At 36.1% G+C, this 144,179-nt stretch overlaps 2 protein-coding genes across 2 annotated transcripts in view; both read left to right on the forward strand.

Moving 5' to 3' along the window:
- The first annotated feature begins 17,684 nt into the window (after positions 1–17,684).
- HCRTR2 (hypocretin receptor 2) lies at positions 17,685–117,023 on the forward strand. Its single transcript, XM_008691768.1, has 7 exons — positions 17,685–18,187; positions 82,376–82,554; positions 88,615–88,858; positions 96,424–96,539; positions 111,613–111,833; positions 114,535–114,656; positions 116,794–117,023. The coding sequence occupies exons 1-7, from the start codon at positions 17,965–17,967 to the stop codon at positions 117,021–117,023; spliced, it is 1,335 nt and encodes a 444-aa protein (XP_008689990.1). The 5' UTR covers positions 17,685–17,964.
- A 22,926-nt stretch (positions 117,024–139,949) lies between these two features.
- Positions 139,950–144,179, forward strand: part of GFRAL (GDNF family receptor alpha like) — a 58,070-nt gene continuing 53,840 nt past the window's right edge. Inside the window, exon 1 of the mRNA XM_008691941.1 lies at positions 139,950–139,971. Within this exon, the coding sequence (XP_008690163.1) occupies positions 139,950–139,971 (22 nt within the window). The remainder of the gene's footprint in view (positions 139,972–144,179) is intronic.

The raw sequence follows: 144,179 nt of genomic DNA on the forward strand, positions 1-144,179 counted from the left end.
ATCGCTCTGTCCTGTCTCTCTCACTTTATCAGAGTTCTTTCTCCACGCGGTCTGCAGAGTCATTTTCTTCCACACATTCTCCAAATATCGACGGTCTACAGGATTCCCAACTCAGATCTCCTTTTTATCAGTTTCTGAGTGATATGAGCCATTCAGCATCAGTGACCACTTGTGTGTGTTAATGAATTCTGAATCCTCTCGGCTAGACCATGTTTTTCTGCAGGCTCTGAACTGGTACATACTATTGTCTCCTTGAGATCTATGCCAAGATCCTCCAAAGGGATAAAATGCCAGAATTAAACTCATCAATGTCTTTCCTACCCAAATGCCTTTCCCTCCTATTTTTATCTATTGTTAGCCTCATCATTACCGTATAACTCAAGGAGAAGACACTAGTATACTTTGGTTCCTTTCTCACTTCCTCTTCTTTTCATATTTTCCCAATCACTGAGTCTTGTAGATTTTACTTCCCGAATACTGTTTAAATGTACCTCCTCCTTCCCATTCCTTTTATTGTTAATGTACTTTAAATTTTTATATTCATTTATGGTCTGATGTAATAAACCCTTACTTGGTCTTCACTGATTTTTTTTTTCCATCCTGTTGTATTTTCCACTTTAAAACCCAGTGTTCTTCCCCCAAAACACACTTTCTTGAAGTTGCTTACATGTTACAACCTCTGAAAATTCCACACACTGGTGGAAAATGACCTCTTTAATGTCGTATATAAGGTCTCATAACAATCTCGCCCACTGTCCTTTCCTACCTCCTTTTCTTCCCCCTTTGACACTATGCTATAGCCACACCGAACGTCTTTTTGCCCCCAGAACATATCTTTTTCTCATTAAAAAATAAACAAACAAACAACTGGTAATCATTCTCTCTAAGCTCTCTCCCTTGTTTACAAAGACCAGAATAATCCTACACATTTCATTCATGATATAAATGGCAAGCCCTTCATAAAAGAACAGCCATTGGTAGGGAATCGATTCCCTCTTCTTTGTTTGATAACACTCTGCTCTTATATCTACTATTGCTGCTGGCATGCTGAATTTTATTTTTTTTAACTTACTGGTTTTCCAACCTAAGTTTTTCTTTTTTTTATTTTTATTAGAGATATTGACCTGTAGTTTTATTTTCTTATGGTGTTCTTGTCTGGTTTTGTTATCAGGGTAATGTTAACTTCATGAAAAGAATTTGGACATGTTCCCTCTTCTTTGATTTTTTGGGGAAATTTGGGGAGAATTGGTATTATTTCTTCTTTAAGTGTTTGGTAGAACTCACCAGCGAAGCCGTCTAGTACTTGTCTTTTGTTTGTTGCGAGATGTTTGATAACTAATTCAATCTTCTTACTAATAATTGGTCTGTTATCAGTAGGTTGCCTGTTTCTAGGAATTGATCTATTTCTTCTTAGGTTGTCCAATTTCTTGGCCTAGAATTGTTCATAAGGTTGTATTTCTTATGATTCTTTGTATTTGTGTGCTGTCAGTTGGCACATCTCTTTTTTCAGTTCTGATTTTATTCGAGTTGTCTGCTTTTTTTAGTGAGTCTGTCTAAAGGTTCCCCTGTTCTGTTTCTTTTTAAAAAAAAATAAATCTTAGTTTCATTAATATATTCTCTTTTAGTCTCTATTTCATTTATTTTTATTCTGATCTTTATTTCTTTCCTTCTACTAACTTTGGGGTTACTTTATTCTTTTTCTAGTTCCTTGAGGGGTAAAGTTAATTTGTTCATTTGAGATCTTTCTTGTTTCTTAATGTAGGCATTTATCACTATGAACTTTCCTCTTAAAACTGCTTTTTCTGCATCCCATAAGTTTTAGTATATTGTATTTCCACTTTCATTTATCTCAAAATACTGTTAAATTTATTTTTTAATTACTTCTTTGACCCATTAGTTCTTTGGTAGTTGTTCAGGAGTATTTAATCCCCATAATTTGTAAAATTTCAAGTTTTCTTCTTGTAATTGGTTTTTAGTTTCATACCATTGTGGTTGGAAAACATACTTGGTATGATTTCAGTCTTCTCAAATTTAGTAAGACTTGTTTGTGACATAACATATAATCTTACCTTGGAGATACTGTGTGCTTGAGAAGGCTGTGTATTTTGCTGTTTTGCATGGTATGTCTATAAATGCCTGCCAGGTCCATCTGGTCTAACGTGTCACTTAAGTCCAATGTTTCCTTACTGATTTTCTGTCTGGACCACGTATCCATTGATGAAAGTGGGGGGTACTAAAGTTCCCAACTATTATTGCATTGCTGTCTATTTCTGCTTTTTAGGTTTGTTCATATTTGCTTTATATAAACCTAATTTCAAGATGAGTAGCATATGGTATTAATTGTACAGACTTTATAAAAACTTCCCCAGTAAAATGTTTTGGTACACAGTAGACAAACAGCAAATATTGCCGAGCTAATAAATGACTGAAGGATAGAGAATAATTATTAAATTGGTTTGGAATTGACATATATTCACCACTTATCTCAGAAAGCAACAACATACAACATAAAATATCTAGTGTGAATGACATAAAACCTGAAAAAAGGATACTTGCATTAATGTAAAGCAATAATTTATTCATATAACAGCAAAAAGTACCACTTTATTATAAAATTCTTATTACTACACTGAAAAAGACTTGCAGACATTAATTTTCACAATACAGATCTATAACAAAACTGACATTTCAAGGTCAAAAATGCTAATTGAGTCTTAGGGAACTGTAAGATGCCTTATTGGAAAGAAGTTGGAATAATTAATCTTGTAGATAAAGCACCTGACATTTGATTAATAAAATCAGAATATCAGGTTAGTGGGAAAAAAATGAAGACTTTTCTTTTCTCCTTAACATTACTTTACAATTTTTATACCAATATTTTTGCCCAAACTGTTTTCTGCATATATTATTCTGCTCAGGAATTTTGTTCAATTTATCTTCTAAATTTCAATCAGTATTTTTCTAACTTCAGCATGCGTATGAATGACCTATAGATATTGCTAATAATATAGACTCAGATTAAGTGGGTCTGGGGTAAGGCCCATGTTTCTGCATTTCTAGCAAGCTCCTAGGTGATTTCAGTGCTACTGGTCTGAGAACTACACTTTGAGTAGACAGTATTTAGGACAGTGTCTCAAAATTTTGTTGCTCATTTGTATTACCAGAGGACCACTGATCATCAGGGACGTACAGATCAAAACTACAGTGAGATCACCTCACATCTGTCAGAATGGCTCAAATTACAACAGGTATTGGTGAGGATGTGGAGAATTTGGAACCCTTTTGCACTGTTGGTGGGAATGCAAACTGGTACAGCCACTCTGGAAAACAGTATGGAGGTTCCTCAAAAACGTAAAAATAGAACTACCCTTGATCCAGCAATTGCACTACTATTTACTGAAAGAATACAAAAACACTAATTCAAAGGGATACATGTACTCTGATGTTTATAGCAGCATTATCTACAATAGCCAAATTATGGAAACCACCCAAGTCTCCATTAACTGATAAGTGGATAAACAAGATGTGGTGCATTTACATAATGGAATATTATTTAGCCATAAAAAAGAATGAAATCTTGCCATCTGCAAGAACGGGGATGGAGCTAGCGAGTATTATGCTAAGCAAAATACATTAGAGGAAGACAAATGCAATGTGATTTCACTCATGTGGAATTTAAGAAACAAAACAAATGAGCAAAGGGAAAAAATAGAGAGGGAGGCAAACCAGAAAACAGACTCTCACTATAGAGAACAAAGTGATGGTTACCAGAGGGGAGGTGGATGGGGGGATGGGTTAAGTTGGGATAGGGATTAAGGTGTGCACTTGTAATGAACACTGAGTGATATTTGAAAGTGTTGAATCACAATATTGTACACATGAAACTAATATTACACTTAATCTAGAATTAAAATAAAAACTTAAAATACTGATGTCTAAACAACAAAAGCAAAGATCAGTAGGACTATATCAAACTCAAAAACTTTGGCACAGCATGAGAAACAATTAGTAAAATAATGGAATGCCTGGGTGGCTCAGTCAGTTAAGCATCTGCCTTCAGCTCAAGTCATGATTCCAGGGCCCTGGGATTGAGCCCCGCATCAGGCTCCCTGCTCAACAGGGAACTTGCTTCTCCCTCTCTCTCTGCTGCTTCCCCTCCTTGTGTTCTCTTGCTTGCTCTCCCTCTCTCGAATAAAGAAATCCTTAAAAATAAATAAATAAATAAATAAATTGATAAGACAATCTATAGAATGGAAGAAAAATTTTGAAACAATGTGTCAGTAAGGGGGCTCATATCCAAAATAAATGAGGAACTCCTATAACTTAAAAACAACAACAAAACAATCTGATTAAAAAATGGTCAAAAGAACTAAATAACCAGTTTTTCCAAAGGGAACATCAAAATGACCACGAGGCTCATGAAGGGGGTGCCCAGTATCGCAAATCATAAGGGAAATGCAAATAATAACCTTAATGAGATATCACCTCGTCCCTATTAGAACGGTTATCACAGAGAGGACAAGAGACAATGGTAACTGGTGATGATATGGTGAAAAAGAAACCTTTATACGTAGTTGGTGGAGATGTAAATCAGTCCAAGCAGTACGGAAAATAATAGGAGTTTCCTTAGAAAGTTAAAAATAAATCCACCATACAAACCAGCAATTTCACTGCCAGGCACAGACATACGCTGTTTTATTGGGTTTCACTTTATTGCGCATTGCAGGCAGTGTTGTGTTTACAAATTGAAGGTTTGGGGTGACCCTGAATCTGGCACATCTATCATCACCATTTTTCCAAAAGCATTTGCTCACTTTGTATCTTTGTGTCACTTTTTGGTAATTTTTTCAGTAATTCAAACTTTCTCAGCATTATCATATGTTTTGGTGATCTGTGATCAGTGATCTTTGAAGTTACTATTGTAATCATTTTGGGGGTGCCACAAACCATACCCATATAAATGGTAAACTTAATCCATAAATGTTGTGTGTGTTCTGACTGCTCCACCAAAGGCCATTCCCTCATGCCTTTCCATTTCCTCAGGCCTTCCTATTACCTAAGAGAGATAATTAGGCCAATTAATAATTCTACAGTGGACTCTAAGTGTTCAAGTGAAAGGAAAAGTTGTGTGTCTCTCACTTTAAGTGAAAAGCTAGAAATGATTAAGCTTTGTGAGGAAGGCATGTTGAAGCAGAAATAGGCCTGAAAACTAGGCCTCTTGTGCCAAATAGTTAGCCAAGTTGTGAATGATGCAAAGGAAAAGTTCTTGAAGGAAATTAAAAGTGTTACTCCAGTGAACACATGAATGATAAGAAAGTAAATAGTTTTATTGCTAAAATAAAGAAAGTTTTTGTGGTTGGGCCAGAAGATTAAACCAGCCACAACATTCTTTGAAACTAAAGCCTAATCCAGAGCAAGGTCCTAACTCTCTTCAATTCTATGAAGGCTGGGTGAGGAAGCTGCAATATGTTACCCAGAAGATCTAGCTAAGAAGACCTAGACTAAATAGCAAATTTTTAGCGTAGACAAAAACAGCCCTATATTAGAAGGAGATGCCATCTAGGGCTTTCATAGCTACAGAGGAAAAATCAATGCCTGGCCTCAACACTTGCAAGGATAGGCCGACTCTCTTGTTAGGAGCTAATGTAGCTGGTGAGTTTAAATTGAAGCCAATGTTCATTTACCATTTCAAGATTCCTAGGGCCCTTAAGAATTGTGCTAAATCAATTTTGCTTGTGCTCTATAAGTAAAACAACAAAGTCTGGATGACAGCACATCTGTTTACGAAAGGTTTACTGCATATTTTAAGCCCTCTGTTGAGACATACTGCTAAAAAAAAAAAAAAAATCCTTCAAGATATTACTCCTCATTGACAGTGTACCTGGTCCCCCAAGACCTCTGATGGAGATGGACAAGGTTAATGTTGTTCTCATATCTGCTAACCCAACATCCGTTCTGCAGCCCATAGATCAAGGAGTAATTTTGACTTTTGAGTCTTATTATGTAAGAAATACATTTCCTAAAGCTATGACTGCCATAAATAGTGATTCCTTTGATGGATCTGGATAAAGTAAGTCGAAAACCTTCTGGAAGTATTCACTATTCTAGGTACTATTCCGAATATCTATGATTCATGGGAAGAGGTCAAAATATCACCATTAACAGGAGTTGGAAAAAGTTGAATCCAACCCCCATGGATAATGTTGAGAGGTTCAAGACTTCATGGAGGAATGATGTGGTGGAAATTGTGAGAAAACAAGAATTAGAAGTGGAGCCTGAAGATATGACTAAAATGCTGCAATCTCATGATCAAAATCAAATGAACAAGGAGTTGCTTCTTATGGATGAGCACAGAAAGTGGTTTCTTGAGATGTAATCTCCTGGTGAAGATGTTGGGAAGGTTGTTGAATTGATAAAAATTTTAGAATATTACATAGCTTAGTTGGGAAAGCAGTGACATGGTTTGAAAGCATTGACTCTATTTTTGAAAGAAGTTCTGTGGGTAAAGTGCTATCAAATAGCATCATATGCTACACATTTTTCATGAAAGATAGAATCAATTGCCATGGCAAACCTCAGTGTTGTCTCACTTATTCTATTCAACATTATACAGGAAATTCTAGCCAATTAGGCAAGGAAAAGAAAAGATATCTAGATTTGAAAGGAAGAAGCAAAACTATCGCTGTCAGATGAAATATTATATAGAGAAAAATGCAAAGATTCCACACATGCAAAACTACCGGAGATAATGAGTTCTGCAAAGTTTTAGAATATAAGTCAATATGGAAAAATCAGTTGTATTTCTATACACCAGCAATGAAGTATCAAAAAACATAATTAAAAATTCCATTTATAATAATATCAGAAAGAATAAAATGCTTAAGAATGAATTTAACCAAGTAATTGCAAGTTTCGTAGACTGGAAATAAAATATTGTTGAAAGTAATCAAATCTAAATAAACTGAAAGACATCCCATGTTTATGGATTAGAAGACAATATTAAAATAGCAATTCTCTGCAAATTGATCTACAAATTCAGTGAAGTCTCTATTAAAATTCCTAAGTTGACTTTTTTTTTCCAGACACAAGTTGATCCCAAAATTCACATGGAACTTAGAGAGATCTCAAGTAGCCAAAATAATCTGAAAAAAGAACAGAATTTATGAATTTACCCTTCTCAATTTCAAAACATATGTCAAAGCTACAGTAATCAAAAACACTTCTATACTGGTATAAGGCTAGATGTTTAGATCAATGCAAGAGAATTCAGAGTCCAAAAATGAACCCATGCATCTATGTCTAATTGATTTTCAAGGGTACCTAGACCGATCAATGGGGAGAAAAGAGAGTTTTTTCAACAAATGGTGCTGGGACAACTAGATATCCACATAAAAACAAATGACTTAGGACCTCCTGCTTACATTGCATATGAAAATTAACTAAAAATAGATTAAAGACCTAAATGTAAAATGCTAAAACAATAAAAATCTTAAAAGGAAACATGGGTATAAATCTTTGTGACCTTGGATTAGACAACGGCTTCTTAAATATAATACCAAAGCATAAATAACAAAACATAGATAAACTGAACATTAAATTAAAAACTTTTTGCATCAAAGGACACTGTTAAACAAAAAGACTTGTGAATTGTGTCTGATAAAAGTCTAGTAACCAGAATATATTTTTTAAAATACTTACAAGTCAACAAAAATATACCCAAAAATAATAGGTATACAACTTGAATAGCTGTTTCTCTAAAGAGAATACACACCAGCCAAGAAGAATGTGAAAGGATGTTCAGCATCATTAGTCATTAGGGGGATGGAAATTAAACCCACAGTGAGATACCACTGAATATCCATGAGGATACCTACAGTAATAATTTTAAAAAACAGAAATAACAAATACTGGTAAAAATGTGGAGAAGTTGGAAAACTTATATGTTGCTAGTGGTAATGTACAAGAGTATAGCCACAGTGGAACGCAGTTTGGCAATCCCTTAAAAAATAGAGTTACCATATGAAACAGTTATTCTGCTAGGTATATAGTTAATAGAACTGAAAATGTAAGTTCACACCAAAACTTGTACATGGGTGTTTATAACAGCATTATTTACACCAGCCAAAAAGTGGAAACAACCCCAAAGTCCATCAACTTCTGAATGGATAAATAAGAAAATATTATGATAAAGAAAAGAAGCCAGAAACAAAAGCCCACATATTCTATGATTCAATTTATAGGAAATTTTCAGAAGAATTAAATCCGTATGGATTTAATTCTTCCTCCTGCGTATGGGAGGATAAATGAATGAGAAAATACTGTTTCTAAGGGTAATGGAAACATTCTGGAATTAGGTAGTGGTGATGGTTACACCTTATAAATATATTTAAAACCACTAACTTGTGTACCACAAAATTATTAAAATGGGGACCTTATGTGAATTTTATCTCAATTAGAAAATAAATAATAACAACAAAAGGAGATTCTAACTCAATGCAAGTTTTCACAGTGACACTATACCATTCAATGACTGCATTTTTACCTGAGTAAAAGCTTGAAGAGTTGCTTTTAACATTAGAATTCAATACATGAATATCTTTCACCATAATATAGAGTGCATACCATGTATATTTATTGAAATAGCATTTTCTGCAATCTCTTTCAGAGAATAAAAGCACAGAGAATACTTTCAAACTCATTTTATGAGGCTAGCATTACCCAAATGCAAAAGAATCAACAAAAACTCCTGGAATTGATAAACAATTACAGCACAGTTGCAGTGTATGAGTTTAATATACAAAAGTAATTTCTTTCCTTTTTCATGCCAGCAATGAACAAATGGTATTTGAAATTAAAAACATAATAACATTTACCTTAGCCCTCAAAAAATGAAATACTTAAATATTATATAAATCTAAGAAAATATATACAAGATTTATATAAGGAAAATTACAAAACTCTGATAAATGGAATAAAAAAAACTAAATAGATATTCCATGTTCATGGATAGGAAAATCCAATATTGTCAAGATGTCAGTTCTGCCCGACTTGATCTATAGATTCCAATTAAATTCCTAGCAAATTCCAATTAAAATCCTAGCAAATTATTTTATAGATATCAAAATATTCTAAAGTTTAAATGGAGAGGCATAAGGGGAAGTATAGCCAACTCAATATTGAATAAAGAACAAAGTTGGAGGACTGACACTACCTGACTTCAAGAATCACTGTAAAGCTACAGTAATCAAGACTGTGATATTATTGAAATAATAAACAGGTAGAGGAATGGAACAAAATAGCCCAGAAACACCTTTATAAATATAGTCAGCTGATCTTTGACAAAGAAGCAAAGGTGAAATAATGAAGCAAAGATAGTCTTTTCAACAAATGATGCTGGAACAACTGGCCATTCACACATTAAAAAAATGTATCTAGACACATGCCTTATACCCTTCACTAAAATTAACTCAGAAATCTATCACAGACTTAAATATAAAATTTAGAACCATAAAACTTCTGGAAGATAGCATAGCAGAAAACCTAGATGACCCTGAGCATGTCTATGATTTTTTAGATACAGTACCGAAGGCATGATCCATGAAAGAAATAATTGATAGGCTGGATTTTGTTAAAATCAATTACTTCTACTCTATGAAAGACAGTACCAAAAGAATGAGAAGACAGGCCACAGACTGGAAAAAAAAATTTGCAAAAGACACATCTGATAAAGGACTGTTATCCAAAATATACAAAGAATTCCTAAAACTGAACAAGATGTAATAACATTTTATGATGACAGATGGTAACTACATTTATTGTGGTGAGCAGAGTAATGTATAGAATTGTCAAATTACTAAGTTTAACACCTAAAACTAATATAATATTATATGCCAACTATACTTCAATAATACAATTTTAAAAGTGAACACATCAACCTGGTGGGAGCTGGGGGTGTGGTTTGCAGGAAAGAAAAACGAAACTCAACAAAACAATATACAACCTGATTTAAAAATGGGCCAAACACATTAGCAGACACCACACCAAAGAAATATGCAGATGGCAAAAAAATCATATGAAAGGATGGTCCACATCATGTTATGAGTGAAATGCATATTAAAATAATGAAATACCACTATATACGCATTAGAATGGCCAAATTCTAGAACACTAATAACTCCTAATGCTGGTGAGGGTGTGGAACAACAGGAACTCTCATTCTTGCTGGTGGGAATACAAAATGGTACAGCCACTTTGGAAGACAGTTTAATGATTTCTTATAAAACTAAACATAGTCCTACTATATGATCCATCAATTTTGCTGCTTGGTTCTTACCCAAAGCAATTGAAAACTTACGTTCACAGAAACACCTGCACATCGATCTTTCTAGCAACTTTAATCAAAATTGCCCAAACTTGAAAGGCAACCAAGATGTCCTTCAGTAGGCAAATGTGTAAATAAACTGTGATATATTCAGATAAGTAATATCATTCAGTGCTAAAAAGAGAAATAAGTTATCAAGATATTAAAAGATATGGAAGAACCTTAAATGCATATCCCTAAATGAAAAAAGCAAATTTGAAAAGGCTACATAGTATATGATTCCAACTATATGGAATTCTGGAAACCACAAAACTATGAAGAAAGAAATTATGAATTAAAGATCAGTGGTTTCCAGGAATCAGGGGAGAGGGAAGGATGAATAGGTAAAGCACAGAGGATTTTCAGGGCATTGAAAATACTCTATATGATAGTATAATGATTGATACATGTCCTTATACATTTGTCCAAACCCATAGAATTTTAGAGCAAACCCTAATGTAAACTATGGATTTTGAGTGATTATGATGTATCAATGTAGGTTTCTCTATTATAACTAATATACCATTCTGGTGGGGGATATTGATAATGGGACGGGCTGTGTGTGTGTGAGGGCAGGGAGTATATGGGAAAGTTCTGTACCTTCTTTTCAATTTTGCTATGAAGCTAAAACAACCCTCAAAAAAATGAAGTCTTTAAAAATATATAATCAAATTAATTTTTGTGACATAGTAAAATGGCTAATGTATTTTATATGGAAAATCAGGTCATGTGCCTTAACAGTCACATGCCAAATCCACTGCTTACCTAAGAGTAAATTTTTACCATCTCAGCCAAGTATTATTATTTTCAAGGCAAAGAAGCCCAGTCAAATAAGCTCAAGAAAAGAATAATATTCATTGAAAAAGTGTAGGGGTATCTCAATGAACTGAAGCCCAAGAGTATAGCAGGATTTCATGCACCCAGGGACCGACGTTTGGAAAGGCAGGTCTTGCTCTAGTACTGTCCTTCTTGGGAGGCCATCTTTCAGAGTGGCTGAGAGTAATAGGTAGTTCTCAGTGAAGGGTACCTAGAATGGGTAATTATGCACCCCAAAAGTTATAGCCTGGTCTTTACTGTAGGATTGCATTGAAACTCATTATCTTTCTCTACTCCCTATTTTTATTCTTCCATTTTAACCATTTGGCATTGTAAAAAGGAGAAAGAACCTTTACGTTATGGAAAGAAGTGAATTAATAGAGTAGGACAGTGGACAAAAAGATCAAGTCCTTTCTAAGCTAAAGATTTAGTAGTAATAGGCAACAATATATTTACATATTCAAGAATTTCCATGGTTTCCCGTAAACCATCGTGACACGTGTATAATTTTTCATAAAAATCACTTTTTGTAAAGGAATCTCTTCTTCAGTTCAGTCCTGATCAACAAGTAGTGATTAACTATTAGCTACATTCAAAGCGCTGTGCTTGGTCTGGGTGCAAAAAGATGAATTAGACAACATTTATGCCCAAAAGTGTATAGTATGAACAAAAACATTTATACCTAAGAGCGCATAGAAGGATACTGATTTGCTCTGGGGACACAGCACCTTGAAGGGCATAACAATTTCTCCTGAAATTCTGCTCTTCAACATTACTTAAAATATAACCAGAAATTTTAAAATATATGAAATGTATATAATTTTACAAATGTGTTTTTTAAGAATCAAAATTTTATAGTGTTATTACTAATAAAGAAAACAGCTCACAATACTGAAAAGTTTTTGGTTCTTTACTGTGGGAACAGAATAGAGTAATGGCAAAAAAACAAAACAAAACAAAAAAAAAAACACCTTTCTGGAATTGGATCATGACCACTCTGGTCAAGGACTCTGCCATTTTCTAGCTTTGTGATCTTGAGAAAGTTACTTAACTTTTCCATGTCTCGCTTGCTTCATCTATGAAATTGGTGTGATTAACTAATAAGACCTACCTCATAGAGTTGTGAAGATCAATTGAGTTAATACGTGTAATGTGCTTGGCATAGGGCTTAGCCCATGTAAGCACTCACCGGAATGCTGACTGTTCATGTTGTCTCACAAATGAGTTACTTGCTTCCATTCTGTTACCAACTCTCTCCCAACCCTCCCACTGGAGGCCACCACTCTCCATTCTTCAGTTCTGAACTTAGATAACATCTCCTCCAATAGTCATCTTGGCCCCACTCTGACAGAGTAGATGTCTCTCCCTTCACTTTCAGAGCTCTTCAAATGTACACATAAGGGCATTTGGATTACTGAATTAAACTACTTGCTTCTGTTTGCTTTTCATGAAACAAAAATTGAATAAGAGCAGAACAGTGTTTGTGCTCAACATAGGATAGGAATAGAGCACGACTTTCATAGATTGTTGAATAAAAGAACCATGAAAAGAACACGTCAGATCTGATCATGCAGGGTAGGAAGCAAGAAGAAACAGAGAGAACCTAGTCTGAAATAAGACACAAGTACATAAGGGAGGGAATAAAAGAAGGATGGGAAGAAAAAGAGAGCAATGTTTTTGTAGTAATTTGCAACATGCAATTTTGATTATTAATGTCTCATTCTTCTGGGGAGTGAGGTTATTTTGTTCTCAGTAACTCAATCAAGAGTTTCTCCTAGGAGGAACAAGTTGTCAGAGATCCCTTTCCCCCCTTTTTCCTGAAAAACAGATTGCTAGGCCTTCCCATGAACGAGGGACTTTTCCAGAAAGATTTAACAAGGCTGTATTACAAGAAAATGTGGTGTTTGGAGCCTAGAGATGTCAGATAACTTCCTGCAAAACAAATGCACTTTTTTTTGGGTATAATATGCAATCTCAGTACAGTCATTATGGAGAGTGCTCAGCCTTGATTTTATTTTCATTCCAACAGAAAAGAAGGAAGGAAAACAACTTCTTTTCAAATACCTGAAAGTCAACCGGGGGACACCTCTCTATTCTTTCTTCAATTTATTCTTCAAAATACAGAGCAAAACAGAAATAAACTTCAAACATATTATTACCATGTAGTGAGCCTTCTTCAAGAAAGTAAAACAAGAATGCTGTGTCCTCAATGATTTCTATTCAGTTCTTTAGAACACCCATCTCTTCTCAATCCCCAGAACCCCTATCTCCCTTGTGACAGCAGGATCATTGTACTAGTCTCCTATCTAGTACCCTGTCTTCAGTCCTACTGTTCTGTAATCCATTTTCCACATCATCGCCAGAGATGCTGAGAAAGCCTCACTTTGTTCACTTCAAATTGCTTTTGTCTATACACTCCATGTTTTCTCCTGCTTCTAAGTCTTCTCGAAATGCTGCCCTTCCTACCTGAACACCTTCCATCCCTAACCAACTAGTAATATCTTTCTCTTCAAGGAGTTGGCTCAAGAGTGACTTTCCCTGTGGGGGAGCCATCCATTTTGGTTTTCTCCAGGCTGAATTAGGTGTTCTTTCATGTTCTCATGACACTCTGTGTGTCCTTCTACCCTAGAAACTCGCAGAGTGGTTCTGTAATCATAACACTTCTAATTCTCTGGTGCACTGTAAGATCATTGAGGCTAGACTATGTCTGATTGATCTTTATGCCTCCAGCTCTTAACTAAACTCCCGGGCACATAGGGAATACTCAGAAATATTTCATGAAATGGATTCATAAAGTTATTATAGGTTGCAAAAAGTATAGGTGTAGTCTGGCATCAGGAGTAAGAGTGAAAAATCTGGGACAGCCCCTGTAATCTGAGATCTCTGAGCAACCTAACTATAACCACTGAAGAAAAAAAAAAATCTGGTTTTGAGTGTTATTTTCTTTTTCTTTCTCATTTTTAATGTATTCAGGTTAGTCAGTTAAAAGCGACAGAAAATATGTAAGATAGGTAGTTAAACAAGATTACTCAGACTATTGTGAGCTAGGTACATTTCTTTTTTTTTTTTAAATATAAACACTTAGAGGAGTTGCTATGTGTAGCAAATAATATTCACACCATTAGATCACATACTTTTTAATTTTATTCAACAAACATTTCAGATCCCTTCTATATACCAGACACTATTCTAAAAATATCAATTCATTTAATTCTGATAACAACCTTAAGAGGTCATCTCTAGACAAATTAGGAAGTTTTTTTATTGTCATGCAATATTGGGCAGACTCCTTTTCCATACATCCAACAAAAATATTTTGAATTGAAGAAAACAATACCTACAGAACTAAAAATTATTTTCAAATGCCCTAGAATATCAAGAGATCTAAAGAAGGATATCACGTCAAAATGGGTGCTGTAATATTTATCATCTCTAATGTGTTTACAAAACATAAAATAATAATTTGAAGATTTGAGTGAATTTTTGTGTGGTAATAAAGTATCATGTATTTAAAATAAAGCACCCAATAAATTATGGACAGAAAGAAATGGAATACTTTTCAGCCTAAATCCAGGCTTGTCACATCATAAAGCGGATATCAGAACAAAACCTTGAAACTATTCTTTCTCTTTATTTATGCTTTTAGTAAAGAGTGATGATGAACTGCAGGGACAAGACTTAAAAAGAACAGGTAAGTGCCACACACACGAAAACCCTAATGGCACTGAATACTTAGAAAACAGTATTCTGGATCCATATTTGTGGATTGTCAATGACAAGAAATTTGAAGATGTTAACGAATATAGATTGCAACTAAAGTAACCACAATCTTTCCCATTTTTAAAAGAATCGTACATGGAAGAGGAAAAAACAGACATTAATAAATCAGAGGGTCACATTATACCACAGGATAAAGTTAGCAGATTTGTATCAGTGAACTCGAACGAAGCCACAGAAGGCCTGCTTGTCAAATTTACTGATGACAAGAGGTCTGGTGAAATGGCTAATGCTTTGGATAATAGCAGCAGCATTTAAGATCTGGTTAAACCCTAAATTAACAAAATTAAATTAATATATGCATACATCATGTGGGTATCCTACTTCTCTGTCACCTCTTCACACAAGCCTTTTTGACCATCTGTTTCTTTTTTTTTTTTTTAAAGATTTTATTTTTATTTATTTATTCGACAGAGATAGAGACAGCCAGCGAGAGAGGGAACACAAGCAGGGGGAGTGGGAGAGGAAGAAGCAGGCTCATAGCAGAAGAGCCTGATGTGGGGCTCGATCCCATAACGCCGGGATCACGCCCTGAGCCGAAGGCAGACGCTTAACTGCTGTGCCACCCAGGCGCCCCTGACCATCTGTTTCTAACATGGCCTTTGGGATTCTCCACTCACGATCACTTCACCCTATTTTGTTTTCATCATAACATTTATCCCTTCCTATTATTTTCTTATGTATTTATTAGTTGATTTGTTCCCTTTCTAACTTCCCTAGAAAGTACATGAAAGCAGTAACCTTGTTTAACTTGTATCACTGAGAGTGGAATAGAAATACTAAGTAAATATTTGTCGAAGAAATCAAATGCCTACTTATTTTCTTTTCTTAAAAAATGACTAACACTTGGGACACCTGGGTGGCTTAGTTGGTTAAGTGTCTGCATTCCCCTCAGGTCATGATCTCAGGGTCCTGGGATGGAGTCCCTGCTCAGTGGGGAGCCTGCTTCCCCCTCTCCTTGGCCCCCTCCCCCCCATTCATGCTCTCTTTCTCTCTTGCTCGCTCTCTCAAATAAATAAATAAAATCTTTAAAAAAATGACTAATGCAGATGGGAAAAATACAACAGTAGTATTTCTTGTGAAATATGACATCAGTAGAATAATAGATACCCTAAGCTGGGATCAGAAGAACTGGATGGTCTTGCCACAGATTAGTCACTTGACCTTTGGTAAATCATTTAATTTCTCCAGAACAGTTTCCTCCTCTGTAAAACAGGGCTAATCATGTCAACCCCTCAGTGGTTTTAAAATAATGTGTATGAAAAAATTTTCCAACTATAAAGTACAAAACAACCATAAAGAATTATGACTAGGGTAAGGCTAGGGGGATTGACTTAACACTCATTATGAACCAACAGTGTACTGTGACATTTGAAAAAAAGTGATTAGATACAGACATTGGTTGCAGCTACATGATAATACACATTTTGTACCAGCAAGACCCAAACCGAATTACTGTATCTCCTCCTAGTTTCATATTATTCAAGATATTGAGAATTGTCTAAAGGAAGGCCGAATGAGTGGAGGCTTGGGAAAAGTGTCATGTGAAAAACAGTAGAATTAATTAGGGAAAAAGTGGAGGAAAGGGAAGGTGACTGTGATACTTATTTTAAATATGTGAAGGGTTGTCATGTGGAAGATTTATTTCATGTAGCACCATGAGGTAAACTAGGTATTGAGAGTAGAAGACTAAGAAAATTGTATGTTGGTTTAAGACCTTATTTTAATGTAAGAAACAGTTCTCTAACCTTCAGAGCAGCCCCATAATGGTGGAAGTCATAAATGGAGGTGGTCCATCCAAACTAGTTGGGGAACATCAGCAATGTTATTAGAAGGCTTCTAATATTAACCGAAGTTCAGGCTAGGTGATTTTGAAGGCCCTTCCATGTCCAGAATTATAACCAAATACAATATTCCTATCGTGGATATTGAGAATGAAAGGATCCTGAACTCACACTGTGATGAATCCCAAAATATTCTTCTTAGAGATGAAATCAATTTCATTAGAGAGTGGCAGGTGACATCAGTCCTGAGTCAATAAGACCACGGGGGTGTGGTATTCACCAGAGAGCACTTCTGCTTACACCACTACATCCTCTTAAGAATCTGTTTAACATGTGAATGTCTCCTTTGCTTGATAACATTAACTATTAGCACATTTATGACCCTCGAGTCCTTCAAGCTTTTGCTGTTGTGTTTCTTATGACACTTGGTGTTACAAATACAAATTCCAGCTAAATATATCCTTCCATTCAAAAATGGTCTGGTTCCCCAGTTTGGAGAAGGGGGAGTGGAAGCGATATCTTCGAGATTTAGCGAGTGCTAAGTTGGCAAAGCCAAACAAATGTGACAATGTTTGCCTGAAATGACTTTTGCATAGTCCTGCTTGAGGAACACAGTGGCTCCTCTTCATTACTTTAATGTTGACATTAAAAAGACAAATGCATCAACAAATCCTATATTAACCATGGGTGGACAAGCCTGTCCTGTCTGTAGACCTGCACATGTCTGTGTATGGGTTATGGATATTGCACGTGAGAAATGGAGGAGAAAAGTAGAAAAGCGGGAGATTTAACCCACGGAGAAATAGGTTAAAATAATTTTAATGACTCCCCCCTCCCCCACCCCCTTCAGCTTCAGCTCTCCCTCAGCGCGGGGCGGAGGCTGTGAGCTGCGGACTCAGTGCTGGAATGAGGAGTAATTGAGCCCCAGCAGAGCCCGAGGTAGCTTTCTCCTCCCGGTGTCATTGCTGCAGCTTCCAGCGCCAGGTCCCTAGTTCCTCAGCCGCCTCTCTTCGCGGTGCAAAACCGTCTGCAAAGACAGGGAAGCCGCCGCAGAAGTTGCCCGGCACAAGACTCCGGAGACATTGGCTCAGTAACTTTTCACGTCATTTTCTGCTCTGGAGCCCCTTCTCGCGTCTCCGCGCCGCCTTTCGCACCGCAAATCACAGTGCTCATGGGGCAGGCGAAGAGCGGCTTGCGGCACTGAGCGGAACCGGACTCGAGCCCGTGATGTCCGGTACCAAATTGGAGGACTCCCCCCCTTGTCGCAACTGGTCATCTGCTTCGGAGCTGAATGAAACTCAAGAGCCCTTTTTAAACCCCACCGACTATGACGACGAGGAATTCCTGCGGTACCTGTGGAGGGAATACCTACACCCGAAAGAATATGAGTGGGTCCTGATCGCTGGGTACATCATCGTGTTCGTGGTGGCTCTTATTGGGAACGTCCTGGGTGAGTCTGGTCCCGGGCAGCCCTCCAGAGGGCTGTCACGTCCCCTGCGCCCCGGGCTGCAAAGGCTCTGAAGACCCCTCCCTCCCCCTGGGATGCAAACAAAGAGGTCGCTGCTCTCGGGTGGGGTTTTCTATTTAAAAAAAAAAAAAAAAAAGTTTTCTGATTTTCGGAACCAGGACCGAGCCCTGGAATGGTAATTCCTCTTTCTGCAGGGAGAAGCAGGGAAGCGCGTTTCTTTTGCGATCACCTCGGTTACAGGCGCCGAGAGGGGGGCAACGACAGGGTCTCCAGGTGGATTTTGTTGAGTGGGGGAAATTAGTCATCCTTTTGTGTAACGTACCGGGTGTTTCGGGCGCTTTCCGGAGAGGTAAAGCTGGTAGAGGACAAAGCTGTGCTCCTAAGGAGCAAGCTCTCTGTGGCCATTGAAGTCACAAAGGATTTGTGAGCTAGGTAGAATGCCCTTTGGTGAGGAGGTTAGGCGCTGTCTAGAGGTGGTAATGAAATGGCAGGGAGTGGAGACAGAGGCGAAGCACGGAGGTGCACTCACGCACTGAAGCTGAATTAAACAGGAACCATGCCAGGAGCCAGCAAGAAGGAGGGGCATCTGAGAAAAGTACCAAAGAGATCTCAATCATTCATCCGCCTATCCATTCATTCATTCATCCACTCAAAAAAATGCCAGGCTTGGGGAAATTTTGTAATGGATTTTTCCCCCCAAAGACAAGACCAAGCTAAAGGCTAGGCTCCCTATTTGTCCCTGAGTTCATACGCAAAGAGATTTCCCCAACTGTTTCCCAGTTCCGCACAATTTCTAAGTATCGGGGAGGGGATACAGTGCGGTATGGGGCTGTGGTGATGGAGTTTATTAGGGCAGCTGGGGAATCCACTTAAAGAAAAGGAGCTTTGGAAGGGAGGGACGACTTAACATGAATTGTGAATGGAAGGAGCGTGTACCTTGATGAATGGAGAGTGGGAGGCGTTTCAAATGCAGAGGGCAGTGTGGAGGCAATCTCTGTTGAAAATGACAGGAGGAGATGGGGGAGGCTAGGAGAAGATGCTCTTGATTTTCAGTTATAAAAAAGGGAAGATGAGTGAAATGAGATAGACTGAGTGGCTTTGAAGTCCAAAGCAAAGAATTTGTAGCTGCAACGGAGGATGATAAGGAACTTATCCGGTTTCAGCACTAATCTGATTTTTACCTTCTCTCTGCAAGTGTGTCAGTCTGGGTAGGAAGCATTCAAAGTTGTCTCTCACCAATTCAGTAGGCAGAGTAGTTGGTAGTATGTGACTGAGAAGCATTCTGGAGAGAGTTGGTAGAATATTATTTTTTAAGAGAAATAAAACCCTTTGAAAACTTTTTAAAAAAATAATACTGTATTATTTTCAAGCTGCTTTTGTTGATGTTTTAAAGGTAAACATATAGGGAATCTTTGGGTGGTGCAAACAAGGTGGATGAAGGTGAAAATAGACATGCTTAGGGTCCTTTGCTCTAAGGATAAGTCTGTTCATAGTAATGTCTCTCGTTTCCCTTCCTGGCATCCATTCTTAGAGTTACAACTATTAAAACACATGGCTGCGAACATAGAAACATATCACTCTATTATGCTAACACTTAATGATCAGTAAGCAATCTAAACTGAACATCCATTGAGTACCTACCATGTGCCAGACCCCTTGACATACACCCTCACTTAAACCTCAAAGTAACCCACATTTGACAGAAGAAGTAACCAGACTTAGAGAAATGAAATGGCTTATTAAAGAACATGATTCAGATTCAACTCCATTTCTTCTGACCTCAGATTCAGAATTCTCCATTGATATTCCACTCTAGAGCTAGAAAGCATAGAAGGAATTCTTTGCTCCTTGTTGTCTGCAAGCCTATTAAATGTACTTCCTATTCTCTCTTGCATCTATGTCCACTGTTAATAAATTACCATGAAGGGTTAACGGCTCTGTCATTGTCTCCAACAAAATCCTATCCAAAGAGGATGTTATTGCATTGCAGTAAAAATGTGACCTGTTTTGCAGGAATAGCTGCAAATCATAACTATTTCCCTTCCCTAATTTTTCAGACTTAATCTCTGTGATAAAATTTGTTTCCCTTTGCTGTTCCTTTATTCTGGCCTTACACAGAATGTTGATGCATAATCTTCATACTCTAATTGCACAGTTTAGGGGTACGTGTTTGCAAGCCTGGGGAGTGTTTTAGTCTCAAGAAGGACACACCTCTACAGTAAGACTACGTATTTCATAATGTCAAGGAAAAGAGCACTGTCCACAGCCCCAAGTGCTGAAATGGCCAATTCCATTCAGCTTAAAAAGAAAAATTTACTCAAAGCACTGTGCTCTCAAGATACTGACGGCTATTTTCTTCAGGACTAAATGACACTGAAATCCTCTCTGGCTGAACTGAAACCCATTCTTTACTGACATATTCCCTGAAAGTTGATGAAGTTTACGTTTGACATTTAAACAAATGATCAGTGTGTCATTACTCACAGACAACTTCCTGCTCTTTGATATCACTGTCAAATTTGCAAAGCGGATTAGATTGAGAATTGCTTTTTTGCCCCTTTGGTAAAAGTAATTTTATGCATAGAGTGGCAGGACAAGGAATCACATTATTCATGCAAGATAAAGAGGCAACCATTAGGTATGAAGGTGAAAGACCACAGTGTAGGCAGCAAATGTAATCCCTGACCCTTCAGGTCCGCTCACCATTTGCACTTTCATGTAGTTGACTACTTGGAAAATTTCAACCCTGTTGAACTTTTAGATATAATGTGATCAGTTAGAAGTCATTTCCCCCACAATGTCCTTTTGTGAAGTGATGTAACAGGATATGCCCTGAGCAGAATGACAAAGTCTTGATCATCTCCACCTCTTTTTATTCTCTCCAGGTTCCTCTCTCTCATTGTGTCCCTTCTCGCATCTGTATCATATGTTTCTTCCCATTGATAGAAAGCAGTTTTCTGGGAAAAAAAAATGCAACACGTCATTCCAAATAAAACTAAAGTTTCTCTACATTAAATTTCATGAGTATATGCATTCTAATAAAAGACATATGCATGTCTACTTATAGAATTTTAGGTCATAGGAAAGAAGATAGGACAGAGTTCTTTTTGGACACTGTGTTTTTCCAGTATCTTCAAAATTACGCCACATATAACCTACTCCTAAGTATGTCTTGTACTATAGCCAAATAGATGCATTCAATTATTTGACCAGTACATTTTGAGCAATATTATGTTTTTAAAATTAATGTGTGTTGGGGGAGGGCTCTTGGGGACACTCAGAGGAATATATTTGATATTATTCCTATTTCTTTGTCCTTGAGTTGAAACTGGATGGAGTGATGGGTTCTAGTCAATTCAAACATAAACAGCTAGAGGAAATGAGTAAGTCTCTGCCTGTCTTATTTCTGGATTCAAAGATATCATGATTTTTTTTTAACCTGGAATGTTTCTATCTTTCCTGTTGTTGTCTCCATATGAAAAATGAGGAGAACATTCAAAAAATGACATCAGTCTAGCTGTGCTTCTTGCTTCTTGTGTGACTATTAGTAGGTTATTGAACTCTCCAAGTCTGTTTTTTCTATTTGAAAATTAAGGTTGATAATGCCGGCCTTGTAGAAATCTTATATATAATATAATATATACAGGAGTACACGCACCCACCCACACACGTGTATTTTTCTTGACACGTAGTAGACACTAAATGCCAATTTCTATCCCTTCATTCCCACTTATTGAAATCTCTCCCTGATGTAATTTGTAGCCATCTTCTGCCTCCATGGCCAGTCTGCAGCTCTGTAGTTTTTTATGACCTCTGTTCTGCCTTTTTCTCAATTGAGAGGTTTCCTAAAAGCTATTAGTAAAATGGAGTTGGCACATGTTGCTCTCCTTTTCCATACCAGCTCCACCCACTCATCCCCTAACAGGTGTTTAGTGCCTTCATACTAACTACTTAACATTGCTTCCCAGCTCTCAGTGAAAGTCATTAACTACCAGGATAATGTTCTCTTTCAGCTTAAATTTGCCTGCACAGGGTCCCATTCACTCAGAGAGTTATGGGTTGTTGTTGGGTTGTTGTTTGGTCTATCACTATTAATGTTTTAAACAGCATGTTTAACACACACATGCACAGGTAATACTCAGTTGAAGCACACTGCCTATTAAGGCATTTACCCACTAACATTTAAACTAACTTGGATAGATGAGATGGGAGGAATATCTGTAATGGGTTGCTTCTTACAGAGCTAATCATATGTCCCAAATATGGAACTTGCAGAGTTATAAGTTCCTACTACTTCTAAGCCTAAGAAACATTTATTTCTTGCTTCTCCTAATGACCAATTCATATCTGTGGGTGTTTCTAAACCCACCCTTTTCTACACAGGAGACAGAAAGAGGTTAGAGATAATACATTACTCATTTCTTTTTTTTTTTTAAAGATTTTATTTATTTATTTGACAGAGATAGAGACAGCCAGCGAGAGAGGGACACAAGCAGGGGGAGTGGGAGAGGAAGAAGCAGGCTCATAACGGAGGAGCCTGATGTGGGACTAGATCCCAGAACGCCGGGATCACGCCCTGAGCCGAAGGCAGGCGCTTAACCGCTGTGCCACCCAGGCGCCCCACATTACTCATTTCTGCCAAGACCTGATAGAAGTCATGAATGATGACTTTAAAAGGTAGTATTAGCCATTGAGCTCTAAACTTGTGTTTTTTTAGTTACAGAATGTAAAATATGCTTACCTGAATAAGAAACTGATTCCACCACACTTTGACTAAAAGCATAACCACCTAGTTTTACTGGGTAAAATAAATCATGTTTTTGATTTTAACAGAATCTCAGTGATAACTTTTTAAATGGCTATCTCATAGATACCAGCAACATTTATCATTTACAGACAATAATGAAATAATAAGTGCTACAGATAATTTAAATGTAATGGATTCTTCCTATATTAGGAAAAAATGAGGACAATGAAATAATGAAAATAATACCAATTTTCAAAAAAGGCCAAATTCAACACTCAAATACAAATACAGCATTCCAGGCTTTAAAAGTTTTTATTGATTTCATTAGGACATAAATATATATTTACATTGATTTTCATCATTTTATATTCTAGAATATATTTGCAAATCTTCACATATTACAGCTATGTTAGCATTCCAAAGCTCCTGAATTCTCACTCAGCTCCCCATATTTCAGGAGTATCCACTGCTTGTGTTATTTTACAAGTGAAAAAAGATTTTTCTATCTTTCTTCTTGTAGCATTATGATGTAGCCCAAAACTGTAGGGATGCAGGTTCTGTGAAGTACTGGCTCACTAATAGGAGTCAGTCAGTGACCTGTGTTGGGGGAAGCCGAGGACTCATCTCTAGTTCCCCTTCTCACTGCAAAGGAAAATGAAGAATATTTATTGAGTACCAAATGCTAAGTCCTGAATGCTAAACTCCACAATCATATATGTATTTTATTGATGCCTCATAACAAACTTATAAGGAGGAGATTAATAGCTTTGTTTTACAAATGAGGAAAATGAAATTCAAAAGCTATTTTAACTTGTTCCAAAGTTTAGTCAGACAGTAAGGAGCAGAACTAAGTTTCAAAAATGGATTGATCAAGTCCCATGGCCCAGCCTTGTTCCATTACTTCATCCTGTCTCCCTTGATTCTCATCTTGACTAAGAAACACAGAAGAAAAAAGAGTGGAAATGATGCTTAGATGTGCCCTCTAGACGATTTACAGAGTTGTTTCTGGCATGTTGCCATGCTGTATCTCTGATAGACTACAGTTCTTCAGCTATAAGGATGAGCTCATTTGATAAGCTAATCAAGGTCAGGCTAGGGTTACTTTACAAGAGAAAATTTCAAGGTAAAATAGGTGCTGCCAAAAATGCTTTTGCCTGTTCAGGATGGGGGTGGGGTGACTCATTGGATAAATGTTAGATAATTGTGGCCAAGGATTATTTTGTTATTGAATGTGCTATCTTTAGACACAACTTAAGACCGAGAACCTAAACATTTAATATATCAAATAATCCAAATATATATTTTTTCCTTTTTTTTTTTTTTTTTTTTTTTTTTTTTTTTTTGGTTTTCAAACCTACTCATGTATGTTATTTTTTCTTTTTCTGGTATAATGACTGTTAACTTTTTAAAAAATCAGAAGTTTCCATTGATTTGATTGAATAGGTCAGTCTTTATATCACATAATGGTGTTCTTGGAGCATAATGGTGTCTTGTATGTCCAAAGAGCATTGCCCATCACACCAGACATGAAATGACCTTTAAATGCAGACAATGGAACACTCTGAGGTGCTATTGGATGAAATACATGACATATATGACCAGTCTTTTGAATTGCTGACTCTTTGGGCTGAACTTATTCATTTTACTTTTGTTCCCAATGAGGGATTATCTTTTAACCAAGTAAATGGATATAGGATATATATTTTAAATAGCATTAAATTTGTTTCCAACAGAATCATTTTCTTATAAACAAAAAACAAACTTTCAGGATAAATATGTACTTAATTCTCAAAAAATATTTTGGGATTATCATCACCGAGCCTTTTCCAGTAATTTTCTTTCAATATTAAATACATATGAAGAATGTTTAATAATTATGTAGTATTTTACTCTTCAGAAGACATTGTTACATATATATTATCTCACTTATTCTTCACAATATTATAAGGTAGGTCTCATTTAATGAATCAAGTACTTGAAGTGATTTAAAATTACTTTAAAAGTTTGAGTAACTGGAAATATCAAGGGGTTGTATGTCAGCTTGGGAAAAGCTTGCCAGTTTCTTGTATTCCTAGAGACCAGGGTTAGGGATGCAAACCACCTTTGGCCTTCAGCTATGATGTCTTTGATACCTGATTTTGTCAACGTTCTGAGTACATACAGATGCACATAAATCAAATTCACAAACCTGGCAAAAAAAGGAAAAGAAGGAAAGAATTCCAGTGTTTTGATTTAAAATAAGAAGTCACTTTTATGAATCTTAGAATAATACTTGAAGTCTCTTCAATCATAGTCTCCTCTGATAGTCATATCTACATGAAGAGCTTAATTGGTTTGAATAGCTAGGCTATGCCATAGTAGCAAATAAACCCTGAATTTTCATTGGTTTTATTTCACAGAAGTTTGTTTCTTGTCTAACATTTAATGTGGGTTGGCTAGTCTGTTTCATACAATGACTCTAGGTTTAGGAGTCCCTCATGTTTTATGTAGCACCTTAACATGTGGCCTCCATTGTAACCAGCCTCCAAACTGGTTCTCAATGTTCTCACATCAACTGACAGTCATACCCTGTGTAGTTCCTTTCACACTGTGCCAGAATTGGTCTGGGTGACCAATAACGTACAGCAGAAGTGATAGTATGTCACTTTCAAGATTACATTATAAAAGGTTACAGCTTCTGCCTTGATTTCCCACTCTCTCTCTTGCTCTTGGATTTCTTGCTCTGGAGAACATAAGCTGCCTTGTGAGTAACCCACATGGTAAGGAATTGAAATATCCAGCCAACAACCATGTAGGAAATGTGGCCTGCTAACAACCACATGTATGATCTTGGAAACAAATATTTTGTCCAGTCTAATATAGCATCATCCTCCCCTTACCCCACAGCTTGACTGAAACTTAATGATACACTCTGAGACAGAACTATGTTATCATATTTTTCATAAACACTTTCGAAGCTGTGAGATAAAAATTTGTTTTAAATTTTTTAATTCAGGGATAAGATGTTAGGCAGCCTATAAAGTATCAAGCAGCGTCATGGTAGAAGAGTGAACTGAAAATAAATACTGGCTCTAAACTACCTTTGCCAAATGTCAACACATGTCAGTCATGCCCATAATCATTTGGTCAAAAACAGTCATATTTTATCAACTTAACTGCAGGCAGGACTGGAAAGTATAAGGGAACACTGTCTTTGTTAGAGGAAGTATAAGGGAACACTGTCTCTGTTTACGCAATAGTTAAAAGTATTTTTAACATGCATGGACTCAGAACAAGGGGAGTTAGAAGAATTAAGTACCTAACGGCATAAGCCTAAGAAAAGCTAATTAGATATATCCACTTCACATTTTGGATCTCTGCCAATGGAAATAACATAAATATTGGGAGACTTTGTGCCAGTTACTGTGCTAAGAATCTAGGGTACAAAAATAATAGAAACCAAGGAACCTACACTTCAGTTGAAGAGACAGACATATTAACAGATAATCTCAGTATAATGTGACAAGTGCTCTTGATAGATGGGTTACACGATGCAGTGGAAGCATGTAAGAAGGACACTTAGTTCCATCTGGGGGATTAGAGAAAGTTTCGGGAGGAGGTGACACCCACGCTGAGTATTAATGCACAAATTCAAGTTACACAGGTGAAAAAAATTGGGTAAGGATGTTCTAAGCCGAGGAAACAACATGAGCAAAATCGAAGAGGCGTGAAATAGCATGGACTATGAAGAGAATGCTAAGCAATTGGGTAAATCCAGTGTAAGTAAGTGCAGATGAGGAGAGTGAAGGGATGAAGCTGGAGCAGTAGATGAGGATTGGGTTACATAAGGGCTTGTGTACCATACTGGAGATCTTGGCTAGCTTTGACACTGCAGTATAAAGGGGACCCTTTGAAGACTTAAGGAGAGTGCCATCATTAGTTTGGGTTTTTCATGAAAGCATTGTAGGGATAATGTAAAGAATAAATCTAAAGGGATAAGTATTTGTGAAGGTTTTCACACCGGGATTTGTGTCCTGTTTGGAGCTCATTTAATCAAGTTTCTTTTAATGAAAACGAAATTTGATAATAAAAGACATAATCAATATTTTCTAGGTAATTATCTCTAGGAGGCTAGAAATGTCACTTTCAAGATCACATTACAAAACATTACAGCTTCTGCCTTGAGTTCCCACTCCCCCTCTTACTCTTGGATTTCTTGCTATTATGTTGCATAAGGAAGGAAAAGAGAAAGGCAGAAAGTGAGAAATGGAGAGGAAACAAATAAAGGAAGAGAAGAGGAAGATGACTAAAATATAGGAAAAACTGTTGCTATGTCTGCTTTGTGGACTATTTCAATTTGGGAAGTAACTTCTCATTTTTAATGCTTTTTTTAAAGATTTATTTATTTTAGGAGGGGGGGTAGGGCCAGAGGGAGAGGGGGGATCTCAAGTAGACTCCACACTGAGCATGGAGCCCAACGTGGGCCTCAACCTCACAACCCTGAATCATGGCCTGAGCCCAAACCAAGTCAGACACTCAACCAACTACACCACCCAGGTACCCCGAGAAGTAATTTCTCTTTAAAATAATTTTTCATATGTCTTTCCTGAAAGAGATACTTAGGACTCTTACATGCCATAGCTCTATTAACATTTTCCAGTATTCTATATAATTTTTTGCTAAAATAATTTTTGTAATGACTTATTTTTGAGGTTTTGATGGGTCACTATGCTCCTATCCATCTTTTTGGCTTTTAAATCATTTTTTTACCTCATACTGAGATGCAAAAGATAAAAATTTGAGACCTGATGAACATTTTTCATATTTTCCAACTAAAGCTCCAAATTTTTACTCCAAATTATTTGTAACTTTCTAAATATGTTCATTTGCAATTTTATCTTCAATGGGAATGTCATCACTCAAATAATCAATGATATTATATTGACCCCAGGACAGCCCTTAGGGAATTATAGGGAGCATTTCCCCACAAGTTGACATGGTAACACTTCAAAATTTCTTAAACTGTGGTTAATTTAAAATCCTTTATTTGCTATTCCTTGCTCACAGTGGGAATACAGCAGTGATTAAAAATTGCAACATTCTTTTCTAGGTTTTCAGTGAGTTTTTATTCCTACTCAGTGACTATAAAATGAATTGATAAAACACATGGTTTACAACCATGTAGGGCTTTGATTTTATCACTACATTGCTAGAAATGGGGTCAGAAAGCCATTGTCTATAATAATTTATTTTATCAATTTAGAATGAATTTGATGAGTCATCCACTTTGGTAGAGAACCATATTCCTTATAAATACCATTTTGAAGCCAATTTGTCTTTCTTAAAATGTGCAGATTGTGCTGGTCTTTCAAAGACAGAATTAGAGAGGTATGGTTAAGTGCTTATCAAACAATTTTGCCATTGGGTAAAACTGAGTCACCTTTTGGTTATAAAAGAATGGCTAAAAACTTAAATCTCTCCAATGAAAATCCTTGCTATAAAAGTTCCCCAATCTTAGAAAGCTCAAAAAGAAATATATTAACAAATTTCCTGCTGGTGCAGGAAAAAGTCTTCATAATTATTGGGACATTTATGTGCTTGGACTTGTTTTATATTTTAGACACAGGAAAGCCTAGAAAGACCTTGTTCTTTGAAGTCATCAGAGATGATGAGGGTGACTCATAGATTCCTGAAAGTCAATAAGATTACCTCGTTTATAAATCTGTGTTTTCCCCCAGGCATGGTGAATTTTGCAACTGGTCAGATGGGAAGCACAACTGTCTCAGTAGAAAAGGGGAAAATAAGAATTTAAGAACTTAAAAACACATGTGTACACACACAGGTATTTGTGTTATATGACTAATATGATTTTAATGCACCCTAGTTTTTTTATTTTTTCATGCAGGATTAAGAATCTACCTTACAAACTTGAAAAATTCTAAAAACTCTATATAACCCCTTGACTTTGACAAACTTAAGAGATATTTTCAACTATCCTCTGAGTAAATGAACTAGCCTTTAGGGATGCAAAAGAATATATACACCAGAGATGAGTAAGTCCCTGAATGAATGTCCACGTAAGAAGGAATATTCTTTGGGTGATCCATCATTGTAGCATCATTTCTTTTCCTTGAACTGACTCAATGTATTCTTGCTTTAGAGTCTTCATAATTTATAACCTCCTCTGACCCTCTCACAGCTGACTCCTGCTCAGCTCACCTGTCACATCTTCAGAAAAGGTCTCTAAGAAGGCCCACTCTGGATTACCCTGAATCCCTCTTCATGTATTATGATACCATCCCTTTTTATTTTTCTCATAAAACTTATTACTATTTGAAATTATACTGTTGGTTTGTGAATTTTTCTATTGTCTCCCTCAAGTAACATGTAAGTTCCATGAGAGCAGTTTCTTAATTTTTTTTTTCAGGTACATCCTTAATGTCTAGAAAAATGTCAGGCATACAACAATATTATTAGCTGCCAAATAAAATACTGGACTTCTACCAGGAGGAATTCCTTAGGAATAGTGTGTGTGTATGTGTGTGTGTATGTGTGTGTGTGTATTTTAAACATTGCAGGCTTTAAATTACTTTTACATAAAAATTCAAAATAAAACCTTGATAATTTGAGTTTTCAAATATCATAAGGAATATGCACATTAAAATAAATATGTAATTATAAGAGCAATGATTAAGAGAGACCAGTTGTAAAATTTCTCCCAGCACTGAGATCCCCTTGATATTACCATGAAACTATTTTGCTCTTCCCATGAAAAGAAATGGGATTTATAAACTGTGGCAGCTTTCTTCATTTTTTCTCAAGAAAGTTACACCAAGATCCTTCCAAATAAAATGCCATATTTCTGCAATAACTGAGAAGAACATATAATATACAAAATCTTTACTTAAGCTGTGTTTGTTTCAAAGTAACTTTTAGATTCTGCACTTCCTGCAATTAAAAGGACCAAACATATCCCCTCTGAGCCCAGGATGTTTCAGAAATGTCCACAAAGTCTCAGGTTTAGGAATTCTTTGTCATTCTTCCCCATTGCCAGTGATTTATGCCAATTCTGATACACCAGACTGTTCAGATAATTGAAAAAAAAATCTACTTTCAGGTAGAGTGCAAGAGCGATGTTGGTAATAACTGGATACTTCTAGACATTTCATTTAATGAGGGATAAGGGGACAATAATCCCTTTTGACTAACATCAGTCTTCAGTTTCCTGAAATATCTATCAAATTATAAATTTTAAAAAATTGAAGTACAGTCTTGGGGCACCTGGGTGGCTCAGTCTGTGAAGTGTCTGACTCTGGATTTGGCTCAGCTCATGATCTTGGGGTTCTGAGATGAAGCCCCACATCTGGCTCAATGCTCAGTGGGGAGTCTGAGTGAGAGTCTCTTTCTCCCTTTCCTTCTGCCCCTCCCCCCACTCATATACATCCTCTCTCTCAAATAAATCTTTAGGAAAAAATTGATATGCAGTCTTGCACAGGGATGAGAGGTATTGATAATTCTAGCAGATCTTTGACCTGTTGAACCGATTGTATTAATATGTCTTATATTATGAATCACGTGAATTACAGAAATATTAGGTTTTTTGGAATTGCCCTAATTACATAAGTCTTCAACAAAAATATTTGCCACCCATTGTCTTAGTTAATCCTACAACAACCTGTGTGATAGAGCTATTAATTTTCTCCTTTTTCCTGGGTAGCGACATTTAGTATTAGAGAGCTGCTATCATGTTAGTTGTTTGAATAGCTTTATATATTATCACTTAGCTTCCCCATTTCTGACCAGTAGGTAAATACAGATCTCTGTTCTCCATTTCCATCTCTCCTTTGATAGCACAGCTATGCTAGTACACAGAGCAAGTTGAAAAAAGTGATGTGCATAATATAAGGAAAATACAAATTCTTATGCACATTTTTGTAAACCCAACTGAAGTTTCATTGTCTAATCACCACTGCCTTAGTAATCTCTAAGTCATCGTCAGTACCCGGCCCCAGAGACTAGAGGGGAAGAAGAGTAGTAACAAGTCAAGCCTAACAGATTTCATTAAGCCTCTTTGAGTGCTGAGTCACCATCAGCAACAATGGCAGTATCTACAGATTATTAGTTTGAAATCATGCAAATATATCTTTATGATCCTAATGGAGGTAAAAGCAACATAGAGAGTCAGTGGTCTCAGTCCAACTGTAGCAGCAAAAGGCACATACACCAAAAAATAAAGCAGCCTGCACCAACACACTGGTTTTCTAGGGCTTATCTAATTTGAAGCTATTTCCTTTTCTTATTTCATTCAGCAAATATTTATTGAACACCCACAACGTGTAATCTGTTCTATTACATTCTGTGGAGGAAATACAGAAGTGAATGAGGCATGGTCCTTACCTACAAGGAATTTCTAATCTTGTAGGAGAGACTAACATGTAAACAATAGACTATAGTATGAAGGTTATTGAAGAGGCATATGTTAAATGTAAGAACACAGAAACATAAAAGTTGGATATGACTTGGGGTAGGAGGTACTCCTTCCCTGAGGAGGTACCATTTGAGATATTTTTTACATGAGAGCATGAGACTTTTGAAAAGTTCCAAAGGTTGGAAAGAACTGACACCTATATTGATGAAGTAGTAAGAATAAATTTATGATTGCTTACAGATATATAAACAGCTATGCTGAAATATCATCCAAGGAATTCTGTTAAAACACAGGATTTCATGAACTTTTCTGGATGGTTTCAAAAAATAGAGACTAAGTCATCTCCCTTAATGTTTTGCTTTACTTCCATGGTCTTCTTTATTTGATGAGTATCTGCCCCAGTCTTACCTGTAATATCATATCATACATATGTTGGATTGGTTTTTAAAAGTTTGACATCTCTGTAGTTATTTGGAAATGATAATATATATTATAATCTAATGTATCAGAGCTTCTCAGAGGAAAATTAATCTGGGGCAATGGTAAGAATGGGTTGAAGTTATGAGAGACCAGATACTGAGAAGATAGTTATAAGTCTGTTGAGACTCTTCAGGAAAGTGATTATGAGGGTAAAACCGAGACAGTAGAATTCAATATGGGAAAAAAGGGAAACAAGTATGAAAGACATTCTGGAATAGAAATTAGCAACTCATCAGATGTAGGGATTGATATCAACAGAAAAGAATCTTCTGATTAACAGAGGTTTTTAGTAAAAGTACAGTGATTATCTTATTTGTCTTTTTCTTAATGTAGAACACATAGAAAGAAAATCAAGTGTCATTAGTAGAGTGGTCATGATGAATTTGGCCAAGGAAGGTCTGAGTTTGAATTGCTAGAGGAATATACATGTACAGCTGTTCAATAGGAAGGAGGGCTTGCCCCCCACATGCCACTCACAATTAGTTTGTTACTCTGAGTGATGTTTTCCTTTGTGGCTATGCAAGCAGTGTATACAGTCTATGTGAGAATTACTTAGACAATGTCTTCTGGAATAATTGAAAGCATACACAGAATATAAATTTCTTGATGGGTATATCAAGTGGCAAGACATTTTTTGCAGCACTAATTGAATTCAGTGGTTCAAAAAACATTTATTGTGTGCCTATAGCAGCAAACAAAATAGACAAAGCTTCTTCTCTTTGGAAACTTATATTCTAGTGGTGATATTTAGGGTATAGACTGACAATAGAACCAACAGGATTTGCTGAGGAATTGCATATGGGTGTGAGAGAAAGAGAGGAGTCAACTTGCATATCAGGATCAGTGGTGCTACTATTTATTGCGATATGAGACCCTGGAGAAAGGGGCAGATTGGAAACAGGGAAGGAGAATCAAAAGTTTGGTGCCACATTCTAAATTTGAGATAGTAAAGCTAAGTGGATGATGAGCATTTGAATGTGGAGTCAGGAGGGTAAGTAAAAAGTCAAGCCAGGGCATGAAGGCGCTTGATGTAATGAGCTCTGGGTGGTATATGCAACTGATGAATCACTAAATTCTACCCCTGAAACTAATAATACATGATATGTTAACTAAATTGAACTTAAATAAAAATTTAATAAATAGGGTTGTAGAACAGTGAATATGAAAATCTTCGCCATAGGAAAAAATGAAAGTAAACCTCCTATTATTTGAGACCCCCTATTTTTGGAAGCCAACTTGAAAGTCAGGTGGTTGTACATTTGACACAATTTCAACTGTGTCAATAAAGAGATATCAGAGGAGAGAAGATGAAAAGATCTGATTTGAAATGGGATTAGGCAGAAAAAACAAGAAAATGTAACATGATGGCCAGTAGGAGAAGTTAGAGGAGAAAAAGGAAGAGCTAAATGTGCCAGAGCTCTCAATTCTTTCAGTGATTACTTTGAAGTTGTAGGAGTGGAAAAATTTCCCTTATTTCTTTCTAAGTTCTTCAGGTGGTCTAATAATTAAATTCACATAAAACAGATTAATAAGAGAAAAACAAATTTAATTTCATAGGCATGAGATCCCGAAAGATATGTGACCCAAGGTCAAGTTGGTCAATTGATGCTTATATGCTATCCTGAACTAAGGAATGGGATAGGAGCTGGGATCTTCAAAGGGGAAGAGGATGACTCACAGGACAATAAGAAGAGAAGATGTTTGGTAATTAGATGCTTGTGCTGCCGTATAGATAAGCCTTTCAAATAAAAATTTATTTCTAGTGATAGATCTTTCTGGTCCAGGCCCCCTCCAAATTCCTTTAAGTAGTTTAGGAAAAGATGAAAGTTTTTTTTCTTGGGGCACCTGGGTGGCTCAGTTGGTTAAGTGACTGCCTTTGGCTCAGGTCATGGATCATGATCCCAGGGTCATGATCCCAGGGTCCTGGGATCGAGCCCCACATCAGGCTCCCTGCTCCATCGGGAGCCTGCTTCTCCCTCTCTCTCTCTGCCTGCTCCTTCCTCTGTCTACTTCTCCCTCCCCCACTGCCTGCCACTCCCCCTGTTTGTGCTCTCTCTCTCTCTCCCTGTCAAATAAATGAAATCTTTTAAAAAAAGAAAAAGTTTTTTTCTTAAGTCTTCTGCAGGTTGATTGTCTTTGGCTCAAAATAATCTGCATATTAAGTGGTATATTTTGGGGTCATATATTTTGCTGCCCTTCAAAGTAATATTTAGTTATGTAACATTTTAAGCAGATATCAGTGTTCACATTGGCTCAGTTTTTTATTATAGTAGTCAGTACACAATTTTTGTTACATGGCTTTTCCAAAAAAGACATTTCAGAAGTCCAGCATAATAAGCAGAATTCATTGCATGTAGAATTCATAATGCAAAGTTTTAGAAAAAATCTAGAGAAAAATAAAATTAGTAATCCAAAGATTTTTTCCGTACTTTCCAATTTATGACTTTCTCTGTGAAGTCATTGCTTCAGGATTAAAATGAAATTTATTTTCTTTTGCTGTGTGCATCCTTGAACCATTAAAATCTATACAAGTACTGCTAACTATAATAAATGTTGTTAATTAATTATGTCATGGAAAGGACTGGAGTGTTGTTATGAGAATCAAAGGTGTTTGACCACAAAAAGGCATGTGAAGAACTCTCTCTGATTTAGATCTAGTGGTGCTGATTTATTAAACAATAAATATCAGGAACTGCTGGTCACAGAAGAGATAGTAGGATTATGTGAAATTCTCAAAACATCAAGACTTTTTAGCAATAATATTGAAGGTAGAGAAATACTGGGTAGATATAGATTAAGACAAGGAATAAAACTCACCTCCAAGGACTTGTCCACACTGTGATTTTAGAAATGCAATTTTTCACTGAGATATCCTTAATCCTCTGTATGGAGACAAGGAGGAAACATAAGACTCTAGCAAGCTCTATGTAATCCACTGCAGACAGATGGTTACCTACCTTTTTCTTCAATATATTGGAGTTTACAAATATTCCACCTCCAAAGAGTAGGTGTTACAAGATTATTGTAAAAAATTTATAAGGCTTGCGATATATTTGGCTATTGTAGGTTAGAGAAGAGACGTTTTTATTTTGGACTATATTAACTGAGATTTGGATTATGTAAGTCTAAATTTTTTCATGTACATAGTATATGTTGTATATATACATAAGAACTTATGTATACTAATATGTACTTTAAAGAGTTATTAGTGTCATTAGTTACAGATAATTTGATTTTCCTTTATATTAAGCTCAAGTGACACAAATTTAAAGCTTCTGTTTTCATTTCTAGAAAGATATTTAAGATCTTTTTTTTCCTTTTTTAACTATCTTGGCTTTTATTAAGAATGGCATTTAAAAAAAAAGAAGAAAAGAAAGGAATAGAAAGGAAATAAAGCCATTATCTTCAACTTCCCTGCAACTGGATTCCAAATTGTCATTCTGTGTTTACTTAGAGTATTGATAAGTAAGATAAGTATAGATTGATAAAACAGTTTAAATTCATTCTTTACAAAATCTCGATGTCCTCTTCTGCGGGCAATGTCTAAGTATTATATATTAATCTATATACCCTGACTATAACACAGGAACAGTATATATGTTGTAGTTTTTATGCTCATTTTTCTATTCAACATTATAATTAAATGCTTAAATTTCTATTTTTAGCATTGTGTGAGTATAAGAAAACATGATCTGTGCTCATATTTAAGAAGTGAAGAAATTCACTGAAGGTCTCTGGATAATAATTGTAAGTTCATAGGGACCGATTCCTTTGGAAGGTCATGGAATACTGTTTTCTCAAGAGAAAATGTTAGTATCCTGCAGCCTGGATATTGATGTTCTCCAGAAATCTAGTCTGAGTGGTATGCTATTGTTGAATGGGTATAATTAAAGATGAATAATGAGAGAACATGCATTCATTCATTCATGAAATAATTACTGAACATCTTTTTATTGCCAGTCATTCTTCTTGACACTAGAACAAACAAAGATCAAAGAGATATCATTATTTTCCTCAAAGAGTTAATGATCTCCTAGAAAGGACAGAAATGCAATATATTACATAAAAACACAATGTGCTATCTACCATTTAAAAGATATGAACAGTATACTGAAGTATAGGAGCGTATGTACAAAATTAGCTTAATGGATGGGAAGGAAAACAGTAACACAAAAGATGGGGCATCAGGAAGTGAATGACAGGAGGGACAAAAGATGAAGCAAAAGATTTTTAGAGACACAGCACAAGCAAGGTAAATTTTCACAACCTCCAGCTTTTCATATCCTCAAAAACGTCTTTGTCTTTGCGAATTTTTTTCTCCCTTCCACTCTAAGTGGTACATCTTGGGTTTTAATCACCTCTCTGGCAAACCACAGTTTATGGAGGAATTCCCACTGCTCCTATCCTCTCTTCCTGTTTACCTGTGAGACTTGATTGAAATATTATTATCTCCAAATGTCTCATCAAATGTAATAGTTTGGTTATCTTATTATTACCTTTTTTAAAAAATCGATTTTTAAAAAGAAGTCATTCAGAGCTAACATCGCTCATTTCATCGTTGTAGGACTACAATACTACAAAGTTAATTCCTTTAATGGATACGTTAATACCATTTGCTTTCTGACCTTTGCATGTCCTTTCCTTCTCTGTTGCTGTCTTAATACTGGCTCTCAGCTTGTTATCACCTCAGCAACGGAACAGAAATGAATAAATCTCAAATTCGTTGTCTGCCCCTGTAATGCTGGGTAAAGTTTTACTTTTTTTCATAACAATTTAAAATAGTGTCTTAAATAAGGTTTTATTCATTTGTCTAAATTCCCTTTATTTTTCATGGTCATAGAGAGTTGAGATAAAAGGACAGTATCTTCTACATTTGTATTAGTGACTTAACATTAGGAAAGGGAAGTAAAATCTCACATATCTTAAAATGGGAGTCTCTACAGCTAGTTTAAATGCTTGGTTTTCCTTACTTGCAGTAATTTTAGGAATTGTATAATATTGTTGGAGATATTGGTCATTTACAAATTCATTTAATTAAAGTTCTAATAGGAGAAGATGATTTATGTTGCTGTTTTAAGTGATTATATGACTTTTCTTTATAAGAAAACAATGCTTTATTTTTGAACAACAGTAATAAAAGAAGTAGAATTTGTTTTAAACATTATACTTTTATATTCTAACCCATTCTGTTCAAAAAATAATGAGTATGTCATATGGAGACCCTACTCATGTGGTGGAATTTTGAAAATAATTCAGTATATAATTAAATATAGATATTCATATTCATGTTTCAAATTAGAAAATATATCTGAGATGCTCACTCTAATTATGTGTTATTCCTGCTTTACTATCAACACTATGAATCTTAAAATATTAATATTACAACCTAATTTTATAATAAGCATGATAAACAAAGTCATAGAAATAAACTTGAGATTTACTTTGGGAGATTCTATTTTGTTCAACTCCCTAATATTCAGTTTCTGCAAGTTTGGTATTTAATTATGTGTCTTTGTCACTGAGTGGGCTGGAAATATGACTATTGGGACACCAAAACAATGAGATATTAATGACAATTATTTATCATTGAATCTGGGGCTTTTTTAATGAAAGAGGTGTTGGCCTCTTGAATTTCTATAAAACTAAAAATTTTATTGCTTTTAATGAAAATATCATTTGGGAAGACAAAATTAGATTAAAAACAAACATGAAGTGATTCATATAAGATATTTAAAAATTTAATAATGTAGACAGAGACGCATTGTTCCTTCCAGTTTTGTTTTCCAGTAAAATTATCACCAAAAGCACTGTTAAAATAATTTTGAAGTCACTAACTTTCAGAATAAAAGACAGGAAGAGAAAAGAATGAATGAAGAAGATACCCAGTAACAGTATAGAACAGAAAGGGTAAATGAAGAGAAAACAAAAAAATCAATAGGAGATTGACTTTTTTTTTTTTTAAAGACAGAAACATGACAATAAAAAACACCTCAGGGAGGGAAATACACACACACACGTGCACACACACACACACACACACAATAATAAAATGAATGGGAAAATGTACCAAAATGACTTAAAGCCTAGCTTAAAACTTTTAAAATGTATTTAGGTAAAGGTATCTTGAGGAAAATGTTGTATCAAGTCATTCTAGGTACCCACTGAAGATGAAACCAGAGGAAATGGCTTAAATTAAAATCAGAATGAGAATAGTGGAAACAGGCATAGAAAGAGTATAGAAGTTAAAAAGGAAAGCAATCCATTTTTGTCAACAATTCCTAAAATGGCAACAATTTTAAACGTCACCATAGCATAGGGATCTGTAGTAGATGCCTGCTTTTTGTCTTTCCAATAACCACATTTGCCCTGTTTTGGCATATCAGTATTACCCCTTCCTTTCAGAAACTGTCATTTCAGGTAAATGTGGTGGAAGAGAGGGGAAACTGTCAATAAAAGTACAACCCTACCCTCAAAATCAGAGACAGAAAGGGCTAATCATTTCCCATCCCCCAACTACAGTGCTTGGCAAAGGGATGATAATTTGGTCCAAATGGAAATATCAGAGTTTGTCTGCTGGATTTTACATATGACTTATGGGAGATAAATTAACTTTTGGTTGTTGTTGTTACCTAAGATTTTGTTACTTAGCATGATTAGACCTAGAGATGCTAAGATCTTTCCTCTTGCCACATAGAAGAAAATCATCTACAGTGGGAAAGTTAGGCCCGCTTCCAGAGATACAGACCAAGAGATGGAGGGAACCCTAATGATGTTGGAATTCCTAGATCTAGGGAGACTATTCCTTCCCAGGTATGTGAACTTTATTTTATTTATATTCATTAGGTTTGGATAATCAGTACTGAAAAGTACTGATTAAAATAGGAATCAAGGGGCGCCTGGGTGGCTCAGCTGGTTGGGCGTCTGCCTCCCGCTGCGGGCACGTCCCAGGACCCTGGGATCTAGCCCTATGTTGGGCTCCCTGCAGGGAGGGGTCTGCTCCTCCCTCTGCCCCTCCCCCTCCGCTAGTGCTCTCTCTCTTTCTCTCTCTCTCATGTAAATAAAATCTTTAAAAAAAAAATAAAACAGGAAACAACCTGCATTATACAGGTGAGAAGAAAAAAACAAAGGAAAAAAATGAAAAAGGAAAATGAGAAGCTGTGATAACCTTTATTCTCTGACATAGTTTATACTCCTCAGAGATTGTCCTTCTCTAAGTTTCTATAGAAGGACGAAGATGATACTTGTGCTTTCAGCCTGGGCGGTCCTCCAAGGATCGCTGATAGAATGTGTCAAGGAGTATGTTGTTTCCTCAGGAAACTCAAATCTACCTTTAAGCCTAACCATACTGTGACACTAACAATTAACCTGATCCTTCCTATATACCTACCTATACCCTAACGTTAACAATCCTGCCTCTAAAGCACAACCTAACACTAACCCCAAAACTAACTCTGGTTTTTGCCTATAGCCATAACCCCATCCTGTGACCCAAAAACCACCTGTTAAAACTGAACCCAACCCTACCTCAAAACCTAAACCTAACAATTCTCTCTGTACCGAAGCATAAAACTCATCCTAACCATATCTCTCACCCAAACCCTAAAATTAACCCCATATCTATCTCTAATCCTACCGCTAACCGTAACCCTAATATTAACCCCAAACCTACCTAACACAAGCTCTAACCTGAACCACAATCCTAACCTCAAACGTACATGTAATTCTAATTACTAACCTTACTTATTGGCTCAAACAACTGTAAAATCCAGGACTGCATCTTACAGACAGCTGGATTCAGAGGTCTCGGTACTGCCATCGGGATCCGGTCTGTCTCCAACTCCAGACTCTTCTCACTTCTCTTTTGGCTTAGTTTTCAAGTTCCGAATGACAAGATGGTTGCCAACAGCTCCAGGCCTATAACGTACTAGGTTCAACTACAGTGGAAAAAAAGTCTTCCTCTTCTGGTTGCTCAAGCCTAAATTCCAGGATTGGTTTAGATTCAATCAGTTGACTTTGCTTGGGTCAAGGTACCATCCTCAACTAATGAAGGTTAAATTGAAATGATGCTCTGATTGGCCAGCTCTAAATCATATGTCCACTCCCCGAGAGAGGAACAGAGAAGAGCAAGGTCACTGGAGGCACTTATATAAAGAGTGAGAAGCTTGAGGGCTTCCCCCAAAAGAAAAATCAGGTCACTGCTCCCAGGAGAAAGGGAAATGGATGCTGGATGGCAGAAAGCATAAATATCCACTACAAATTTTGAGAAATAATTTCCCTTCATTATCATGCAGCCTAACTTTCTAATTTTGGGAATGAGGATATTGTGTTTTTTAACCATTTTTTAATGCCATATGTCACAAAGTTAGGAATGGGCCAGCATCCTGAAAATGTAAAGACTACTAACTAAAGATGTTTGGAAAGGGAGACACTGAATACTTTCAGGAATGTGAACAGTGACCTTCTTTCTTGGGCAGTGTAGGTACTTGCTATGAAAAACTGAGTCATGACTGTTTTCTTTCTAACTCTTCGATACTAGTCATTTTTTTAAAAAATTCTGTAAAGTTACCTCCTTTCTCCTCCTAATATATCTACCTCAGGTACACATATCCAAATTAATGTATTAGATTGATTTTTCTAGCAATATATCCGTCAAAAAAAAAAAAAAAGCCAACAGGAAGAATACTACAAAATATAGTTAAGCATTTAAGGATAATAGTGTTAAATATCTCTTATGTGCACTTTAAAATAATTACATTTGTTTTATTTTGAAAAAAATTAGCAAGAACATGTAATTTGGGTATAATTTAAAGCTAGGGAAAAAACATTCACTATAATTGATGATGTGAGAGAAATATTATATTAAAATTCCAGGTTTCTCCCGTTTGTGTAAATGAAATGAAAAATTCATAAGGGAAGGATTTAGTCAGTCAAAAATCTAAAACCATCAAAACATTATTTACTGCATACTCTCAATGTGCTCAGGACTTGAATGAATACATTTAAAATATCTACATCCTGTGTCATGAATGTAAATGAGTACAGCGTAGTGGTTAAGGTTGGTCTTTGGTGCCTGACAAACCTGGGCTCTTCCACTTACTGCTCCAGGTGAATATTTCCATCCATCTGATTTTTCCACCTGGAAGATCCACTTTGATTGCAGCAATCAAGATGAAAATGCATATAATTTAAGATACTTTTGTAAAGAATTTTATCTTAATCTAGGTGTTTTTTTAAAGCAGTTTTTAAAGATTTATTTATTTGCGAGAGAGAGAAAGAGAGAAGAGCTGGCGGGGTGGGGGTGCAGAGGGAGAGGAAGAGAATCTCAAGCAGACTCCCTGCTGAGAGAAGAGCCCTGGGCCCATCTCACAATCCTGAGATCATGACCTGAGACAAACCCAAGAGTCGGACGCTTAACCAACTGAGCCACCCAGGCACTCCTAGGTGTTTTTTACTATATATTTTCTCTATACTTAAAAATGTCCCCCCCCATTTTACTATATATATTTTCATGCTTATTCATTTTGTTATTTGTTTTTTAAAAAAATTTTTAGTGATTTTGTAAGTGGGTCTCACTAGCTTGATTCTATATGGTTGTTTTTAAGTCTATCAGTTGTTTCATTAGTAAAGACATTACCTGCTTTTCCTCCCTCGTCCCTGCTTTTACTTTTTCATGATACCATGGACTTCTTTACAATTTCCTTGATCCTATTCTCAAAATTAAAATCTAGAGAATAAGTTCTGATTTTTTCCATTCATGAAAAGACATTACATACAATTTTAACTCTTCTTGTCTGCAATATATTGACCCTTCCTGTCTGCTCACCATATTTTATATATTATTATATATTCCATAAATCTTATTTTGTACAGTAGCTTTCAGTTTCCTTTGAATTCTGTATACATTTTCAAATTATTTGTTATTCTATGATATTATTGGTTTCAATATTCAGCTATAGTTATTCATACTTTGTTTTTTCAGTGTTGATATCTTGATTTTGATACATGTATCAGTTTTGTGAATACAAATTCTCCTTTCCCTGCAAAGAGTATAATTTCACTAGCTTTGCAAATGAACTTAAGATTGACCAGACATAAAATTCTTCAGTAATGAAATTTTAAAATCTAGTTGTACATACATTTTTTCAAAGGTCTTTGCATGTTAGTGCTGTGAAGAAATAATTTTAGTCAAACCTAATCATTTTGCATTTTGAGATGTAATTTTTTCCTCCCTCCCTGGTAATCACTTATACTTAATATGGTATGAACATATTTCATCTCTTTGAATTTTATATATAGAAAACATTTGTATTATTTCATATATTCTATATGCTTTTCCTGAATTTTCTTCAATAGCTCATATAATTCTTAAACTGTATGTATATCTGTTCTATTCGTTATCTACTCTTACATAGCCTTTCTTCTGAATTCTGGGATGTTTCTCTGCACAGTATTGGTTCTAGTTTCCAGTACCTCTAGCTTTTAAATTCTTCCATTGAATTTCAAGTCTCATTGTACTGTTTTATTTTTAATTCATCTACTTTTTGTTCACTCTGCTTCATTCATGAGTCCTTACTCTTCTTCCAAAGATAGAATAATTTTTAACTATACCCTGTTTTGAGTCTTCAGTCCAAATTCTTTTTTTCTTTATTCATATATTTTTCACCCCCCGCACCATTATCATTCATTTTTAAATTCAAGGAGTGAAATCCAATTCCCCCAGTTTTGAGCTCCAGAGGAGTGCCACCTCCCCTTCCTGCCCACTTGAGTGTTGGCAGATTTTCTTTCTCAGGTTCAATCTACAATGTCAAGTTTATGAGCACAGTACCTGTCTAAATTTATGAAATAGGTAAGACAGACTTTGGGGGCTAGTATGGAAGTCTTTTCTTTACAATCTTTGACATAGTGGAACTCAACTAGAATGAGCTACAGTTTTTAATTCTTGAGATAAAGTTGAGCCTTACAAGAGATTAAATTACCAAGCAAATATTGATTCTACCTCACTCTTCTTTGCTCCATACCTATTTGCAATTTTTTTGCTTGCATAAATAAGACTCTTATCTTCCTTCTGCTTGCTTCCGTGTTTCATGCTTGCATGGGTATAGAAAGAGTGAGCTGATGAGAGTAGCAATTAAGATAGATATTTGGTAAGTTTTCCCAAATTTTAGAGGATAGCCATCTTCTTTTCCTTCTTCGTCATTGAAGCTCCTTGTATCTTGGAATTAGGTGCAGGCAGAGCAGATGTATCAGACTTTCTCTGTCTTCCTAGGTGCCATTTGTCCTATTCTGCTTTAGGGAGAGAAGTACAAGCCCAAGAATTTCCATCCAACTGCATCAGTGATGCAATTAGTAAAATTCTGTTCAGACTTAGACCTTCGCTGTTCATTTTTCTTTGTTTCTGTTTAGGTTATGCTAATTATTCTGGAACTCCTGAACAGAAAGCTTAGAGAAACTGCACTAATATACACATATGTTCATTTCCAAAACACGTGTGTGAAATTCTAAAAGTAAAGTGGTACAATTCTAATTTACAAAGGAAAAAATGAGATGGTTTTTGTGCATTTATGAATATATTATTAAATAATAGACATAATGCATGAATTATTCTTTTTCTTTTTCAGCTACATCAATTTATTAGTAGCTTAAAAAAGCCATGCAAAATGAATTTTTCAAGACAATAAATGAACACGTATATAACACATACAGTGCTTAGGAGGAATTTACATATATCTAAGAGGTACATTCTACCTTCTACCTAACTAGAGGTTAATTGAATATTCTATACTTCAGGAAAATTTGGGGCAGACGTAGTTTTTTCCAGACTATTTAGGTCCACATGCCACATGCAAATTTTATAATAAGTATTAGAAAATTAAGTCAGAAATGTCTACTAACGTCTATTTATATTTGTTCAAATTTATATTTGAACAATTTATATGATTACTGTTTTAAAATGTTTCTTGAGCATAATCTAAATAATAAATTTATTCAAGAAGCAATTTTAAAAATTTAATATTAGAAAAGAACTTGAGATAAACCAACATTAAAAAATTAAAGAAATGTCCCTCTACTCACAGTAGGGGTAAGTTCAAGGTTATATGAAAGTCCATGGGCTCTCAAATTTGTGAAGAAGAGTAGAGAAAACTTTCCAAATCAAATAATATATTAATTAAATTTTAAAGGAAACTTTGGTAATCAGGATAATTTCTTTTTCATTTCTATCTTTGCTTTTCAGGCAAGAAATGATATCTACTAGATACATAGATCTGTTCATTTTCTTTCTACCATGTATTCTTGTTCATTTCTTTTTGCCCATTCACAAAATTTAATATCACTGGAAATATGTATTGAATATTCATAAACAAGGTACCTCCTTTCTGTGGAGGTGATAGACCTCATTAAAGGAACAGTCAAACTGAATCCTAGACTTGGTGATCTTTGCCTTATAAATGCCTAACTTCAGGAGCTGATCTCTCTTCATAGAATGACTTTTTTCTGAATATGGCCCTGTCAAAAGCATGGCAGGGACAAATAGTATGGGGGGAGCGGCAACACCCTTATACACACACACACATATATATACCACTTGAGCCTTAGCAGTTCTCATTTTATCTATGTAGTATTTGGTTCAACATCAAAGTTGTAAAATATATTTGAATTGCTTTAAAATGTGAAAACAACTGCTTTAGAAGGAATAGTTAGCTTTTATTATTCAGAGTTCTCCAGGTTTTATTGATATGTCAAAATCAGAACTGAGAATAACAGCATAATTAAATCCCCTTCTAAAATTGCCACTATAAAGAGATACACTATGTGCCCTAAGCTTTATAAAGAGAATATCTATATATGATAAAATAAAATTTTTCTCGAGTGGATTTTTTTTCATTTGTCCCATATATAAAAACTCATTTGACAAATAATCTGCAAAGCTCAAGCTTGAGAAATATTTTATTTTTCTTGATTATTGGCTATCTCTCTTATTAAACGATGATATTCAGTGGCATTCAATATTGTAGTCATTGTTTAGTTTGTTCTTGTTTTTGTTTATTTCCTAGTGGACTTATGTGCTCAATTGTGTTAAAAATACGGGGAGTAGAGAAATGAACTAGACAGAAATAGTCACTGACTTTTTGGAGCTTATTTCTACTGAGAGTTGAGACAATCAACAAAAGTGATAAGTAAAATATGTACATTAAAATTTAAGATGAAGTTAGGTGCTATGGAAAAAAACAAAATGGAAGAGGGGTTAGGGAATGCCTAGGGAATTATGGGCTTCCCTTAATATTGGATGGCCAGAGAAGTTCTCCCCAAAAAGTAACCTTTGAGCAAAGATTTTTTTGGAAGGGAGTGAGAACCCATGAAGATATCCTAGGAAAGAACATTCCCAACAAAGGAAATAGCAGGTGTAAAAGCCCTGATGTAGAATCATATATGCGTTCTATGAGGAAGAGTAAGGAATCAATGGCAGGGAAAAGAGTTGTAGTTGAGGAACAGATGGAATATCTGATAAGAACTTGGAAGTCTTGTAAAGACCTAAGATTTTTTTTCCCTCTCTGGGTGAAATGGGAATCCACTAGGAGGATTTGAGCAGAAAAGTGGACGTAAACACATTTCACAGAATCATTCTGTGGCTGGGTTGAAAATATGCTGTGAGGACATATCAGATGCTTTATCGAGTCTACTTTTATCTGCTAAATGCTTAACTCCGCAACCTGACTTTCACTTCCTATGACATTTCGCATAAAGACTTTCTCTATGATCTCTTATAAGTGCTGTTAGGAGCCTAATCTGCCCATATACCCAGCTGATTGAAAGTGTCGTGGAGCACAGACCAGAAGAGCTTCAACCTATGAGTCTGGGTAGTTAGTAGATGCATACCACTGGTCTCTCTCACTCCTTGGATGGGATAACTCTAAGTTGTGTGTTCTACAGTATTACCATGAGGGCCTCTCTCTTAAGTAAGCTCAGGTTACTGGTGTCTTGCTACATGACATAATTTTTATTAGTCTTCCTCCTTCTGATCCCACTTCTCTATTTCTCAACAGTATTTCTAGGGAACACTTTCCAAAAAAACTACACTTGCTTGAATTCTTTTCTTAGAATCTTCTTCTAGGGGAACCTGAGCTATTACTGGGGCAAAGAGTGGAAGCCGAGAGTTACCCCATAGGCTCTTGCAATGATTTAGAAAAGAACATGCTAGCTTAGATGAAGGTGGGAGCAATGGAGGTGGGGATAGTAAGAACTATCATACTTTGAACATATTTTGAAAGTAGAGCCAACAATATTTATTGACAAATGAATTGTGGAAAGTGATTTAAAAAGAAAGAGAAAAAACTTAAGGATGTTACCAAAGTTGTTGTCCTAAAGAAGTGGAAGCTTGGATTTGGAAGATTTCAAATAAAAAATACCAAAATTTTATTTTCAGGTATTTGAGTTGGAGACGTCTATTAGCTTCCAAGTGGAGAAGCCAAGTGGGCATTTAAATATATGGAATGGGGTTTGGTAGAGAAGCACAAGTTGAAGATATTTTTAGGGAAATATCAGCAGGTACTTGGTGGTATTTAAAGTGGTGAGACCAGAAGAGATCATTAAGTAGGTGAATATATAGAAAAGAAAACACCTAAGGATTGAGATGTGATGTACTCCAAAAAACGTTGGGAAAACAATGCAACATGAGAGGAGACTGAGAAAAATGGTCAGTGAAGAAGAAATCTAAAGGAGCCAAGATATTTGTTTTAAGGAGAGAGTAATCAGCTGTGTCAAGTGCTACTAATAAATCAAGCGAGTTGGGAGAGGAGACTGGGCCGTGAGATTTAGGACTGTGAGCATCATTGATGACCTCAGGGAGAACGTTTCTGGTGCATTACGGGGTAGGAAGAGGACAAGTAGAGTGGATTCAAGAGAGAATAGAAGAGAAATTAGAGACATTGATATAGAAAATTCCTTCAATGAGTTTTACAATTAAAGAAAATAAAATAAGAAATAGGAAGTGCTTGGAGGGCAGAATACCCTCAAGAGTGATTTCTTGAGTTTTTTTGTTTGTTGGTTAGCTCATATGTTTGATTTTTAGGTAAGAGAAATATCATTGTTTGTATTATTTTTTTAAAAGATTTTATTTATTTATTTGACACAGAGAGAGAGAGCACAAGCAGGGGAAGCAGCAGGCAGAGGGAGAAGCAGGATCCCCAGTGAGCTGGGAGCCTGATGTGGGGTTCTAGCCCAGGACCCTGAGATAGTGACCTGAGCCCAAGGCAAACACTTAACTGACTGAGCCACACAGGTACCCTCATCATTTGTATTCTTATCCATGTTTTTAATCCTTACTCTTGCTACCTGGTATAACACATCTCTATCATTTATTATAGTTTACTTAGCCTGAATTTTCTCATACACTTATTATATTTGCATTTGCATTTTTTAAAAAAAATTATGACTTTTTTTTACATTGTTAAATAATGTTTACAAACTTTTTCTTATTGAAAGCATTTTCTCATTTTTTTGAGATTGGGGCCTAAATATTTATTAAAACTTTGAAAAGCATTTAATAAGACTAACAGAAGACCAGGTATTGGTTGAAGAAAATTTCAGATATTTGGTAGTAGAAAGGAAGGACTAAGTTATGGCTCAAATGGTTTTAATATAAGTGTGGGTGTAGTTATACAAATGAACAATTTTTATAAAAATTAAAAATTTTGTTTGAATTCAAATATTTGAAACAATTAAAAATTAGAGAATCACTATGAATGATTATAAAAATATGAAGTTGCAAGATAATTATACACAAGAAATGATCTCATGACTGAGGTTATACCTGGAAATTTTATTCATCTTCTTTGAAAGAAAAATATTTAATCTACTATTTATATTTATTTTATGAAACTAGCCATGTGTTCAAAGATGAGCTAAGGTAAAGTGCAAGAAAACATACAGATATTCTTTCTCTTTTGTTCTTTCGAAAAGATAGATTTTCCAATAGAAACTGGAGGTAGTGGAAACTGTGTGAGGCTTCTAAGAATTTAATAAGCATTTGGTTTATTTTAAAGGAGAAATGATTGCAAGGAATATGGTGAAAAAATAACATCTACCTATCAGGATTTGCAAAAGCCACAGATGCTTTAAAAAATAGCAACAAAATGAGAATTAAGTTTTTGTCCTTGGCTCATCCTAATTATATCAAAATAATGGCTGCAAAAATAAGATATGTAACATTTATTGAAAATATGAAAGGTTTTATATGCATTATTATACATCAGAAAGATTTTATCTTTTAATTAATTTCAGAAACTTTTAACATGACCTGTTCCTCTTAAAAAGATCACATCAGAAAAGGCAAAAATAATTGATGATTATTATAGAATAAATTTTGTATGTGTAAGAATTATCATTGACTTAAAGTAATTTTTCAAGTTCAAGATTTATCATGCAGTAAGAAAAAAAAATGGTTGAAAAGGCAGGGGACTTCATTATATTCCTATGTCTACACCTGATGGGTGTGTGATCATATGAAATATGCTTAACCTTCTTGGCCTTGTTTTGCTTTTCTATAAAATGGGAGAAGTGAAGCTATATTCCAAAATATCTCATAAGTCAAATAACCCTTGCATTTAAATACAGAAATTTGTAGACTTGAGATCATGTCCTCTTACCATACTTTATAGCAGGGTTGAAAATTAGTTTTGAATTCTCACCGATTTATATTCATCAGTAAATAAGTGCATTTCACTAATAAGGTAAGGACAGCTTATTTTACAGGTGTGTGTTCCTTGCTTGTAAAATAAAAACAATTATCAAAGCATTTGTTGGCCTTCTAAATGAGTATATAATATATAAAACAAAACATTTTCTTTTCCTTGGACTCATTTAAATGTAGAAATTAATAAGTTAAAAATTTGAATGTTCCATGAATTTAATGAGTGTCAAGTCTGAAAAATATTCATGTGATTTCTTTTAAACTTGCCATTTGAAATAAACCTAAAAGTCCTATTAGATTATGAGATATAGGAAACAAGGACCAAATTCGTACATTTGTGGAGTTGTATTAGGAAAAAAGGGTAGAAACAACAGGGAGAAAACTGTAGCTTACAATAGAGAAGAACGCATAAGAATTAAGTGATAGAATAGGCTAAAATGATGACATCAGCTCCTAAACACTTTAAATGTTTAAACAATTCACTGTAATAGGGCTATTGTACTAAAGATTTTTGCCTTGAGTGGGAGGTCAGACCAGATAACCTGTAAAGTTTCTTCTAACAGTAAACTAGAACAACTCTCTTTGTTTTTCTATCCTTTAAAAGTGTCTAGTATCAAGAGAAGGCATGCAATAAACTCTTGCTGAATGTCTGTATTCATTTAAAAAAATATGCTACAACTCCAGGTATTAAAAGAAATGGTTTGTAGTCTGTGTGATCCTAGAACAAATTTACCTTTTAAAATCATGCCAACCTTTCTCGTTTTAATATATCTTCCTTGGGTCGAGCTGAGATTTAACGGCATCATCATAGGATATGGCTTGAGATTTATATATGGAAAGCCTGTGAACAACTATGGATTGCTACCTTAGTGAGGTGACATTTAATCTTTTTAACAAGAGCTATGTTTTGTTTAACAAAAGAAGCAGAATTCTGAATTTTACCTGGAAACCCCCATTTAAGAATGTATTACTCATAAATTTGCCTCATTGCTGATTAGATCTAATCCTGCAGAGACGTATATTCTTATGGGAACAGGAAGGTAATTCCAGGGGGTTAGCCATGCCATCTACTGATTTCTACTCTGATTCATATGGATGAAGTTGCACCTCACATTTTAAGCTGGTCTCCTTCTTGCCATTTTCTGCTGTGAAGTGCAGTTCAGAACCTCCAGATTCAATCCGTAATGGAATTCAGTCATAATAAAGATGTATAGGTATATTTAGATGGACTCAATGATGAGCTATGTTTTAATCAACATCAGGCTTAGATGAACTATGTAAATGAAATAATCATGCATTAAATTGTCATTTGTGCAAGAGCATTTCTTACTAGTGTTCTCAGTGAGCTAAGCAGAGTACTTAGAACACAAGGACTAGGTAGAATCGCGTTGTCATTTTCATCATGTCTTTTGGGCCTTAACTCAAGGCCCAAATATGGATACTGCTGCTGAAGCATTTCTCAGAAAGAAAATGTGAAGTACTGAAAAATGTTTGAAATAATTGAAAAATTATTTTTATTTTACTTGCCGTGATTATTTTATTATAGACGTTTTTTTCAAAGCTAACTCTTTGCATATTAAGTTTTGTGCTATGTTAACAGAATAGTAATGGATATCAGACTGTTTTCTAAACCCATTAAAGTAGAACTCCCTAAGGGAGTTCTGAACAATTATATTCTTCCATATGTTATTGGCATGCTTCTTGAGATAATGATTTAGTCTCTAGGCTACCTGAATCCATGTACTAATGAGTCAGATAAGAAAGGAGTCTTAATCATGCTATTTAAGTGTTAGTGAAAAAGGTTCATTAATCAAGAAAGTTGGCTTGGAGAAAGATGATAAAATACCTCATTGAATGGAACAGTTCTCCCACAAATGTCCTTTGTTTTATCTTTCAGCGTGACACCATTCAAAACTACCTAACTCAGCATAGCTTCTTTTTCTTTTTTTTTTTTCTTTTTTAAGATTTTATTTATTTATTTGAGAGAGCGAGAGAGAGACAGCACATGAGCACGGGGAAGGGGCAGAGGGAGAGGAAGAAGCAGACTCCCAGCTGAGCAGGGAGCACAATGTGGGGCTCTACCTCAAGACCCCAGGATCATGACCTGATCCAAAAGCAGCTGCTTCATCGACTGAGCCACCCAGGTGCCCCAGCATAGCTTCTCTTATTTTAACAACAACAAAAAATACATAGATACAGAGGATTAATTAGAAATGTGTTATTTCTTAGGCTTGTATAATCATAGAGATAGTATGCCTACATAATTTGAATGATTAATATCATTAATAACACAATTAATATCATTAATAACACAATTAATGATAATATCATTAATAACACAATAGGAGAAGTACTTAGTCTGTTAGTGCTGTAATAGAATTCTGGGTTTTGTCCTAGCTCAAAAGGACATATTTTGGGGGGAACCTGTTCTCCAAAACTGTACGACTGGATGGCTAGCAGATACCAGCTCTGTAGCCCTGTAGTTCTGATCTTCACTGAATAGACAAAGCGTGGACATCTGCCCCCGGGGTCACTCAGATGTTTTCTTCTTAAAATTTATGTATGAACTGAGACACTGTAGTTCATCTCTGACATCACTTATATTAGAGTGAGACAGGTACTCCTATTCCACTGTTGCAGGGGGGATCTGAGAAACCCAGTCCACAGAGAGAACAAAGAGAAGACTGAAATAGTTAAGCAAAGACAAGACAGAGAACAAGACAAAGATATGGCTCTTATGGTTTTCCATTTCCTGATCATAGTCCCTTTCAATGGCCAGATATGAACATCTCTGGGCTCTGTAAGACATGCTTGCATCCTTACAACACATTTCTACTTCTTTCCATATGCTAGAGTTGTTTTCTTTAGCTTGCAACAGAAAGACCTTGACCAATACAACCTGAATTTGCCATGTTCTTCTGGATTTAAGAGCCCTTTTGGACATCAATTGACATTGTCTTTACTTCTTAAGAGTATTAGCAAGTCTATTTTATTTTATAGAATTTGATTGCTTCTCTGCCTTTTGCCCAAGATCAAGTGTATTTTATAGAATTTGATCATGAAGTCGTAAAAATAAAAATTATAAAGGTACAGTAAATTTCAAACTATGAATGTCCTGGACTTTCAACCTTACAAGTATCTTACAAATGATTAAAATTCATCTCGCTAGGGGTGCCTGGGTGGCTCAGTTGGTCAAGCATCTACCTTCAGCTCAGGTCATGATCCCAGGGTCCTGGGTTTGAGCCCCATGTCATTGGGTTCCTTGCTCAGTGGGGAGCCTGCTTCTCCCTCTCCCTCTGCCTGCCACTCCCACTGCTTGTGCTCTCATGCTGTCTCTCTGCCAAATAAATAAATAAAATCTTTTAAAAAAAATTATTCATCTTGCTGCCAAAATGTCTGCAAGTAATACTCTGGTTCTGGAAAAGACATATTGCCTAAATATTGGTAGGAAAAGATGGTATTTTTTTTTCCTATTCCTACAATCTCCATTTTGCTCAGTATTTCATTTAATTCAGGCTCTAAGTGTTGCTTTTAATAATTCCCAAGGTACTGGGATATGTGGTCTCACAGCATGCTGGACTGTTCACAACACCTATCTTATTTTATTGTTATTATTTGTTTAATAATACCTGATCAGCTGGCCCATGAGTACTGTTAGAGTAGAAATCATGGCTATCTTACCCCGTTTGGCACAAGCTCTTTCTATAAGTATTTAACAGCAACTGATGTTAAATTAATCCCCCACACAGAGAAATACCTGGCTTTACAGATATCTGTATGCTGAATGTCCAGCACTTGTTCATAAATTCCTATGCTAGTCGTGAGGATGCAAGATGAATATGACATGTCCTAAGAGGTCCTCCACGGCTGCAGTTCTATTCTGAGTATGAGGTGTGCTTCTAGCATGAGTGGAGGAATTTTGATCCATCAAGGCTATAAATCTTTGGAAATGACACTAAAAAGGACATGGGTGTCATTCCCCATTTTTCCCTACTATAGGCATCCCAACTTTGTTCAGGTAGCAATATGCTTAGCTTCAGTGATGAATCATGATTCTTCTAAAGCAACCATATCAATCCTGTTTCCCCTCCCAATGATTGGTGTGGAGGAGGACATGCCAATAACTTTTAACAAATTGGATTTAAATTTTGGAGATTCTAATAAAGGTTTTGCTATCTAAAAGAAAACAAAAGGAGTACCAGGAGAAGAGCCTTAAGAAAGGATGCAGTTATGAGAAAGTACGATACCAAGATTTGAGGTAGATATTTTATAATTATCTGATGACTAAGTTTAGGATAAAAATCATATGCTGAAATGGCAGATTGGAAGAATAGAAAGAGATTGGGTCCTCTCTATTTCACAAAGAATTTGTCTGGATTTTTGTTAAGTAATAAGTGTCTTTGTAGTTTAAGTTGTTCTCTACTAACAAACACATCATAACTGATGCAATATTTCCTTGGTCTAATCAAAATTACCTGACAAGAGGTTGCCTAGTCTAAAAGTCCAACTATTTAGGCATCCTAAATAAGGTCTGTGCCTCAAAGAGATACTATAAAAGTGCTCATTTGTTCAATGGGGATAACTTGCTATGCTGTTTCATTGGCATTATAACTGTGAATCTTGGTTTTCATCCAGTGTGGATCAGATTATGGCTTGGTAACTCTCGGGGAAGAGAAGAAAATTAAAGTACATGAAATGAAAGAGAGGTAAAGGAGAGAGAGCAGACCAAAAAAAAAAAAAAAAAAAAAAAAAAAAAAAAGAATAGCAGACCAAGGTCAAAACCTTGGTGGGAACAAGAAGGTGCCAGTACAGAGCATAAAGGCCTGAGGTATTGAAGAACTTGGGAAGGTACAATAGAATAAAAAAGAAAGAGCATGAAATAGCAACATGTCCAGCCTTGGTGGGTACAGAGGGTGTTGGCTGTCTATTAAAGGTCAAGTTTCAATAAGGTGACAATCTTATGACATCTTAAGATTTTTAACATATAAAGCAAACAACAGTTATTTAAATTATTTGCTATGGATTTTGCCACTTATTAAAAATGTGGGAAGAATTTAAAATGAATGAATAACTTCATGGTGACATCAGCAAGATGTAAAATAGAAAGCCCCAGGCCCCCTTCTTCACCCAACAGACATACGAACTCAACAACACATGGACCAATTTCCTTTGTGACAAATTCAGAAACCTGTTAAGAGGCTTCTACATCTGAGGCAAACATGAAATGAGTCACATCAAAACTGGTAGGAAAATTTGTGGCACTCACTCACCATAGCCCATCTTCACAGCATGCCACAAAGCAATTAGAAAGATATTTCTCCCTGGAGAAAAAAGAAGACTAAAATATATGTCTAATATTCAGACTTCAAGGGCCTGCCAAAGGGACTTGTTTCTGTCTTGCCTAAATCTGAGCATTGACAGGGAATAGCATCAGGTTGGGGGCCACCGAGAAAAGAGGCAATGTTTGAGCTAGCATGCATTTACTCACCAGAGTCCCTCCCCTGGTTTAGTGGAGAATGAGCAGGAGAAAATTCTAAACACCCAGTTTCTCCCTGCAGAAGGAAGGAGTTGGAACATAGATCTAAAGTTCCAGCTTCTTTGGTGACTGCTAGAGGCACTAGTTCTTGCCTCACCTGTTCCAGAGCACTGATGGAACCCCACATATTCCAGATGCCTGGGGACCGCTGAGAACAAAAGAGAGCTGGTCAGCTTGCTACTGCACCAAAGACCCACAATACATTAGACAGGCACCAGAAGGAATAAGAGATTACAACCGCCTGGAAAAAAAAAGGGGGGGGGGAATGTCTCTAATTAGGAATTTACACACACACATCCAGAAGCCTCATCCATAGACAAGGTTTGAAAGGTCCCCAGAATCTCTAAATGGGCTGGTTGGTGAAGGCCATTTCCTGTACAGAGCCAGTCCAAAAAGATTGAATGAGATTGTTTTTTGTTCGTTTTTGTATGTTGTTTTGTTTTAACATGTGGATGTCAAAACAATGTTACAAGACACAAGGAGAAACAGGGAAACTTGGCCCAAACAATGTTACAAGACACAAGAAGAAACAGGAAAACTTGGCCCAATATTAATTAAACCCAGAAACTGAACCTAAAGAAACAGAGGTATACGATTTATCAGAGAAAGAATTCAAAATAAACATCACAAAAAATGTCCAATGAGCTCAGGAAAACCATGCAAGAAAAAAATGAGAATATATAAAAAAATTTTTTTTTAAAAACCAGACAGAAATTCTGGAAATGAAGAATACAATAATTTAATTTAAAAAATTGTTAGAGATGTTCAATAATGAACTTGATCAAGCCAAAGAAGAAGTCAGTAAACTTGAAGACAGGTCATTTGAAGTTATCTAATCAGAAGAGCAAAAAGAATGAATAATGAAAAAGAGTAAAGAAAACCTAAGGGTTTTATAGGGCACCATCAAACAGACCAGTATATGAAAATGGAGTTTCAGAGGGAGGAGAGAGAGAGAAAGGGACAGAAAGCTAATTTAAAGAAATGATGGCCCCAAATTTCCCAAATCTGGAGAGGAAAATGAACATCCATATTCATGATGCCTTAAAAATTCTAAGTAGGAGAACCCAAAGAAGACAACACTGAGAAACATGAAATTGTCAAAAGACAAAGAATTTCAAAAGGATCAAGAGGAAAGTAACCCATCATGTGCAGGAAACCCCCATAAGACCTTCAGTGGATTTCTCAGGACCAGAAGAGTCGGCAAAGTATAGGAAGAAGGAAACTACCAAGAAAGAATACTATACTTGGCAAAACTGTCCTTCAAAAATGAAGTTTATATAAAGATTTTCCCATAAAAACAAAGACTGAGGGAGATCATCACCACTACACCTGCCTTGCAAGAAATGCTGAGAGAAGTTCTTCAAGTTGAGATGAAAGAACACCGAACAACACAAAAGCATGTGAAAACATAAAACTCACTAGTAAAGTTAAATAGACAAAAAATGAATAATACAATACTATAATGGTAGTTTATAAATCATTTTAATCTTTTTACAAGTTAAAAGAAAAAAGTATTAAGAATAAGTAAAACTACAAAATATGTTCATGGATACATAATGTAAAACGATAGAAATTGTGACATCAACAACATAAAGTTTGTATCGAAGGGCGGAAGTAAAAGTGTAGAGTTTTTGCACGCAATTGAAGTTAAGTTGTGATGAGCTTCAGATGGACTTATATAACCATAAGCGGTTTTATGTAAGCCTCAGGGTAATTACAAAGAAAATACCTAAAGAGGATACAGAAAGGAAAAACAGAAAGGAATCAAAGTGTATCACTACAAAAAGAAAAATCAACAAATCAAAAGAGTGAGCAAGAGAGAAAACAAGGACAAAAACAAACCCTATAAGACAGAAAAATAATCATGTTACAAAATAACACTAGCAAGTCCTTCCTTATAGCAATTACTTTAAATATAAGTGGATTAAACTCCCAATAAAAAGACTAGCTAATTGGATTAAGAAAAAAAACAAAACAAGCCCCATCTAGATGATATGTACAAAAGACTCGCTTTAGATTCACAGACACACATAGGCTGAAAGTGAAAGGACGGGAAAAGTTATTACATACAAATATTAGCCAAGAGAGCCTTGTGTGGCCATACTTGTATCAGACAAAAGACTTTAAGTCAAAAACTATCACAAAAGACAAAGGACATTATATAATGATAAAAAGGTTAACTCACCAGGAATATATAACAATTGTAAATATACACACACCCAATACCAGAAACAAAAATATATGAAGCAAACATTGACAGAAATACAAGGAGAAATAGATAGCAATGTGACAGTAGGATATTATAGTACCTTGCTTTTTTTTGTTTTTTAAAGATTATTTATTAGAGAGAGAGAGAGAGCTCACATAAGAAGGAGAGAGAGAATCTCAAGCAGAATCCTCGCTGAGTGAAGAGTTTCTTGTAGGGCTCAGTTCCACAACCTTGAGATCATGACCTGAGCTGAAACCAAGAGTTGGATTCTTAACTAAGTAAGCCACCCAGGCGCCCTAGTACCTCACTTTCAGTGGGTGAATAGAACACCCATACAGAACATCAAATAATAAAACAGAAGACTTGAACAATATTATAGACCAACTACATCTAACAAACATATACAGAACATTTCACTCAACATAGCAGAACACGTGTTCCTCTGAAGCACAATTTGGAACATTCTCCAGGAGAGAGCACATGTTAGACCACAAAACACATCGTAATAAATTTGAGCTTGAAATCATACTAAGTATCTTTTCTGACCATGATGGAATAAAACACAAGCTCTAGAAGAGATATTTGCACTCCCATGTTTATTGCAGGAAAATTCTCAATATTGTCAACATTATTCTCAATAGCCAAGAGGTGGAAAACCACCTAAGTGTCTATCGATGGATGTATGGATAAGGAAAATGTAAATTATACATTCATTCATTCATTCAACAATGTTCAAGGCACCTGGTAATGCCAACACAGCATGTTATAATTCCATGTGCATATACTTATATTTTTCAGATGAATGAAGAATGATGCTGTAATTAATAAACTGTAAGTGCATTTAAACGTTTTACTATAAAATTGAAATCATAATTATTTTCTTAACAGAAAGGAAAATATAATTTCTATTAATAAAATAACTTCTTTTTAATATAACTACTATTAAATGCTTTTGGCATTCTTTGCCTTATGTAAGAGTCTTTGTACTTAAAATGCTTGGTAAACCCTACTTCATATGCTTATCATTAACAAAACATTTTCATTCCATCCCTACGACACTGAGAGACAGGCCAGACTGTTTTGTCCTTACTTCACTGGGCATCAGTGTGTAATGAGAGGGATAAACAAGATGATTTTAAGTTCAGGGACATTGGGTTATGGAATCCTTGGGATATTTATAAAAGCAGTATTTATCAAATTTCACCATGCATATGTCTTTAGAGAGTGTGCTCACCCTTATGCCTCTTCCATTCTATTCAATTTTCTCCTTTCTTATTCTCCTCCTTTTTCTTTTTTCCTCTGTGGCTTCATAAGCTTCATTAAACCCATATTACAATATAAGGTGAATTTTTTTTTAATATAAGATGAATTAAAGTGCTCTAAAGTGTTTTCTGTTTGTTCAGGATGGAGTCAGAAAGAAAAAAAAATCGATGTGCATAAGGGAAGTTTAAGGACACCTAAATTCATTGTACTTATGTTCACTCTTTGAGCTCTACAAGCTTGTGGAGTGCTGTCAAATCCTGGAAGATTGTTTACGGTATCAACGGTCTGATGAAAACAGGACATAGATATTACTGAAGCATTTTTTTCATTAAAAGATTTCTGTTCTTCTTTCAGATTTAATGCATCTGCTTTATGAAAGTGACAGAATTTAAAATTTAAATATGGGTGAAGTAAAACAAAGAAAAATTATCATAATCTAATATTAATCATAATTGATGTTTATTGAGTATTTCTTTTACATGCCAGGCATTGTTCTCTTACTTGAATTTCTTCACTTAGCCCTTACAGTATTCTATGAGGTCAGTACTGTTTTTATCCCAGGGTTACCTTTAGCGCTTAAGAGATCTAAGTGATTTAGCTAAGGTTATCCACTAGCAGTAAGTGGTGGACACCTACTCAGTTGGCAAATACTTATTGGCTGTTTACTGGGAGTCAGGCATAGAGATGTCAGTGTGTGTTATTTCCGTTAATTTTTACATTAATTCCATGTGGTTGGGATTAATGTCCCCATTAGTTTTATATCACTGAAATATGTTGACCAAAGTCACAGAGCTATTATATATTGGAACCGGAATTGGATATCAGTTCTGTCTGATTCCAGTTTCTCTCCCCCATTTCTTGAATGTGTGTGTGCGTGCGTACATATAAAACCCATCCTAATCTTCTGTAACATAAAAAGCATTAATGTTCTAAGATGCGTGTTTGGATGGGAAATTTGGTACAGCATGAAAAGCTATTATTATACAATATATTTAGCCAGTCACACAAAATTGAATATTTGAATATCGGTTGTCTTTGGCTGTCCCTCTAGTTGTTTTCTATTCCTATGGAAACTGGATTATTCTGAGGACAGGCACTGCATCATATGCATCTCTAGTTTCCCCAAGCTGCATAGGTACCTGATTCAAAGTAGAGGCTCTTAGTTATACTTGGTGACAAAAATTGGAGGAATTAAAAATGGAGAGTCAATTTTTATTGTGAACAAGGAAAGGAGAAAAAGGAAAGATAAACAGAATTAAACTTAAAATGAAATTGAGATTTAGGAGTGTAGATAAATCTAATGAAGATATCAACGTCCTGGTACAGAGAGTTCAGAGAAGATATATAAAGGTGGGCATAGCAATTATTATTTATCCAAATAAGTAATAATTTGACAGCTGGAAAACAAGACATTATTTAGGCACAGGTTAGAGTCTGAAAGATGTTTCGGTAGGTTAGTTTGTTTGGGCCCGAGGCACTGTGGTGCAAACAGACAGTGAGGGAGGAGTCAGTTAAGATTCAGGACAAATGCAGGAGTCATGGTTGAAGTAGTGAGAGGATTACCAGGACAGTGATAAATAGCAGAATCATAGCAGAAAGAGCATGTGGACATATAGCATAACATGAATAACGATAGGGCAGGGGAAGATCAGACAAGCAGAATGGGGGCAAAGACATGGGCTGAAATTTGTGTATAAGAGTTCAAAGAAGTTAAAACCTGGCGAACAAGAGTTTTTTGCTTCCAATTTGGAAAGAAAATAGAAAGTTTAATTACAAGAATCAAAATGTGGAAGTTCGATATGTGATATTGCAGGGTTTGCCACTCTTAGCTTGTGAATTCAGTTTGTGATGGTGTTTAAAGCATCACTAGCTTGAAATGTAGACTGAAATGTAGGGCTTCTCACATGGTATGGTCTGTGACTATTGAGAAGTCACGCCATAATATTGATTATATCCATTATTTTTCATTGAACCCACAAAGATTTCTTCAGTAAACTACTAGTTATAATGTCGATAGACATTGTAAGTAAACCAAAAAATTTTCCAATAACATGTCACAATATTTTGCAGCAAACAAATAACCCCCGAGATCTCATCTACATTCCACTTACCTGTTGAGGTCTCATTCGACTTGCTGTATCAAATGAAAACTTCTTACACACGAAGTTCACTTGTATTCTTAAACGTTTTTAGACAATTGGATTTCTTAATCTTTATCCTAAAATGACACCTTTAACAACAAAATAGCTGAGACTTTTTCATGATCTCTCCATCCCATTTTAAATTCTGTAGTATTAGTTTAGAGATGACATTGGCTCAGATTTGACCAATGACCATAAACCTCATAAACACTTTGTTTTTTGTGGGTGGTATTTGCACTAGTATCTCTAATAATAATAATAACAACAGCAGCAACAAAAAGGGAAGGTTTGAGATGACAGGACCTTTAGAGCTTCATTACTCAAAGTTTAGTTCATAGACCAGAAGCAGTCATGACTTAATTCAGAAATTTCAAGAATTTTTTCAAAATGTATAAAATGGATTAAAGAAGAGTTTATGCATGAATTTAACAAACTAAAATGAATTTAACACGTACAATATGGTTTATAGAGATGAGTTAGGGAAATTATATTATTTCTCCTGAATTGATCTATCCCAACATGTGCAGGGGGAAGTATTGAAGGAATGACATCAGAACATTTTTCACCATCACCCAGCATAATGACTGGCATATATTAGTTACTATATTAATTTCCACTTAATATGAATGAATACACAAATACTTGAAAATAGATTAAAATCATTCAAGCCACAGTACATGGTTTTGTATTTTACACAAAATGAACGATCATATGGCAAAACAGATGTTAAGTTATTTTTGCAAACTGAAATATTACATTTAATAAATATGTGTTGAAAGAACAAATTAATGAATACGAATTCATGCAAAAACTCAAGTGTGGCTCAATCTTCTGAATACTACTATCCAGGGAAATAGTTCAAAGGCTTCCTTTCTAGTTCATTTCTAGCCAACACGACCAAGGCCCATATCACATATTGACCTCTGTATATTTCCCTGATTCCAAACCAGTCACCCTCCCTCAGACCCCAGCCTCTGTCTGGAATGGCAGAGCATTTGTTGCAGTTCTATACAAATCCTGTACTGGGGGCTGTGAGTCAGTGAGAAAGATCAGATAATTTAATATTTTCATGATTAGCCCAGGTAATTGCTACTTCCCATCACTACTAAGCCCCTGGACTCTTTCCCATGCCGCTTCCAGACTATAGTGTCATTCAGAGATGTGGTATGGGTAAGCACTGAGAAAAAGACACAATTTTGTTGAAAAACAGTCCCATCAATGTTCTACTTACACTAGCATCGATACACATTTCAGTAACTAAGCAAAAGTCTATGAAAATTGTAAATAACACTCACTTATAATAATGGGTGTAGACTTACATGTTCTATTAAGAGTACTTTTTAATCTTTGACCATCAAAATTCTCATTTTTTTCCTTCTTCAAAGTTACTAACAAAATTAAACATGTGGAGAGAATAATGCTCTCTTTTAAGAAGAGAAGCAAAAAAAAAAGTATCCATATGAAATTAAACAGTGGATCATTCTCTCTGTTTTAATGCAGAATGGAATTAAAAGAAACACCCACTTTAACAACCAGAAGTGTTGAGGTTGTTGATTTATCTTTCAAACCAAGGCACGTACATTTTTTTAAGTAAAGGAAGCAAGAATTTGTACCAACGAATGTCTGCTTCATGTCTTTTCAAATTAGAAATGTGTGAACCTAATATAACAGGTTCACTTATCATAAAGTATTATTTGAGAAAAAAAAAAGAAAGAAAATAGAAAAGAAAAGAAAAGAAGAAAATTCAATAAACTCAGCCATTAAAGGAAAGAGATTGCCAAGACCTGCAAAATTCTGAGATAAGACATTGCGGGCTTATTTTGACAAGGTTTCCCTTTAATAAATGCTGTATCATCCTAGATGACTCTATCCTCAATCATACATTTTTTTTTTGTTTGTTGTTGCTCTAAATTTAACTACACCACAGCACATTTCTTGATGAATATTCCTTAAGCACATCAAGTTTAACATTTTCAAAATGAAACTCATAGCTTCTCACCTCCACCCTGCTTCTCGTCCTGTGATTACTTTCTCCATTTCTGTTAATTGTCCACCATCTTCCACAGAACAGATGTGTCCTAATCCATTTTCCTAAACATATTTTTTGTGTATCAAATTATTTCCTTTTTTTTTAATTTCAAAGATCTATTCTGACAGAAACATTTAGTTTCAGCATATAATTAAAAACTTAACAATACTAATAGTTGTTCCAAAGAGCATCCTTTCTTTGTCAGTGTGCAAGTATTTACATTAATTTGCATGTAATTCACTTTCATATCCATTCACTGGGGTATGAATATTACTTAGTCAAGTGGACAATTAATTAATACAATCTTTACATATTCACTTATTAAAATGCACCACACCATTCCTATTTTCTTGGGAGTTCTCACTGAATCTGTGGGATGTGAGTTTTGAACAGCTGCGGCCTTTTATGCCATTGCTCTTGTCTAGAGAAGCCAGGTGGACATTCTTTTTTTTTTTTTTCCTCTAGTATTCAGTTAAAATAAAAAATCGCTTTCTCTGACATGCTGTCTAAAAGGATGTCATCTTACCGAGTGCGAGCTCTAAAATTAGGAAATGTTTATTGATCACTGATTACAGATCAGGTTTATCTATCCCATAATGATTAGAATTTCCAGTAGAATTTTCATTTATTTTTTTAAAGATCTTATTTATTTGAGAGAGAGAGAGCACAAGCAGGACATGGTGGGGGGGGAGGTAGGAAGAGGCAGAAGGAGAAACAGACTGCCCGCTGAATAGGGAGCTCAATGGGGCTCAATCCCAGGACCCCAACATCATTACCTGAGCCCAAGACAGATGCTTCACTGGCACCACCCCAGTGAAATTTAAAAAATATCAGCGCTAGAAGTCTGTTTTTGGATGGCAGAGATAACTGGGGGAGAATTTTATTAAGCTTCACTCTGTTGAAAACCATGTAATTTTATGGGACGTCTATTGTGCGTTTATGTTGTAAGCTCTGTGCCAAGAACTTTTATGTTCATTAAAATAAACCTATGAGATAGAGACAAGTATCTCAATCTTACACATGTCAAAACTGAAGCAGAGAGATGTTAAGTAACTTGCCGAAGGTTAAAAGACATTGAAACTGGGATTTGAATTGGGTGTTTTTAATACCAGAATGTGTGACCTTTACCTCCCTAGCGTCTATTTTTGTTTAAAGAGAAAAATTTCAATACAAGTAGATGGATGTATTTGAAAACTAGGCTACATTCTTTCAGAAAACAATATTTTTATATTGTGCCAGACTCTTAGCAGTGATTTGGAGATTTAATCGTCTTACGATCCAAGAAAAGTGAGATACGTTTTACATAGCCAAGTGGGAAACAAAGCTACATTTTTGAATATTAATAAATCTGTTTTTTTAAAGGGTTATTATACAATATTATCAAACTTCTTGTGAATGTCAGAATCCAGAACAAACCTAAAATCAGTAATACTTGGGAAAGACGCAAATAGTCCCTCTTTCCACTTCTTTACTCAGTTATTGCAAATATATTCAGTGGTAGCAAATGAAATATGGTTTTAAATTATTTAATAAAGTTAACATATAGTAATAATTAGCAGATCTACTTATGGTCATTAAATAAAAATTACTGTAATTTACAAACCAGTATGTTTTGTAGCAGAGAGTGGACTTTTTATACTTATAATGTACCTATATGTTTTATTGAGGTATCACACAGAAGGGTTTTCCTTCAGTCTCTAGCTCAGGTAAAAACACATTTAAAGTTGTCCATCCTATTATCCAAAAGGCCATTCTATTGTTTTCAGTCTGTATCGAAGATACTTTCAGACACAAACTCTTCCAGGGATTTATGTGAGCGAAATGATGTAAATAGTGCCAAAGTATAAGTAGGTACTATGATTTCGAATTCTTTTTCTTAATTTTCTCTTCCATTTTCAAATAACCAATATACATATAAAAATGCATTAAATTTGACCCAATGGAATACCTAACATGAGAAAAGACTGACATTACCAAGTGTTAGCAAAGATATAAAGGAACTGAGACACCCACACCTGCTGGTGGGAGTAAAAACAGGTACTGCGACAAGTATTTTGGGAAACTCTTTGATAGTTATGTAGTAATGGTGCTCATATGCATACTCTATGATTGCAATTTAACTCTTAGATATGTAAATGACAGAAACCATACAGTTGTCTGTCAAAAGGCATATACAACAATGTTAATAGAAACCTTGTGTATAATAGTCCTGAATTAGAACCAACCAAAACGTTCATCGATAGTAGAGTAGATAAATAATAATCGAATTATGCATTGGAATGCTATACAATAATGAAAATTATGTAATTACAGCTACCCACATTATATGAATGAACTTGCAAACATAACAGTGAATAGAAGTCAGACAAAACAGCACATGCATCTTCATTCCATTTAAATAAAGTAAAAAACAGGTAAAGTTAGTTGTGGTGTTAGAAACAAGGATGCAACTGTATGGTGACTAACATAATATAATAAAAAATCATTATAAAAAAAAAAACAAGGATGCAGATTCTTTTGTTTGCAGGGGCATATTGGTGTAGAGGAAATGTGAATAGAGCTGGGATTTTTGTCATATTTTTCTTGGTCTGGGTAGTAACAGGAGCATGTACACTTTGTCTAGTGATATATTTATGGTTTTGTTCATTTGTACATATTTATATATGTGTGATACCTCAATAAAACATATATTAAAAGCATATATTAAACATAAATAAACATTAAAAACAATGACAAAAATAGAAGCAAAAACGAAACCTATTAACCTCAAGAGACAATTATGCAAATTGACCTTTTACAAATAATGGAAGTATCCATATTATTTACAAATAATTGGAAGTATCTGCTCTCACTTTGTAGCATGCATTTTTATGCACTTTCGATGCACCTTAACTTTGGGGTTGGATAGCTGATCAAACTTTTCCTTTATGTGTAATATTTTTAAAGGAATCTTCAAGAAATGCTTAAAGGGAATTTTTTCAAGAAATGCTTATCTATCTCAAGGTCATAATGGTGGGAGATTTGTTAATCTTCACTGAAAAAAAATGCTGAGATTTTAATTAGGATTATATTGATCTCTATAGGTTTAGAGAAAATTGATAATCTTATAGTACTTATTCTTCTATGAATATGGCTGTATCCCTCCATTTATTTATTTTTCAGTCATTCTCATGATATTTTATATTTTCTTTTTTTTTTTTTTAAGATTTTTATTTATTTATTTGTCAGAGAGAGAGGCAGGCAGAGGGAGATGCAAGCTCCCTGCTGAGCAGAGAGCCCGATGTGGGGCTTGATCTCAGGACCCTGGGAAGCTGAAGGCAGACACTTAACTGACTGAGCCACCCAGGCATCCCTATTTTATAATTTTCTGTGTGGAAATTGTATGCATTTCTCACTAAATCTTTCCTACGTGGTCAGTATTTTTATGTTATTATGAATGTCGTCTTTTTTAATTGCATTTTCTAGTTGTGGGTGGTTTATAGAAACAAAATTCATTTCTATATACATTATACCTTTTACATATTGGTTTAGTGTATTTTATGTATTACTTCATATCCAAGTGTGATAAATTCATTTAGTAGGATTAAGTAGAAGTACTTGCAAAATTATGCCCTCTGTGGATAATAGTAGGTTGCATTGCATCCTTTCTAAGCTTTATGCCTTTTATTTCTTTTTATTACTTTGTTGTACTAGCTCCAGCACAATGCTGAATTGATATGGCCATTGGGAGGAATCACTTACTTATTTCTGATCTTTGGGGGAAAGATGATGAGAATTAGCAAGTTTTGTCATTGTTGTTGACAGTATTTTTCAGATTGAGGAAAACCCTTTCTACTCTTACAGTGCTAAGAATTTATTAGTGGATGCTGAATTATAACAAATTGTTTTCCTGCACTTATTGAAAGATCATATAAATCTTGTACATTTTTTCAGTTAATATAGTGAATTACATTGAGTGACTTTCTCACATTAAGCCAAATTTATATTCCTGAAGAAATCCCCTAATTGGTAGTAATGGATTATTCTTATTACACATATTACTAGATTTGTTTTGCTGATATTTTCTTCACAATTTAAAAATTTATTTTCAAAAGACTTCATGAGCTCATGACTTTCTTTCTTTGAAATACCTCTTCCAGGTCTTTAATATCAAGATTTTTGTTGGCCTCATAAAAGATTGGGAAGTGTGCTCTTTGCTTCAATTTTGAAAAATTTAATTTATACCTTTAATGTTTAGAAGAATTCATCAGTAAAGTCATAGGGATTTGGAGTTTTCCTTATGGAAAGGTTCTTTTTTTCCAATTATAGATTCAATATGTCACCTCAGATTTCCTGTTTCTTCTTGTGTCAATTGTGATGAACCATATTTTTAGGGAAATTGTCTAATTCATCTAAATTTTTAAATTTAATGACATATTTTTCCTATATTCTCTATAATGCATGTAAGATTTATAGTAAAGTTACATTTTTTAAAATTCTGATTTCAATATTTTTGACTTCTTTGTTTTTTATTCACCTTGTTATGAAGTTAATCATTTTACTAGTTTCCATTCCATGGATTTTGATAGTTTGTACTTTATTATTCAGTTCAAAATATTTTAATTTTTATTGTTTTAGCTTATGTATCATGACATATAGAAGTTCATTATCTAAAATTCAAACGTCTATGGGGTTTTTTTCAACTTTTTTATTGTTGAATGTTAGCTTAATTTTACTAAATTCAAATAAGATATTTATTATGATTTTCATCCTTTGCATTGTGTTGAGACTTACTTTACAGTCCCAAATATGGCAAATTTTGGTTCAAATACAATTCATAGTCTAAAATAATGTATATTCTTCAGTTTTGAGATACAGTGCTCCAGATTGAGATTGAGATTGAAATTTATAGATATAGTCGGTCAAATTTGTTATTTAAGTGCATCTGAAATGGATTTTGTTGTGTTTATTCTACCAGTCACTTAGAAAGATATTTTATAATGTCCCTCTGTGAGTCCCACTTTGGCTGTATTATCTTTAGCTTTGTACATGTCTTTGAGGCTGTGATATCGGACTTGTTATATCTTCCCGGAAGATTGATACTTTCATTATTATAAAACTTCCCTCTTTATATTGAGCAATTCTTCTTGCCTTAAAATCTAGTTTGCTCAAAATTAATTTAGCTACATCATCATTCTTAAAATTAGTATTTGCAAGGTAAATCTCCCCACCATTGCATTTTTATTTTCATTGTTTCCCCTTATTAAAAGTGTGCTCCTTATGAGCAGCATATGGTTGAGTTTTCTTTTTATCCTGTCTGATAATCCTTTTAATTAGAGTTTCAGATACCTTTATATTTAGTGTAATTACCGGTATATTTGGGTTTAAATCTGTCATCCTACTCTTTGTTTTCTCTTTGTCCCATGTGTTCAATTTTTCTTAACTTTTACCTTTAAAAAAGTATTTTTCTCCTCTTTATCTTGTTAGTTATATATTCACTTGTTATTCTTTTACTTGTTTGTTTGTTTGTTTATTTATTTATTTATGGAGGGAGAGAGAGTTCGGGGAGGGGCAAAGGGAGAGGAAGAGAGAGACTTTTAAGAGGGCTCCATGCCAACACAGGGCTTGATCTCACAATCCTGAGATCATGATCTGAGCCAAAATAGTCAAATTCTTAACCAACTGAGCCACTCAGGCACCCCTTGTTTTTCTTTTAGAGATTTCCCTGAAGATGACAACTCTGTCATGATAATACGTTTTAACATAAATTAGTATGTTTAACACTTATTAAACACTGCAATAAACTTGGAACACTCACCTAGCTTCACTTACCCCTGTTTCCTTTTTTCCTATTGTTATTAAAACCTCACAAAACATGATGATGATGATGATGATATGATGTTTATCATTATTTTATATAGTCAATAATAATTGATGTTTATTCACATACTTATTGTTTCCATTATTTTTAATTACTTTCTCTGTTTTGTACCTACACCTCAGAAGATTTTCTTTCCGTCTAACTCCCTTTAGTTTTTTCTTTGGTTTGGGAATGTAGTTGACAAATTCTTTCAGTTTTTGTTCATCTGAAAACAACTTTTTTTCACCTTCATTTATCAAGTATATTTTCACTGAATATACAATTTTAGATTTTGCTACTTTCAAAATGCTGATGACAACATTTTATTGTCCTTTAGCTTCTTATTTATTTTATTCTGAGAATTTAGCTGTCAATGTCATTATAATGCATTGATAATGATGCATTTTCCCCTTGAATTAAGATTTTTCCCTTTGTAACTGGTTTTCAGCAGTTTTTCTATAATACAACTTTCTGTAGTTTCATATTTCCCCTGGTTGAGCTTTATAGCACTTCTGATATCTGTGGGTAGATATCTTTAGTCTTTTTTTTTTTTTTCTGGTAAAATATAATGTACCTAAAATGGGTTTTTGAACTTAACTGCAGGACTACATTTATTTCCATGATAGCTCATATTAAGTTTCCCCCATTGCTCCATCCTGACAAGAATTTTTGAGTCATGTGGAATCCAAAATATTGTCTCTCCCAGCTTTGTGCCATCTTCAAGTTTAACAAATATGCCCTTTTATTACATCTTTTAAGTAATTGCTAAAAAGCTTGAAGAATAAGATAATATATTCATTGATTACTCATTTTAATCTGGAATGAGATTTCCAGTGATGTGTCCCAGGACTCTATCTTTGGTTTTAGTTTTTCTTTCTTTCTTTTTCTTTAAAGATTTATCTATTTTAGAGAGAAGAGAGAGAGAGGCAGAGGGAGAGAGAGAATCCTCCCCTGCCAAATGGGGAGCCCGATGTGGAGCTTAGTCTCATGACCCTGAGATCATGACCTGAGATGAAATCAAGAGTCGGACACTTAACCAACTGAGCCACCCAGGAACCCCAGCTTTTAATTAGTTTTTAAAGTTTTTTTAAAAAAATATTGGATGATGTCTTTTCCTGGCTACTATCTTTTTAAATACTTCATTTTATGTTTCTTCTCACATATAGAACCCACTTACATGTATTTTAGAATTTGCACCATGAATTACTCATATTCTTTCCTGTATTTTCATTTTTCTCTATTTTTTAGTTTAGATATTTTTCTATTAGATTTAGCTTGGATAGTCCTACTAGATAGCTCTGTCTATCTAATCTTCTGTTAAGCCATTATCATGTTTCCAGTTAACACATTTTTAAGTTCTGCAGTTTCCCTTTGAATATCTTCCTGATTCTTTATTAACATTCTACACAATATCATGTAATTTCTTGAATTTATTATTTAAATTCTTTTAAAATTTCTGAACACTTTATTTTTTATTATTTTTCTATAGACTTCGGTCACATGATATTTTTTTATATGCCTGATGATTTTTTTATTGAATAACATTTCATATGAAAACTGTAAAAATTATCTGATGTTATAGATGATGTTATCTTCTTCTATAGAGAATTTGCTTTTGTTTTGGCAGGCTGTTAGTGTTGGAACAGAAAACTTCCATCCATTCAGTAAATGAAGACATTAGAAGCTGGGCTTCATTCTTTAGGAGAGCTTGTCTCCTTCAGGTTCATCATTACTAGAGTTTGCTCTTTGGGGTTGTGGCTGAAAGCCAGAGCTGTTTACCTAGTTAGTAGACTTTGAGCTCCAATGTTGCCCTCTGTTCAGTAAGACTACTCAAGTTCCTGCTCAGATTCTCACATTATTGGCTACTGCTTTTTCTTCTGTATTTAGCTGGTGCTTGCAATTGCCAAAAGCATTGAGAAGAAAAGAAGTGCTAAATGTCAGATGAACATCTGTCTTCTTTTCTTTTCTCCGGAATATTGTCCCTTCCACTAATTGCAAAAGTAGTGTTCCAAGGTCTTAAAGAGATGGTGGTTGTTTTTAGACATGAGGTTTGGTCTGCAGCAAGATTATCTGCCACTACCAGAAATGGATACTATTTTGTAATAGTAAAACCAATGTTTCCTTCAGTATTATAGTTAGTACTTCAGGGGAAAATTGACAGTTCTTGGATATTTTCCATCCAAGAGCATGTGACTAAAATTGCACAGTTCTCTAGGTATGACTCAGGTCCTTCCCTTCTTACTCTAGTTCTATCCTTAGTTGGTTTGGTTTACTCAGTTGGCTTTAACTGCTACCTCTATCCTGATTAATCCCAAATATTTACCTAGAACTGAAATACATCTCCTGAAATGTAGACCCATACATCCAAATGCAAAATGGATATTAACAGTGGGATAGCTCACAAATGTTTCCAACTCACATATGAAAAAGGGAATTCCTCGTCTTTTACCTCCACTTCCACATGAATCCACCTTATTTTCCCTTACTCCATAGCTCAGTGAGCAACATGATTTTCTCCCCGCCTACCAAGCAAAATACCTGCTTATCATCCTCAGTTTTTCTCACTCCCTTGTCCTCATATCTAATCCCTCACCAAGGCCTTATATTTCAACCTCATTATTAGTTCTTGAATTCATTAAGTTTTCTCCTATTTTTTCATTGCCAACTTATTTCCTCAGAATTCTAAATCAGTCTCAAAATTGGTCCCCCTGCTTCCAATTTAAAGACATGTATAATCTCTACATTCTCTCTAAGTCATCATTGAGAAAGATGGGATTTGGTCACCCTCTTGCTTAAAATCCTTCAGTGATTCTCCATAATCTGCAGGACACTGCCCAGATGCTTTAACACAACTTATATACATTTCATGATCCATGAGTTGAATGTGAAGTAAAGATGAAGGAACTAAAAGATAAAAACATTCTAGTTAGAAATTCTAATATGAAAAGTAAAAGCCAAGAATTAGACTTATAACTTTGGGAATTGGTCTCCTAGAGATGAGAATTAAACTTGTGAGAGTAAATAATAACAAAGTGGAAAGAATATGGGAGAAAAAGACAAGAGAGTTGAAGATATAAATGATGGACAAGAAGGAAAATATTCCTACAAAGAAGACCCAAGAGGTAAGTTCACTGTAGGCATTGAGATAAACTTAAGTCAAACACCCTGGGAAGGATAGGTCGCTTGTGTGTTAAGTAGTGCAAAGGGACTCAAGACAAGGTCTGACTCTATGTCTCTGAACAGCTCCGAGGAGGTAGAGATCCAGATGCAATTCTGAGAGCCTGCACCGGGGACAGGAACTTCTAGTGATTTACCTGTAAAGAGTAATATTAGACATGGATAATCATGAAGTTGATATATCCCCCCCCAAAGAAATTCCACTGAAGTCAAGTTACAGCTACCAAATACAGTCATTAATAAAACTGCAGCTGCTAAGACCATGTTGTCTTCCACCCTCCTAACCTTCCCATAGGTCCGCCATAAAAGCTTAGCAATACCTATTAACAGCAGCACTGTTTTGGTCTCTGGAAGCTCCCATACAAAGGCTTGGTGTCAATTTGTGGTTGAGACTCTTCCTGAAATAAATCATGCCATTCACAGACATCCGAAAAGTCAAACCTAGTTTCTCACTTTTCTCACTGTATTTTCACCTCTCTGAAGAATTTCTTTTGGACTTGATTCCTGTAAATTATCATCTCCCTTGTCTTTCTGTTTATAACGTTCTTCGATGTAGAGTTCCTCCCTGCACATTTGTTTGTGACGATACCGTCTTTCTAAATCTCATCCCAGACAATTATTAACGTTGGTTTTTTAATTGTTCCCCACACTGCTTCCCTGGAATCAACACCACAGTGACATCATTCGTCTCCATGAGAACTCCCCTGTCTGCATTAACACAATGAGCAGGTGCCAGTGAGAACACAGTTGTCGAATTATAGACATATTTTCTTGAGGAAACGAAAACTGAAGTATATTTTAAACATGTTATATATGCATATATAGTAATTTTTTAAAATTTGCTCTCTATTAATATTAGATAACCTTTTGGGTGGCACATTTCACACACACTGCCTCTAGGCTGTGTCCCCTCTGTCAGACTTGTAGAAAGAGAAGTGGCACATTTGCTTCCTGTTCTTCTGAGCGCAGACAGATTTATAGACAATGTTGCCAAGTGCAGAGGTGAAGAATGGGAGATTGAGCCCGGTATATTGACATATTGGCCCAGGAAGAGAAGGCAAAACTAACAGTAGGAAGATGGGCCAATACCAGAGTTATGAAGCGCAATGTAGGTGAGAAAAAGGAAAATACCTCAGGATTTCATGCATTTTGTTTTACCCTTTTAGGACTAGACCAGTAATGAACTTCCCTGCTTCTTAAATTGATACTCTTTAATGATTCTAGATGACCCTATTTCATGACCTGCTTTCATGATAGATTTCTTACAGATGTTAAGTATAGGCTATCTTCCATGCTATTCCATTCCTTATATTGTTGTTTTCATTTAGAAAAATGGTTTCATTTCAGCCAACTCATTTATTTGTATGTAGTTTAAAAGATGTTGGCCATTTTATCCTTTCTTAGAAATTGTTTTTGGTCTAGAAAATCCTAATGGAAACAAATATGCTTATATCTACATTATAATGAATTTTGCAGATCAGAGGCAGAACATTTGAGTGCATAAAGAATTTTGCCGATAATTTAATGTTTAGAACAACCCTGAAGGAACAGGGTAAGCAGTTTCAAAGGCTTTCACTGACACTTTGTGGCAAAGGGTGGAACTACACTATTTTTTTTTCAAGGTTTCTAACATGTTTACCGTCTTATACATAAGTGATATAATCAAGGAATTATCATCTTACATACCCATAAATAATAACCCACAGATAAATAACCAATAAATTAACAATATTTCATTAAGATATTATCTAAATTATATCACAACATACTAATAAATAATACTTTAGTTTTACAAGTAATAAAAATTATATATAAAATCATGTGATTGTTGTCTTAAAACTGCCATTAATACATTAGAGGTACGATATTTGTGAATAATTGTGTTTTGCTATTTATTCATTTAGAAACTCATGAAATGGGTAATTAAAATTGTCCCCTGGCATTTTCAATCTGTGTTTAAGATCTTTGAGGCACTGTGTTTAAGATCTTAAGGGTCTGACTCTTGATATCAGCTCTGGTCTTGATCTCAGGATCTCAGGGTCATGAGTTCAAGACCCATGTTTAAAAAAAAAAGATTTTTGAGGGACATCATTATGGTTCAAAAATTTATTTTCCATTTTATGGCCCTTTTTATCATGGAAATTTTTTAAATTATGGTAAAATATGCATAACTTAAAATTTACCATTTTAATGATTTTTAAGTATGTATTTCCGTGGCATTACGTATATTCACATTAGTCTGCAACCATCTTCTCCAGAACTTTTCCATCCTGCGAGACTGAAACTCTGTTCTCCTTAAAAATAACACCTTATTTTCCCCTCTACCCAGCTTCTGGCAATCACCATTCTACTCGCCGTCTCAATGAATTTGACTACTCCAAATACTTCACATGAAGTGGAATCATACCATTACTGGCCTTTTGTGTCTGACTTATTTCAGTTAGCATAATGTCTATACCTTATTTTAATGTTACAAAAATTAAATAAATTTGAAATGCTTAAAATGAAGTTGCTATATGTAGTACAGACCTTTTAAGGTGCTCAGTAACACACTAATTGTTCATCATACGGTCACCTCTTAATATCAAATACCGACTGTTAGCTGATATTTCAAGGCCCAAATGTTTGTTCAGTAAGAGATATGATCTCACTTACGTGGCTTACATATTCTTAATCAGGTCATACCACCAACAGATGAACAGTTTATCACCTCAGTTTAAATTTTTCAAGTGTAGGTACTGATTTGAGGGAGAAAGTAACTTTGTCCACATATGGGCCTGGTAGATAGTGAAAGCCAGTTTATTACAAGTGCAGATTGAAATGGCAAAGTTCTTAATTTAACTAATATTTTATTTTCCCATTTGAAAGTAAGTTTAATCTTTGGCCCATATGATAATCGGCAAAAAGCTAAGGTTATTTCTAAAGACTATGTCTATATATTATTTTTAAAAATCCGTCTTGCATCACAAGTTACAGATGTTCTCATATCGCCTGAGCCACTTTCCATCAGCCCTGCAGAGAATAAATGAGAGCTATACATCATTAGTTTCGTATAGAGATGGAGTTTCCCTGAACCTGAGTTCTTGCCTTCTGTTATCCTTTTTTATCCCCTCGGTGCTCAACTCTTTCTCATTGTTCCTGGTTAATGGAAACAAACTTGTAAGTGCAGACTAGCTATAGTGGACTTTAATATTGGTGTATCATGATCATTCAAGGAACTGAATTCAAAAATAGTACCAAGTTCGTGTCTAGGGACCTACTAAAGTCAGATGTAATGTATCAAGAATTGAGAGCCAAGAGAATAAATAATAAGCAGGTAAGTTCTCTGTAAGCTCTTAGGCTTAACTCCAAAGAAATGAAGAAAATAAATCCTCCATTCAGCTATTGGTTATTTTTCTTTTCCCTCCTTTTAAGGAGCACATGGTGAAATGTTCCATACCAATGACAGCAACATACTGTAAGTTTATGAACAAATCAATTCTATGAATATTTATTTGTTGTAAGTATTACATGTATAAGGGGGCCCTACTCAAATATGACTGGTGTCCTTATAAGAAGACAGCCATGTGAAGACAGAGACACCAGAGAACACTGTGTGATAATGAAGACGGAAACTGGAGTTCTACCACTGCAACAACCACAGAGCGTGAAAGGTGACCAGCACGTACCAGAAGCTAGGCAACAGGCAAGGAAGGATTACTCTACAGGTTTCAGAGGGAGCGTGCTCCTGCTGATACCTTGATTTTGGACTTTCAGTATCCAGATCCGTGGAACAGCCCATTTATGTTGGGTTAAGACACCCAATTTGTAGTACTTTGTTACAGGAGTCCTAGGAAGTAAATTACAGGTATGATGTAGAAAAAATAGATAAGGTTTACTCCTTGAGTTCCAGGAAAGAATTAAGAACCCATGAAAATTAAACAAAAGCAGATATCAACTCAGCATGAACAAGAACTCCCTATAGCTGAAACCACCGCAAAAAGAACTCAAGGGCTAAAACAAATCATGAATTCCCCACTATTAAAAATGTTCAAATGGAATGGATCAGGAATGTTACAGAGATGATTTATACATCAGATGTCAAGTTAGACTGAATGATCTCCAACTCCAAAGTTCTATGGACCTACGTTAAAGGCCTGTCGACTGTGACATGACAGCTTCCTTTTCAACTTCTGTTTCAAAGATTCATTAAGATGATTGCTTCCAGGGGCGCCTGGGTGGCACAGCGGTTAAGCATCTGCCTTCGGCTCAGGGCGTGATCCCGGCGTTGCGGGATTGAGCCCCACATCAGGCTCCTCCGCTATGAGCCTGCTTTTTCCTCTCCCACTCCCCTGCTGTGTTCCCTCTCTCGCTGGCTGTCTCTCTCTGTCGAATAAATAAATAAAATCTTAAAAAAAAAAAAAACATGATTGCTTCCATATCTTGGCTCTTGTGAATAATGCTACAATGAACATAGGGGTGTGTGTTTTTGAGTTAGTGTTTTCATTTAATGTGGGTAAATATCCAATAGTGGAATTTTATTGGATCATGTGGTATTTCTATTTTTAGCTTTTTGAGGAATGTCCATACTTTTTAAAATTGTGGCTGTATCAAACTACATTTCACCAACAGTTCATGACAGTTCCTTTTTCTCTGCATCCTTGTTTTTTTCCTTTTTTAAAATTTTAATTCCAGTTAACATATACTGTTACATTAGTTTCAAGTGTGCATATAGCAATTTAACAATTCCACACATATCTGGGTGCTCATCAGAATAAGTGCACTCCTTAATCCCCATCACCTATTTCATCTATGTCCCTTCAGCTCCCCTCTGTTCTCTATAATTAGGAGTCTATTTCTTGATTTGTCTCTTTTCCCCCCCATGCTCATTTGTTTTGTCTCTTAAATTCCACAGACAAGTGAAATCATATGGTATTTGTCTTTCTCTTAGTGACTTATTTCACTTAGCATTATACACTCTAGTTCCATCCACGTCATTTCATTCTTTTTATGGCTGAATAATATTCCTCTGTGTGTGTGTGTGTGTGTGTGTGTGTGTGTGTGTGTGTGTTTCAGTTTTGGTTGTTTATATGTTTCTAGGAATTTACCCATTTCTTTTCCTTGTCCAATTTGTTGCCATATAGTTTTTCATAATATTCTCTTATAATTGTTTCTCCGCGGTGTTATTTCTCTTCTCTCATTTGTGATTTTCTTTATTTGGGTCCTTTCCTTTTTTTTTCTCGACTGGCTAGAGGTTTATCAATCTTATTTATTTTTTCAAAGAACCAGCTCCTGATTTCATTAATCTGTCCAATTTTTTTTTTTTTTAGTTTCTGTATCATTTATTTGTACTCTAATCTTTATTATTTTTTTCCTTCTGAAGGTTTTAGGTTTTTTTATTGTTTTTTTTCTAGCTCCTGTAGATGTAAGGTTATGTTGTTTAGGTGAGATTTTTCTTGCTTCTTGAGGTAGGACTGTACTGCTGTACACTTCCTTCTTAGAACCAATTTTGCTGCATCCCAAAGGTTTTGGACCGTTGTGTTTTCATTTTCATTTGTTTTCATGTACTTTTTTATTTCTTCTTTTATTTCCTGGTTGACTCATTCATTGTTTAGTAGCATGTTATTTAACCTCCGTCTATTTGTGGTCTTTCAGATTTTTTTCTTGTGATAGATTTCTGGTTTAATAGCATTGTGGTCAGAAAAGATGCATGGTATGACTTCAATCTTTTTGAATTTGTTGAGGTTTGTTTTGTGGACTAATATGTGATCTTTTCTGGAGAATGTTACATGTGCACTTGAAAAGAAAGTGTATTCTGCTGTTTTAGGATGGAGTGTCCTGAATATATCTGGTATATCCATCTATTCTAGTCATTCAAAGCCATTGTTTCCTTGTTGATGTTCTGTTTAGATGACCTGTCCATTGATGTAAGTGGGGTGTTGAAATCCCCTACTATTATTGTATTATTACTGATTAGTTATTTCGTGTTTGTTATTAACTTTTTAATGTGTTTGGGTGCTCTTATGTTTGGTACATAAATATTTACAATTGTTATATCTTCCTATTGTATTGCCCCCTTTATTATTATAAAGTGTCCTTTGTCTCTCATTACAATGTTTTAAAGTCTATTTGGTCTGGTATAAGTGTCGCTACTCTGACTTTCTTTTGACAACCATTTTCATGATAGATGTTTCTCCATCCTCTCACTTTCTTTTTTTTTTTCTTTTAAGATGTTATTTATTTATTTGAGAGGGACAGAGATAGCAAGAGAAGGCACAAGTGGGGAGGAGAGGGAGAAGCAGGTTCCCCACTGAGCAGGGAACCCAACACTGGATTTGATCCCAGGATCCTGTGATCATGACCTGAGCTGAACGCAGATGCTTAACCATCTGAGCCACCCAGGTGCCCCCATCCATCCTCTCACTTTCAAACTGCAGGTGTCTTTAGTTCTAAAATGTGTCTCTTGTATGCAGGGTATAGATGGGTCTTGGTTTTGGTTTTTTTTTAATCCATTTTATCACCCCCATGCCTTTTGATTGAAGCTTTTAGTCCCTTTACAGTCAAAGTAATTATTGATAGATATGTCTTTACTGTCATTTTATTACTTGTTTTGTGGTTGTATCTGAATCTATATTGTTGTTCGTCTTTTAAATTTGAACACATTTTTACTCCTGTCTGCTCCACATTTTAGGTATATATTATGTTTTGCGTTCTTTTATTTTGTGAGTTCTTTGATTTTTTACAGAAATATTCATTTTTACTGTTTTTGTGTTTCCTACCTTTATACTATCACCCTTGGTCTCTCCTTTCCCTTCAAAGAGTACCTTTTAATATTTCCTATAGGGCTGCTTTAGTGGTCATAAACTCCTTTAGTTTTTGTTTGTCTGGAAAACTCTTTATCTCTCCTTCTATTCTGGATGATAACCTTGCTGGATAGACTATTCTTGGCTGCACATTTTTCCCATTCAGTACTTTGAATACATCATGCCACTTCCCTCTGGCTTGGAAAGTTTCTGCTGAAAAGTCCTCTGCTAGCCATATGGGTTTTCTATTGTAAGTTACTGTCTTTTGTCTTGCTGCTTTTAATTTTTTTTCCTTATCACTATATTTTGCCAATTTAATTGTAATATGTCTTGGTGTGGATCTGCTTTTGTTGATTTTGATGGGATTTCTCCGTGCCCCCTGGATCTGGATATCTGTTCCTTCCCCATATTAGGGAAGTTTTCAGCTATTACTTTTTTCAAATAAATTATCTGCCCCCTTTTCTCTCTTCTTCTTCTGGGACACCTGTAAACTGAATGTTATTACATTTGATGGAGCCACTGAGTTCCCTAAGTCTATTCTCATTTTTGCATAAGTCTTTCTCTCTCTCTCCCTCTCTCTCTCTCTCGTTCAGCTTGATTACTTTCCATTACTCTGTCTTCTAGGTCATTAATTCATTCTTCTATGTCTTCCAGCCTAGTGTTCATTCCATCAAGTATGTTTCTCATTTTATTTACTGAGCCCTTTCTCTCTGCCATGTTATTTATCTCTCTGTTAAGGATCTCATTCATGTCTTCTACTCTTCTCAGGTCCATTGAGTATCCTTGTGATCATTACTTTAAATTCTCTATCAAACATGTTACTTACATCTGTTTTGCTTAGATCTCCAGATGTGACCTTGTCCTTTTCTTTCATTTGGGATAAATTTTTCTATCTTCCCCATTTTGTCTAAGTCTCTGTGCCTTTTCTCTGTGTTAAGAAAGTCAGCTACACCTCCTATTCTTGAAGGTAGTGGCCTTATGAAAAAGAGATCACGTAGTGCCTTTTGTGTAGTGTCCCATGTTCTCCAGGGCCTGGTGCTCCCAGGAGTGTCTCCATGTGTGCTGTGTGTGCTCTGTTGTTGTGTCCTGCTGCTTTGTCCTCAGGCCAGTCATCTACAGAGGCTCTCATTGCCCATTGTGAGCAGTGTTTAGTCCCTGGCCAGAATGTAGCATATTTTAACTAGGTGTGCTCTGGTCTGTTTGTGAAATGAGTTCTGTCACTGTGGCCTCCAGAACTGAGGCTCTGCAAAACTCCTGCATTGGGAAGTGCAGTGTGAGCAAGAGTTTGGGCCAGTTTTTCTGGGGGATGGGCACCATGCTGGGACTGAGATGAGCATGATTGGGAGGGGCAGTTCCACTGGAGTGTGATGTGGGTCTTGCTGTAAGCAAGTTAGGTAGCCAGTGTGGACACTGTGCTGCTTCCCACAGGTAGCTGTATGCTTATGCTAAGGGATGGGGAGGGAAATGGCATCGTCCAGTTCCTTTGCTCCTGGAAGAGTCTCTCCATCAATGCCGTCTCCCTGGAACATGCTCTGAGATGAGTGAATAACCTCCCCACTGTGTGCCCCAGGTGCATTTCAGATTGTTATTTCCATGCTGTATGTCTTCAGGTTATTTGCCCTTCCTTTTCTCTAAGAGCAGTCCCAGTGTCCTCCAGGCTCTATTCCAGCCAGCCCCCTGACCTTTAAAACTCTAGGCTTTAAGCCCTGCTGTTTGCAAGAATTCAAAAAACTCAGCCCCTCTTCCTTTCCAAGCTAATTGCTACGGGAATTTGTTTTCCCTGTGCATTTCCATGTGTGCTAGTCTGTCTCTAGCCCTTCTTTGCAACTGTGGCTCCCTCCCCCCACATTGACCTTGATTTGTTTCTCTCACAAACTGCATCTCTGCATTACCTACCCTCTTTGATGTGGCCTCTTCTCTACCTTTAATTGTGGAATTTGTTCTCCAGTCTTCAGGTTGATTTCTGGGGTATTTAGGATGATTTGATAGTTACCTAGTTGCATTCGTGAGAGGAGGTAAGTCTAGGGTCCTCCTACTCCACCACCATCTTCCAGTCTCTCTCTCTTGTATTTTTTTATTTTAGCCATTCTAACAGGTATGAGGTGATATCTCATCGTGGTTTTGATTTGTATTTCTCTGACAATTAGTGATGTGAAGCATCTTTCCATGTGTCTGTTGGCCATCTGTATGTCCTCTTTGGAAAAATGACTATTCAGGTCCTCCGCCTATTTTTAAATCAGATTGTTTGTTGTTTTGGTGTTGAGTTGTATAAGGTCTGTATATATTTTGGATATTAACCCCTTATCAGCTATAACAGGCCTCCAGTCATGGAATGAGTAAATCATGGGAATAAAAGGCAGAGCCTAAGGAATAGCATCAATGATATTATAATAATGATGTAGCAAGACAGATGCCATAGCCACATTTGTGATGAACATAGCATAATGTATAAATTTGACAAATTACTAGTATACCAGAAACTAATGTAACATTGTGTGTCAATTATACTCAAAGAGAGAGAGAGAGAGAAAGAGATATTAAGATGGCATAGCATGGCGGATAAGATTTAAATTTAAGCTCTAGCACTTACAAACTATTTGTCCTTAGGTGGTTTCCTTAACCTCTCTAGCCTCAGTTTCACAACTGTTAAGCAGGGATAGTGATAGTAATCATTTGATTAGTGTTATCATGAAAATTAAGCTAGTTAATAATTTACATTGCTTAGAACAGGGCATGACACATAGTAAGTAGTATAGAAATGTTTCCTGAAAATATACTTTTCTCATATTGGCTGGTCATAATGCATCAACACTGTCTTTCCATCATTGCCACACTTCCAAAATATGGAGAATTGGGAGTCAATCTAGAACTGCTTATATTTTTTAAGTCTTATTTTCTTTCCTAGATCCAGAATTGTACTGTTTGGACCATTTGTTGACTAAATATCAGTGGTGTGACAGTTATATCAATTTTCTCATAATAAGCCATGGTAATGTGTTAGTCAACTGCTAGTTTGCCTGTGTGTGTGTGTGTGTGTGTGTGTGTGTGTGTGTGTGTGTCTTCAAGTGTTCTGGGAAGTAAATCATTCAGCAGTATCACTTTCAAATAATAAAGACTACAGTTTACCATAATAAAGTTCATCTGAGTTTTTGGGTATTAATGTTCTGGAATTAGAGAAAGATGTGAAGTTTTCAAAATTAAATCCTCAGGAATTCAGAGCTTTTATTAAGTTAACATCTGTTGGTAACTGGAATAATTTCAGTTTCTTAAGCATATGAAATTCTTAATAAGTGGTACATAATTGTCAAAAAGAAATCTTTACTTAGTGACTTAAATTTAACAAAATGTGCTTTTATTTCTCCACTCTATAAGGTTACTAATCACTGCATCATTTGGGTGCATAGGCGACAGCTCTGACAGGTTGATGACACCCAAGGCAAATTCAGTTACCATTTGTGAAGCAACCCATCAATAGATGTGGGTAGCAGTGCTTACACCTATACAATTCTTGAGCCAGTGATTACATAACCTTTGGATACACCACACAGAGGAAGACAGAGAAGTGAGGAACTGGATGTCCTTTCCATAAGGAGCAACTGAGTAAGATAGAACAGCTTTTTAAAATTAAGATAAACTGAAAGGCAACGAGGAAGGCTCAACTCTGAAAGTATTGAAAAATGTGTTTGATTTGAGGTGATATTTAGAGGCCATCAAGAGTAATAGAGAGGAAAGAGGATTGAGTCTCCAGAGTTTGTATGTGCTTTGTTATAACTGGTTCACCTCCCCCCCCAACAAGAAAGCAACACCTCACTTGGTGTTGAATCCCCAGTGTAGTTGTAGTTGTGTGCTTTATGAGCTGTTTGTCCCTAGCCAACCTCCACAAATTCCCTGTGTCTCAATTACTGCATGTATAACATGATGGTAACAATGTCTTCCGTTGGCATTGTCAAGATTAAACGACTTAAGTATATGAACCATATAGTGCAGTGTTTGCCAATAATAGGGGCTGAAAAATTGTTGGCTTTTGTCTTTTAAACCTCTTCATCAATTAAAAGTTCCAAATGCAGAGTTTGGGAGCAGATAGGGTAAATGTCATGGTTGAAGCAAACACTACAGTTCACTGAAAATAGCTAGCTCCTAATTCATCTCACTTCAGTAAATATTTCTTGAGTCTCTACTACATGCTGAGCATTGAGGGAATAGAAAGAAGAATCAAAAAGTGTTTTTTAACTTCTGGGAATCACAATTCAAAATCGAGTAGAAATGAATGCAGGCTTATGATCCATTGAGAAACTCTTCTAAGGTAAATGAACTGATGTTAAGCATGGATTCAGCATTCACACAACTGGCTGATTCAATGAAAACAGTACAGCTTTAAATCATCTTCCTTTTTCAATATTTATTTATGGTCTTTACAGGAGCATTAATTAGCTTGGCAGTGTTTCCTAATTAGTACCTATTTCCTTTGTGTAGTTGCTGTCTTAGTCTATTTGGGCTGCTATAACAGAATACCATAAACGAGGTGGCTTATAAACCACATAAATTTATTTCTCACAGTTCTGGAATCTGAGAAGTCCAAGATCAAAGCTGTGGCAGATTCAATGTCTGGTGAGGGCCAATTTCCTTGTTCATAGCCAGCAGTTTTTTCACTTTGTCCTTAGATGGGGGGAGAGTCAAAAGATTTCTCTGGGGTCCCTTTTATAAGGGCACTAATCCCATTCTTGAGGGCTCTAACACCATGATCTATTCACTTTCAAAAGCCCCACCTCTTAATACCATCACACTGGGTGTTAGGATTTCAACATATGAATTTTGTGAGGGCACAGATATTTAGTCCTTAATAGTAACTATTCTTTTTTTTCCCCAAAATTAGTTTGTGTGGCAGTGTGGAAGAACCACCACATGAGGACAGTAACCAACTACTTCATAGTCAACCTTTCTCTGGCTGATGTGCTCGTGACCATTACCTGCCTTCCAGCCACATTGGTGGTAGACATCACTGAGACCTGGTTCTTTGGGCAGTCCCTCTGTAAAGTTATTCCATATTTACAGGTAATTGTTTTTCACACTTCTTTTTATCCAAACACAGAAGCTACTGAAAAGGTATTTTCAGTTAAGTATTGAAAAGTATTTTCAGTTATAATCATCTGATAAATTAACTGGTGAGCTAAGAGAGAAATACACTTGCTTATGGAATTAGCAAACTTAAGAAGACTAATACTTGATACTCTTTGGGTAAATAAGTTAAGGTCTGGGTAAAAAATAAAGCAACAGAATCCTCAAGTCATCATTAGATGCTGAACAAATCTTTTATTTCTCTGATTTCTAATTTTCCTATTGTAAAATAAGGAAATTGAACAAATTAATGATTGAGCCTCTTCTTGTTCAATAAGCAAGGTCTATTTTTATAAGTAGTTTTGTTTCACACTGAGAAATTAAAGCCATGTGGTCAAAGCAATACAGTGAATAGATTTTAGTGTTGGTTCTGAATCATACTACCAGGTTTGGAATCGCTGTTCTGCTATTTATTGAAACTATGCTATTGAGCCAAATACACAATTTCTTTGTGATTCACTTATTAGAGAAGTATAATAATTTTAATTATAGCTAACTCCTATGGTTATGACATTTTACTTAGCTAATTTATATAAATTACTTGGCATAGTGATTACTCTCTGGAAGATTATGATCTTATAAAAATATAGTATATTCTCAGTAAACATCAGTCATCATCATCATTAGATGTTTTATTGCTCTGTGTGGAAGTAGCTTTTCTACAATGAATTGTCCTATAAGAAATTGAGAACAAACGCTTTCAGAGAATAATTTTGTGATGGATATTCTGATAGTTCTAAAATCTTTGAAAATAAATGTTTTCAAGCTAGTGGCCACAGCCACAGCCCTCAAAGAGATGGATTCCCTTGAGCAATTAGACAGTGAATGAGATTGTGCCATTCTCTGCTTGTCTTCCTGTAACCACCCTCCACCCCTCATTCCCTACTCCATCCAGTCTCCCAGATGGTGATCATAGTATTGGAAGGGATAAAAATATGCTCTCAATAAGGAAAAATTGGTGCAGGTAGAACAGTTGGACATGCAAATATATATATATATATCTAGACACAGATCTTACACCCTTCACAAAAATTAACTCAGAATGGATTGTAGACCTGAGTATAAAATGTAAAACTATAAAACTCTTACAAGATAAAAAGAAGAAAACCTAGATGACCTAGATTATATTGATGACTTTTTAGATAAATACCAAAGGCATGTTCCTGGAAAGAAATAATTGATAAGCCAACTTCACTAAATTTAAAAATTCCTACTCTGTGAAAGACAAGAGAATGGGAAATTCTCTCAGGAAATACAAAGAACTGGGAGAAAATGTGTTCAAAAGATACATATAATAAAGGACTGACATCCAAAATATACAAAGAACTCTTAAAAGTCAACAATAAAGGGGCACCTGGGTGGCTCAATCGTTAAGCGTCTGCCTTCTGCTCAGGGCGTGATCCCAGGGTCCTGGGATCGAGCCTCACATCAGGCTCCTTGCTCCACTGGGAGTCTGCTTCTTCCTCTCCCACTCCCCTTGCTTGTGTTCCCTCTCTCACTGGCTGGCTCTCTCTCTATCAAATAAATAAATAAAATCTTAAAAAAAAAAAAGTCAACAATAAGGAAACAAATAACCCAATTAAAAATGGGCCAAAGACCTTAACAGGACTTCACCAGATAAGATATCTGCCGTTGTCCAGACTCTTCTATAGGCTGAGCAAGATTATTTTATGTTCTGTCTACAAACCAGAAGATTCCCCAATGAACAGTGGGTGATGAGGGAGGAGTGCATCATCCTGTAGTAGGTACAGTCCTGCTGTAATGCACAGTGATAACTTCTTATAGACCACGTATTCCAGACTCTCCTGTGAGTGCTCAAGGAAAGACTGGAGACAGTGTGTATCCAGTAAGTGATGCAGGACAGGGGTCTCAGAGTTACTGACAATACTCTTTCATTTAGCACAACTTATTAGCAAGTCCTACAGTGATGAAACATCTTCATTTCCTGAGAGATTTTGTTTGCTTCTCTATAAATAGTGACCTGTCTAGTCAAGACTCAATTGATTCTCTCCTCCACAGGCCAAGGAAAACTAGTGAGTAACCACAAAATCCGAGTCAGATGAAAAAGACTAGATCTATTCATTACCTTATTCAGCATTACTTCTTGATGAAAAGTTATAAATGTAGAAAAATCTTGGTGCACTGGTAAAACTAGTACCTCCAAATCCTCTCAACATTTATTGTCCATTTTCCGTAGAATTTCCCCAAATGGAATGGACAGTATCAATGGACAATAAGCCATTCACTCAAATTTGAATCGTTGTTTTCCCTTAGTTGTGATATTCTGAAACTGACAGCTTTTGTCCCTGATATGAAACTTATGTCCCACTGAATGTTTAAAAACATATTACAGAAATATTTATCCAGCCAGATTTTAAGGTTATTCAGTTATATTTAAGATTCTTTGGACCATGTATTAATTTTCTATGACTTATATGTCCTTTTTCTTCTAAATACAATATAATACAACCTTTAGGTTAATGACTGATCTACAATAACACTTCACAAAATGCTCAAAAATCTCACAAATGTAATAAAGCTTAGCTGAATAATTCAAATGACCCTTTTGTATCCTTAATAATTCTATAAACCCAAGACCATTAACATTTACTGGGCCATTTACAGAATAATTAACATGAATTTCTTCAAAAATTATAACATTTCATTTTTCTTCTCACACTTATAGGAGCAGTTGGCTACTTTTTCAGATTGGCTCCCCCCCCCACCCCCACTGCAGAAGAAGCTCTGCATAGGAAGTGTCAGGAAAAGAAGGACAAAAAGCTGCCTGAGATGGAAGTGGTGGGCGGTGGGTGGTGGAATAGGCTCCTTCACTCTCAGTCACACTTTCACACCTTCCAGTTCATTAGAGCCTGTATCCAAATCTGTGATTTGGCAAAATTTGTTTCTTTTTTTTTTCTTTTTTAAAAAATTTAAAAAATTTTTAAGTAATCTCTATACCCAATATGGGGCTCAAACTCACAACCCCAAACTCAAGAGTCTCATGCTGTACCAACTGAGTCAGCTAGGTGCCCCCAAACTTCCATTTCTACTTGCCATAGATTTCTGAGGTCTTTTTTGTCACAGCTACACGCTGGCATAGAACGGACTCATCATCTACCAAAGCAAGTCTCCAGCACTGCCCCGACCACAGGGTGCCTGTAATGGTAGAAATGTCAAGAACCTAACAGCAGAAGTTCACATTGTCGTATCCCACTTCGTTTATAACAGTCATAATTTCACTGGACTCATTCTCAAACAATTTGCTACCAGGTTGATTCAAGCTAATATCAAACCCTAAAGGAAAAAGACATACAGAAGCACGCTCCTAGAAGTGAAAGCAGCAAGAAACTGTTATTAGTAATCACTTGGGATAAGATGTAATTTTATACACCCCCCAAGAAAATGTTGTTAATTGGATGCTAGTGTGTATTATACACCAGCAAATACAGTAGTCAAACAGTGAATATTAAATCACTGATTGCCAAGGGTCCATTCAATGGATTCTACTGTTAGATTCACCATGTCAGCATATTCTCTCATGTAGCCACATAACGGAGAAGCCACTGCTCCTTGGCTCACTGTTGGCACTGGATGGCAGTCTTTCAAGTGAACTGTTTTTTAATTGATTATTACTATTTAATAGTAAAGGAAAATACTAGAAATGACTCTAATTTGAGCCATGCTACTTCTATCCCATTCACCCATGTTGATTAGAATTCATGAATGATTGATCACTAAGCCTTATGAGCATTTTACACTTCTGATAGCTAGATTGGATAAGTATAGCCCTGGCCCAGCAACTAGGAAAGGTCAGCTGTGCAGACCTAGACTACCACAGTACTATTCCCAAGTTACCAATAGTATTGAGGGGCCCTGGGCGCTTCACATATTTGCAGGGAAAAAATGGGGGTTGGAAGGCAAAAGGGTTGGTTCAAGAAGGACATTTGGATTAGCTCTAAGATGGACCAAGTAATTCTCAGGAGTCATCAACCAATCTGAACTTTCTCTGACAGCGTTCAGCCTTTAAGGTTACATTTAAAATGCAATTAAGCCTCCAAGAATTTAGAATAGTTTAGGCTTTTACTTGTAATTTCTGTGATTTTTTTCCTCACTAAAAAGCAGTCTGTTCCAATTAAAAGCTAGATTGCCAAGCTTGAGAATGGAAGAAAAAACTAATAGTATAATCACCATTATCATTGCCATAATCATAATAAGTAATAACAACCACTTATACAGCATTTATGTGGCAGGCCAGGGCTAGGCATTTCACGTCTCAACTGACTCTCCTTCTAATTCCGTGGTTGGGTACTATTATCATCAAGTTTTACAGATGAGAACACCGAGGTATAGAGAGGTTAAGGAACTTACCCAAGATCATACATTTATCAGGTGAGATGGGATTCATGCCCAGGAAACCTGGTTGCACAATTGATTTTAACTATACTGCCTTTTCCAGAAAGAATGAAAAGAATCAGGGTAACAAGAATTGTGTCCTGTCGGTTTCACTTGTATAACAGAAAAAAATAACAACATGTATGCATTTGGCTTAAAACTGTAAAATGGGTGGGGCACCTGGTTAGCTCAGTGAGCTAAGTGCCCCACTTGTGATTCCTTCTCAGGTCATAATCTCATGGGTCAAGAGATTGAGCCCCATGTCAGGCTCCAGGCTTAGCAGGGAGTCTCCTTGAGATTCTCTCTCTCTGCCTCCTGCCCATCACATGCATATATGCTCGTTCTCTCTCTCTCTCTCTAAAATAAATAAATAAATCTTAAAAAAAAAAAACCCTAAAACTGTAAAATGGGTGAGCCAACACTGCACAACTAGATGGTGGAAGAGCGAAAACAGATTGGTCATCTTTCTCCTGTACAGCCCTGGCTCTTAGATCCTTTTCAGTCATGTGCACTCCAAGTCAGTGCATCCACAAAGAAGGTCCTGAGGCTGGAAACAGAGCTGGCTGCCCTTCCACATAGGGTGGGACCAATACCAGGACAGAAAAATGAGAGAGAGGACTGGACCACATTCATTACCTTAGATTGAGGCTTATCACTATTCCTTAACTCAAAAAAATACATATTATTAAGCACATCAAACACTGTGCCAGGTACTAGGGACACGGTTGTGAAAATTAAGGAACAAATAAAAACAATAGCAGTGCCTCCTGCCACAGAACATTCTTCCAATAGAGGAGACAGACAATAAATCAATTAAACAAAAATAATTGTACTATCTCACATAATACTTATTGTAAGTACTGAGAAGAAAATAAATAGAAATTTGTAGTAAAAAATAACAGAAAAGGAAGTGAGGTTTCTTTTTAAAGATGGGATTTTGAGAGCGATACCAGACTCAATGATTCATCCAGTATAGGAGTATACGTTACATATAATTACGTAAATTGATCGTGCGGGTATAGGCATGCTTCACATGTGTTTCTATTTCCTTAAAGTTCCAAGTTAAAGTTTCACTTGTGGTGGCATTAATTATGGAAATCTGGACGGGGGAACCTATTTGAGTTTTAGAGGCGAGCTGCTTACACCAGCAATAAGCAAACCCTGATGAGGAGATCCACACAGAATTTGCTTCTAACATAACTCTTGCCTTTGGGCGCAACATGCTGGAAACGAACCAATGTACAAATAGCTTTTATTATTTGAAATTATGGACTGAGGTTTCCATAATTTTTAAAAAATGCTAGGTAAATGCATTGCAATCAAATTTCTATATATTTTAAAAGCAAGACATGTCATATAACACATTTGGCATAAAATGATCGCAACGTTTTCATAGCACCTTCATCAGGTTTAATAGGAAATACGTTTTCCCTAATATATTTTTACTATTATTGTATTCTTTAGTAAAACACCTTACATGAAATATGTTCTCACAACTTTGAATCTGATTACCTGTGTGACCCTTTCTCTACTACGGTGAGTATATTAAGAATGATCCATTTAACACCAAGTGCTTCTCTTGTCCTGTGTTCTGTTTCTGTCTAGACTGTGTCCGTGTCAGTGTCTGTCCTCACACTGAGCTGCATTGCCTTGGATCGATGGTATGCAATCTGTCACCCTCTGATGTTTAAAAGCACGGCCAAGAGGGCCAGGAACAGCATAATCGTCATCTGGATCGTCTCCTGCATTATAATGATTCCTCAGGCCATCGTCATGGAGTGCAGCACCATGCTCCCTGGCTTAGCCAATAAAACCACTCTCTTCACAGTGTGCGATGAGCGCTGGGGAGGTGAGTACCTTATGGCCCATAAGCTGACATTGATATTACAGCTGCAAACCAAAAATTTGATTTGCATAGCCACTATAACGCTGGCCTTGTGCATTTTATTGACACTTGTTAATATCATTTTGCAAAAGCATGAAAATCTGGTTGAACCCCAAAACAGTTTCATGGAATAGCTCTGCCCACTCGGTCCTTGGGAAATACGAGGCACAGTTAGCTGGTTTTCATATTTTTCAGATAGGGAATGAAAGGAAAGGCTTTTCCTACAGTTCAGATTTGATTATATCAGCTTTTCTTGAATTCTCTAAAACAAAAAAGGCTCATTTATACGATCCAAATACGTATTCTGGAATGATTAACATTTTACAAGATAGTATGAGGTTATATTGCCTCAAGTGTCAAGTTCCTTAATGGGCTTCAGACACAACTGGAGATTTTCATTTTAAACCCAGGTCCTGCCTAGAAACCTGACTGGAGTTGAGCATATGGACCTATGCTCTTCTCTGAGTCAAATTATTTCCACATGCTATGTTTATTCATAACATATTAAGCTGATAAGCTATCACTGGCATAATTATTTTCTGATTTAAGAATTATACTCATTATGAATCCTTTTTGGTTTCCAATCTGATATGTGTGGCAATTAAACTTAAATAAGCAGAAGTTTGGTTCCTTGGTTCAAATTCTCAGTGACAGCCTTTGAGGTTTTTCTGTAATGGTGGAAACACTTCTGTCAATGCCTGACCATGGCACAAACCTGGACACAGCAAATTTTAGTGTGTCATGTACTAGTTACAAAATGAGTACATTAAATTTGAGGGAAATGATCTATCCTCATCTAGGTAAGTATATAACAATGGCTCAGTTGTGGAGTTTAAACATTAGGAAAGCATTTGTTTATTTGACGGATGTACGTTTATGCTTATTAGAAAATGTATTAACAAAAGCAGTATGCCCCAGGGACTGCTTATAGATTTGGTATTTTCGAATATTTGAATCTTTGAATTTATATGAACTCCTACCTTGATACTGTGATATGGAACACTGAAAGGCAAAAAGTCAGGAATCGAAAAGTTAGGCATTTGCTTTCACTACAATGAGATAAAATTTAAAAGGCCCTGGGATTATCTTTCATATATTATCCAAAGGCATATATTAACTAAAATTTCACAATTTACTGTGTCTCTTATCCCAAAAACTCACTAGCCCTTTTTGAAATTGAGATTTGCCCTTCCTTTCTTTCTTTTTTTTTTTTTTTAAGATTTTATTTATTTATTTGACAGAGGGACAGCCAGCGAGAGAGGGAACACAAGCAGGGGGAGTGGGAGAGGAAGAAGCAGGCTCCTACCGGAGGAGCCTGATGTGGGGCTTGATCCCACAACGCCAGGATCACGCCCTGAGCCGAAGGCAGCCGCTTAACGACTGTGCTACCCAGGCGCCCCTGCCCTTCCTTTCTAACACTGCATTTCACTCGCTCTATTTTCTCTGGATCATATTCATCTTTTCCCAATTTTCTCCGTTAATGGTGTAGACAAAAACAAATGAATGGAAAATTCCAAAATGGTAGGAATATTTCTTTAGAGTCTTAAGTCCCATTTATTTAATGTTTGAACAATATCTTGAGTACTTAGGATATGCAGGAATTACGCCAACCTGGAGAGAAACAGATTCTGCCTAGGGGAACACATTCCATGTAGTGAGACTGAAAGGCAAAAAAAACAAATGTTTATAGTGTGATTAGTATTTTAATATACTGGTATACAAAGTGCTAGGAACACAATTGAGAAAACAAACTCAGTCCTGGCCATTCGAACAAAAGTTTACAAAGGAGCTGCTAACATTTCAGCAAAGAACTAAAGCTGAGGGGAAATTCTCCAGTCATGGAAGAGGAGAAAGGGTGTCCAGGAAGCAAGAAAACCCATACAATGAGTACTATCCCTTGAAGGAAAAAAGAAGAGGGTCCAAACCTGTAGTTTGTCATGCAGGGATATGCAGTCTAAAGAAGGTGGTTTGGGGACCAATTGTGACATGTCTCTTACGCAATTCTTACACAATGAGTTCTAGCTGGAAAATAACCTAAAGATCTCTTGATCAGAGTGTGTTAGTTAATTAATGATGAAATTGAGCCATAAATATTTGCAGATTATGAAGTAAAGAAGTATATTTAACTCTAAGCTTCCAACTCAAAAGTCGGATCCTTTAAGTTTATGAAAATGATAGATTAAAATACCCACCTATTATTTAACATGTGTCAGCTTTCTTTTTTTTTTTTAATGTTGCCCTGAATAGTCAAGTAGCATTCACTTTCATTAGCAAAAAAGATTGCAGAGCTAAGGAATCCTGTCAGTTATTCTGATTAAATAAATAGCCACATCATTTTCTAATTACTTTGAGCAAAAAATATAAATATCTAGGGGCGCCTGGGTGGCACAGCGGTTAAGCGTCTGCCTTCGGCTCAGGGCGTGATCCCGGCGTTCTGCGATCAAGCCCCACATCAGGCTCCTCCGCTAGGAGCCTGCTTCTTCCTCTCCCACTCCCCCTGCTTGTGTTCCCTCTCTCGCTGGCTGTCTCTCTCTGTCAAATAAATAAATCAAATCTTTAAAAAAAAAAAAAAAAATATATATATATAATACTCATTTCAACCTTTAGCATTTTGTTATCTAGCTGTAGCAGGGACATTTTCTTTAGAAAGCCAGCAACTACTATTGAATATTTATTTATTTATTTATTTATTTATTTATTTATCTATTTAAGATTTTATTGATTTTATTTATTTTGATGAAAGAAAGGGAGAGAAAACACAAGCAGAGACAGGGGCAGAGGGAGAAGGAGAGAGACTCTCAAGCTGGCTCTGCACTGAGCACAGAGCCGGATATGGGGCTTAAAACTAGTTGGTTCCAGGGCGCCTGGGTGGCTCAGTCGTAAATGTCTGCCTTCGTCTCAGGGCCTGATCCCAGGGTCCTGGGATTGAGCCCCATATCAGGCTCCCTGTTCTGCTGGGAGCCTGCTTCTTTCTCTCCCACTCCCCGTTCTCTGTCAAATAAATAAATAAAATCTTTAAAATTGGTTGGTTGCTTAACTGACTGAGCCACCCAGGAGCCCCTATTGTTGAAAACTAAAAAATCGAAACTCAGCCTTCAGAAGTAATTTAGGAAACCTATTTGAAAATGATTTTATGTTAGCCCACAATTACTTAACATAATTGTAAAGACTTAAGCAATACAAAATTGAGTTTATCATCCACAAAAACAATAAAATTTATGAAATTAACTTTTTGAATATTAAATTGTTAATCACTTAATGTTTTCAAGAAGAATAGGAATGAATAATACAGGTTCTTATCATTTTGACCGTTAGACTGTTTATTATAATGATTTTTACATAGCATAAGCTTTGTTTATGCTAGGCTATTTAGAAGTCCACGTTCAGCTTAAAATGTTAAAATTCGGACGTGTGTGATAGTCATAACCTAAAAAGTACATAGGAAATTATATTTTACAGTGTTGGCTCTCTAAAGTTCAAACATCTTTCAAGTCCAAAAACATTTAGCCCAATTTTAAAAAATTTCTTGTGAAGTATCTTCTGAGATTAATTCATGAATTGTGTTTCTTATGTTTATCCTAAGTTAAATCAATACCATAGTTACAAAAGCTGACAGTGATATCATAATTGTCCTACAACCAATATATTTCAGCATGGATGGAGTCAGTGAGCAATGTGGTCATTTGATCCTTATCTATCAAAATACTTTTAGGAAAGTCTTACAAATGCTATCTCACTCCTGGTACAAAGTTACTAAAAACTCTGTCTTAGTCTTACTGAAAATATTATCAGAAATATTTAATATTTTGTGGATAATTCTGCAACTCATATTTATTATTGCCTATGACTTGTTAAAAAAAAGATTACAAACTATAGCTTCTGGCAGACACACTTGATAGTCAAAAACAAATGAAATGTGTTAATATTTATTTTAATGATCTTTAAAGTATGTCTTTGTATATCTTACATTAATTCATACTTCAATAATTTAAAAAATTTTTCAGAATTACATCCGTAGTTCCCTGATTGTTTGATTTGTAAATGCATAGTTTCACAGAATAGTTCCTGTTGGAAGGAAAGTAACTTCTTTTTGTCATTCAAAGGTATAATTGTTTCATCAGTCATCCAGTGTTTAATGAGCATATACTGTTAGTCAAACATTTTTCTAGATACTGGAGATTCATAATCTCTTTTATTGGAGCTTACTGCTGAATTGTTCTTTGGTGGTCTGAAAGAAATAACAATGGAGCCCTTCTTTACAGTCAAACTAATTATAGCATCTGGCCTATTATAAGATAGAGAATGTATAGATAGATAGATAGATAGATGGATTGATAGATAGATGGATGGAAAACATTTATTAGAGAGAATATAGTAAAATATATTAAAGATTTAGGTAAACTTTAATGGATCTATAAATTTTGAAAAGGCAGTCTATATTGAATACTTGGGAAATTATATCTAATTCATTTGCCCATTAAATCCCTGATAGGTGTAACATGAAAGATAAAATGTTTGTAGATTTTGAGACAATGAGATTTAACATGTTGGCTCAGTAATGGACTTTAACAAATCTGGGATTAAGTCTTGTCTTATTAATATGTAATATTATTCTTTAGTCTCTGATTTCAGAGACTAAAGGTCCACGTTTTCTCCTTATTTATTTGATGTATACGCAAGAATTTATTCAGATTGTGTCTATTCCTCAGTCGAGTAGAGACACCAATTTTGAATGATTGTCAATCTTTAAGATGCAGTTTTATAGTTTGAATGCCTAAGTGGAACAAATTTCCTGTCACTACATTCTAGGTTATATATAAATGCCTTAAATATATTGAAGACATTGTTCACCAAGTGCAGGGAGACTGCAAAGATGGTTTCAACACATATAACTTAAAATTTCAATGGCATTTCTGGGTTTCCGATTAGCTTAGATTGTGAGCATGAAATGAAGAATGTTAAGACTATCTTGTTTCCCCAATTATCTATAATAATCTCTTTATTAAAACATTCAATACCAGACTGCAAGTGCAATTTCACTTGATCAACGTTTCTGTGTGGGTGTTCATTATCATAATTTGCATTTACCAGCCAATTACATATTTTACCAACTATTTATAAATATGCGGACTGCAGAATGAGCTTTCTCTCCCAGCTGTTTAAAACCCAAAGTGTTATCACAGTGATGGTATCCACAGCTGCAATTAAATAGGAAGAATATTACCTCTCAACTCTACCCTCCTCCACTCACTCAGTTTAGTCTGAGGTAGGGACATCAGGGCTTCACAGGTATGTCAGCTTCAAAGGTCTATTTTTATGTGGGAAGGTCATGTGACACCTTCAAAACAAAAGTTCACAGCCACTCAGGTGCCTGGGAAGTGCTGAGGTCAACCCCCAGCTCCTCAGAAACGGGGCTTAGGGAAGGCTGCTCTGGGAAACAAACTGAGGGCCTCAGAGGGGAGGGGGTGGGGGACTGGGATAGGCCGGTGATGGGTATTAAGGAGGGCACGTATTGCATGGTGCACTGGGTGTTATACGCAACTAATGAATCATGGAACTTTACATCAAAACCCAGGGATGTACTGTATGGTGACTAACATAATATAATAAAGAAATATTATAAAAGATAAAAAGAAAAAAAAGAAAGGAAAAAGCTGTCATTCCTCCAGTCAGGCTGCTTGGATTCTATCACTTTTTCCTGTAACTGGCATGGTTTTATAGGATAAGCTTGAAAGGAAGTTAGAAACTGATGAGCTAGGTGTGAGCCACGTGGGCCACAGAAGAGCTAAAATGGATGCCCCAGGTCCGCGCATCTCTTAGACCTCCCAGCCAGCACAGTCACCCTGCTGGCCCCTCTGGAGATGACAGTGAAGACAAACATCTACCTGAGAAAGAGGGCAGGGTTTTAGAAGGAAGACTAAGGAGAATAGTAAATTTAACCAACACTAGAAGATAAGGCTATGAATTCAAGGTTGTGGAGGATATTCAACTCATAAATATACTTCAAGTCCATTCAGTAATAATTAAATGAATGGTTATTCGATAAAGGTTATCAATTATTATGGTCCTCTTAATCATTATTGTTGGTTCATGCTGACTATAAAGTGCCCTTACCACATTTGATCCCCTGAGTCTTCATGCTTCTATATGCCCTTTCTGAAGCAATGAAAAAAATAAAATGCAGGCAGGCAATAGCGTTATCCCTCAAGAACAGTGTGGAACTAACCTCATTGCCAATATAAAAGTCAAATTCAGTTGCTTAATTTTTGGAAGTGGAAAAAAAGGGAAAAATCCACTTTGTTTTGTTAGCATTCAATTAGAATTATATCTAATTATTGCATTTATTATCCATGAAATCCATGTAGGATATATAGTTTCCTGTCTTGTATTTAAGTAAAAGTAGCTGGATCACTGTGATATACTCAAATACTAGTATAAGAAAAATATCCTTGAAAGCATTTAAAAAGTCAGTAGGGGTCCTGGCGGGCTCAGTCGGTGGAGCATGTGACTCTTGATCTCAGGGTTGTGAATTTGAGCTCCACACTGGGTGTAGAGGTTACTTAAAAATAAAATCTTTAAAAAAATTAATAAAAACAATTAAAAGTCAGTAATAAATATATTTAGAAAAACCAAAAAATTTATATTAAGCCACGATGTTATTTATTAATTGAATAATTGAATCTTTAATAAATACCTAATCTGTGATATGTATCATCTGTGTACATAGACTTAATGATAAGAAATCACTACAATCCTAGAGGTGCTTGTGACTAAATAATGAGATGAATATAAAAAAACACCATATTTGTTTAAAAATTAACTTTAAAAAGCCCAAAAAATATTTTTATTAGAAGTACATGCATACATACATATAGATACACATGACATACTGAAAGAGAAATTTTTTTATTGTTCTAGTAATTAACAAAAAGAATCATTAAATGTTGACTGTGTTTATTTTTCCAAAATTTTTACACATTTATATATGGAGGTACAACTGGGGAATAGCTTCCCGTTTCTCAGGAAACTTACATTCTAATGAGGAAATCAACTCAGTTTACATTCTTTCCCCCAAAGCATTAGCAATTAGGTTTGATTGTCTTGTTTGTTATTGCAAATTCAAGTATAGCACAATCCAAATTAATTTTTATTAATTAACCGGAGGTAATCAGACAAAAAAGTTCTTTTCAATAAATGAAGGCTTGACTTTAGATAGCGTATGTTAGTACAAATTAATAAATGGCTAATTGTTATTCCTCTCTGAGTACGTTAAATAAAATTAAGACTTCACATTTAGTGTGTGTGTGCATACTGAGTAAGTGTAAGCAGTTAATACTATATTACAGTATCTGTGTGTGTGTGTGTGTGTGTGTGTGTGTGTGTGTGTGTGTTGTATGTGTGTATAACATGCCAGTGAAATCATACAGAAGTTAACTGTGTACTTTAAAGGCAGAACATTGACAGGCATACCTTTAAAAAAAATCTGTGAATTATAAAACAATATTTTATTATTTTGGCTTTCATTCCAGGTGAAATTTACCCCAAGATGTATCACATTTGTTTCTTTCTGGTGACATACATGGCACCACTGTGTCTTATGGTGTTGGCCTATCTGCAAATATTTCGTAAGCTCTGGTGTCGCCAGGTATGTAATTTCAAATAATTTCCTTGTGTTTTCTTTAGGATGCACTTAAAAATAAAACTTAAGAAGGGTGCCTGGGTGGCTCATTTGGTTGGGTGGCTGGCTCTTAATTTTGGCTCAGGTCATGATCACAGGGTCCTGGATGTCATCTGCTCCATGCTCAGTGGGGAGTCTGCTCCGTCTCCTCCTCCCCAACATGCTCTCTCTCTCTAAAATAAATACATCTTTTAAAAAATGAATAAAATTTAAGAGTGGATTGAACCAACATAATATGCTTACCAAAGGATTGTGTGTTCTTCTAAAATGATGAAGCCTTAGCCATGGAAATCTGTCTAGGCATTTTTTTAGAGTGGTATTTAGGGATTGTGTTTTATGAACTGCCTTAACGACTTTAAATTGTAAAGCTCTGTGATTAATTGACTTGATTTTTGTCTAGGACTAATATTATAAATTTTACTTTGTATGAGAAGTAACAAAAATTTCTTTAACATTTCCTGAGACTGTATGTAAAGAATGTTGTCTTTTATATGAGATTTATGTAGTACATTTTTATTAGATGTTAAGCCTCCAACATCAAAGATCTTATTTTTTGTAGTAGAGTAGAGAATCAAGCAGAATTTAGACTTCTAAACACTGTTTATCATGCTGACTTGGGAGAATTGTAGTTTGTCAGATCATTTTGCTACTTCAGTGAGTGTACTCATTCTGTGTTATTCATTCATCAGATGTTTATCATATTTCTTTTGCATGTATGTCTGAGAAAAAGCTAAGCGTTCCTGTCAGATTCATTGATGGATTCATAGACTAGAGGAGGGAAAGACTCAGTTACAGAGTGAAAATCATCTTAATAAATATAAGCCAAGGGATCAGAGGAAGGCGTGGTAGAGGGGTATCTAATTCAGAGCAGGAAACACTTAAGCTGAACATTGATGATTCCAAGTAAATCACCAATGAACACATGTAATGGTTTATAAAAGTTTAGACAAAGAATATAGCTCATCCTCTTGTCCTTATAAATATTATCTTAAAATGCCGCATTTCTTGGAGATGTAGCTCTCTCTCTAAACTTATTGCTAGTACTTAGAGCTTATCAGGCTCATGGAAAGCCATGCCCTTAGTCTGTTTGTTCTGACATATTTTAGCCAACTGAAGGAATTTACCGGCCACCTTAATTCATTAAAAAGAATTCGCAGACTTACCTGGGCTTTGTTTGAGGATGAGTCTTAATTTGGGTCTCCTTCAACCTTTGTTAGTCAAAGCAACTTTCAAGATATCTTTTGCTTGTTGAATACGGGCAATAGTTGCATTTTGCAACCTTGTATATCTTATAATTCCAATGTTTTTCTATTCTTCCATTTTTGCAAAGGAACAATTTCTTTTATAACCTTAAAAATGCAGCCAGTACCAACACTTATTAGCATTCTAACCCCCAGTCTTTTCAACTAAGGTAACAAATGTGTGCCACTGTAGAACGTGAGTTGTTTCCCAGTCCCAGTGATAGTTCCCTCAACACCATCCCCGGAGCCGCGGTATCACATATTTTAGGGTGTTTGTTACTATCACACCTACTTCTTAGTAAGTATTATTATACTAGTCAGTTTTTGCTAGGTTATTCTGCTGAAAAAACAAAAACAAAAACAAAAACAGGGGCACCTGGGTGGCTCAGTCATTAAGCGTCTGCCTTCAGCCCAGGGTGTGATCCCAGGGTCCTGGGATCGAGCCCCCCATTGGGCTCCCTGCTCTGCTGGGATCCTGCTTCTTCCTCTCCCACTCCCCCTGCTTGTGTTCCCTCTGTCGCTGGCTGTCTCTATCTCTGTCAAATAAATAAATAAATAAATAATTAAAATCTTTAAAAGAAACAAACAAAAAAACCCAACCCCAATGTGTGTGGCTTGCAACAGCCGTGTGTCTCACTCATGTTCCATGTCAGTAGTGAGGATGGGCTGTAGCTGTTCTCTACTTACTGTCTTATTTCAGAACTCAGTCTAAAGGAACAGCACTTCCTGGGACATGCTCATTCTATGACTGAGAGAAAGGGCAAGGAAGTGGGGAGAAATACGTAATGTCTTTTGGATCTTTGCTTTGAACTGGCATATGTTAAGTCTCTTCATACTTCTTTGGCCAAAACAAGTTGTGTGGTTAAGCTTGACCATGGAGAAGGAAAGAATCCTTCTCTCAGAGAAAGACACTGCAAGTCATAGGACAATAGGAATCTTCTTACGAGCTGAGGAGTGAATAATTAGAAATGACATAGTACAGAGAGCTCAAAAACACAGACTCAAGGTCCAGATTGCATGAGTTTAAATCCTGACTCTGAAACTTAATAGATGCATGAATTTTGTCAATTTCTTAAATTTCTCTGCCTCTCTTTCATTATTTTAAAGTGGGATTATGTAGCATCTACCTTACAGAATTATTACACTTATTTGATGAATTAGTGCCTAGAGCAGAGAAAGTGCTCATCTATTAGAATACTTTAATATATGCTATTATTTCTCCTTTCAACTAATTCTGCTTATAGATCTAAAATAACAAGTAGGTGTTGAATCCATGTACGTGACTACTTTCTTAAATAGGTCTCTTTCATAGTACTTTTTTGTTAAAGATTCTATGTATTTATTGAGAGAGAGTGTGTGCAAAAGGGGGGAAAAGCAGAGGGAAACGTAGAGAGAGAATCTCAAGCAGACTCCATGCCAAGCGTGGAGCCTGACATGGGGCTCAATCTCATAACCCTGAGATCATGACCTGAGATGAAATCAAGAGTTGGACACTTACCCAACTGAGCCACTCAGGTGCCCTATTTTCATAGTACTTTTCTTTTTTTTTTTTCTTAAAAATTTTATTAGTTTATTTGAGAGAGAGAACGTGAGTGAGAGAGCAGAACCAGGGGGAGCAGCAAAGGCAGAGGGAGAAGCAGACTCCCTGCTGAGCAGGGAGCCTGACGTGGGGCTTGATCCCAGCACCCTGAGATCATGACCTGAACCGAAAGCAGCCACTCAACGACTGAGCCACCCAGGTGCCCCCATAGTACTTTTCAATAATATTATAATGACCTTTTGTATTCGTCTATCTGCTCTACTCTAAAGCTGAAGACTGTACACTCTAGCCTTCATCTTGTATCCCTCCAATTTGTGTATGCTTAGAACATTTCAGTTGCTCAATAAATACTTTATAAGAAAAAAGTGAGTAGAAGAATAAGAGAAAGTTTTGGGAACGTTTCAATAGAAGAGACCATTGGGGAATCCATTTCCCAGTTACTCAAAGAGCTATTCATAGAAAAATTGGAATTTGAAAAATTTCTTGAAAGAGAAAAAGCACTTAATGAGCCTGTAGGAGTAAAGATATGTTAGACTGAGATTGAGATTTTGACCAGGAATGTTCAGTGTTATGAGCATTCCCTACTTCCATATATTTTACTAGTAAGTGTGTACTACATATAATAGATGCTTTTATTTGTTTATTCATTTATGTACAGATTGACATAACTTTAAAACTCTTTGGGGGTACCTAAATCTGTCTTGTTCATCACTGAATCCCCAACACTTAACATGGTATCTTGCACTAAGAAAGTATTCCAAAAAATGTTGAATAGATAACTACTGAACTCCAGCCAGTTTATTTCTCCATTATTTAAGCTTACAGTTCTTCATGTCTCAAACGCTAAAGTAAGTTCAAAATTGTATTGCAGGTTTAGAAATAACCCACATTCTTTTGATGAATTGTTCTGGTTAGCACAAACCATATGATCCAGAAGATTTGCAGTAAAATGCTTGGGCTGTGAAACTAAAAACATTTACAAAACAGATTGGAATGGAAAATGACAAGTTCAGCTGAGCTCACTTTAGCAGCCACAATAAAGTAAATTAACCCCAAATGGGTGATTATGTAGAATTCTGCTTGAGCAACTCTCAATTTCCAACTGTTAATGTCTATAAACAGAGTTCCAAAGCCTATGTGTGCCATTGGCTACATCAAGTGAGCCATCAAACGGAGGGCCTATCCTATTTGCTTAAAATTACAGATGCATGGAATCTGTTACATACTTTGGAATTTGTAAGTGTGAAATTATTAGTGAGCAAAGTGTGTGACCTTGTCTGACTTTCTCAAGAACTTTCAACTTTGTTAAAAGAATGAACCAGTGCTTTGCTATCATCAATGACTTAAATTCTTTTTTGACAATGGGACTGAGGGAATTCAGTCAGTCTGGAAATTCTACAGACTCTTCTCTAAAAGTCCTCTTTTTAAGAGCCACTTAATTTTAGTTTATGTGACTCTATCAATGTTCTTTCTAGTTCTAGACCTCAGATAATTCAACATTTAAATTTCACTCATCATGTGAACTCATGTTAACTCATTCCAAAAATATTCGGTAAGCACCCACTATGTATCTGGTGCTGTTGGAGGAACTAGGGATGAACCATAATTGATACTTGAGTCTGAAATAAATTTCAACTTACCAGGGAGTATAACTTTGAAAACCTTTTCCTATCCCAATTTTTCTCACAGTCTTTTCTACTGTTCTTTATTCTTCAGCATTCTTCCAAGAAAACTTAAAATAATTAATGTTAGGTGATGATATGTCAGTCTAGTGTGAGAGAATAGCAAACTGTAATTGCAGAGACAGAACCAAGAGGTGATAACTCAAGTTCACACAGAGAAATAAAGAGCACTAATAAAAGTAACTACATGAGTAAACATGAAAGAGAGTATAAATGTATTTTTGTTTGTAATACTTTTTTTCTCCTATTTGACTTAAGAGATAACAGCATAAAGCAATAATTATAAAACTGTAAAGATTCAACTTGTAATGTAAAGATGTAATACAAAGGAGGGAGACAGGAATGAAGCTAGTTTGGAGCAAAATTTTTATACACTATTGAAATTAAATTGTCATTAGTCCAAATATTATTTAGGTTGTTAATTGTAACTCTCAGGGCAACCACTAAGAAAATGACTCAAAAAACTATAGTGAAAGAAAAAAAAAGAATATTAAAATGATACACTAGAAAATACTTATTTAACACCAAATAAAGCAGCAACAGAGGAAAACAGACATAGTATATATAAAAACAAAGCAAAGTGACAGATGTAAATTATTCCTTTTTAATAATTAAATTAATAGTTAAATCAATAATTAAATGCAAATGAATGAAACAGTCCAGAGTTTGAAAGAATACATCAAACAAACAAACATAAAAGGATCCAACTCTATGATATCTACAAAAGACACATCTCATATTCAAAGACACAAATAGGTTAAATGTAAAATAGTGCGGAAAAAATGTACTATGCAAACAGTAACAAAAGAATGCTGAGGTCGCTGTAGTAATATTAAAGGAAACTTTACCAAAACTGTGACTGTCAGGGCACCTGGCTGGCTTAGTCACTGGAGCACACAACTCTTGATCTTGGGGTTGTGAGTTTGAGCCCCATATTGGGTGTCGGGATTACTTAAAAATAAAATTTTGGCAGGGTGCCTGAGTAGCTCAGGTGGTTAAGGGACTAACTCTTAGTTTTGGCTCAGGTCATGGTCTCAGGTTTGTGGGATTGAGACCCAATTCAGGCTCCAAGCTCCGTGGCGGGGGGAGGGGGTGTCTGCTTCGCTCCCTCTCTCTCTGCACCCCCCCAATATACTCTCTTTTGAAAAATCAATAGATTAAAGTCAATGAAACTGAAAATTGGTTCTTTGAAAAGATAAGAGATAATTACAAGAAAAAAGAGAAAAGATTCAGATCACTAAAATCAGGAGTAAAAGAGGGACATCACCACAGATGTTACAGAAATAGAAAGAGTAAGGGAATACTATGAATAATTGTATGCCAACAAAGTAGATAGCATAGATAAAATGGACAAATTTATAGAAAGACACAAAATACTGAAACTGTCTAAAGGAGAATTAGGGAATCTGAATAGACCTATTACAAGTAAAGAGGTTAAATTAGTAATAAAGAAATTTCCCACAGAAAAAGCCCAGGTGGCTTCACTGTTGAATTCTACCAAATGTTTAAAGGATAATTAACACCAAACCTTCACAAATTCTGAAAAAATAGAAGAGGAGGGAACACTCCGTACCTCATTCCGTAAGGCCAGAATTACACAACTATTAAAACTAGACAAAGATATCACCAGAAAACTATAGACTAATATACTTATGAAAATAGAGTAGTATACTCAACAAAATACTAGCAAACCAAACCCAATATGTAAAAAAAGGTTATACACGATGACCAAGTGTGATTTAGCTCAGCAATGCATTGTGGGTTTAACATATGAAAATCAAGCAGAGTAATGCAACATTAACAGATAAAAGACAAAACCCACATGACGTGATGATCTCAATAAATGCAGCAAAAACATTTGACAAAATACAGCACCCTTTCAAGATAAAAGCACTTAACCAAATAGGAATAAAAAAGACTTCTTCAATTTGATAATAAGGTCTAAAAATCCCACAGCTGACATCATATTTAATAATGAAAGACTGAATATTCCCCTGCTAGGATCAGGAACAAGATAGGGATGTTTGATCTTATCAGTTCTATTTAATATTGAATGGAACTAGATTCTATCCAGGTCAATTATTCAAGAAATAAGAATAATAACAAAATGCACCAAGATTGAAAAGTAAGAAGTAAGCAAACTCTATTTGTAGATTATATGATATTGTATATAGAAAATCCTAAAGAATCCACATGCAAAAAAATTACAAGTTCAGCCAGTTTTAAAAATAATAGATCAATAGACAAAAATTAATTTCATTTCTATAAACTAGCAAAGAACAATCCAAAAAATAGAATTAACAAAACAATTCCATTTAAAATAGCACTAAAAAGAGTAAAACATTTAGTAATAAGTCTAACAGAAGAAATATATAGCATATACAATTACATAGTATCATTTAAAAATTAAAGAAGGACTACATAAATGAAATGACATTTCATGTTCATGGATTGGAAGACTTAATACTGTTAAGATAGAAAAATTCCTCAAATTGATCTATGGATTCATCACAATCCCCATCAAAAACACAGCTGTCTTGTTTATTTGTTTGTTTGTTTTTGCACAAATTGGCAAATAGTACTAAAATCAATATAGAAATGCAAGGGACCAGGAATAGCCAAAATAATCTTCAAAAAGATGAACAAAGTTGGAAAGCTCACTTCTCAATGTCAAAACTTATTATAAAGCTAGATTAATCAAGATAGTATAGTATTTGTAAACAGTCATATAGATCAATGTAATAGAATTCAAAGTTTGAAAATAAACCCTTATATTTATGGTTAATTGATTTTTGAGAAGACTGTCATCACAATTCAATGGGGGAAAAATCATAGTCTTTTCATCAAATGGGGCTGGGATAGCACTATATACTCAAAAGAATGGAATTGGATGTCACCTTACACCAAATACAAAATTTAACTCAGAATAGATCTTAGACTTAAATATAAGAACTAATACAGATCTTCTTCAACTTACAGTGACATTACACCCCAATAAACCCATCATAAATTGAAAATAAAGTAAGTCTAAAATGCATTTAATACACCTAATCTGTATAGAACAACATAGCTTAGCCTAAACTACTTTAATGTGCTCAGAACAATTAGCCTACGTGTGGGCAAAATGACCTAACATAAAACCTACCTTATAATAAAGTATTGAATACCTTATGCAATCTATTAAGTACTGTACTGAAAGTAAAAAAAAGAATGGTTATAAATGTATCAATTGCTTACCTTCATGAGTTCATGGCTGATGGGGAGTCGCAGCTCACTGCCAGTGCCCAGAATCATGAGAGAGTATCATACCACAATAACAAGCCCAGGAAGAGATCAAAATTCAAAGTAAAATTTCTACTGAAGGTATATTACTTTTTGTACCATCATAAATTCAAAAAATCATAGGTCAAACCATTGTAAATCAGAGGCCATCCGTGCTATGAAACTCTTAGAAGAAAACACGTTCACTATATATCTGTGGTCAGGTATCATTATGACCTTGGTTTAGGCTAATGGTTTAAATGACACCAAGACCACAAGCAAAAAAATTCACAAATAGATAAACTGGATGCTATTGAAATAAAAAATTTGCACTTCAAAGTATACCATGAGGAAAGTGAGAAGGCAACTCACAGAACGAGAGAAAATATTTACAAATCACATATAAGATAAAAGGCTTATATCCAAGATATATAAGGAACTCTTATGATTCAACAATAAAAAAATAACCCATTAAAAGTAAGCAAAGATTTGAATAAACATTTCTCCAAAGAAGATATACAGATGGCCAACACACACATACAAAGATGTAATTATTAGGAAATGGAAATCAAACCTCAGTGAGATACTTTTCATACTCCATAGGATGGCTAAACTAACTTTTTTTAAAAACATAATTATTAGTGAGAATGTGGAGAAATTAGTACTCTCATTATATGGCTGGAAAATTGGAAAATGTGAAAGTAGAAAATAATGCAGGTACTTTGGGAAATGATTGGGCCATTCCTCAAAATCTTAAAGGATTAACATGTGACCTACCAGCTTAATCCTTAGGTATATACCCAGGAGAACTAAAAATGTGTCCACATAAAAACTTACACATTATTGTTCATAGCAGCATTACACATAGTAGTCAAAAAGTGGAAATAAACCAAATGTCCATTGATGGATGAATGGGTGTGGTATATGCATACAATAGAATATTATTTAGCTATAAAAAGTAATGAAATATTGACACATACTACAACATGGATGAATCTTGAAATTATTAAGTGAAAACAGCCAGACACAAAAGACCACATATTTTATGATTGTGTTCACATGAAATGTAGAGAATAGGCAAATTTATAGGACCAGAAAGATTTGTAGTTACAGGAGGTAGTAGGATGGGGTGATGGGAACTGATTGACAAAAGGTTTGGAGTTTCATTTCAGGTGATGAAAATATTCTGGAATTAGTGATGGAGTGATAATTGCACAACTTTGTGAATGTACTAAATCCTACTTAACTGTATCTCTTAAAAGGTGAATTTATGGCATATAAATTCATCTCAATAAATCAGTTTTTTAAAAAGGAGAACAAAAATGGTGGGTTTTTTAAAATAAGAAAAAAATTAAAGATGGAGACAATTCTTTTAGGAAATTCTTCTGCTCAAACTTGGGGGAAGGAAAAAAGTTGAAACATAATTTGACATGTTGATGCAATGACAATATCTAATGGGAACTATCCGAAGGTTGTTTGTGACTAAAGATTTTAAGGTCCATAGAAATACAGAAGCAGGCGAGGACTTAGTAAAAACCATTTGTTGAATTCCAAGAAAGAAAGGGGAAACCAGTTTCTACAAAGAAGAGCTAATTGTGTGACAGAGTAATGTTGAGAGACAGCACATCTGGGGATGGACAAAGGACAAGAGCGTTGAGTTTGGGAGTTGGGTGAAAGGATCATGGACAGCCGTTGTAGTCCATAGGGTTGTCTATAGACCCTGAAAGTAGAGCTTTCTATTGTGAGAATGAAGTCAAGAGATGAGACAGTTAAAACAGTTACGATCCTCATCATGTGGACTTGGCATGCTCATCTAAATTCTAAAAGGTCTTGCCAGGGTTTGAAAAAAAAAAAAAAAGTCAAGAAGTCATAGAGTTAAATGGGAAAAAAAAAAAAGTCACTGGGTCTTGGAGCCCAATCATTCCCAAATGGTAGTATAAGGAGTAAGAAAAAGTCCCATTGTTCCTGCCAGACAGAGAGAGAAAGGTAGAGATTATTGTTTCATATGAGATAGCACCTACCAAGTACCAATTGTACTCTATTATGATAAAATGGGTAATGAGCTAAAGAATAGAAGGAAGATAAAGAAGATCTGTCCTCCTGGAGCAGGCATTTTTAACTACTAAGAAAAAACATCATCCTAACTCTCAGACTCTTCCAATTACTAACTTAACTCTGCTCTTTCTCCTCCTCTTAGCTAAAATTCATGGCATTTCCATTTGTTGGCTCCTTTTCTCACCACCTCCCACCCTCACTGATTTCTCAGCCCACTTTATCTTATTCAAATCCTATCTCTACACTGAAACAGCTCCCACTTGAAGTCATCAATGATTTCCAAAAAATGTTCCCATAAGGATTTCTTGCTTGATCATTTGCCAGCACTGAATAATGTTGTTCATGGTTTTACTGTTTACATACTATCTTTCCATAGCCCTCCTATCTGTCTTTCTGCTTCTCTTTGCTTTGAATATTTATACTCCCTTCCCTGGCTACTAAGTGACTTTTTACCAAGTTCCTTCATAACTGCACAGAATTTTTTTAGGTGATGTATTTTCCAAGCATTTTTTTTCAATGAGGTGATTTCCCAAATTGTACTTATCAGACTTGTCCTCTTCTTTTTTCCAAGATACACACAGTCCCATATACATACATATACATTATATCTATGACTTTACTGTGAATCTCAAAATCCGATGATATGAGTTTATTAAAGGATATGTTAAAGGTTATGATTCAATAGCCAGATAAAGAGATACACCAGGCAGGGAGCTTCCGTGTCCTTTCCAGGTATGCCATATACCACACATCTCCGTGTGTTCACCAACTTGGAGGCTCTCTGAAACCCATTGTCCTTTAGGGTTTTTATAGAGGCTTCATTAGGTCATCATGATTGACTAAGTCATTGGTCTTTGGCTGATTCAACTCCAGCCCCTCTCTCCTTCGCAGAGGTCAGGGGGTGGGACTGAAAGTGACCATCCTTTAATGGTTGTTCCTCCTGGCAACTAGTTCCTGACCTTAAGTTACCTTCATTAACAAGACACCCATTTCACTTTTTACAGCTCTGAAGCATTTTCAGGAACTGTAGATGAAGACCAGATATATCTGGGAAATATATTTTGGTCATCTGAATCATGAAATATATGCTGTAAATCATTTTATACAATGGATTGTTTATTGACTTGGGGTCCTGCATATTGCTAAATTCTGGTATTAGCTCTAGTAGAGTTTTGGAAATCCTTAGGATTTACTTTGTAAGCAATAATGTCTCCTCAATAAAATCAATCTATATATCTTCTATTTTTCTTTTCTTCTTGTACTGGCTAGGACCTCCAGTATAATGTTGAGTAGAGGCACTGAGAAAAGACTTCATTGTTTTGTTCTCAGTCTTAAAGGAAAGTGTTCATCTTTTCCTGTTAGGTAGGATGATAGCTGAAGACTTTTTTATAGATGTCCTTTACCAGGTAGATAAAGTTTCCTCGTATTACTAGTTTACTAGTTTACTGAAATTTTTTTCATGAAAAGGTGTTGAATTTTTCCAATGCTTTTCCTTTATTGAGATGGTCATATTTTTGTCTCTTATTCCGTTAGTATGATAAATTGCATTGATTAATTTTTGAATGTTAAATCAACACTGCATTGATTGAATAAATCTAATTGATTTGTTGAGTGAATTTTATTATCCTTCTTGTATATTGCTAAATATGATTTGATAATATATTTTAAGGAATTTTTCATCTCTATTCATGAGAGATATTCAGTCAACTGTTTTGTTGTCCTGTCGTTGTTAGGATATCTATAGGGTTATAAAGTTAGTCGAAAAGTATTGTTTCTTTGAATTTCAGAAAGAGTCTGCATAAGATCAATAGTATTTATTTTTTACCATTTGATTGAGTTCATCAGTGAACCTATCTGGACCTGGAGTTTCTGTATTGCAAGATTTGGAATCATAGTGCCAATTTTGGTAATCTTTAGTGTCAGTTTTGGTAATCTTTGTTTTTCAAGGTATTTATCCATCTCACTTAAGCTTGCAAATTTATTCATTATTCATAATATCTTCTTTTCTTCTTTTAATGTATGCAGCATGTTTCCCTTTTCTTATAAGTTAATCCTAGTCACAAATAGAGCTTAAGAAAGGGCAGGTTTCAAGGTCCATCATTTACATGATATTTCCAATTCATAAATTGTGGCAATACCTCTTCCAAGATGTATTTTCATATCATAGATGATTTTAAAGTTTATTTACAATAGTGGAATAAAAGTGGAGTGTGTGTGTGTGCGCGCGCGCGTGCACACGCTTTACACAGTTGGATTGTGGAGTCTTCCTGAGATGGCAGGGGAAGACCTTCCTACATGGACAGCCTCTCAGGCTGGATTTCTCAATGCCCTTTTGTATGATTATTAGTTCATGTAACTAGGCACGTATTTAAAAATTTACCGTCTTCCATAACACATTTTGTTGAAGTTTATAAATGGAAACCTTATATCAGAATGGGAAAAGATGAGTTTTGCAGTCAGACAGACCTTAGTGCCAATTCTGACTTGTTAGAAGTAGACATGGATATCTTATTTAACCTTTCTCAACGTCTGCTCGATCATCTATAAATAGGATTTATAATAATCTCCTTTTAGGAACGCATTAATAATTACTCAAGATTATGCAGAATTCCTGGTGCTCAGTTACTCAGTGATTTCTATTATCATGACGCTGACCTTCTCTAGACATGTACAACTTATTGATGGGGACATTTGTAGGTCTCCTCAAGATGAATTCAGATTAAACATCTCCCATCCTTATTTAGATCATCATCTGAAAGAGGACATTATCACTGGTTATGTTTCTTTGTTTTTAATTCTGATTGCATGCTCCCTGTGGCGGTTTCTCTTTAGAGAACTCTGTTTCTGAGGGTTGAAGAAGTTATCAGAGGCAGGATATTGTTTCTTTCCTTCAGGGGAGCGCTCAATAATAGAATTGCTAAAGTTTAAATGATCTCTCAAAGATCATTTAGAAAACAGTTCAAGATCATTTAGCAGGCATTTATAGGGCCACTCAGGCTACAGTTTTTCTGGAACTTTCCAACACCCATTGCGGCTTCTCAATTATTTTAAAAATGACTATTTAAAAAGAGACTCACAGAGGAGGGATTCTCAGTGCCCTCCCCGCCCCCAACCAGTAATATAGATAAGAAAATTTATAGGACCACCACTATGTGAAAACGTCAGTCTACATAACAGAACATATAGAGCCAGAAGAGAGATAATTTATCAAATGTTTTTCTATGTAAGGGCAGGTTTTCATTAACTCATTTGTTTCTTTTTGAGAGAGAGTAATTATGGTTAAAAGAAGCTCCATATTAATTTGTGCAGAAATCAAAGTAAAATTCTACTTGTAAAGATTATCTAACACACCTGGATCTTGTGATGTATAAAGCAACAGAGGCTATCCAATGTGCATTCTGAGAGAGCACAGGAAACTATGGCGCTGTCCTGGCGAGCAGCACAGAGATAAGAGCAACAATTGAATAATCTTAACAGAACAAAGAAGACCATGGAGGCTTAGAACCAACACAGGGCTATGGTGTGCTTGTTGGCACATTTTCCTCTTAAAAAATTATGTGTGCTGAATTTTATTGTTTTGCTCACTAAACTCTATCAATCTTCATGAGCTTATAATTAAGAAAATATTACACTTGGAAGAACTCCCTGCTATTATCAAATAACTTTGAAAAGAAATGGAAAAGTACAAGTTGTAGAACTGTTGTTACAAATTCCAGCTATTTGAAATGTTAATGTAAGACCACAAGGGATTTTCACTGTGTTCATATGGTTTTTTTAAATTTGTTTTAAAGATTTTATTTATTTGAGAGAGAGAGAAAGAGTGAGAGAGTGTGAGCATGAGTGGGGGGAGGGGCAGAGGGAGAAGCAGACTCACCACTGAGTAGGGAACCTAAGGGTGTAGGGGGGCCTCGATCCCAAGACTCAGAGATCAGGACCTGAGCTGAATGCTGAGGCTTAATGGTCAGATCCACACCAGGGGCCCCTGTTTGTATGCGTTTTAAAGGGCCAGACTGGAACACAAAATGGGTTTCAAGCAATTTCATAACAATAAATAGTAAGCAGCAGAGAATATTTTATTTATTTTTGTATTCTCTTCACTCAAAGTTTCCATTGACCAAAGCTGAGAAACAACATCTAATAAAAAGCACTAGGTAGTCAAGTCCTATCTGTCCATCTGGCAGCAGATGGCAGTATTGATGCATGAAAAAAATCCTTCCAGGTTACTTCGGCGATTACCTGTTCATTTCCCCCTCTTTAAACTGAGGTATCTGAGCTGAACCAGAATTCCTAATCAGAGAATATGGTTGTTGTCCTTTTACCGCTCTTCTTTGCCAGTTTTTCTTTCTCTCTCCTCTTAATTAAGAGCTGGCTTTTGTGGTTAGTTTGCTTGTTTTGTTTTTAAGAGCAGTTTTAAGTTCACGGCAAAGTTGAGTGGAAGATACAGAGAGGTTTCCCAAATGCCCCCTACCGCCACTAATGAAGTGCCTCCCTGGTATCTGTATCCCTCACCAAAGTGATACATTTGTTACGTCTGATGAATTTACACTGATGTAGAATCATCCAAAGTCCATAGTTTACCTAAGCGTTCACTCTTAATGTTGTACATTCTATGGGTTTGAATAATGTATCCAAATACATCATATAATGTATAATGACATGTAGCCATCATGGTATCATACAGAGTACTTTACTGCCCCAAGAATCCTCTGTGCTCTGCCCATTAGCCCCCCAATACACCCCTCACCACCCCACGGTAACCTTTTGGCTGTTTTGGCAAATTAGATTTGGCAGCCTAATCTTTTTACTGTCTCTCTGATTTTACCTTTTCTAAAATGTCGTATAGTTGTAGCCTTTATGGTATGTACCCTTTTCAGGTTGGCTTCTTTTACTTAGTAATAGGCATTCAAGTTTCCTCCCATTTTTCATGGCTTTGTATCTCATTTCTTTTCGGCACTGAATAATATTCCATTGTCTGGATGTACAACTTCTCTGTCTATAAAGAAATAACTTTTCCATTTGTAGCTCTCTTTAGACCTTGACAAAAATGGGATGTTTCAACTTCTCTTCCACCCAAACTCCTATTCAGTACTCAACTGTATTACTTACGAACATAACTCAGCAAACATTCTGGGGAAACAAGCTCTCAAGCCTCCCCAGACCACAGGCGTCCAGAACACTCTCTTTCTTGTACCTTCTAGCTACTTCTCCAAAGTGGAACTTCCCTGAGTCAGGTGGCAATAAAGAGTCTCTGCTCCTTTTAGATCCCTGGAACATCATCTGTAGTTCAGAGAAAATGGAAGCCCCTGCAGCCTGCTTCACAGCCTCGAGGGCCAGGACAGCAGACCAAGTCCAGGATTAGTGCTGTGGCCGCTGAAATAAAGCAGATCCGAGCCAGACGGAAAACAGCCCGGATGCTAATGGTTGTGCTTTTGGTGTTTGCAATTTGCTATCTACCAATTAGCATCCTCAACGTGCTTAAGAGGTAAAGTTCATCTATTATTTGAAAATAAAGTGACTGTCATTTCCTAGTTCTTAGTGAAGAACTTTTTTTTTTTTTTTCCTTCTTAAGCCAGAGAAAAATCTAAGCCCTTTGCCTAGTTTGTCAGGCCAGTGTGTTGTTCCTAACAGGTAAGTCGGATAGCCTTTTAGAGTGCTCAGACTACATGCTCTTGTCCATGGAAATTCTCTGTTGAATGGCAGGCATAAAGCAGATGTTCCCCTGGCCTCTTCAAGCTAATTGCTGAGCCTTAGATGCCGGAAAAAGTTCTAATGCAAAAAAACCCCCCAAACAAACCAAAACAAATACAAAAACAAACAGAAAAACCTCATTTACAGTTTGGAGGGTTTTTTTTGATGGGAACAAATGGGTTTTCCGAAACTTTGTTCTCATAGGGAATTATGACAGAATTCTATCTCAAAGATAAGAAGAGATAGGGATGTTTCCTTAACATTCTAATTATACTTAAAACTCATTTCTGAGCACACACACACAAAATGGAATCAGGGCTCATACTCTGTTTTGAATGGTTAGAAAGAGAAAAAAAAAAAGCCATTTCCTCAAGTCACTGAATCAAGAGCTCAGGGTGACTATTAATAAAAACTAGCACAAAACTTTTCAGTGAGAGAAAGTGTGTTATTTGTTAGGGTGCAGATACACTGTGACGTTAAAACAATGGACCAACAGGAACAGCCAAGGCAGGGGCTGCGTTCACATGAACTTCACAGCCGGCCAGCTTTATTGGGAATTATCATAACTGTTGCAAACAGACTGGCCCCAAGGTAATAGTAATTTTGTTTGTAATAGGCTTCGAACTTCAACTACGATTGCTCCTCTCACTTTCCCCTGATTCAGAGTCAGTATCATATTCCTCCCAGCTGGAGACTCTGGAGAGCGGCAGCTTTGGCTGGGGTCACACACTGAAGGTGGTAGAACCAGCTGCAAAGATTTCTCATTCTTCTTGGCCCTTGGTTTTGATTGCTTAATAACTCTTTCAGTGGAAAATGAACTTTTGTTTAGTAATATTATTCAATACAGACACAGCCTTAAAGGCCTAAGATTTTCAGCAGCGTGGGGCCTTGAGATACATCCTGGCTCACAAGACACTGAAAGCTATTTTGCCCTCCAAAGCTCTTCCTAATTTTGGTCTTCTTTTTCTTGACTGCAGAAATCCCATACAAGTTTACTCTGATCTTTGGCTAGATGCTGTTTTCTACTCTTAAGAACCTTATAAAAACATGCTATGATACTGAATGATGTTTCTCCTATTTTTTTCTAACTTTTTGTACTTTTATGGTACTCTGTCTAAATCCAACAAAAGTCAGATTTACTGATCTCTGGACTGCTCGTTGGGATTCCTTGCACCTCGGCACTTGGACCTGCCCTTCAGCTAGCTCCAAATATCTACTTGTCCATAATAATGTTCTTCTTTTTCTAACTTAAAGACCTCCCTTTCCAAGGAAAATAAACGGCTAAGAAGAAAGCCTATGTTGAAATATTTTCAATTTTTGAGCAGTCTGCTCTCTTCCACAAAACTTGAGAAAAACTTTAAATGGCCTTGGAAGTTGTCTTTTTTTTCACCACACTCATCTGCTTCAAATGCTTATCTCTTTGTTTGCCCTTGTAGGTTCTGCGTCTCTTTTCTTTCTTTTACCAGTACATTCCTGAACTCTTTTCCTTAAAACAGTCTTTTGCCCGACTAGTCAAAACCAGCTTCTTTAAAGCAGTTCTGGTTTGTCTAGGATCTCAAAGATGTATTATGCTAGAGGGTCATAACATACCTTTAATTCCATTTGTTCATGTTATTTCACTCCATATTGTATTTTTGCAAAACTCCAGGGCTCCACGGAGCGTCACTTTACTCCAGAAATGCATTTCTATGATGGGTACCATTGTGTGTAATCAAATTACGACCCTCTGGCAGGAAATGGATTAAATCTTCAGCCTGTACAATTTATTGGGTAGTTACAAGCTACCTGTTATTGGTCAGCAGATAGAATATGATAGAGGGGATATTTCTGAGTATGGAGCAAATCTTAAAAATGATGTGTAAGGATAAAATAATGAAATATTTTTCAGAGTTTAAAATAATAAATAAATATACTAAAACTCATGAATTTTAAGAAGTTACCAGAATTTTGCCTCCTGAAAAGGAGTTTCTCTCTGACTGTAATGAAGTCCCAGAAGGCAAATTTCAACAAGGCTGGGAAGATTGTGGTTGAAAAAATGTGATACTTTGATCAACGCACAAAGGCAGGTAGGAGGAAGGACTCAAAGACTGAAACTTAGGAGTGCTTTTTAAATGACACACAAAATGAAATAGTAACAAACATGGTTCAAGTGTATTGAGAAACAAAACGAAAGAAGGGGCCTGGATATATATTCGACTTCTGTGCTCTTCCTCACCAGAAGTAGTATTGCATTTGTTGTTTACAGGAGAGAAGGATCCTTCTCTGGCTTGACTTGGCCTTTGATTAGCTAATTGTGCTAGGAGATTTTTGTTTAGGTACTGACGTTTTTCTAAACCCAATACCGTGCCGTAAACCAGCGCCCACTGCTGGGGAGGACAGCGCAGCTTCCATCAGGGGCTGTGTCCACCCATGAATTTCATTATTTGAAAGGTACTTGTCAAAATCACACTGGATTTCCCGTGATTGTTGTTTGTTTTGTTTTGTTTTTCCTACAGAGTATTTGGGATGTTTACCCACACAGAAGACAGAGAGACTGTATATGCCTGGTTTACATTTTCACACTGGCTTGTATATGCCAATAGTGCTGCGAACCCAATTATTTATAATTTTCTCAGTGGTGAGTTTTCAACTGTTCCTTGCATGGAAGCCACAATCCTAACTAAGGGCGAGGGTGTCAATGACCAGAAGGCTTTGAACACTCTTGAAATGTGTGAAGAGCTTAATTGCTATACAATGAGGTGTTTTTCCCCCGGATCTAATTTGTCTTGAGGTTTTTACCTTATGAGAGGGAGCGTGTTACCTAACTCATCAGAGAAAATCATGTAAGTCATTTTCCCATAAAATTTAAACAAAATGTTGAGTAGGAGGAAAGTGAAAATTGTGAGAACTGAAGAACACAGAATCCTGCTGGTCATACATTAAACTTATGCTTTACCAACATGTAAAATAATTTTATCTGAAAATAAAACAGACTTGCTATATCGTTTCCTTTGCCAACGCTGAGATTGCCTCATTGAGACTGAATTGGAACCCTTCCACTTTTGGGTATTTTTCTGTATTTACATTTCCCTTGGGAGTAACATCTCTTGGGGTTATCTCAAGATTTCTCACTGACCACAAAAAAAATGATACTACTTCTAAACAACACACAAGCTAAATGACACACGCAGACACACATCTGTAAGTGATTTTATCCGTCTCGGTTTATGGAACCAATGTAATTGTAAAAGTCATTTAACTAGTTGTTTTATTCACCAACATTTTGCCTGACCGAGCTGTAGGATTGTGTTTTAATTAGCTACATCTTTACACTGTCTTCTAGTCTAACCAGTTGGCTATTTTTGTTTCATTGCTCTCTCCAAATATATGATAATTCTATATGGAAGAATAAGCAATTCCTTTTTTATACTTGATGAAGTATGTATATTTTCTGACTTCATCTCTGGCCTTGTAGGTGGTATGGGTTATTAAAAAAAAAAAAGACAATTGACCAATTACATTTTTTTTAAACAACTTTCATTGTTTCTTTTCCTCAATCATGGCACATGATAGATAGATAGATAGATAGATAGATAGATAGATAGATAGATAGATAATAGATTGATTTCTGCTTTATTTCACCTTTCAGAGACTCAGGTGGTTGTTATATGTGGAGTTTGCTTTGTATTGAGTTGCCCCTTTTCTTGCCTTCCCCTGACACGTCTAACCCGTCTCCAGAATAAAGATGGTATTAGATCTGAGCTAACCAGATACCACTCACTGTTCATGTGCTGTGTTTGAGGGGTCAAAGGACCGTGTGGAGATGTGGCTTGGAAAGCAATGAAGAAGCTATTGCCTTGGGGTTAGAGGTGACTAAAGCTCTGAGCCTCGCACTAAGTAGAACAAGACTACTGGATGGTTATAGGGGAAAGTGTTGGAAGTCAAGCCCGCAGAACCAAGTCAAAGTGCTGTTTTGGGGTGGAGTGAGGCAGGGAAGGTGGCTGATAACCCGTGGGGACTTGGGATGTGCCTGCGATTGTCCGAGTCCCTTGAACATTTGCTTCTCACGTGATGACTCAATCACCCGGTTTGGCAATGGAGGCTCAGAGGAGAGAAATGATGATTCCCAATACTGTTCATTTATCCTTAAAAAGGTGACTGTTTCATTTTCATACTTCTCCAATTTCATGTCAGTGACTTAAAGACAAGAAATAACTTCTAAAGTGGGTAATTTTTCCTTCCATTTTTTGTTCTGCCTCATGCAGATTATGAAACTTTAGAAATTTTCTCTCTATATTAAAGGTGTTTTTTTCTAGATTCTTTGTTGAACTGAGTGTGCCCGTAGACCAGTTTCTTCAGAGTCCAGTGCAGGGGTAATTTCTGGTCACATATACATAGTCATGGCTATATACCACACAGGTTTCATCATTTTTGAAATTATTAAACATCTCTGGACATCCTGATGACCACTTTCATTACAGCTATCTATAATAACCCGCAATCACAAATAAAGGTTAGACTCTGAAGGAATGAAACAAACTCCAAACATCACACATGAAAAGCAGTTATGTTATTTTGTAGAAATACCTATTGTTTCAAGAGTCTACCAAGCTTCCAGTAACCCAATTTCCTCCTCCTATTTCCCCCTTTTTGCAAAATGTTGCACCTCTCTGTTAGTTCGGCTCAAGGGAGCAACTGGGTTATACCCTATTCATGATTTGTTGAGCCATATTTATGTGTAATTCTTTTTCCTTCCACTCTCCCTGGTTTGCCAGGAAAGTTTCGAGAGGAATTTAAAGCTGCATTTTCTTGCTGTTGCCTTGGAGTTCACCATCGCCAGGAGGACCGGCTGAGCCGGGGCCGAACGAGCACAGAGAGCCGGAAGTCCCTGACCACCCAAATCAGCAACTTCGACAACATCTCAAAACTCTCAGAGCAAGTCGTGCTCACCAGCATAAGCACACTCCCGGCAGCCAATGGAGCAGGGCCACTTCAAAGCTGGTAGAATATTCGTTCATATGACAGGGATATCTGAGTCAAACTATTCTTTTTTTAAGAATCTCTGTACACACAAACTCTATTATCCTAATGATCTGAAGCTAAAATTACTTTGTGGACCTTTTTTCTTTTTCCTCCTTCCTTTCTTTCTTTCTGTCTGTCTCTATTGCTCTTTAGAAATTAAAAAAAAAATTCAGTTTAAAATAATTTCTCAACTTTCGATTTAAACATGTTAGAAGTTTGACTTTCAACTGAATTTCTTTTAGGCTATTTCACTTTTAGCTTCATGTATTATGATTTGTGTCAATTAAATGTTCGAAGATTTTTATTTCTAATTGTTATTTTACTCTCTCACCTTCAGATTGGTTGCAAAAAATTACCAAGAGTTATAAGAAAAAATGATTTTCTTTTGTCTACTAAAAGAAGTAGCAATTACGAACTTTGAATTAGCAACAGACATGTTAGCTGACTTCATAGTTTTAAAAATCACAGACTGTCATTATGATGTGACATCTGAGAGAATATTTACATACAAAATAGCATATTAGATAACTCAAAAGCTATCTTTCAAAACTATTTAAAACTATATACTATTAAACTTTATTTTCCATTCATTTTATCACCCATTTACACAATTTTTTCTCAGGTTTGTAACCTTACCATTGCTCACATTTCTTATCTCAACATATGGCCAGTAAGACTGTATTAAAATAACAATTTTGGAGTAACTGCAAATACATAACTATTTCTATCTCTAAGAAAAGACTTCAACATTTGAGAATAAGATAGGATTCATCTAACCAATAAAAATGATGTAGCTGGTGTTGCTAGATTAAATTAAGAATGTGATTCACAAAGAAACGGAGTCCTGGACTACTAGGTCACAGCTGGGTCCCCTATGGGACAGTTACTACTGCCGTGGAGATGTGATGGTAAATACTGGCATTTATTTAAATTTCATAAACATTTATCAAATACGAGCACCCACTGCGTTCGGTGCTGAAGAACGAGGTAGGGGCGAGTGTACACGTGCCTTCAAAAGAGCCCTAGGTGATCTAGGGAAACCTGTCGATAGGGATTACAGGACAGCAAACCGCTCTGGGGGACAGATTCAAACGCGGGTGGAGCAGTGAAGCAACTAACATGGGACACGAACAGTAAAGTTGTACTGTTTTGCTTCTGATTCATTACAGTGACATGGTTCATGTCAGCAAATTCCACGTAAGCCTGCAGGTGGTTAGGAGGGAAGCGAAGGCTCCTAACTCATACACGAAGGAGTAGCCACGTGGCGTACTTTGTACAAATGTGAGATCTGTGATGATCCAAAGCACTGAATCTTTCAAACTTGTCCCTCTGCAAAATGCTTCTCATTCAAATATTCACTTGAAAATTGAATTAAAGTAAAAGAGATGTTTGTGGAAGTTGCTCTTCTTCTCATATTACAGAAGCAGATATTCTTATTTTTATTGAAACAAAAGACGCAGAGAATAATATTTAAGAAAGATTTTTATAGACGATAAAATTATCTTATTCATTTCTTGCTATTTTCCAACTCATCGCTTTCCAAAAGAAAACACAAGCAAATTGTCCACAAGTTGTTTCCTATTTTAAAATGGGGGGCTACCTTGTGCTTTTTCCTGCTCAAAGCAAAAACTACCCTCAGAGACAAGGTTTATTGAAATGATATTGCTAATTATCAGAAAGGTAACAACAAAAGCCAAGTGTTATAACTCTCTCCTCCCTTCCCTTTGTACATTTGAGAACGTTCTTGTTTATGCTGCATGAAAGGAGTGTTGTAATATTCAGATTGTGATGGGAGCTAGCATTTTAAATAGCTTGAGGATCCTTCAAGTAATATTGATAATATGCCTTAATGCCTAAGTAGTATCTCAGAATAAGAACTAAATTATACAGACTGTAATGTATCTAGTTCTTTATCATTTAAGAAGGAGAGAGATTGAGAGAGGGAGAGAGAAAGAGATTCAGAGAGGCAGCCATTGTATGATTGCCTGTTAAGGACAGACTCAGAAGTCAAGATGCCTTTCTCTAAATCAGTGATTCTCAAAATGTGGTTTCTGAACCGTCAACATCAGCCTCACCTAAGAACTTATTAGACATGCAAATTTCCACACTTTCTCAGATCTGGTGAATCAGAAACTTTGGGGGTGGCACCCAGGACTCTGTGTGTTAACAAACCCTCCAGGTTATCCTGAAGCGCCTGAAAATTTGAGAACCCCTGCTCCAAATAATACCATCTGACACCTGCTAATTAGCCCATGGAAAATTAAGAATTCTGCACGGGTATCTAGAACAGGGACCATCGCCATCACTCCCGTGAACCTGATTGGAGGTCTGAAAGAAGAGGCTGAGTACCAATGTTGAATGTCACTCAGCGTCATCTCATTCAAAGAGATGGTGGTTTATGAACCAATTGCCCTGCATGACCAGCGCAGTGTGAGAGAAGACTGGTTTTAAAGCACTTGTGTACTTTACGGATACCTGGATGACTTGAGCTTCTAACTAAAACTTTTACATCTCCAATTTTACTTAAACTCACTGAAGGCTAAGTCTTGTGGAATTAGACAGTTTCTGAGAATGATCATTGCCGGGAAGGAAAACAAACACCAGTACCTACAAGAAACTGTGGCAATGGACTAGCAGACTGTATGCATTGCTTTCAACAGGTTGATTCTGGAACCCTTCTAAGACGTCTGGATGGACTGTGGTTACCTTCCTAGGGCAAGTGGTAAAGAAAGAGTTGTTTCCAAAAACCTGCCTGTCTTACGGAACAAAGGGTCAACTACTCACCTTATTATGTGCTAGTAACACAAACGAGAGACTTCTTATGAAAAGAATGTGTTGCAGCTGTTTTATGCTCCACATAGAATATGCAACTGTTTTGCTATATGTCAAAGATTTAATGTAAAATGTCACTAGTAGTCCTGAAGTTTTGTTATCAATAAGGATGAGATCATTTTATCGAATAGAGAATCCATTTGAACTTCATTATTTCTGAATTTCTCCAAACCCGTGAACACTTTGATACTCGAATTCATTCATTCCTGGCAAAAGATGACTCCCAATTTCGGAGGAAAATGACTTCAATGTTCCAAGGCTTGGAGTGTTTCCTGCATATCAAGTAACTGTTACAAATCATTGATGAGTTAATTGCAAAGTGTTAGGCATAGTGACACCGAATTTCACTCCCAGTGTGCATTGTTTTACTAAAGATAGAGGTAAATATGCTTGTCAAATGTGGTCTGAGTATACATAAACCTGAAATATCAGGATGACAAACACCCAAATATGCTTATGGACACAAAGTATGAGGAGGGCTATTATTGTTTTAATACCAGTATAATGATAATAGAATCTCTCGTGCTTGATATAAATCATAATAGTAATCAACTGCATTTTAAAACTAATCAACTGCATTGGTTAGTCATTACAACTTAGAAAATTTTTCAACTCCAGTTAATTTTACAACAGACAACTTTTCTACTTTCTACAAGTTACAAGTCAAAAAAAAAAAAGTAAATTCCATTAGGTTATGTACAATTACTTTTCAAATGGCATGAAGCAAAATAATTGATTTTTTTAGAGATAATATGTAAACAAAAAATATTGTCAATTTAAGTCTATTCTACTACTTTATGCACCTCAGAAAATGAAGAGCAAAGGCATGGTAAACAATGTTATCTCCCCCAATTCAAAGAGGATTGTTTTTCTAGAATACTGCTGCAATTAAAGGGGGAGCAAAATACTCCCTCCCATTTGCCACGTATTTCTATTCTCTTAAATTTTCTTTATAAGCCTTCGGGTCAGAATATCTTTTTTTTTCCAAAATGTATTTCTATAATCGTCGTATCCCATGTGTGTAACATCATGTCACCTGTTTAACAGTTATACATTTAAAGTTCTTTATGCCTGATTTCCTGTGTGTTCGTGAAGAAATTGATTATCAAATCCAATGGGATTTCATACCAACTACTGTGAAGGATGCTCGTTATATACTTTTTAAGTAAAAAACCATATTGAGAATTCTATAATCACATTCACATTGCCCTCTCTATTGTATGAAAAATCTTGTTGTTGTTGATTAGAGACGTTGGCTATTCACTCATAACTAGTGTCAAATCTTTGCAGGTAAGGATTAAATTAAGCCCTCTGGTGCAGTACTTAATGATCAAAATATTTTTTCCCAATAAGTTTATATAACCAGGGATAATCATGATATAAAAAGTTTTTAATGTTGTTTTTAAGAGCAGGTACTAAATTAAGGATGGTTAAGATTAATACAGAAATATTTCATAAAAATTATGTTATACCACTGACATATTAAATTTTGGAACTTTTATCAGAGTCAAGAGGTTGTATCTTATTTGGATTTAGAGAAAATGATGAGCTTGTGATTTTCAATTTATTAGTATGGCATTTCCATAATTAAGCAATTTTTTTCTTGGCCCTTGTATATAAAATTTTTAGGGCTCTTTTTAGTTAGCGATAAATTTTAAAATGTCTATTTTCCACTTTTCATTTTCTAAATGATTCTGATAAATGATAGAATTAAATGTCAAGGATTTTTATTTAAAAGTCCGTTTTTATTCACCACTGTTTATTCTAACTTGTATCAAAAATGGAGCCAAAGTAACTGGGTAAGGTAAATACTTGACTCCATCAAGGGAAATGTGATTTGAGTATGGGATGCTTTCTAAAGACGGAGCAGAAACTCTCAGAGTAAGATCCCAAGACTAGCTATTGCAGAGGTGAGGGTGTTTTGCTTTGAGTAATCCATTATCACAGACTAGGTACTTGGCCACTTTTGCTCCCAGAGTCAGCCCTGAAGAGAGGTAACTCCTTTCCACTTTCACCTAGGCCAGTGGCTGTGAATGCGAAATGGGTAACGAGGAAAGTTCTTGAAGCACCTCTTTGGCCTTGCCCTGCTTTTACCACATCCTCACTCTCCAACTGTAGCTCTTACCCCAGCCTCCTCTGAAGCTAAGCATGAGCAAACCTTCTCCTACAGCCCACCTTGCCCTACAGAGTTCCCTGACCTTCTTTCAGGCCAGCCCTAGACAATAGGGGTGACTCAGTGCCTCCAGTTCTTGTTATCTCTCAAGGTGAACCACAGCCAAGTGGTTAGTTTGAGAATCAATGAAGCAAAGCTCAAGGAAAAAAGGGAAAAATTTGCATTTTTTTATCCCAAAATTATAATTTTATATCCCACCCCAAAACAAGCCATTTATTTTCTTTCCAGAATATCTATGTTTATCAGTGGGCTTTTGGGTCTGTGTCAGCTCCCATTCCAAGCCCTAGCTAAGCTTGCTGCCTCAACTTGGAAGGGGTCCCAACTTTGAGACTCTAGGCCAAGGGCATGGCAGGTCACTAGGGATTTATGCCCCAGGACGTTGGTACTTGTGTCGTCTTTGGAAACAAAACATCTATTCCATCCATTGCTTTTCGTAGGTCCAACCCCTATGTGATAGCAGAAAGATAACACTTAATTAAAACAAAAAACTATTGTTTATTAATGTAATCAATTTCTAATTAATTTCACATTGTTTGAGTTAGCCTGCGAATTTCCAAAGGGAGAAGGGTACAAACAAAATGTTTGTGGGACTGGGAAATCCTTAACAGTACATGGCAACATGAAGCTTAATTTGTCACAGATGTGATAAAAGAGCATGTCCAGAAAGACGTGATGTTCTCTTCCACGGACGCAGATGGAGAGTTCTCCTTCTATGGTACAGGTAGACGACGTGGAGAACTTGCTTATAAAGCCATGTCTAAATCATGCAGAATATTCACTAGGAAGGGGAAAAAATGTCATTTTAGAGTATTACCAACACATCTACACGTATGTGTATGTCTAACAGATATACAAAACTGAGATGGGGCACCTGGTTGGTGCAGCTGGTTCAGAGGCCAGCTCTTGATTTGGGCTCAGGTCATGATCTCAGGGTCCTGGAACTGAGCTCTGTGTCGGGCATCACCCTCCACAGGGAGTTGGCTTGAGGATTCTCTCTCTCTCTGTCTCCTCCCTCCCCCTCATGTGCATGCTCTCTCTCTCACTCTAAAATTAATAAATCTTTTAAAAAACTGAGATAGATATTATTTAGTCAGAGAATATTCCCCAATGTGTGCTATTTAACACCCCAGCCTTTTAAAGATTTCCCTTCTTCATTTGGTTTACTTCTCTCTTCAATTATATCTTTTAGTTTGTTGGCTAGTTTTCCTCTCCTATACAAATATCTAGGTTTCATATTTCTGCTATTCTAGACAGCTTTTTCCCTAAAAAACAAAACTAACTCCTTCCTTCTTTTCTTTTTTCTTTCTTTCTTTCTTTCTTTCTTTCTTTCTTTCTTTCTTTCTTTCTTTCTCTCTTTCTCTCTTTCTCTCTTTCTCTCTTTCTCTCTCTTTTCTTTCTTCCTTCCTTTCTTTTTCTTTCTTTCTCTGTTTTTTTAACTGGTATTCAAATGGTTATAATAATTTGGGACAAGTGAAGAAAAGAAGTCTATAAACTGCTTATCTCCTCTAAAATTCCATATAAATAATCAATAGGAATCTAAGATTCTTGATGCACAGACCTTCTCTGTGTTGTTTACTGCTATATCCCTGGGTCCTAGAATGATGCCTGGCATATAGAAGTCACTTGATAAATACCTCTTGAATTAATGAATTAATAATCACATGGCAATTCTTTCCCCAACTCATCTTTTTATTTTTTTCCCAATTCTCTCCATGTGATCTCTGAAACCCCTTTTTCACTGAGAGCAAAATGCCCTATATTCCCAAAGTCTGCACTGTTTGGACCTTTTTTTTTTTTTTTAAACCAAAATTAAACCATATGTTGAGAACACTAATTCCCATTCTCCAGTCACCATGGAATTAGGAGAAGTAGCATCAGCATTCTCGCTGTCACCTATCCTAGGCCCTGATGACTACTTTTCTATTCTTTAGTAAAACCTGGCCCTTTTGAGGGCTTCATCATCGTTGACCTCTGTCTTTTGCCAGCATTGTCAGCCTCTTGACCTCTCCTCGCCTCATTCACATGCATTAGCTCCTGGATTGAAGTCACACTCTCCAGCCCTGGGTCCACATAGATGATACCCCCAGCATCCAGCTCCACACTCCCTTGATCTCCTTAATGTATAAGACTTTGATTTCCACTGTTCTTCACCAAACCACTCATACTTTTGCTTAGTGCACTTCACAGGCTGCACTTTGTGCCATTATCCCCTGTGGCCGCATATCCTCCTCTGAAATGCAAAACTCTGATCATTTACTCTGAGCCGACAATTTATTACCCTTTAATCTCACACTTGTGTTCCCACTCTAACATCCCTTGAACCCAAAGGGACTACTGCATTCTTTACCCTTTCATTTTCTCCCCAGTTTATCAGTCACATCTTGGATTTACCTTCTTCCCCATCCAGAGAAAAACAACATCACCAGGCAGTCCTTCCCTCATTACTCGACATTATTTACTTCAAACAACTTCTTACTTTTTGCTTTAATGAACATCATGACATTCACCATACAACAGAGTGCCTGCTCTCCGATAGTGTCGAAAATAAATAATTCCAGGCAGGCATAAAACCCTACTGAGTTAGACTGTCAGGCCGTCAGAGCCAGCCACTCTTCTCTTATTTGGGATTGCGTGCCAGACACTCACTTCTCCAGGTGAAGAGTCGGCCTTGGCATGAATCCCATCACTTACTTTACCCTCTCTCTGCTATCGGGGCCCTTTTGGTTTTCGGTCCTGTGTCAAAAGATGTTCTGGAAATAATTTCATTACTTACAAATTATTCTTAAAACCATATAAATTTGCTTAATTTGATCTTTTAAATCCTCTACAACTCTTCCTATTGTCCAATCTTCGCTTTTAACTGTATGTTTGAGGACGGGAGTAGGTCATCTCGCTTTTTTTCTTGGCTAGCTATTAAAAATCACCTTACTGATTCATCTTTTAAAAGTAGTGAATTAGCCATTTTGAATACCTCTGCAGATGAGGCCCTTTTACTTTATCAATCCTGTGGCTTTATTCCCTCTGTTGAGAGCGGTTGTAATAGTAGAACTTACCCCACTCTGGCATCATGAAAAGGCAGCAGAACCCCCTTCTTTGGATTCCAAAACTAATCATACCGCATTTTTCCTACTTTGAGAGGAGGATTCCTTCTCTGTCAAACATTTCGGCTCTTAAGAATTGACTTCACTAATTCTAATATTTCTTATTAGAAAACTACCTTTCTCTTTACAAAGTATGTATCCTCTCTTGCATCTATATATTCTCATATTTGTTTGAAAATGTCAAATCCATTTAAATCCTTTCCCAACTGATGGGTTTCAAATCCTGATGAACATCTCAGTTATGATTTTCTTTTCTTTTTTTTTTTTAAAGATTTTTATTTATTTATTTGACAGAGAGAGACAGCCAGCGAGAGAGGGAACACAAGCAGGGGGAGTGGGAGAGGAAGAAGCAGGCTTCCAGCGGAGGAGCCTGATGTGGGGCTCGATCCCGGAACGCTGGGATCACGCCCTGAGCCGAAGGCAGATGCTTAACGACTGTGCCACCGAGGCGTCCCTCAGTTATGATTTTCTTAAGACTGAAAAGGTAAACATTTTTTGAAAAGTATAAACAACTGTTCTCTCAGAAATCCTTATTTCAGTAATGTACTAGAAATCCTTCAGAATCCTACAGTACCAGTTATTTTCTCAATAAGTTAATTAGTGAGATTTTTAAAAAAGATTTTATTTATTTTTGTGAGAGAGAGAGACTAAGCAGGGGGTAAGCAGAGGGAGAAGAAGACTCCCCGCTGAGCAGGGAACAGGACTTGATCCCTTGACCCTGGGATCATGATCTGAGCCGAAGGCAGATGCTTAACCGACTGAACCACCCAGACACCCCTAATTATTGAGATAATAATATTTCTCAATAAATTAGATGGATCTTTTGATTTAGGCATTTTCTTCCCTGGTAGCGCACAAATTATTTGAAGGCAGGAGCTAGGCTGTATTTATAAGATTTATGTCAGCCCCCGGGCCTCACAGAGTGCCTCATAAGATGTGAGCACTCAATAAACCCTTGTTGACTAAATCAATCATTGAAGAACGCCTATCCAATGTTGTACTTTTATTTCACTCAATTCTGAAAAGTGTTAGGAGCAATATGGGACATCGTTCATGAAGAACAAAAATTGAGTGTTTATGACTCACGTGAACACTGTACTAAGAAGGGTTATACCGCTGAATAGACTCAATCCCTGCCCCCGTGAAGCTAACCCTTTTGTAAGCAGGNAGGAATGTAAACGAAGCGGAAAAATCAACCGTTAGGTGCTAGATACCAGATGGGATGACTTATTTGGCTCTGCCCAAAGAAAGATAGCTGTGGAAGCAAAAGGCTTTGCTGGAATTCGAAGGCAGAGATGAGGATGGCATTCTGAGCAGAAGGGACAGACCCACAATGCAATAAGCATGTGCCACAGCTGAAACCCCTTCAAGATCTGCACACAGTTTAAAGGGACAACGGGGGCCAGTGGTTAAAAAAAAAAAAAAAAGATGTTGGTAGGAGGGGGTAGATGGTAAAAAGTTTTTTTATAATATTTAAGGAAATTTAAAACTTGTGTTATGTAATGGAGAACAACTTAGGAATTCTACCCAGAGGAGTGATGTGATTAGATTTGGGTTCTGGAGTGTATATTAATGGCCCTGTAGCTGGTGAATTTGAGAGTTGGACATTGTAAGTTTAGATCTCAGATAAGTTTTTATGGAACTATTCATCGTCAAGAACAACGACTGGACCTAAGCCAAGGCAGTGGCAATGGGGCTGGGAAATAAACATTAGATTTAATATCTAGATGAAGATTTGGAGAATAAGTGAAGTCACATTAATGTTTAATTCTATTTACAGTGGATCTAAGCCACCAACCACTTTAACAGAGGGAGTGCTGTTCTGTAGCTGACGTGCTTTAAATACATTTGTGAACTTGTCTTCCTCTTGTTAACATGCTTTTTTTCTGACTGTGTGTGTTTATGGAAGAGGCAAAGTTAGGTAGATATTCACCCTGTGAGCTGTCCTCTTTCTCTTTTACTCTAAACCAATGATGCCCACCCCCTCCTTCTGGCATATGTTGCCCCAGGCACCCAAATACTGCTGCTAATTTGCTGGTCTAAGAGCCAAGAATCTGCTACCACCTTGAACACCACAGCTTGCTCTGCTAGCTGCTCCCCTGCTTGGGGTGGCCTTGGTCTACAAGCATGGGTATTGAGGATTCTCTTCTCTCCCTCTCTGTCTTTGAGTGAGTGCTTGTGAGTGTGTGTCTACTATAAATAGTAGAGAGCAGGCTTCATTTTCTCCTCCTGTGTTATAACTGTCTAAGGGTCTTTCGCATCAAAATCTCTCCCAGGTCCAAGTCTTAGAGGCTCTTTAGTGGGGTAGCTTACACTTGGGCTGCTATTTCTCAAGGGGCCACCTGCTGTCAAATGAAATTGAAAATCCCATCTCAGTGTCCCCAGCCTGTAGTCCTCAGACCTTCTTGAATTCTTTGCCTAGGCAGGAGCAGAAGCCAGCTAACATCACAGTTAAGGATAAAAGGTTGAAAGCTTTTCCTCTAAGATCAAGAACAAGACAAGGGTGTCCACTCTCACCACTCTTATTCAACATAGTACTGGAAGTTCAAGGTAGAGCCATCAGCCAAGACAAAGAAATAAAAGGATTCCAAATTAGAATGGAGAAGTACCATTGTTGTTATTTGCAGATGATACAATCTTACATAAAGAAAATTTTAAAGATCAAGAAAAAAATGTTGAAACTAATCAATGAATTCAGTAAAGTTGCAGAAAATAAAATCAACATACAGAAATCAGTTGCATTTCTATTAGTAACAATGAAACACCTGAAAAAGAAATAAAGAAAACTATCCCATTCATAATAGCATCAACAAATTAAAATATTAAGACTAAGATCTGTACCATGAAAATTATGAGACTTTAAGGAAAGGCACTGAAGAAGACACAAATAAATAGGAATATATATCATGTTCAGGGATCAGAAGTATTGTTAAAATACTTCTTTTGTTAAATACTCCATACCTACTCAAAGCCATTAATATATTCAATGCAATCTCTATCAATGTTCCATTGGCATTTTTCACAGAAATAGAAAAAAACAGTCCTCAAGTGTGTATGGAACTACAAAAGACCCTGAATAACCAAGAAAATCCTCAGAAAGAAGAAAAAAGCTGGAGGCCTCACATTTCCTGATTTCAAACTATTTTAAAATCTTGTAGTAATGAAAACAGTATGGTACTGGCACAAAAACAGGCACATAGATCATCATTAGAACAAAATAGGGAGTCCAAAAATAAACCCAGACATATATGGTCAACTAATATTAGACCAGGGAGCCAAGAATACTCACTCAATGGAAAATGGATAGTTTCTTCAACAAGTAGTATTGTGGAAAACCAGATAACCACATGCAGAAAAATGAAATTAGTTTTTTTTCCTACACCACTCGCAAAAATTAACTTGAAATGAATTAAAAAGTTAAATATAAGACCTAATACTATAAAACCCCTAGAAGAAAATTGGGAAAGAATCTCCTCGACATTGTTCTTGGCAGTGATTTTTTTGGATATGACACCAAAGCATAAGCAACAAAAGCAAAAAATAAACAAGTGGGACTACATCACACTAAAAAGCTTCTGCACAACAAAAGAAACAATGGAAAAATATGAAAAGAAAACCTATGGGATAGGAGAAAATATTGCAAACCATATATTGGATAAGGAGTTAGTATCCAAACTACCTAAGGAAATCTTACAACTCAATAACAAAAAGACAAGCACCTGGATTTAAAAGGGGGGGTGGAGGGGCAGAGGAACTGAACAGCAATTTTCCAAACAAGATATCCTAATAGCCAACTGATACATGAAAAGATCTCAACATCACTAATCATCAGAGAAATGTAAATCAAAACTACTATGAGATACCACCTCACAGCTGTTAGAATAGCTATCATTAAGACAAGAGACAAGTGCTGGTGAGGATGTGAAAAAAAAGGAACATTTGTGCACTACTGGCAGGAATGTACATTGGTGTAGCCACTATGGAAAACAAAATGGAAATCCTTCCAAAAATTAAAAATAGAACTACCATGTGATCCAGAAATTCCACTGCCTGGTATGTATCCAAAGGAAATGAAAACAGGATATCCAACAGATAACTGCACTCCCATGTTTATTGAAACACTACTGACAGTAATCAAGATATGAAAACAACCTAAATGTCCACCAAAAAATGAATGGAAAAGATGTGGTATATTCATATATACAATGGAGTATTATTCATCCATGAGAAAGAAAGGAAACCTGCTATTTACAACCACATGGTTGGGTCTTGAAGGCTTTACGCCAAGTGAAATAGACAGAAAAAGACAAATAACTGTCTGATGTCACTTATATGTGGAATTTAAATAAGCTGAACTCTTAGAAACAGAATAGAATGGTGATTACCAGGGGCTGGGAAGTGGGGCAATTGAAAAGAAGTTGATCAAAGTGTACACACTTGCAAATAGAAGATGAATGACTTCTGAAGATCTGATATATAGCACAGTGATTACAGTCAACAATACTGTATTATATACTTCAAAGCTTGTGAGAGACTAGAACTTTAAAGTTCTTACCATAAAAAATGATAATTATGTGAGATAAGAGAGAGGTTAATGATATAGTGGTAATCGTATTACAATATATAAATGTGTCTAATCAATACATTGTACACCATAAACTTGCACAATGTTATATGCCAATTATATCTCAAAAAATAATTGAGCAAAATACAGACAGTATAAAAAACTTGCTAAAATTCAGATTATCTGGCAATATTAATATGCTTATTGCAGAAAGTAATATATCAAACAAAATAAAAATATATGTGAGTATATGTATTTAAAAATTACATCTGAATCCTACTTTATATCCTGAAAAATATGAATATAAATTATCTTAAGAGATTGGAACATTTGAAATAATTGAAAATGCAATTTGGCCACTCAGAAAACATTAACAAAGACAGGAAGGTAGAGAGATTGCAAGCCAATTTAATAAAAATGTGATAGTATTAGGCATAAATGGAAGGAGTGTTATATAGTGGTTGTCAATATAAACTGGACAGTTAGCCTACTCTTGTGGTAGAAAACTTGGAAAGTTACTTCTCTTCACCTCAGTGTAATGATCATAATGTCAGGATTATAACAGTTTCTACAACTTTGGGTTCTTTTGAGGATCAAATGATTCACCATATATAAAACACTTAGAACCATTATTGGCATGTGACGTGCTAAATACATATTAGCTTAAAAAGTTAAGAAACATGCTCTGAAATAATACTTGGTTTAAAATAAAATTTAAACTTAAAATATGTTATTAATTCAAAAATAATAGAGAGCACTTCAAAAACAATAGATGTGAACTATATCTACAAAAAAGAAAAAAGAGTGTTGCATGTTATTTTTTAAAGACAATGAAAGTAAATGATCTAATTTTCTATTTTTAGAAATTAAATGTTGGGGAATTAAAACAGAAAATAAGAGAAATTTTTATTAGAAGCAGACTTAAATTTCTGCTGATAGGCAAGAGTTGTGAAAAGGTACATTTTATAAATGTGGTAAATGTCGATTGGGAATATTTTTAACTAGTTGACCGAGTGCTGTTTGCCATTGTCAAATACTCTAGTTGAGGACAGAAAATAATAATAATGATGATGATGACGACGTTGCCACCAATAAACATGGTCATACAGTTTTCTCCAGTATGAGCCAGTGGTGCAAATGTGCAGAGCTCATTTGATTTGGGAATGGACAGCTGTGGTGTATTTAAGGATCATAAGTAGACACATCTGAGAGTACTAAGGAGCGTGAGGAAATTTCTTAACAGGCTTCAGGATGGGAGGCAAGGAAGTGAAACCAGGAGAGTAACGAAAGGATAAGAAAATGAACTGCGTGAAACTGGAGATTATGTCCAAGTATAAGAACATAATCTTGTTGGAAAAGAAACAACATTTGAAAAGAAAAGTGATTGGTGTGCTTGAGAGATATGCAGATTGTAATCTTTCAAAGATGGCCGCACCAGTGTATATCCAATCCCACAAGCTATTTTTTACGACGCCGGCGTGATAATCCTCCATTAGGAGGTGGGGATTCTCTTTCTCCTTGAAACTAAGGAGAACCTTGCAATTGCCTGGACCAATAGCGTGCAGTGGAAGTAATGTTGCATAAACTGCGAAGCTAACTCACAAAAGGCATTAATGGCTTCCATCTGGCTCTCTCTGGAGACATACCCTGTGGGACCCCTGGACTGTCCTGTAGGAAGTGCAGCTATCCTGAAGTTACCAGGCTAGAGTGACCACGTGGAGAAACTACATAAAGATAGGGATATGTCCAAGGAGTCCCAGCTGTTCAAGGCTTCCCAGTTCAGGTGCCAGACAAGTGACGAAGACGCTTTTGAGGTCTTCCTTCTGAAATAACTCACCAGAGTCCTGAGCCAGAGCTCCGCAGGCAAGCCTCTCCCAAATTTCAGACCCACAGAAACAGTGAGTGATGGTAAATAATTATTATTGTTTTAAGACACTGATTACGGGGTAATTTTTACATAGCATAGGTTTTTTAAAAACCCTGGTCCATTAGAAATGTGGAGAAAAAGATGCAAAGTAGGAGAAGACGTGATGAAATAAAGAGGAAACTCAATACTAAGCAGGTAAAGCCAACTGAAGGACTCTCGAAAGTTTGTTCTGAGCATCTCAGCAAAGAAAAGCTCAGATTACGTGGAAAGCTTCAGCTCCAGAAACCATTAATCTCAGGCTCTATTTGTAGTAATTCACCTATTAGGAAAATATGAGTTGGAAATGAGCTTTACATCAGCAGAGAGGTTGGATTTATTTAGAAATCTATAATGAGATGAAACAAATAAAAGCTGTTGGAAACGATTTTATGATAATTCCATTAAGCAGACAAAGCCCTTTCCAGGAAAGAATTAAAGGGAAGTAAACATATGATAATCTGCTTAAAATGATATAACATATTAACAGTTCCAGAGAGGCCGCACACAGACAAGGACTAAGGAGGAGGAAAAACAAGGAATAACACCACAGCAGGGGAGGAGAAAGTTAACTTCAGGTGGGTGCTTCCAGTTGAAAGACAGAAGAGCTAGAGGGAACAGGCAGAATTATGTTAGAGATGTGACGCAAGCACTCATTTGATTTTTATTTGCCGTCAGGGAGAGTGTTTAAGCTGTGGCATAAATATGACCTAATATCTCCAATCTCTTCCTTGATCCCACCTTCCTCTCCAGACACTTCCCCAATTCTCTGCTTCTCTCTACAGGAAATTTCCTTGGAAGAGGAAATAGCCAATTATCAGAACGTTTTTGCTTCCCTTTTATCCTGAAAGCACCCTGTCTAGGTTTTTGCTCCCAAATTCCACAAATACTTGTCTTATTATCATCACCAATAATCTCCACATCGCTAAATTCATATTCTGTCTTAATTTTATTGGAGCTGTTAGTTGTGGATTACTCCCTTCTGGAAACATTCCTCCTTGGCTTCAAGGATGCCCTGTTCTTGTGGATTTCCTTTCACTTAATTCATCATTTCTTCCTAGTTCCTCATCATCTTCCCCAACGGAAAGTTCAGTGCATCCAGGGCACAGAACTAGCCTCTCAAGTGGGCTTTCTGATTTCACCTTGACTCCCCATATGCCAGTCACACAGCAGCAGTTGGGATCCTTTTAAACAAAGCACACAAATCTGCTCAATACTCTCCAATAGCTCCTTATTTTAGTCAAGTAAAAAAAAAAAAAAAAAAAAAAAAAAAAATCAAAGTCCATAGCGTAAGCCTACAAAGGCTCACAACCTGTCTGACCCCATGTCCTATCACTCTCCCCCTTGCTCACTCGGCCCCAGCCACAGTGGCCTAATAGCTGAGCTGTGAACATATCGAACAACTATCTATCTCCCTCTGTCTGGAATCTCTCTCCACTTTTTCTGCTATGTGTCTTGTCCCTTCACTTACTTATCCTATATACAGTAGTAATTCTTCTCCCTACAACTCTGGCATTTTGTATCTCCTTTTTCCTACTTTTTTTTTCTTTTTAGATTTACAGGTACCTGATGTTATTTTTTATTTGTTTACACTTGTATTCCCCAGCGGGAATATAAATATAGAATATAAACTCCATGAAGGCAGAATCTGTGTCTCTTTAATTACCTATCTGTAAATAGGAGCTGTGCCTGGAATATAGTACATGTAAAATGAATATTTGTTGAATAAATGAAAGAATATTAGACTAAATAAATTTTAAAGAATAGAATACTACATAGACATAAATTGACAGTGTTGATATTTATGGACATGGAAAGGTATTCATGGTGCATTGCTAATGAAACAAACCAAATTAACAACAGTATGTAGCATATAATCTTTAAATATATATGGTGAATATTAATGCCTGACAAATTTCTGAAAGTCGCACAACAAATCTCAACATCATTTATCTCTGGGAATGAAATTGCCCATTATTTTATTTTCCTACTTAGAATTTTCTATATTTTCTGAATTTTTACCAATGATTACAGGTTTACTTGTATAATTACCAAAAACAGCTGAGTCGTTTCCACATGCGAAAAAATGCATTACATGGACAAAACTTCTATTTTATGTGTTAGGGAATTTGAGTTATTTAGATTTCTATTTTAAAATTTACAGTTTGAAAACGCTGATTTTTAAAAAAGATTTCTTTATTTGAGAGAGAGAGAGAGAGAGAGAAAGTGCATGTATGCTGGGGTGGGACGGGCAGAGGGAGCGGGCGAGATAATTTTTTAAGCAGATTCCTCACTAAGCACGGAGCCGATGCAGGGTTAGAACCCATGACCCTGAGAACACGACCTGAACTGAAACCGAGTCAGAGGCTTAACCGACTGTGCCATCCAGGAAAAGTCTTATTTTTTACAAAAATTATTACTTTAAGTCCAAGAAGTGAATTTAGAGTTTTACTGGAAATAGCAGAAAATTTAAAATACTTTCACCATCTTTTTTCATATTATTTCCATCTGTAACTTATTAATATTTCAAAGCTCTCTGTGCTTTGAAAAATGATATATAGGGTACATATGTATATATGTATATATGTAAAAAGACCTAAGAAACATAACCAAATATTTACATTGGTTACCCATAAGTGGTAAAATCCTTGATTTTTCATGATCTTTGCAATGAGAAAAAATAATAGATGGTATTAACATTTTATTGTACAAACATATATACAAATCCAACAATTTAAAAAATAAGCAAAACAATTTAAAGAAAATACACCAAAAAGTAAACAGTAGATACTTCTCAAGCAATTTTTAGAAACATCAACCTGGTTGCTTCCTGTTTAAAATTCACCAACAGCTTCCATTTTCTTTTTGGATAAACTCTAGCCTCCTTGGTAAGTCATAAAAGGCTACCCATAATCTGGTCATTTCTCTTTTTCTCTCCACCCACCATGAGTTTCTAAGATATTAGTCCATCTGTAGTCCCCCAAACATAGCTCGAGGTTGTCTCTATGCTGTTTCTCCATTTCTTCTCCCAATCCTGGCTACTCATGGCCATCTCCCATCAGTTTGTTAGTGAGCAGTTCAAGGCGAGGTGATTAAGTACACCATCATGCTGACTTATTTTTTCTTTTCTGGTGAGGATCTCCAATAAAAGACAATGAGTCTCTTATTTCCTGCCCCCCAAAATGCTGCATAGTGTTTTAGAGCCTTATTTATAGGCCTTATAATCAAGGAACTCATCACCAGATATATATATTCTTTCCAGCGCTGTCAATTTTAGGTTGACTCTAAATCTGAGGCTGATCAGATTTTATTTCTCTCTTCCAGATATGAGCATCTTACAAAATATTAAGTGGACAAATATTGGAATAACGCAAGAGTGGTTGAGGGCAAGTTAAACATCATTAAACAGAAAGTAGTTGCCTTATTTCCAAAAATAACATCTTCTCATAAATGTCTAATATATAGATATTTCACTGATTTATTATGTTTTTATTTTTTCAATAATTTTTCTTCCTTTTTAGTACTTAGTTTCATCTGCACCCTAATTTATCTAAATGAAACTAGGAACCATTCCTTATTTTTGGTTTTGCACAGAGCTTTGGATATCATAGGCTTTCAGTAACTGTTGAATTTAAATCCTTGTATCTTTTGCCCAGAGAAAAGGTGCAAGGCCTAGTGCATTTCATTTAACTGTTATAAGAATGGATTCTTTATGTGAAAAAAATTAACAAATGAGATCAATGAATTTTGAATAGGAGTTCTAGAATCTTTTGATATCTCAATGGCAGCCGTGGAGTTGATGGCAAAGGCCAGTGAACAGAGCTTGGGATTTCCCACCCAAATTTCAACCAGAGTAACTATTTTCTTCTGTTTCATTTATTTATTGATTGCATTTTATTTAAAACATAGGACACTTTTCAAAATCTCACACCATTATTGTAAACTAGTGAAGCTGGTGGTTTTGTCATTTCCTCTCACTTATAAAATGTTCTGATTCTATAGCCAGTTTCCAAGTAATTAATGGATTTGAAAGTACTGAAGTTGGTGTTTGTTTTTACATTTCATCAAGGTTTATTAATCTGTAGTGTCTATACATTTGCTTGGGGCAAAATTGTATTCTATGTTTACTAACCTCTAATTGAAATTCAGTACTTCTTGTGTTGTCTTTATCACCAATAGAAATTACAGATTGTATTATATGACACTGCATTTATAGAAAATATCTGAAGTTAGCATTTATGGTCATCAGTAAACTGAAATTACAGTATTATTAGACACCTCCCCCTACCTCTGAATTTTGGTATTTACTCTGGTAATAAAGAAGCATATATGTTGCTTTCTCATAAATGTGTGTGTGTGTGTATTTAAAGATTTATTTATTTATCTTGGAGAGTTTGCACAGGTGAGCAAGCGTGTGAGCAGGGGGAGGGGCAGAGGGAGAGGGAGAAGGACAGAAGCAGATTCCCCACTGAGCACGGAGCCCAGGCACAGCTTGATCCCAGGACCTTGAGATCGCGACCCAAGCTGAAATCAGAGCTGAAATCAAGAGTTGGTCACCCAAAGGACTGAGCGACCCAGGTACCCCTCTCACAAATTTGTTTTAAAAAAGATTTTGGTGAATATATTTCAATATGCTTACTTTCCTTTGTAATCCTTTAAAACAAAATGTGTGCCTTTAAAAATATTCCAAGGGGGAATGAAGCATGAGAGACTATGGACTCTGAGAAACAAACAGGGCTTCAGAGGGGAGGGGGGTGGGGGAATGGGATAGACCGGTGATGGGTAGTAAGGAGGGCACATATTGCAGGGTGCATTGGGTGTTATACGCAACTAATGAATCATCAAACTTTACATCAATCAATCAATCAATAATTAATTAATTAGAAAAAATATTCCAAGGAGAGAGTTCTGTGGAGAAAGGCACCTAATGACAAAAAGAAATGATAAAACCCCTGCTTTAGATAATGACACAGCTGATTCCTACTGTGGGCTGAGCAGAGCAGGAGTATCGGCACAGACGCTTTCTCTACCTGGAAGCACTCGACCTCAGCAGCTGTACCTGTTTGGCCAAATTTAGCGTCATTCACTGTGTGTCTTAACATTCAGCTTCTGTGTAGCACCGCATTCTAGAGAGTCATAACCAAATCACCTCCCTTGAGCAAGAAATTGTGTTTTGGTATTCTTTTCCTTTGTTTCGTTAGTTTATTTTTTCTTGTGGTAGCCCTGATTTAATTCAGAATTTAGATGCTTTCCTGAGTTTTCTTTCTTTTTTTTTGTTTTGTTCTTGCCCAGGTCCCTTCACTTGTCTTCTGATACCTTGGCTCTCAGCGATGGACCCCTCTCCTACCATCGGTTTCCGTGGCTGGAATAGGGCCAGTCCCACCTCTCTCCATGATGCTGGACACCAAGTGGGATCAGCTCCACTTGGTGAGATTGATGGGCGTGGGGCACATTGAACTGATATGATGCAAATCTGGAATTTTACTATGAAAAGAGTCACACTTCCTGCTCTGGCTTTGAAAAGAGAAGGATGTATGCCCAGGGCTTGGGTGGTCCTCTTCCCTTCATAAGGGATAGAAGCTGCCTGAGAATGGAGTGGACACAGAAGAAAACACCTAAGAGACAGGAGGGGAAACCCTCAGGCCCTAAAACAAGGTAAAACAGGCCTGAGTCAATTCCAACCCTGGACTCTTCCACTGTGGGAGCCTGTTAAAGAAGGTCATTGAGAGGACGTGACCTCCGATTGACCCGAGAGCTGAACCTAGGCAGTCGGAGGCTCCGCACGCCTCCTTGCCCTTGGAAAGTAGGTTACCTTAACCACTCCCACCGCGGGAGCTGTTTCAAGGATGCGGGAGCTGTTTCAAGGATGCAGCCCCGAGAGAGGCCTGTGCTATTGAGATCGTCTGGACCGTAGACGTGACTGAATCCAGGTAAGGGTTCTGTGTAAACATGTAAGATTCTGGCAGGCGATGCAGAGACCTACTCCTCTTGAGGCTTCTAGACACAAGCCTCATGTGTAAGTTCCCTTGCTTATAAAACCTGCCGCCTGCCAGTCTGCAGGGCCCTGCCTCTTTCTTGGGCTCTCCTTGTCCTCCCTGTTGGGGGTCGGGGGCAGTTTGTGAACCAACTGAGTCACTGAATCTCTCTCTAGCTTTAGCCATTTTTAGTTGGCTTAAATCAAAAAGAACAATCAGGGACGCCTGGGTAGCGCAGTCGTTAGGCATCTGCCTTCGGCTCAGGGCGTGATCCCCGCGTTCAGGGATCGAGTCCCACATCGGGCTCCTCCACTGGGAGCCTGCTTCTTCCTCTCCCACTCCCCCTGCTTGTGTTCCCTCTCTTGCTGGCTGCCTATCTCTGTCAAATAAATAAATCAAAAAATCTTAAAAAAAAAAGAACAATCAGCTCGGTAAAGTTTATAACACAAGTTAAGTAACTCAGCATCTTTAAAAGATTTTATTTATTTATTTGAGAGAGAGAGAGTGAACGAGAGAGAGAGAGAAAGGGAGAGAGAGAGAGAGAGCATGCATGAGCAGGGGGAGGGAGAAGCAGACTCCCCACTGAGCAGCGAGTCTGATGAGGGGCTCGATCCCAGGACCCTGGGATCGTAACCTGAGCTGAAGGCAGCCGCTTCACCAACTGAGCCACCCAGGCACCTGTAACTCAATATCTTTAAAAGGAGATACTTAAACAATTTTATGATGTAATTCTTTTGTTAAATAATTAAGTCACTGGCTATAGTATAACTGGCATTTGTTGATCTCTGGGATATAAGACCCATATGCATACTTAATGTATATAGTAACCACGGATACAATCAGCATTTTACAGAGAAGTAAATAAGTGTAAATAACTTCCCACATAAAGTCATTTATCTACATTTATAGAGAAAAACAAATTTCAATTTGTTGGACTCCCAAGTCTGTTTTTTCATTATGCATTCTGAAACCAAAATATGTTGTAACCTCTCTCTAGTGGAAAATGAATCTGGGCAATTGGAATCAACAATTCTTCCACTGTGTCACTGTGGACACAAAATGGTTCTATCTCCTCTCATGGCAGTAGCATATCCACACCTGTGATTTCCTAATTCCTTGCCGAAATGGCATTGTATATTTCCAAACACCCATTCCAGAAAGGTCTCAGGTGTTTTAAAAGTGGAAGCCTCATGATGCCCCAGTGGAGCTGATGTGCTCCAGGGTCTTGTGAGGAAGAACATGAGGAAATACAAGGTAAATCCAATCCACCCAGGCTGTTAGAACAAAATACAACAGTCTGGTAGCTTATACACAAGAGAAATCTATTTCTCACAGTTCTGGAGACTCGAGGTCCAACATCAAGGCGCTAGCATGGTCATGTCCTCACGAGGACCCTCTTCCTGGGTCATAGCTGGTGCCTTCCAGTGGAAGGAGCCAAGAGATCTCTCTGGAGCCTCTGTGGTAAGCCGCTAATCCCATTCAGAGGATTCCACCCACCCTGACAACTTAAGCACCTCCCGAAGGCTCTGCCTGTGCCTATAATCATTTTAGGGGGTCAGGATTTCAACATAAGAATTTGTGCAGAGACATAAATATTCAGAGCATAGTAATGTCTCTCATGGAAGCTAGGAGAAAAACAGTTGTTAAGTGGTGAGCGCAAGCGGATGCTTACCTTTCCAGGGGAGCAGGGCACTTCTGCACGGCTGCAAGGAGTCATTGCTTACACCGTCACTGTCTCAGGGGCTTTGGGGAAGTGGACCTGAAGCAGTACAGCTTGAAAGTGTGCTGGAGTGTGAGGCACATGTAGAGAACATTTCTTGTTTGGGAAGGTGAGGCACTCCGGTTTGATTCCAGAGGAACTTGAACTCCCCCATACATTTGCCTGGGCTGCTTAACACTTTTCTCCTTTTCGTATTCTCGGATGGCATAACATTGCTGAATGAGGCTAATTAATGAAGTGGAAACTGAGGAGACTCAAGCACCTTGGAAGTTTTTGGGGTGTAGTTGGGGGGCTTTTACACAGTTAACATTCTAGTCGAAGGAAAAAAAAAAACCCTTTCTCATGAATGTGCTGAGCATGTATCATTTCTTAGTATCTGGCTTGTGGGCTTTCTTGGAAGCCTAATATCCGACATTAGTACGCTCAGAAGAAAATAATTGAATTTGGACATAATTAGGAAAGTTCACAGCTCAGGAAAGATTGGTGAGGAGATGGTGACAAAGGAAGCTGACTTGAATCAGTAATGCTTGCAGGAAGCAAGAGCAAAAGCCGAAGCCTTGTCTGGACAGTTAATGTTAGGAAGGTGGTTGGAGTAGACACGGCTGCCTTTCCTCCAGGTGGATATCCCCACGTTGTCCAGCATGGTAGCCTTCATTTTCCTCGGTAAGTGAGTCGTGCTTCTAGTTTACCTGGATGCAGAACGCCAATTCTTCATGAACTGAATGCTGTCTTATCTGACTTATCTCTTGATTAAACTAGTGGGCTTATAATAAGAAGGATCAATTGGAAATGTATATTTTAACGTGGTTTGTTACTTTTTAAAAAATGCACGGTTTACTCATTTATAACTGTAGAAAATACGTAATGCGGGATTTGCATTAATCTCTCAGGTTGTTTCTATTTTATTGTGTAAGATAATCCAGTTACTTTGAGTTATTTGTTAGGATTTAGGGAATTCACGTATGTACTAGAGCCTTTGAGAAACGAAACCTTCCAGTATCTATTTACAAGTTATAAGATGATAAATTTCAAATTATCTATTTTTCTTTGAAATTAAATTAAAATGAAATTAATTTAAATCACTCAGTTCCCCTAATTTTTAAGAGTTAATATTTACTAAGTAGGAGTCATTTTGTAGGATAAAGCAACTTAACGTCCCATTGAATGCTTCACATTTCAGTCAGTTTTTGTGAGCTAGAGGTAAGGTTTGGGTTTATTCCTCTTGTGTGGGGTAGTGTGAATGTATTGCAAGATGTTGGTAGAAAAGAATTTATTTATACTTATAGTAGAATCCATGAAGATCTACTTGCTCTATGTGTTATTGGGGACGTTACTATATTTTCTTCAGAATTTAGTAGAATCTATAAAATGGACTCAGGAAAAGAGATAGTTATGATTATAGCTGAATATTAATATTCCATTCATTAAAACAAAGCCAGTACAGTTTTTGCTTACTCTACACTAATAGATATTGATGAATAAAGACATAATTGTGGGCAATGAAAATGAAGGAGTTTATTTCAAATTATGTTGAACGTAAAAGGAGAGTCAAAATAAATCAAATGAAAAAAAGATAAGGGAAGAAGGGATGGAATCTTTTCTGTATCTTCAGTTTTTCTTTAGTTTAGATAATAGTTATTCACTAGGCCAAAATGTTGCTTCTTCTATTTATTTTAATAATATTTCCTTATTTCTATTCTTTATTATAAAGAGAAATCTAAGAAACTTTAACTTTTGTAGATAAGGCAACAATAAAAGAGAACACACAAAATACATTACAACCTCATTCTGGCCGCAGTTGAAAAAGCAAGGATGGCCGCTTGCTTTAAAGTTTCACTTCTAAATTAACCTTGACATTAGGTTGCATGAAGAAGGGAAATGATTTCTAATACTGTTAGGGTCAAAACTGTACTATTTGATTGGTTTAACCAGAATTTCCTATAGTGCATTCTTCAGAATACTTGTTTAACATCATCTAAGTAGGTCTCGCGATGTGCAAAAGTTACAGAGCCAAAGAAATGTGGGATGTAGTGAATTTTTAAAATAGAACACGTATTATCATGATAAGCCTTAAGAGGGTGATATTACGTACAGTATTCTTCATCTTACTATTTTAAAACAGAACTTGTTTTTGACTGAGCATTTGAAGAGAATCCTTGAAAATTCCTGGATTAAATATGTGGCCACAAATCATAGTAAGGAATGACTAAAATTTTGGAAAGCTAGAGTTATTTTCATTCTTGTGGGTCAGATCACTGAGATGGTTTTCCTAGTGGATTCAGTATTTCATTCAAAGGGAAGGTGTAGAAAATCATGTAAAATGATCGAGTGGAACTTAAAATTTTAATATGGAAGAAAAAATAAATTTGGGAAAGATTATATGTAGAATTCATTAACATCACTAGACTGAGGTACTGGCAAGGTTTGCATGATATTCAAAATACTATCACCTATAAGTTTTCTGAGGGAGCTGTTTGAAAAATGTAATGATCAATGTCAAATGAAATTCCAGTTTCTTATGAGTTGAGTTTCTGGCATAAAATACCTGGGCCAGAATCGAAGGGGCTCTCTCTCTTTCTCTAGGCTTGCTAACCTAGGACAGGATTTTGGCTAGATGAGGTTATTCATGAACACATGAAAAAACAGAAGGCTGATATGTCAATTTCTACTCCAGCCCTCAACAAGAAAAATGTGACTGAACCACACCCTTGGGCCTAATCTCCAAATGCAGTGACCCAGCAAATAGTACATATGATCCTATGAGTTGACTTGGATTCTCCTTAGGAGAAGAGGTTTGAAAGAGGTAAGATAAAGACAAGATTGTAGGTTTTACTTGAAGCCTATAACTCTGCACTGGCACAGGTAATTCATAATTAACATCATCTTTTTAAAAATACAAATAATTTGGCCCTAAGACATAGCTTGAGGTCTCTTGATTGTAGTTAATATATCGTCTCTATAATTGCAGTTCCCATATTTTTCTATGGATTGATTAAGCAAGTGTCAGTTTGCATGCTTGCAGAATCAATTCAGGTAATTTGTACAATATACTAAATTAGCATTGCTACTTTCTTGATATTTTTAGAAAACCTACTGGAAACTACTCTTCTACCCAAAATAACTTGTAAATATCTGGAAGGTGTTATTTTTATTACAGTATCACTTACTTATTTATAACTCATTCTTAAACAACTATTCAAGTTGGTTTAAGTCAATATACACACATAATGTGTCATTGTGTTTGATGATGAGGATACGATTATGAATTATGTCTAACGCCTGTCTAATAAAACCCTAGAACCTAGAGGTGGAGATAAGCACATAAATACACACTTTCATTACAGAGCAGTAAAGCTATGGTTGGGGAAATCCTAAGATTGTAGTGAAACAAATGAGTGGTGTTAAAAACAATTTGGATATAGGAAAGGAGGGTATTGAAGTCAGGGAAGCATTCCATAAAATAGGTAATCATTGTGTTGCGTGTTAACAGACAAAAAAAAAAAAAAAAGTGTTCCAGAAGAAAAAGAAATGGAGTGTCTACTAATAATTGTAGAGTAAATACTTGGAAGTACAAGACAGCATAAAGCATTTGGGAAACTATAAATGTTTAAGGACTCCCCAGATTGCATGAGATAAGGAATATAAAAGTTACACTATGAGGAGCCATCCAAAGGATGAAGCGGAGAAATGGCAGGACTCTGGCTGGTGCAGTAGGCAGCTTAGGGGTGTAAAGAACCTATGTGAATAAGGTGAAATTGAAGGCACATTGAGTAATTTGTGAGTTGGTCAAATATTCAAAATAAGAGTCAGGGATCTGTGCAAAAATGGTTATAAGAGAGTGAAGTTGAGGATAAAAAAGGAGGGGGCACCTGGGTGGCTCAGTTGGTTACACGTCTGCCTTCAACTCAGGTCATGATCCCAGAGTCCTGGGATCAAGTCCTGCACAGGCTGTGTCTGCTTGTCCCTCTTTCTCTGCCCCTCTTCTCTCTCACATGCTCTTCCTTTCAAATAAATAAATAAAATCTTAAAAAAGAAAGGAGTCTATCATGAATCCAAGGTTTCTAGTTCAGGTGCCTATGAGAATGGTGAAATTGGTGGAGCAGGGTGGTCAACCAGGGAGTGGTGATGATAGAAAGATACGAGAGTCTGGAAATGTGTCTGGAACATTTAGGTGGAGATAGCAACAAATATAACTGGAATCCTGAAAAATAGTGGGATCGAGTTATACGTTTGAGAACCATTGGTCCAGAGGTTTTAGTTAAAATCATGATAGTACATACAATTGTCCACAGAGAATGTGCAAAATGGGAACGGGAAAAATCTGAGGATAAACATTAACCTAAAAATATAGTTCACCAGAAGAAGACAAGGACCCTGGGAAGAATTCTAACTATGGTCAGAAAATATCAAATGAATAAGTATCAAGAGAACTAGAAGAGAGGGCTGCTAAAGAAACAGAGAATTTCAAGAACAAAATGGCAACAAAATGTTCAGTGATAAAAGTAGGCAAGATTGGGGCACCTGGGTGGCGCAGTCGTTAAGTGTCTGCCTTCGGGTCAGGGCGTGATCCCGGAGTTCTGGGATCGAGCCCCACATCAGGCTCCTCTGCTATGAGCCTGCTTCTTCCTCTCCCACTCCCCCTGCTTGTGTTCCCTCTCTCGCTGGCTGTCTCTCTGTCAAATAAATAAATAAATAAAATCTTAAAAAAAAAAAAGTAGGCAAGATGTAGTCTTAAAACTATTAAGTTTGATGTTTTGGAGATGATTAGGGAAGTTTAAAGAGCAGTTTTGATAGAGCAATACTCACAAACATATAAACTGAGGAATGAATAGGCATCAAATAGGAGTACAAGCATAGACTTTTCATTAAAG

Source organism: Ursus maritimus, unplaced genomic scaffold (assembly GCF_017311325.1).
Source record: "Ursus maritimus isolate PB19 unplaced genomic scaffold, ASM1731132v1 scaffold_29, whole genome shotgun sequence".
Lineage (NCBI taxonomy): Eukaryota > Metazoa > Chordata > Mammalia > Carnivora > Ursidae > Ursus > Ursus maritimus.

Excerpts from the sequence above, each read along its gene's own strand:
- HCRTR2 (XM_008691768.1), top strand. The coding sequence starts at position 17,965 with ATGTCCGGTACCAAATTGGAGGACTCCCCCCCTTGTCGCAACTGGTCA. Across the intron at positions 18,188-82,375 it reads TCTTATTGGGAACGTCCTGG|TTTGTGTGGCAGTGTGGAAG; the intron begins GTGAGTCTGGTC and ends CCCCAAAATTAG. Across the intron at positions 114,657-116,793 it reads TATTTATAATTTTCTCAGTG|GAAAGTTTCGAGAGGAATTT; the intron begins GTGAGTTTTCAA and ends CTGGTTTGCCAG.